This window comes from Lepisma saccharinum, chromosome 18, assembly GCF_977018435.1.
Source record: "Lepisma saccharinum chromosome 18, izLepSacc3.1, whole genome shotgun sequence".
In the NCBI taxonomy this organism is placed as follows: domain Eukaryota; kingdom Metazoa; phylum Arthropoda; class Insecta; order Zygentoma; family Lepismatidae; genus Lepisma; species Lepisma saccharinum.
Genome location: NC_139246.1, coordinates 11,947,963 through 12,084,351, shown reverse-complemented (window position 1 = coordinate 12,084,351; position 136,389 = coordinate 11,947,963). Strand labels below are relative to the sequence as shown.

Below are 136,389 nucleotides of genomic sequence, written 5' to 3'. Positions count from 1 at the left end.
ATATAGTGTTGGGTAGGACAATGCGCATTAAACCTTACTTTCACGCCCTTTGATTCTTTCATGATTGAACAAAGAACAGGGAGAAACTTTACAAACGATTTATGAAAGAAACATAGTCGATGTTCTAGAGGCACCATCTTTCAACGATGTTCGGGGACACCAACTTTCAACAATGCACAGGGGGAACAAACTTCAAATGATGTTTGGCACTCGGCAATTTTTAACGATATACGGGGTGCACCAATTTTCAAAAGTGTACACACAATTAATAATATTTTTTTATTAATTTTGTAAATTACATATTAGAGTATAATTTGCTCGAGCATTTGGGGGGCACGTGCCCCCGTGCCCCCCTCTGGATCCGCCACTGGTTTACAGTTATTTTCATGTATCATTCATGTATGTACGCGCAATACTTTGGAAAATACAGTGATTTGAAATGGAACGATTCATTTATAGTAGCCCTGTATTTTGTGATTGTCCCTTAATCCATTTAATAACATAAATAAATCAATCAATTACCTTTGGGGTTAAGGTATTTTGCCGCTCCCTTTGCTTAGTATGAGATTACATTGCATTTCTGACGGACTGATACTGTGCATACGATAACCAATAGAAATTCTTCAAAAAACTACTCCAGATATTGTTCTATAAAAAGGTATTCTTGTTTCATTGCATCCATGTTGGTTCCGAGTATTTAGTTGTATGTCAACCGAGATATTGAATACTGGTCGTTATGAGAACGAGTGAGGGAAGAAATATCATCTGAAGGTTGATATGAGATTGGCCTATAAACAGCGGATGCTGTATGGAGATATTGTAATCCTCTGGAAGATGCTGAGTTATTGCTGAACTACAAGAAGCAGCTAAGATTGCAGCATTAACAATAACAAAAACAAATCAAAAACAAAATATCAATCTCCGTACAGAGCAATAAAAAAGGCATCATGGATGTTATAGCTTTCTTGACACTGTAATATTAACAGTGAACATTGGTTAGGTAACAACGATTTTATATGTTTAAGTCTTGCCCTTCTATGAGCTGAGGTAGTACAAAGTCTTGCAGAGGTCATTTGCTTCTCATAGTGACGTCCTGAGTTATATTGCAAAAGAGAGATGTTCCTTCTTATTGCATTGGTTCTCTTCGCAGCGTTCCAGAATGCAGCTTGTGAAGTAAAAGTAAGTCCAGTTGCTTTTGTTACTTACCGTCGCTCTTCCTCCAATTTTGGCTAATCGCAACGATGAATAATGTTATGATGAAATTGATGAAGGGCCATTCACAAGGAACACCCATGTCCAGGCCGGGATTCGAACCCGAGACCCATTGCGTCGTAGCGCGCTGTGCTAACCACTCCGCCACGGATGTCGACCCCTCCACTTTATGCACAGGAAGGTTAATCGGCACTGGACCTACAGTTTCAAGTGGGATCCGAACAACTTGTGCCTCAGCGGGTAATCAGTTTCTATAACAGAAGGGTGTAAGGAGTGACCTACTTCGAAGACACCCAAATACCTACCATCCTGGAGTGTACTTTGCAAACTTGCGAGGCTTTGGCGTCTGGAATCACGACGAATATAATCTCCTGTCGGGCTCTGTCCTTTCACCAATCTCACCTTATCGCCTTTAATCCTCATTTTCACGATTAGCCAAAAGTGGCAGAAATGAAAAGTACTATAAACTAGATGAATCCATTAATGGGACGGAACAATTGAATTATTACATACCAACAAACACAGTTGCAGTTACAACTAAACTACGCATTAACAGCCTCTAAAAAGTAAAATTGTATGAAATTTTGCCACAGGAACATCCTGCTGAAACTTCCTGCTCTAAAAATACATATTTTTTACTTAAGTGCTTTTTCCCGAACAGTCTAGAGCAGTGGTCCTCAATCTTTTTCAGTCCGGGACCCACCTTGAAGCATATCACACTTCATGGAACCCATAAGCATGGGCGCCAGCAGAAGTACTTGTAGAGATGTGCATCCAGTTTATAATCATTTTTGCTAACATCGAGTAATTTAAGAATCCCTCTTTCACGCTTGCTTAAACAAATTACACATACTTAATTACAGAAAAGTAAATATGTAATTTAAAAGACTAATTTACTCCAGTCTAACATCTAACTAAACACACATCCTGAAATTGAGAGATGCCAGTAAAAAGCAATAGATAGCGAATAACAGAAATGTTGTGATTTGATTGATTGATTTGGGCCTCCCAGATGGCGCAGTGGTAGCGTTGTCGCCTTGTAATCAAAATGTCCCGGGTTCGATACCCGGTGGAAGCACAAGCACACTTTCAACTGCAAAAACTAAATATGCTGACCAAGGCAGAAATTTATTTTATTATAAAACATAAACTAAACGTAACGTTTCAACCTTCTAGCAAGGTCTTCTTCAGACTCTGCACCAAGTACAAATGTAACAAGGTACACAACAGGGTGAAATATATATACACAAAAATACTCCCCTCCAGACTATTAGAAAGTAGTTCTGGAATATATTTCATCCTGTTGTGTACCTGGTAACATTTGTACTTGGTACAGAGTCTGAAGAAGACCTTGCTAGAAGGTTGAAACGTTACGTTTAGTTTATGTTTTATAATAAAATACATTTCTGCCTTGGTCAGCATATTTAGTTTTTATATCATGGAAACAAGGCTTAATGGTGTTATAATTTAAACTGTAGGTCCAGTCCCTATTAGCCTTAAATTTAAGTGAACTTAAAACACCAAATCAATCGTTTGATTGATTTGCTATATTCTACTTCGCTTTTTGTGCCACTTTTGGCTTATTTGCGAAGATGGGGATGAGTGATGATATGATGAAATTATGAATGAACACTCAAAAACATCCATGCCCAGCCCGGGATTGGAACTCTGGACCCCTGGGACGTAGCGCGATGTGCTAACCACTTCGCCACGGTGGCCGGCAATAACATAAATGTAAAGTTTAGACTACGGTCAACACGGGTTAAATATAAATTATTAAAACAACATATCTTAGTAATTTAAATGTAATAGGTTTTTAAGAGACACTAAATAAATGTTACTGTCTTAAAAACCTATTACATTTTCACAGTAAAATGTATTTACTGTAAATAAATTTTCGAACCCGAGTTCCGAACCACCAAACGCCCCCTCGAGACCTAGCAGTGGGTCGCGCGCCATAGGTTGAGAAATTATGATCTAGAAATACTTACTGTTATCATGATGCGTTAGGAAAGAGCACAAATGAACACGATAGGCAGATAGGTAGAGAAAGAGAGAGAAAGGTTTTCGATGCGGTGTTATTAAAACGTACACACAATAATACATTTCACGGATTATTTCCTGAATCATTTGTACTTAGCAAACAGACGTTGCTTTATTTGTTCTTTTCGTCGTAACACGCATTCAACACGAAGCAACCTGCAAGTTTCTGTTCCTGGCACGAGATTGCGCCACAGTTCTTGCAACTGGCTACAGTATCATAGATCAAAATGTTCACAACTCAGGTTAAATCATTATGTCGTTTAATATTATTATATTTTCTCAGCTGAACCGAATCATATTCATGTTTATATTACACTGGGGAACAGTGAAATTGCGGCACAGTGTTTGAGAGCTAATTCAGGGCAATTTCATGCTGCTGAATAATGATATAATAATATATTTCCTGAATTGGCTCTAATTTATGAAATAAATGCAACTAAACCAAAATGGCGGAAACATAAGATATACATATAAATGAACTTCCAACAACAATTTAATATTTCTTTTTGTGATTGCAATCATTATTATAAAAATAAATTTATATAGGCCTATGATCCAAATAATTAAGAAAATATGTACACAATGAAGTAACAAACTATGTGAAACGTTTTCTATACGATTTCCTGCTGTATTGCTTTTTAGCACAATCCCTCTGTAAGCTCCAACAGTAGTCGGCCATCACGTGGCGATCCCACCGTCCCTGGTACCTTTCTTCCATTATCCTTATATCCTGATGGAACCTTTCTCCCCGTTCTTCACTAAAATCACCAACGTTCTCAGGGAATCTGTCAATGTGGCTATGTAGAAAATGTATCTTCACAGTCATAATTAGCTCATAGCTCCCAATTTCTCAAAATTTTTCAACATATTTCCAACTATATCGGGGTACTTTTCTGCTCTGTGATTCCCCAAAAAGTTTTTGACGACGGACACAAAGCTCAGCCAGGCCTCAGATTCGATGTAAGACATGTAAGTTGTAAAATTGGCATCATTTATAAGTGTACGAATTTGTGGTCGTCCGTCAAAGATTCCTGCCTTCAATTTTTCAATACTTAGTCCTGGAAAAGTGTGGCATATATATTTGAAACAATCACCACTTGTATCTAAGGCCTTGACAAACTGTTTTATCAACCCAAGTTTAATATGCAGTGGCGGAAGGATGATTTTGTCCCTATCTATCAGCGGTTCATGAATGACATTAGCTTTTCCCACTAATATTTTCCCTTGGGGGCCAAACTTTTATCGTCCAATGCTTTTCTCTAGCACGACTATCCCAAAAACATAGCAAACAGGGATGTTTTGTGAACCCACTTTGTTGTCCTAGTAAAAAATTCACCATCTTCAAATCCACACACACGAGCCACTTATGTTCAGCATATTCAATTTTTTTCTAAAACCATTTTTATGTTTTGGTATTCTTCCTTAAGGTTTGTTGAGTGTCCGATATATTGCCTAGCAATGCTTCATAAGTTGCCTAGCAACAATTTACAAATAAATAAACAAGTTTTTCTTATGGGAATTTCAGCCCATTATAAATTTTGATATTACCGAGAAAAGCGTAGTGTAATTTTACCTCCTACATTTTCCATGGTGTGTTTATTTTTATAACTGGAGTCAATTCAACTGAACCAATCATACAATTGGCAATCACAGCTGTTTTGTGTGCTGAAACTGTTATTAAACTTTATGCCGCAAAATAAAATTTTTTTTTTTGTTCCCCAGTGTTATCTATTTTATTTCGATTTTTTATTGTATGCTGTCAAACGCGAGGATAAATGAATAACATTCGGTAACAGTTAGAGATTTTTGTAGCTATGTGTGTGTCTATACCTTCCTCTAGTCTGACGACAGTCTCTATTTAAACATTTCTACTATACAATGCCCTTCGAACAAGATCCTAAGGGATACATTACACATCAGTACATTTTTTCAAAAAACCACATTAGAAAAATTTTTCTGTGGGAACTTACATGTATATCGAACATATTCAGTTATCATCGACCAACCATTAGGTTATGGCATTGAATTCCTGCGAAGGCAACAATGCTCCTTTATTGTTATTCTATGAAACATTCTAATTATTCACCTATCTGTGGCTATTAGCCTAGACGTCAGACAGCTACAACGAAACACAATACAACCCAATAATATCCATGTAGACATCAAATGTTACAACAATTGAGTAACAAATTTCGAAAGTATGAAAAAGTAAATGCATAGTTGTAACCCCATTCTGTCTTTCCAGGTAGATCCTGTAATAATGGGAAAGATTCTGAATGCCACAATGGAGTGTCTTCAACAGAACAACTTGATCAGAATAGAAGATGGTATTGACTATACTTATTTAATATAATAATTCAATGTGACTTTTACGAAAACGTACATTATTCACATATCGATTTTCATCATTCACAATAGCCTGTTGATTGATATTCTACACCCTGTACCGGCTATCTCTAGAGCAGGCAAACGAAAACAAGTCTCTGCGCAAGTAGTGACACGAGACGGCTCCACGTGAGAGGGAGCGGAACTTAGTAATGTTATATGGTGCCGAAACCCGGGAATTGCGTGGAGGGGGAAAGCGACTGCAGCTACCAGCCTTCCCAGGAGAGTGTACTGCTTCGCTCTGGCCACTCGATTCCCCACAACCAACCCCATCTTCTCGGCCTTGCTCCAGAGATAAGCGGGACAGAGTATAATCAATCATATAACAGTTAAATAGGTAGAGTACGGGGAACTCATGCTATTTACTTCAGTAATATCTTTTCCACACTGAACCAAGGAAAGTACCCCGGGTTGTTGCTCAGGCCAGCACATGGCCGCCTGGAAAGGGGTCAAGGGGGGGGGGGGTTGAACCGAACTATCGACACCCACCCCGTCTGGAAATTGACATCGTTCATGTTATGTTACAAAAAAGCAGAAAGTTTACGTTTTCATTTTTCTACCATTAGTTACAAGAATAAATGGTTACAAGTCCTTAAAATTCCAAGAATTAGATGTTTATGGCTAAACTCGATTGTTAAATTTTCCATCTTACTTTCGTGTGCAAGAGTTAGTAAGTACATTTTCTGTGAATGTCCCTTCATCAATTTCAACATTTCATAAATCATCTTTATCGTCGCGATTAATCAAAAAGGAGCAGAAAAGTGTTGTTATTTAGCAGACGCTAAAAATCAATATTCACCTTCACCTGTAATAACTAATTGCTTTCAACATATCTAAAAATTCTCTTCAAAACTGTAAAATGACCGGACAGATTTATTTTTCTTCGCATTTCTACCACTTTTGGATAATCACGAAGATGATGAGTGATGAAATTGTAGAAAAGGACAATTACAAAGACAACCCATCGCCAGGCCGGGATTCGAACCTGGGGCCCCTTGCGTCGTTACGTGCTGTGCTGTGTTTACCATTTCGCCGCAGGGACCAGCTTAAGTTTCTTATCTCATATTTAATCACTACGGTCAAATCTTGCATCTCGCTCCTGTATAACGGTGTTCTAGCATTGTCCTTTGGGCCAAAATGAAATATTTCTGAAAACAAACTCTGTGACCGAGCACGTTAAGTTTCAGTCATCTTTCACTTTGAACAAGATGAAAGAGAAATTCATTATATTTTACTTCAGTACAATGTTTTTTAACCCACATGGGAAAATTTTCTGTGCGAACTTAATAACATAGATATATATCTTCAGTTATTATCGAACAACCATGTGGTTGTTGAGTTGCATCCCGTCCAAGGCAACATTGTTACGAGGGGAGGCTGATAAGTATTGAGCCTTATCCAGTAACAAATGAGCTAGGAGGCTGAAAATTGCAGGGTGTACTGGTCAATTCTTCTGTATGTAATGGTGCAAAAATTGACTTTCTATGATTTTAACTCCCCTTTGTTTTTCAGGTCCAAAAGTAACCACTCATTTGCAGCATTACTTGCCTCCTAAACACTCAAAATCGCTGCCTTTTAGGTGTTTCTTCAGATGGGGGAACAGATGATAGTCAGATGGAGCCAGATCAGGTGAATATGGTGGATGGGGCAACACTTGAAAGCATAAGGAGGTCAGTGTCGCGAGGCATTGTCATGCAACAGGATAACGCCTTTGGAGAGCTTTCCCCAACTTTTCTGGAGGTGCTGCCACTTTCACTTTGGTCCTGAAAAACAAAGGGAAGTTAAAATCATAGGTAGTCGATTTTTGCACCATTACATGTAGGGGAATTATCCAGTACTCCCTACAGTTTCAGCCTCCTAGCTGAGTAAGGCTCAATTCCTATCAGCCCCCCTCGTATTCCATCATGAATTTTACCAATTCACCTACTAGTCGCGATTAGCCTAGATACATTAACTGACGTCAAATGGCTAATACGAAACACAATGCAATCCAATAATATCCACATAGACATCAAATGTTACAAGACTGAATTATGGCGTGTAAGATAGAACATTCTGGTAAGGCATTTAATCACTCCCACGTAGTACACCCTGGAATGTGCAGTCTTGCAGGGCAACGAGGCTCTTGGCGTCTGGCCCTACGGCCAGTATAATGGTCCGTAGGGCTGAGTTATCTGTATGCTGAGTGACCCTTTGCTGCCTGAGCTTCTACTAAGGGTATTCTAGTCCTCACAGACAGTAAAGTTTTAAATCGTCTTAAGCAATGAATCAATTAATTAGTTTTAAAAATTGAAAAAGGAAGTTTTCAAAACACTTATTTTATATTTTTGTTGCAGTTCTGTCCTCAATGATATTTTAGTTAAGGTTCATATCGCCATATTGAGTGTAGGGCAAATGTAGTTGATGTGTTGAAGTGCCCATAACATCAAAATCAATCAATGAAGATTGAATAACAAAGTCAATCTTTCAACCGAAGTTTTCGGATTCGAATTCCGGTCTGGGTATAAGCACAGACAAGGTAATACATTTGTCTGTGGTATAAGTGTTCTTTGTTAGTGTCCCTCGATCAGTTTCATGTAATCAAAACTCATCCTCATCGTCGCAATTACACAAAATCGGTAGAAATGCGACTTAACAGAACAAAAATACAATTCCTGAAATCTGCCGGTCAGATGAATTAAGGCAATCCAATACATGCAAGTAACATTCAATCAAAACGATGGAAGACAAGTGTGAACTGATGCCTGAAGCAATTAATAATTGTTTCTAAGTTCATTGTTGCCAAACCCTAACAACTGTTTTTGTATTTCGTTTCAGCGATACGTTCCTACCGAAATGGCGATTCTCACATGAACACAATGAAGGTAATCCTGAGTTGCTTAGTATTCTTATCGCAGTGCCATCTTCAGAGCAAAATATTAAAATTACTTCCCATCGAGCGTATAGGTCTACTGTATATGAAGTTAGATGGTTATAAATTCTAGTGAGTTCTATTAATTTCCGCAACAGGACAGAAACCTCATTTCTTGCACAATTGAGATTCGGTACAAGTTGCGTATTGTTTCATTGAAAAAATGTTCCTGGACAGTTTAAATTCCTTCGGAAAAGAGGTTCCTGGACCGTATTTAAATTGATCCGGAAAAAAGGTCCCTGGACCGTATTTAAATTCATCCGGAAAAAAGGTCCCTGGACCGTATTTAAATTCATTCGCAAAAAAAGTTCCTGGACCGAATTAAAATACTTTCAGATGAAAAGGTTCTTTACTGTCCAGAACCCATTTACGCTTGATGATTTTCTCTCCTGTACCGGAATGAATTTCTTTAATAGGTCCTGGACCTTTAACAAATAAATGCCAAGAACGTTTTTTGGGAGAAAAAAAATTTATATACACATTTGTTTTTTAAAAATGTCAAATTTCATTGAAAAAGGCAAAAAAAGGCATTATAATTAAAAATAGGCAGTGGGGTCCCAAATAGACAAAATAGACAAAATGAAAAGGCTTCCAAAACATTCGAAACAACATAAGAAACGTATATCCGGAAAATTTTTATCAATATATGCAGTAGATAAAAAGAGGCATTTTGCCAAACTTCCAGGCTCTAGTCATATGTAACAGGAGTAAAGTGTATAAATGTATGGAACGAATTTGAAGTACATCTGCTAATTATGTGATCTATGAGTTTTGTCCTTTCATCAATGTAAACTTTTTCTTCCTTGCAGTGCTTCCAATCATGCTACCTCAAGAAATCAAAGTTCGTAAGTATTTAAATTGGAAATTATTTAAACAAAGATCTGCGGCAGCTTAGCTGTCGGCCTCCGTGGCGGAATGGTAAATGCAGCGCGCTACGACACCAGGGGTCCTGGGTTCGAATCCCGGTTTGTATTTGTCCGCGATGAGAAAACAGAATTTAGTAAAAATTGACATGTGTGAAAACTGAGAAAAATGAATAACTGGGGATACTTTCGCTTAGGGGTATTCCTTTTTTTAAAAAAAGTTGTTAGAGTATCTGGCTATCACGCAGAAGAAGCGGGTTCGAATTCCGGGGCAGGTGATCTGGACCAAGAATTTTTCCAATCATTTCTGCACGGTTATGAGGGTCACCCAACCTCGTAAATGGGTAACCGGGGCAATCCTAGGGGTAAAGATTGCCGGACGTGGTGCTGATCACATCATCATCCCAACTATGGCCGTGAACAAGAATATGTAGGGGAAAATATTAATTGTCATACTCTAGGATAGTATTGAGGTATTCTTCGGATGGCGCTACCTGATATATTAAGTTTAAAAAAAAATACAGAGATTAATAATAACAATACATTTTTCTACAAATGGCAAGGACAATAAACATTTGTACAACAAGAAAGGAAATTAACAACAATAAATATTAGCCAAAGGTGAAAAGGACGTTGCAAAGTGGACTTCAAACCGAAACCTCAAATATTTCTATATCGTATGAGAATATGACAAATTGCATCTAACAAAGTTCCATTCATCCTTGATTTCAGATGGGAGAATCTGGTGGGATATTGAAGAAGGAAATTAGTGATCACATCAAGAAGCAATCGGCAACAATAGTCTCCTTTGTTGGGAACGATATGTTCAAGGCACTAGAGAAAAGTATCCCTTCTTGCGTAGACAAAGCCAGTACGTATACTAGTGTATAGGTGTACAATCTAAGTTGTGTTTTTAGCTAAACTTGTTAGTGTAGTTGACAGAGGTAGTTCGAATTGAAACTACTGCAAAAAAATATCAAGGAATCCGTTTGGTAAAAATGTCCATCTAATAAATATAATAGCAGCAGTAGTAATAATAATAATAATTTGGCTGACATATTTGGAAAATGGTGGCAATAAAGTGTGTGTGTGTGTATATATATATACAGGGTGTTTCAAAAATATTTTTACAAACTTTGTGGGCTAGTTCCTCAAATCAAAACAAAAAGAAAGTTCATATAAACGTATGTCCAAAAATCCTTAGATTCTTAGTTATTAATTTTAAAAAAACAACATAATGACACATCTGTTAGACATTGTCAGCATATTTGGAAGTGCTGAAACTGTCAACAACTCAGAAACGCATAATAAATGTTCAAAATGTCCTCCTCTTGCTTCCACACACGCATGCACGCGTCGGATCATGGACCAGCGCACCCTTTCACTTACTCCCACACGGTGTCGAACGGTTTCGCAGGCTTCCATGACACGTCTCTGCATTAGGAATGTCTGCTGCATAAAACAAACTAACAACATTATTTTTAATATTGGTTACAAACTTAAGTTGGTGGATTGTACCTTGAAATGCATTGAACGTAAACTTTCATTAATAACTGAGAAACTAAGGATTTTCGGACACATGTTTATATGAACTTTTTTCCTTGTTCAAAGTGTGTAAAAATATTTTTGAGACACCCTGTATAGGTATATGAAATTACATACTTTGCAAAAGTGCCTCCCGATGGCGCAGTGGTAGCGTCTTCGCCTTGTAATCTTGTAATGAAGGGGTCCCAGGTTCGCTACCCGGTGGAGGGACATAGTGGTTCGGATCCCACTTTAAACTGTAGGTCCAGTCCCGATTAGCCTTACTGTGCCTAAAGTGGACCTAAAACACAGATTCAATCAATCGAAACTATTTTGCAAAATGACAGTGTGATGCGTGCAGTGGTGCAATTTGGGTTCAAAGAAGAGTCAGAGATCCGTTTCAAGCCTAAGTATATCAAATGAAACATTATTATTATCATTATTTCGATTTTTCATAATAACGGTGTCGTTGAATTGTTTTTTGAAATTTCTTACTTGCAAGAATGAATCTAACTCAAAACTACAGGGAAATTATAAGACTGGATTTACTCAGGGTCTCCTTATTCATTTCTGCAGGGGGAAGGGGTGGGGGGACATAGCGCCGACATCTTCTGGTGTGTGTTGGCGTTATAATGATAGCACTGGCGTCAACGGTATTTTTTGTTGTTGGAATATTACAATATAAGCGCTTTCACATATCAACCATCACAAAAAAGGCAAAGCGTATGCTAGGCCTACTTTACAGATTCACCGAAATAAATAACCCGAAAGCACTTTCCATTTACTTCAAGACATTTGTGTCCCCCATTCTAGGATATTGTTCACCAATCTGGAACATGGCTACACATTCTCATACATCCAAGATCGACAGTGTTCTCAGCTTTTTCCTCTCCATCGTTCGATATAGAGTGCCTGCCCTGAGACACCTGGCACCTGAAAGATCTGCTTGTAAATCTGCATATTAATACTCCAGAAACTCGTAGATACATTGCAGATATAAAATTGCTATATAAGATCATAAATGGAAACTTAAGATGCAGCATCCCACTCCACGAACTCTCACTCAGAGTGCCTAGACATAAAACACGGAGCAAGGAAACTTTCCACACTGCAACTCCCAGGCTCTCACTCACACAACGTTCACTATTCCATAGGCCACCGAATCAGTTCAATATAATCTCAAACCAAATAGATATATTCACCTCATATTCATTTTTTATCAGCAACATAGAAAAAATTGTACACAAGTAATGCTTTTGTGAAACTGATCTATTTACCTTTGTACTTTTTTGGATTGTTTTATTTTTGTTTATTTTATGTTATCCTTTCTTTTGTGTTTTTAATCTTAGTCTATTGTTTTACTGTTGTTTCTTTCTGGTTTAAAATGGCTTCTGCTGTACTGGAAATTCCAATAAATAAATAAATAAATAAATACACAAGTCATTTCTTTCGGGGGCAGGTGTCCCTTTGACCCTCGCTAAATACGCCAGTACATTTATTTATTTTTCAAACTGCCGTAGTTAGACCTACATAATTTGAATTCAAGGCCAGACGTTACTAGAATAATTAATTCAAGAAGACTTAGGTGGGCTGGCCAAGTAGCACGAATGATTTGATTTTGATTTTAAAATTTTGGGTGCGTCAGCACTAAGGCTATTTTGCACCCGTCACACTATACGGGGTCCAGCCCCTTACCGTTACAAGTAACAACTCTAACGTTGCTTAATTAAAATCATAAAAGATTAAAATGTTCTGACTTTAGTTAAAAGCCGAGGCTGCAAAGAACACTCAGCACAAATAAGGACAAAACACAGGACAACACAAACAAAATTATACTGGCCATGGGGCCAGTCGCCAGAGCCTCGTTAGTCTTCAGTCCAGGGTGTACTAACGTGGAAGTAAGGTTGACATTTGGGTGTACTACGTGGAAGGTCACCCCTTACACCCCATGTAGCACGAATGGGAGGAAAGAAGAGTTGACAGGATTCTTGTTGGGACATCTGATGGTAAGAGACCTGTTAGAAAGCCAAGACGAAGATGGAGAGAATAACGTTTAGATGAACCTAAAGGAAATCGGTAAGGATGGAAAAGATTGGATTGATCTAGCCAAGGATAGGGACAGATGGAAGGCTTGTGCTACTGCAGCCACAAACCTTAGGGTTTAAGAAGGCTAGAGAGTTAGTTATCTTCTACCGTAGTTCTATAGTTCTAGTAGCATCCTGGGCATGAGTGTTCTTCATCAATTACATCTAATCATCACTCATCGTCGCGATACATATTCATAATCATAACCGTTTACATGTATGATGTATTTCTCTTGCAAGTTTCATACTAAGGTCACAAAATTACTAATCATAAATCGATGTTTCGTATGTCTGGCGTAATCCACTAAAATACGTAAGGAAACTATAATAACTTTGTCTTTGGTAGAGCATTTAGGGATACTGCACGCATTCGTTAGCAGTGCTTTATTTCATTTACTTCTAGTAAACACAACAAACTTCTTCTGATAAAGACAATTTAATAAGTCTTAGGCAAAAATATTTTTATTTCATTGCAAAACTTGAAACTATGAGTAAGCGTTGTATATAGTTATCTTTCTCTTCAAAAGAAGTTATGGCTACATTGCCTACCATCTAGTGAGCATTTGTCAAATTTTTATTAAATAATAAAGATTCTTGGTTAGTCACGTAACGAACGGCAGTATGTACGAATTAAAACTTATAGATTCTTTCTTTCAGAAAATGACAACAATTGTCAGGAGGCCCATTTATTTATGGAATGTATCGAAAAGAACACGAATCCATTTGTAAGTACCATTAGGTTAAATACAAATTGCTGACAAAGTAATCAGATGCTTACATTTAAGAAAAAGTATCTTTAACCATAACAATTGACACAAGACAAGAAAGAAATAGTTTAGATATCCTAGAACTGCACAATTCTGATTATTTCACGGTACTCGCAAGGGAAGGCTTATTTACGTCCAAATAACTTGCTTAGTTATGCTTTTGCAAAATAGCCAGATGCAGACTGTAACTGACGTTCATGCGTTTAAATTATTTTTGCAACATTACGTAATTTTGCATTATCTTATTAGAATAAATCGTACTTCAGGGCACCCACATGATTTTTCTCAGGGGTGGCAGAATGACAGAAACTTTTACTATTATTATTATTAATATTATTATTGCTAATATTACTGCTATTATTATTACATTACTATTACTACTATTATGTGTTTTTAAATACATATGTTTGTAATTTCCATATTCTGTAAGTAGGATCTATACTATACAATTTGCACAACTGTATACTTAACATTAATTCATGTAGGACAAAAAGCTGTTTTTTTTATAGTTATGTAATCAGTGTAATATAGACTGTAAGCTTATATATAATGCTACTTCAAATATTAATAATAATAGTTGCTGTAACTAACGTTATGCGCCCCCCTTGCCCGCCCAGTCTGCGAGCGCCCATGAATTCGTACCGGCTATTTTTTTAGTTTGTACTCGTATTGCTGATGTCATTTTAAATATCTCTAAGCTTGTGATGAAATTAATGAATGGACACTCACAAACATCCATGAACAGGATTCGAACCGGGTGTGCTAACCACTCCGCCATGGGGACCGGCTGAAATATGGAAGTGTTGGTTACCCTAACATAACTTATGTATACACACAGAGGGTAAGATATAGCTATATACTTATGGATATCTGATTATATTTGTAAAAATATCTTGCAAATTATGCATTATTACCTGTTTTATTTCATATTCTACCAGACTGCCAGCAAAGTCATGGAGGTAATTATGTTTTGAAAAGGAACTTAGAATGAGAAGAAAAGGTTTTCCTAAGGTAGGTAATTTCTTCCTACCTTTCATTAAAACCCACTCAATAATAATACCTTTATACCACATCCATATAAACCTTTCTTTGAACACATATTTTCCCAACGATTTAACCGTTTCACTGTATTAGTGGCACAAACCTGTTTCTTATTTGAATCTTTAGAAGTTTCTCACAGAAACTTGAATCTTTCGGAATTTCTTACAGAAACTTGAATCTTTTCGAAATTTCTTACAGAAACTTGAATCCTTCAAGAAATTTGAATCTTTCGAAATTTCTGACAGAAACTTGCATCTTTTCGAAATTTCTTACAGATACTTGAATCCTTCAAGAAATTTAAATCTTTCGAAATTTCTCACAGAAACTTGAATCTTTCGAAATGTCTTACAGAAACTTGAATCTTTCGAAATTTCTTACAGAAACTTGAATCTTTCGAAATTTCTTACAGAAACTTGAATCTTTCGAAATTTCTTACAAAAACTTGAAACTTTCGAAATGTCTTACAGAAACTTGAATCTTTCGAAATGTCTTACAGAAACTTGAAACTTTCGAAATGTCTTACAGAAACTTGAATCTTTCGAAATGTCTTACAGAAACTTGAATCTTTCAAAATGTCTTACAGAAACTTGAATCTTTCAAAATGTCTTACAGAAACTTGAATCTTTCAAAATTTCTTACAGAAACTTGAATCTTTCGAAATTTCTTACAGAAACTTGCATCTTTTCGAAATTTCTTACAGATACTTGAATCCTTCAAGAAATTTAAATCTTTCGAAATTTCTCACAGAAACTTGAATCTTTCGAAATGTCTTACAGAAACTTGAATCTTTCGAAATTTCTTACAGAAACTTGAATCTTTCGAAATTTCTTACAGAAACTTGAATCTTTCGAAATTTCTTACAAAAACTTGAAACTTTCGAAATGTCTTACAGAAACTTGAATCTTTCGAAATGTCTTACAGAAACTTGAAACTTTCGAAATGTCTTACAGAAACTTGAATCTTTCGAAATTTCTTACAGAAACTTGAAACTTTCGAAATGTCTTACAGAAACTTGAATCTTTCGAAATTTCTTAAAGAAACTTGAATCTTTCGAAATTTCTTACAGAAACTTGAATCTTTCGAAATGTCTTACAGAAACTTGAATCTTTCGAAATATCTTAAACAAACTTGAAACTTTCGAAATGTCTTACAGAAACTTGAATACTTCGAACCTTACATTCTATTATTGTTGTAATACCACAAACTCTCACAAAACGGGAGTCAATTTAAATGTAACTTTAGTACAATACTCCTCATGCTTTTTATTCCGTTAGTGGAACATAAATGTTCAAAATCATATTACTTAGATTAATTTCTGAAAGCAGTTACTTGTGTTTAGTAGGAAAATTAATAAAATATAACGAAGACACATTTTCGAAGAGCTTTCTGATATCAATTTTCAATGAAAAATAATTTGTTTACAAAGTTTTCAAAGTAACTTGAATAATTTCCTTTTTAATATCTATGTAAAAATTAACTTGCTTTACAACGCTTTCAAAGTTACCTGAACATATTTTTGGAAAAGAATTATGTAAAAAATATAACTCTCTCACAAAGTTTTCTCAATATTTTCAGAATTAAAAACATTGATCCAATGGATGAATTCAACTACAATGATAATGAATAGAAGGAGGCTAATGACATCTGAGTTGAGTTTGTTCACAATTACACGATAATAACATACTATACAAAATGTTAATAACACCATGAGTTGTGTAATTGAAAAAAATAATAATCTTGTAAATTTAAATTCGTATTGTGTAAAAGTCAAGGGAAATAAAGTAGATATCACATAAACAATTGTCATTATTATTGTTATTTTTCAAAATTCACTCAATTCAAACTGAGAACCAATCATGATTATCTTAAAATAACCAATACCTATTAACAGGAACATTGTACCACAATATGCCACTCCCTCTGTACAGGAGTAGTTAGCACAATATGATACAAAGGTAAGATTCGATTTCTTAGTTTTGTTATGGTTCCACTGTCCCACCCCAAACAGCACAAAATCTTCATTAGATATCAAATCTTAAATATGCATTTCTATTTTTGGACATCCAACATACAAGGTTCGCCCATAAAAGAACCGAACTTTTTTTTTTAGGAAACAAAAGAAGTAATTACCTTCAAATGACTTTATCACCTTCAAAATAATCACCGCGCAATACACTTTGACCAGCGTTTGTACAGGTCTTGTAAACACTGTTGATAGTCAGTAAGTGTTCGCAAAATACGCGTAACATTTAATTTAATGTCCGCGACGTCGTCAAACCTTCGCCCTTTCATAGTCAACTTAAGCTTTGGAGAAAGGAAAAAATCAGCAGGCGATAAGTCCGGAGAATATGGAGGGTGATTGATCACTGTCACTGAATGCATAGCAAAGTATTGTTGTACAGACAATACGGTATGAGGCCGAGCATTATCGTGTAAGAGAAACCATTGGCCAGAATCACAGAGGTACTTCCTAACTCGCTTCATCCTGTTTCTGAGTCAATCAAGCACTTCCTTGTAATACCACTGATTGATTTTTTGGATTTCAGGGACAAATTCATGATCTATCACTTCTCACCAGTGCACGAACTTTCTCAACATTGTCGTCATTCCTTGGCGTTGAAGCGCGTCCTGATCTTGGTTCATTCTCTACACTTTCGCATCCATCTTTGAAACGATTGTACACTTGGCAACATCTTATTTGACCGCCCTGAAAAATTTCAAAGTCCGGAATTCGTAAATTTGGCAGCATAGCGCTTCAGAGCCAACTATGAGTAGCCAACTTTGCAACATTTCTTCTTCCTCAATGAAAACGCTCGTGATTTCTTTTTTCATTCTTTCACATTCCATAAAGTAAAGATACCGTAAAGCAGTAATAAAATATATGACGGATCCCACTTTAAACTGTAGGTCCAGTCCCGATTAGCCTTACTATGCATAAAGTTGACTTAAAACACCAAATCAACCAATTCATCTCCTTTCAGAGTGGGCCTTCTGTGATACTGTAGTCGGCCAGCATCCGAAAATACAGTTCTGCTTCGCGTATACCAGAGTGTAATTGCATTTAATATTGTGACTAATTTTACTTTAAAACTACAGATTAAAGCGATAATAGTGTCCAGAAAAAGAACCTCAAAGTAGATCTTCACACAAAGTATTTTAATCCATTGCCAAACATTTCAGTTAAGAATAATATTATGCTTTTCCATTGACCGTATTTTCGATTCATGGTGAATTTGCTAAAAGGACCATGTCGAGAAATCTAAATATGTAAGTTTTACTAGTAAATGCATTTAAAATGCACGAAACAACAGGGGAGGAGAAAAATAAACCTCAAAAACAAGTAAAAATGCAACAAAAACTGTTAAAAATACTGACAAATAAACTAAAAGCCAAAAAAGGCCGAAAAATGCAAAAAAAAAATGTAAATAAACTGTTTTCCGGCTCTAACTGAAGGGAAACGGACATGAAATCAGGTTTAGCATTGTTTTAAGGGTCAGAAAAAAAGTTGATTTTTCATCAATTCCGGACCCTAATTAGTAATTATGACCATTGAAGAAGTTGGAGGTAGCTTACTTAAAATTTTCTTGCTGAGGGATCGTATCGTCCCATATCTCCACTTCATAATAAAGAAAAACATCAAGTTCATATTTGGAAAATGACTTGGAGTTTTCCACCACGAAAATATGTTTTTCATAGTTTGAAGTTCGTTAGTATTATCTTTCAGGGTTTCCATTGTTTTAATTTCACACATATTTTATATTTCATACGTTCCTCTCTCTATTCTTACAGTCTTTGGAAAAAAGCTGAAGTTTCTTGTCAAGAGGGTCTGGTTCAAATGACTCCTTTTCGCTCTCCTGTTTCTACTTTAAACAAACAACAAAATACTTCGTAACTAAACGATTTCTTGTTCAAAACACGGAATTTTTACACAATTTACAAAATATGACAAAACGCCAATAGACATGTTCATCATTTTTCCCTTTCAGCGTTTCTCGATTTTTATCTGAATTTGTTTCCTAATGAAAATTGCCATGAGGAAATTATAGATATGACATTATGTGTGAATTGGTTTCTTCAAACTGGTAGCAAAATTTAACATGAGCTACATGGAGAAGAGGTAGCGTGCTTGATTCTTACGAGGGTGGTCGTAGGTTCGATTCTCCACCTAGGCATGATTTTTTTTCAGGAGTATATCGTTGGGTGTAAAGTTTATGCACCGTGCTAAGAAGTTAACATTGGTCTCTGTATTTCACGAGAGGAAAGGAAATAGTAAGAGAAAGTTATTTCGATGATAGGAGGAAGTCACATGCCACGTGGAATGCGCAGAATCAAGTTACATAGATCTAAGTCTGTAATGGTGGTTTCGAATATGGCAAAGTTAGTGGGGAAAGTTTGTTATATCTGATTCTCGTTCTTTCTGTTCAAAGAAGACAAACATTTTAGATACAAAGCCGTGAGGAATTAACGATCATTATGAGGTTTTGAATTTTTTGTTTGTCACTCACTATATAAATACTTATTAGTAGTTTCTTATCGAATCGGCCTTCGTCGCAATAACAATTTATTTATGTTAATTAGCGATTTACTATTAGTTTTAGACGCATGGTAAGATGATGGTGAGGTGATTGAAAACAGTCATTACGAAGGAACGGACATAAAATTACCAATCTTAGCAATTTGAACTCATTAAACACTCTCCTACGTTACAGTACTGCACTACATCACTACTTAACATAACTGTATATCTTTTTTTAGTATATCGAAATCAAATAATCAATATTTTAGGTGTCAGTGAAGAACAAACAATGACATAACTTAAATAACATTACATTTTGCATCCTGAATACATATATGTGATTTGTGAATTAATCATGATGTTTGTGTTAACACAACATATGAACAATAACTAAAAAGAAACGTTTTAACTTTAAATCCTGGAAATCTCCAACTTCTAAGGGGAAATATGAGCAGAAGGGACGTCCCTCAAGTGTGCATCGGATTCATTTTTTAAATATTCTAATATCAACGATATCTGTTCAGCAAACAAAAAAAAAAAGAAAAATAAGAAAGAGGAGAGGGTGGGATTTGAACCCGCGACCTTTCACGCTTGATGAAAAAAAAGGATTGCAGCGCCTAACCAACAGCTCTACGTTAACTTAATCACGTAATACCCTTAAAAACATGTTGACGTTTATGAAGACTCCCACCTTCCTGTGTTTCAAGCACATTTTCTCGACAAGTCGTGTAAAATATATGTTTTTGAGAACTGTTCGATATTATGCAAGGTATTGTAAATAAAATGTCGAATAAACTCCTCACAAATTTGCTTCTTTCTGCACAAACTTGATGGCAATTTCCTCCAGGTGGAGAAATACTCTATTTAGTGTTTCAAACTCCCAAAATTTCAAGTCGAGCAAGCAGAATCGTAAATATCCCTCAAGGTTCTTTTTCCAATTTATTATTTCTGTTTGATTGTGTATTATAATAGCGGTTTATAGTTTGTAAGTTCATGGAAAGTGTTAAATTTAAAACCTTTCACCGCAGCGTTTTTCGTCTAGTGGAAGGACCTACTCAAAGTTGGCTACTCTCACTTGGAGCCGAAGTGCAATGTTGCTAAGTTTACGATTTCGGGACTTAGAATTCTTTCGGGGCGGTCAAATAAGATGTTGCGAAGTGTACCAGTCGTACACCTGGGTTCTTGATAATGCTGCATCACCATACACTGCCCGTATCATCTGTAACGTTTCGGTAAACGATTTACCCAATTTGTAACAGAACTTCATGCTGTAACGTTGTTCCATCTTGGTGCGCGTATTTTGTACGCCGCCTGCACAAGACCTGCATCTGACGCACGCTTGCCCCGATACTACCTGTAACAGGTTGAAACATGCACTGACGGGAAGTTTAGATATAGCTCTTTGCAGTGTTGCCAGAATACAGTACCTTTTTATTTGGTTTGGTTCATTTTTTGACAGTTCAGTTTCTTTATGGGGGTCCTTGTATGTCCATAGTTAACTAAATATTTAGTTCCGCCCAAATTTTAAAATGAAACATTCCTGATTACATGCTTCTTCAAGATTGTGAGGAACTTAAGATTTAAGTTTGTCCTGGAGTATAGACATGAATTTTATTAAGATTTATTTCATACATCCAAATGGATATAAATAACTAATTAACTCTCTAGTAATCTTAAACCAGAAGGTTTATGGCTTCAGCAATACAAGCCTTCCATCTGTCCCTATCCTGGGCAAGATCAATCCAATCTTTTCTATCCTTACAGTTTTTCTTTAGGTCCATCACAACGTTGTCCCTCCATCTTCGTCTTGGCTTTCCTACAGGCTTGTTACCATCAGGTTTCCCAACACGAATCTTGTAAACTCTTTCCTCTCCATTCGTGCAACATGGCCTGCCTACCTAAGTCTTCTTGATGTAATTATTCTAATAATATCTGGACATGAATACAAATCCTGTCACTTCATCCCTTTTAAGTCCAGATATTTTTTTAAGGATTTTATTTATTTATCTTCCTCTTTTAATCTATTCGTATGTAAATGGATATGTTTATAATTTATATAACTACTGTAGTTTAAGTACATTTTTATGTGCAGATAGACTAATCAGGACTGGACCTACAGTGCAAAGTGCAATGTACTCCCATCAGAGTAGTTACCACTACACCAACGGGGAGCTCCTATAACTATTGAAAATTTGTACTAAATATTGATTGGTTGTATTATGTTATTCACGTCGTTTTTCTGCCACTTTTGGCTAATCGCCACGATTAGGAAAAAGATGAATGGTGATACGATAAGTTGAATGAAGAAGTATACTAGATGCAGGTCGGGGCGCCAGTCTCGTTAGCATGCAACAGTGCAGTCCAGGGTGTTCTACGTTGAAGGGAGGTTGACATTTGTTTGTACTTTGAAAGCGTCACACCTTACACCCCACGCTACGATGAATATTAGGGAAATAGTAAAGTAGAAATCTAAAAGAATTTTCATGGTGTTTACGTTGTCAAACAAAACAGCGTACTTTCTGCACATCTATTGCTTTAAAATAATTGTCAGATAAAAATCCCTTGGTAAATGAATAATTACCTTGATTGGATTATAATATTAATTATTTTTTATTATTTGCATGAAGAAAACAAAAGGATTTTTAAAAAATATTCTAAACACTTCTACTACAAAATATTATGTACATCTTATTGAAACATAAAGCAATTTTTTGAAATTATATTTCTCTTGTACAATACATTTTATGGAATGGAAAAAACTTCGAAACAAGTAAATTGGAAACACTTTTTATGACTCCATCTATGAGCTGAAGGAGTATAAAAAAGGGAATATTTTAAATTGCAAAAAAAATTCTTCTGGCCCTAACTAGAGAAGGGTCCGACCATAGACCTTCAGGAAACCAAACGCCTGGTTGGAATGCTTGAATCTTCACCTCCATTGGCAGAAAAATATTTTCTCTTATTGCAGTCGAAATCCGGACGGTAAGTCATCCAGTGGTTGCTAGGTAAACAATATTGGCTTTAGCAATAGTTTCACCTCTTTAGTTCAAGTCCTTTCAGCATTGCGTTTGAAGGAAGAAAAATTGTTTCCATGTATAAATTTGAATCATATTAGAGATTTCTGCTATACAGAAAAAAAACTCACATACGCTTTGCATAGAAATACATAAAATAAACTTATCACAAAGTCTCAAACAGCAGATTCTATGCCACCATTTTCGAAGATGGCGGATCTTCCAAATACATTTCGATCTCGGATTTTTAATATATTATTCACTATACCATTCCGCACAATCGACTACATACATAAACCATTTGTGCTAACAATATTTCCATGATATACCGTTATTTTCCCTCCGTTTAGTGTGTTCTATAAATGGTTTATTGATTGATTGATTTTACTTCGCTTGTTTACCACTTTTGGCTAATCGCGACGATGAGGATTAGTGATGATATGGTAAAAGTGATGAAAGGACACTCAAAACGAACAACCATGCCCAGACCGGAATTCGAACCCGGGACACCTGACGTCGTAGCGCGCTGTGATAACTACTTCGCCACGCAGGCTATTATAAAATGGAATGACCCGTGCGTGTGTACAACAGCGTAGACACACTACAGCGTATTCATAAAAGATTGATTGAGTTTTGCAAGTGAAAAAACAGCTGTTTACTGCACTGCACAGGATTAATGTGCGAAAGCAGCTCTCCAAATTTGAGATGTGGTACTGACAATTCCTTTATGTATGTGTGTGTGTGTGGGGGGGGGGTTGTGGGGGGGGTGTGGGTGGGTGTGCGCGCGCGCGCGTGTGTGTGTATAGGCTGTCTCAAAAGTCACTATCTATTTTAAGAAATAATTGTAATTACGAAAAACAGGTTTAAGACATGAACAATATATGTATTTCGAAGTAAATCCGTTAAGAATTTGTGCTCCAAATGGCAACAATCAGTGTATCTACAGAGCTCAAAGACATAAGCCAAGCATTCAGTTTCGGTGTGTCTCATTCGCATACAAGAAAATTTGTTGGTATCTCGTCCACTCATTTGCGTCAATTACAATAATATGTATTTTATGCACAGGGTATACAAGAATTCGCAGTACCCCTAGATTAGATAACATAGTAATATTACCCCTAAATATATATGACATTTTTTATTTATTATAACACATATATATTTACATTATAAGATTCTTGCGAACTTTATATATGGCTTACAGTGCATCGTTTGCCCCGTGTGTTGTCCTTCGTGCACACATACAAACGTCACTAGCTGTTCCTCAGCACCGCACGTCCGCTTACACCAGCCATGGTGGAGCAACTGACGTACGAATTCTAGCGAGCAGGGACTGCGAACCGAATTTGAACTCGAACTGAAACATGCTCCAGTTAGACTTATAGTTCGCACTCGAACCTGAACTGAAATGTTTCGCTACATTCTGGTGCACCATAACCCTCCGTGTACTTTCAGTTTCAGTTCAGTTCCGGAATGAAACCTCATTGTGAACACTTTTGGTTCGCACCCGAACCTGAACTGAAATATTTCGCTACATTCTGGTGCACCATAACCCTCCGTGTAGTTTCAGCTTCAGTTCAGTTCAAGAATGAAACCTCATTGTGATCACTTTTGGTTCGCACCCGAACCTGAACTGAAATGTTTCGCTACATTCTGGTGCACCATAACCCTCCGTGTAGTTTCAGCTTCAGTTCAGTTCAAGAATGAAACCTCATTGTGAACAATTTTGGTTCGCACCCGAACCTGAACTGAAATGTTTCGCTACATTCTGGTGCACCATAACCCTCCGTGTACTTTCAGTTTCAGTTCAGTTCCGGAATGAAACCTCATTGTGAACACTTTTGGTTCGCACCCGAACCTGAACTGAAATGTTTCGCTACATTCTGGTGCACCATAACCCTCCGTGTAGTTTCAGCTTCAGTTCAGTTCAAGAATGAAACCTCATTGTGAACAATTTTGGTTCGCACCCGAACCTGAACTGAAATGTTTCGCTACATTCTGGTGCACCATAACCCTCCGTGTACTTTCAGTTTCAGTTCAGTTCCGGAATGAAACCTCATTGTGAACACTTTTGGTTCGCACCCGAACCTGAACTGAAATGTTTCGCTACATTCTGGTGCACCATAACCCTCCGTGTAGTTTCAGCTTCAGTTCAGTTCAAGAATGAAACCTCATTGTGAACAATTTTGGTTCGCACCCGAACCTGAACTGAAATGTTTCGCTACATTCTGGTGCACCATAACCCTCCGTGTACTTTCAGTTTCAGTTCAGTTCCGGAATGAAACCTCATTGTGAACACTTTTGGTTCGCACCCGAACCTGAACTGAAATGTTTCGCTACATTCTGGTGCACCATAACCCTCCGTGTACTTTCAGTTTCAGTTCAGTTCCGGAATGAAACCTCATTGTGAACACTTTTGGTTCGCACCCGAACCTGAACTGAAATGTTTCGCTACATTCTGGTGCACCATAACCCTCCGTGTAGTTTCAGCTTCAGTTCAGTTCAAGAATGAAACCTCATTGTGAACACTTTTGGTTCGCACCCGAACCTGAACTGAAATGTTTCGCTACATTCTGGTGCACCATAACCCTCCGTGTACTTTCAGTTTCAGTTCAGTTCCGGAATGAAACCTCATTGTGAACACTTTTGGTTCGCACCCGAACCTGAACTGAAATGTTTCGCTACATTCTGGTGCACCATAACCCTCCGTGTAGTTTCAGCTTCAGTTCAGTTCAAGAATGAAACCTCATTGTGAACAATTTTGGTTCGCACCCGAACCTGAACTGAAATGTTTCGCTACATTCTGGTGCACCATAACCCTCCGTGTACTTTCAGTTTCAGTTCAGTTCCGGAATGAAACCTCATTGTGAACACTTTTGGTTCGCACCCGAACCTGAACTGAAATGTTTCGCTACATTCTGGTGCACCATAACCCTCCGTGTACTTTCAGTTTCAGTTCAGTTCCGGAATGAAACCTCATTGTGAACACTTTTGGTTCGCACCCGAACCTGAACTGAAATGTTTCGCTACATTCTGGTGCACCATAACCCTCCGTGTACTTTCAGTTTCAGTTCAGTTCCGGAATGAAACCTCATTGTGAACACTTTTGGTTCGCACCCGAACCTGAACTGAAATGTTTCGCTACATTCTGGTGCACCATAACCCTCCGTGTAGTTTCAGCTTCAGTTCAGTTCAAGAATGAAACCTCATTGTGAACAATTTTGGTTCGCACCCGAACCTGAACTGAAATGTTTCGCTACATTCTGGTGCACCATAACCCTCCGTGTACTTTCAGTTTCAGTTCAGTTCCGGAATGAAACCTCATTGTGAACACTTTTGGTTCGCACCCGAACCTGAACTGAAATGTTTCGCTACATTCTGGTGCACCATAACCCTCCGTGTACTTTCAGTTTCAGTTCAGTTCCGGAATGAAACCTCATTGTGAACACTTTTGGTTCGCACCCGAACCTGAACTGAAATGTTTCGCTACATTCTGGTGCACCATAACCCTCCGTGTAGTTTCAGCTTCAGTTCAGTTCAAGAATGAAACCTCATTGTGAACACTTTTGGTTCGCACCCGAACCTGAACTGAAATGTTTCGCTACATTCTGGTGCACCATAACCCTCCGTGTACTTTCAGTTTCAGTTCAGTTCCGGAATGAAACCTCATTGTGAACACTTTTGGTTCGCACCCGAACCTGAACTGAAATGTTTCGCTACATTCTGGTGCACCATAACCCTCCGTGTAGTTTCAGCTTCAGTTCAGTTCAAGAATGAAACCTCATTGTGAACAATTTTGGTTCGCACCCGAACCTGAACTGAAATGTTTCGCTACATTCTGGTGCACCATAACCCTCCGTGTACTTTCAGTTTAAGTTTTGTTTCGGAATAAAACTTCATAGTGAACAATTTGGTATTTTGGGGGCTGCCAGATCCGAATATTTGGAAATAGATAAGATCCGAAATGCCATTAAGGCAGTGTTTCTCAATTTTTTTGCCTGAGAGTCCCCCTTGACATAATTGAATATTTCTGTGTACCTCCTGAATTCTCAATATTTTATATACCTAAAAATTGTATGAAATAAGTGTGAAAAATGACACCAAACACGAACTTATTGCTTCCAATACGCTACATAATAATATGGATACGTAGTTATTACTTCTGAGTGGCAATATGTTTGTAATTCGTATATCTTGGTCGTGTTTGGTGTCATTTTTCATATTTTATAGCCCAGATTTCAATTATAACAAAATAAATGTAATATTGTTACAACATAAAAAAATAACATTGTTGATTCAAATAGTCAGTAGGTGACTCATTAGTCACTACATCCGTCCGGTCCAGTTTCTATTGCGTCACCACCTGTAGGAAGGGAACAGGAAGTATGTATTTTCCAACAGTGCCTTACATCGCATTGCATTCCCGTTCCCAACCAATCACGTGGCCTCCTACCCGACTGCCATGCCATCAAACTGTTTAAATCCAGGTACTATAAATAACCCTGTTCATACAAGATATTAATCAAATCCACATTGGAATCGTGTTTTTCACCACAGCTGCAGCGCAATTCAAGAAACAATTCTCATATGTACATTGTCCAAGAGTGGTGGTCATTGGTTCTGCGGTCACGAAAGAAGTTTGATCGACACACTGTCGGCTTAAACCACAATACATTTTCTTTCAATGGGTAACTGGGGAAAGGCAAGTGCAAGGCGCATTTTCCCCACTTTTATTGCGAGACCGCACTTTTCCCGGACGCATTTTCCCCGACACCGGTGGTTTTGGCTGCACCAGCCACCCAGGTAAGCGTGGAGCGGTTGTTCTCAAGTGTGAAGTTTGTAATGTCAGATTTGAGGTACAACCTTTCCTCTCCAACACTTGATGATCTCATGGTCTTGCGGACGAATGCTTTATTCCAAAAGCGTTCTGATCAGCACTTGCCAGCCTTAAACCAAGATGAAAATTCTTTCAGTTCCTCTATTAGCTCCAGTAGTGTTTACGAGTTCGTCGAGGAGGAAGGTGAATAGTCCTTGTCTTTCATGCTCACATGTTTGCTGTCGTTTTGCATAATTCTCGTTTCGAAAGACATTTAAAAGATTAACATTGTAAGATTTATGTATGACCTAACTTCCTTTTTTATTCAAAATTTAAATAATAGCTGTTAAAGTGCAAATACTATGTTACATACGAGGAGGAGGAACTCGTACTACAAAATTATGACATGTATCATTTACAATCAACCAAAGTTTGTGAAGCATATTTTTATGTGCTTTTCTTTAATCCATGGTTATTTGTAAGTGCGAAAATATCCATCGAGGATAGATGCTTATTGCGTTTTTCATAAATTAACAGTTCATACACTATTTTATTTTAATTTTCTATTTTCAGGAATTCAGAAAACCAAACAAAATTATGTAATTACATACAAAAGAGTAAATGCCATTTTCCATGAATTGGAAAATTTGCTGCCATAGGAAAATCTAATGTGTATTAATCTTATTGATGCAGTTTTGCGCGAAAATGGACACACTTATGAAGCTAGCCACAGCTCACATAGAATTGTATCTGTTTTATTAACTACAATTTGGTTGCTGTACTGTGATGACATACGTTACTTTCATAAATGTATTTGTTTAACTACAATTTGGTTACGGTAATGAAGATACGTAACTTTTTTCACAGTTAATTTTCATCCCATTGTTTGATGCCATTTTGAACTGAATCAACTGAGGTAAAAGTGACGCGGCGGATTCATATAAACTTTTCGTGTTCATTTCACAGATAATTACAAAAAAGTACAATTGTCAGTACAATGTGAGATACAGTTCTTAAATGAAGAAAATGTAAAAGTTACTCAGTATTTTTCTCGATCTCAAACATAGCAAAACGCGCCCAGATCCTTAACATTTGGGTCTGGAAACGGTTTAAGTTCGAGAACTGAAACTGAACTCAAAACTTTCATTCCGGGCCAAACTGGAAGTGAAAGTTCAGACCATCCAATTACAGCTCGGGTAGATATACTCCGGTTTCGTTCCAATTTTAGTTCGAGAACTGAAAATGAACCGAATGGTTTCATTCCGTGCCGAACTGGACGTAAAACAATAAGATCATTCCAGTTCTGGTTCGGACATATATACTCCGGTTCCATTCCAGTTTCAGTTCGAGAACTGAAAGTGAACCGCAATGTTTCATTCCGAGCCGAACTGAAACTGAAACTGAAAGTAGGTTTCAACTGCAGTCCCTGCTAGCGAGCGTTCCCTGTGACCTTCAAAGCAGGGATGCCAACCCCGAAAACGTAATCTTTCCCAAGCAACCGAATACCGGCCTATTTTCAACACGGCCGCAACAGGATGCATGCAAGAAGGCGCACGGGGCATCTCGGACGCTCTGTAGCATCAATTGAAATATGTAAAATAAAATGATAAAATGATTGTCATATTAGAGCCAATTTATTGATATTTCAGGTTCTTATGTGACTAAAAACGGTGCGGTTAAATTTGCTAGACTATCTGCGAAGCCTGAAGTCTAGAGAATAAATTACAGGCTGAAAATCGATCAGAAATTGTAAATAAAATTATTCATATCAGTGAAATGATGATGGTTATTCTGGAGTTGGCAACCTAATTTCTTGTGAGTTGGCAACCTGATTTCCTATGAGTTGGCAACCTGTTGTCCTATAAGTTGGCAACCTGATTTCTTATGAGTTGGCAACCTGATTTCTTAGGAGTTGGTAAACTTATTTCTATTCATAGCCTAAGATCACATGACATAGTGAGATAGCCCAGATATTGGACTCAGATACGCCACTGATGTCCACATTGTTACTTCTCAAAGGACAATTCGAAGCCACAAAAAGCAGCCGGTTTAGAGTATTGTGAGGCTATTCATGGTCTATTCGTTGAGCCCTTTGTCTCACTATTCAGTTCAGGGAATCATGGGCTATAAAATGTTATTACATCCAATAAGTGGCCTCCTTCATAAAGCTTCTGCCAGCCTTTGGCTTGGATGTAATGTTGCAGAAATGCTGTACTGATTGAGACGGTGCGGTCCTTAATGTCCGCCACCTGAGGGAATAATGGCTTTGGCCAGATGGCTGCTGTTGCATATCTGTGTTCTTTCTCTACTCTTGGCCGTGCTGTGGATAATGATATCGTTGATAGTTCGTTATGATTTCTCGTCAGCCTTTTCCGTAAGTCATGCTATGTTAATTATTAATTAGCTTAGAACTCTCATCTTTTGCAAGTATTTACAAAACCAGTGTTGCAATCTTAGCTGTTTTTGCAGGTGGAATCATCAGACAATTTCATTCTCATGTGTGTAAGAGTGGATAGAGCATTTTCAGGTCTAAGCATACACTCCGATTATTCCTGAATTTTTCCATCTCTTTCTTTCTTAATCACTAAGGCAAGGAATTTAATGACCTGTAACTTACTTTAAAGATGCTCTTCTGAGCCGAAAATATTAGAAAATGACCAGAATTAAAAAATTAAAAAAACTTTCTGTGATGAGTTCCTTAACAAGTAATGGGTTAATTTTAGGGAGCAATTTAATAAATGGCAGTGCAAAATATTTAAATTTATTATAACTCGTTCGGGAAGACATCCCATGAAAGCCACACTGATTATTGCAAAACTGGAATATACATGAGGTATAAAATCAATTTACAAAAAAAAAAAAAAATTTATCATGGATAATTATTCAAAATACAAATTGCACTGACTTGCCACAATAAATCTGAATTACAATGAACAGTAGACATGTGCGAGATATTATCAAACAAAATAATTATCTGTTTTTTGGTAGACTTCAACATGGAGAAGATCTTTTCTGCTTATGTCGTTTGCTTATGTGCGGCAACATTAAAGCACAATATAACAAGAAATGGTATTGCCATCCAGATAACAATTTAAAATACTCAAAACAACCTAAACATTGAAAAAAAAAAAGTTGCCTATCCATAGAAAATAATGAAAAATTGTAAAGAATGCCCAATGAATTTGACTGTTTAAGCAAAGAGGTGAATCTATTGCTAAAACCAATATTGTTTACCTGGCAACCACTGGATGACTTATCGTTCTGATTTCGACTGCAATGAGAGAAAATACTTTTCCGCCAATGGAGGTAAAGATTCAAACATTCCAACCAGGCGTTTGGCTTCTCCTTGCCTCAAAATTTGAAGGTTGATGGTCAGACCCTTCTGTAGTTAGGGTCCGAAGAATTTTTTTCCGTTTAAAATATTCCGTTTTTTATACTCCTTTAGCTCATAGATGGAGCCATAAAAAGTATTCCCAATTTACTTGTTTCGAAGTTTTTTCATTCCATAAAATTTATTGTACACAGAAATATAATTTGAAAAAATTGCCTTAAGTTTCAATAAGATGAAAATAATATTTTGTAGTAGAAGTGTTTAGATTATTTAAAAAAAAAATCCTTTCGTTTTCTTCATGCAAATAATAAAAATTACTTAATATCATAATCCAATCAAGGTAATTATTCATTAACCAATTCATGATAAACCTTCTTCTTTTTCGAGCAATCTTTTAAGCTCTATTTTACGAAGTAAAGATGGAAAATCATCATATGGCTTATCCTACAAATCGCTATTTATTATTTCGTTCTTCCTCTCAACTTTCTGTGCCTATTTCTTTATCTATTATTTTCCTCGTCTCTGTGTTTCTCATTCTATGTATATATCTATCTCTTTCTGCTTCACTATCACGAATTTTGTTAAAAACGTCCAGAGTGCGCGTCAAATCTCCTGCATATGGCGATAACCAATAGCAGCGCACTGCAGCGGTGCCATGTCGAAACTCACATGGAAAAGAGACAGCGTGGTTGAGCGAAACGCCTTGTCACGGAGAGCACGGCAACGTCGCACGTCTGTGATTCGCTGGTGCTGTTCATCCGTTCAAGGCCACATGCAGGAGATTTGACGCGCACTATAGTACGTTGTTCCCACGAACCCTCAGAAAACGTAATTTTCTATCCTGTACGTAAGCAGCCATACACAGCATATTCGGGATTGCCACTGACGTGTACTTTTTGTCTGAAAACTACAAACTATTTAAACGGATGCTAGCAGACTATGTGAGTGATCAAGGCAAACCGCCCAAATGGAAGCCGAAGTTTAGTTTAAGTGCACTTTATGCACATTAAGGCTAATCGGGACTGGTCCTACGGTTTAAAGATGGATCCGAACCACTATGTCTCGACATGAACAACGATAAATCTGCAACAAACTTTTTATCATGTCGAGACACTGCGACATACCTCGAAGGATTCCAAGAATAAAAATACCTTGTGATAATCGAGGATGCCACAGGTATATACAAAAGGATGTACCTCCATAGGCGTAACTTGGCGGGGGTAAGAGGGGGGCACTTGCCCCCCCCCTCCAAATTTTCAAGTTTATTAAAAATTTACAAGTTTGGGCACCTGAGGAACAAAGTAATAAAGAGTAATATTTGTGATTTCGCAAACGTCACAGTTATAGTATAGCAAATAATCCTGGAAGCTGTTTTTATTGGATTTAAAACTTTTTGAATCTCTTCCACAAAATTAAATCCCAGATTTGATTCTACCCGCTCAAAATTAGGCCCAGTTTAATTCTGCCCCTCTCAAAATTAGGCCCAATTTATTTCTGCCCCTCTCAAAATTAGACCGTTTGATTCTGCCCCCTCAAAATTTGGCCCAGTTTGATTCTGCCCCTCTCAAAATTAGTCCCAGTTTAATTCTGCCCCTCTCAAAATTAATCCGTTTGATTCTGCCCACTCAAAATTATGTCCAGTTTGATTCTGCCCCTCTAAAAAAAAATAGGAGCAGTGTGATTCTGCCCCTCTCAAAATTAGTCCCAGTTTAATTCTGCCCCTCTCAAAATTAATCCGTTTGATTCTGCCCACTCAAAATTAGGCCCAGTTTGATTCTGCCCCTCTAAAAAAAATAGGAGCAGTGTGATTCTGCCCCTCTCAAAATTATGTCCAGTTTGATTCTGCTCCCCTCAAAATTAGGCCCAGTTTGATTCTGCCCCTTTCAAAATTAGGCCCAGTTTAATTCTGCTTCTTTCCAAATTAGGCCCAGTTTGATTCTGTCCCTCTCAAAATTAGGTCCAGTTTGATTCTGCTCCTCTCAAAATTAGGCCCAGTTTGATTCTGGCCCTCTCAAAATTAGGTCCAGTTTGATTCTGCTCCTCTCAAAATTAGGCCCAGTTTGATTCTGGCCCTCTCAAAATTAGGTCCAGTTTGATTCTGCTTCTTTCCAAATTAGGCCCAGTTTGATTCTGTCCCTCTCAAAATTAGGACCAGTTTGATTCTGCTCCTCTCAAAATTAGGCCCAGTTTGATTCTGCCCCTTTCAAAATTAGGCCCAGTTTGATTCTGCTTCTTTCCAAATTAGGCCCAGTTTGATTCTGTCCCTCTCAAAATTAGGTCCAGTTTGATTCTGCTCCTCTCAAAATTAGGCCCAGTTTGATTCTGCCCCTCTCAAAATTAGGCCCAGTTTTATTCTGCCCCTCTCAAAATTAGGCCCAGTTTAATTCTGCCCCTCTCCAAATTAGGCCCAGTTCGATTCTGCCCCTCTCAAAATTAGGCCCAGTTTGATTCTGCTCCTCTCCAAATTAGGCCCAGTTCTATTCTGCCCCTCTCAAAATTAGGCCCAGTTTGATTCTGCCCCTCTAAAAAAAATAGGAGCAGTGTGATTCTGCCCCTCTCAAAATTATGTCCAGTTTGATTCTGCTCCCCTCAAAATTAGGCCCAGTTTGATTCTGCCCCTTTCAAAATTAGGCCCAGTTTAATTCTGCTTCTTTCCAAATTAGGCCCAGTTTGATTCTGTCCCTCTCAAAATTAGGTCCAGTTTGATTCTGCTCCTCTCAAAATTAGGCCCAGTTTGATTCTGGCCCTCTCAAAATTAGGTCCAGTTTGATTCTGCTCCTCTCAAAATTAGGCCCAGTTTGATTCTGGCCCTCTCAAAATTAGGTCCAGTTTGATTCTGCTTCTTTCCAAATTAGGCCCAGTTTGATTCTGTCCCTCTCAAAATTAGGACCAGTTTGATTCTGCTCCTCTCAAAATTAGGCCCAGTTTGATTCTGCCCCTTTCAAAATTAGGCCCAGTTTGATTCTGCTTCTTTCCAAATTAGGCCCAGTTTGATTCTGTCCCTCTCAAAATTAGGTCCAGTTTGATTCTGCTCCTCTCAAAATTAGGCCCAGTTTGATTCTGCCCCTCTCAAAATTAGGCCCAGTTTTATTCTGCCCCTCTCAAAATTAGGCCCAGTTTAATTCTGCCCCTCTCCAAATTAGGCCCAGTTCGATTCTGCCCCTCTCAAAATTAGGCCCAGTTTGATTCTGCTCCTCTCCAAATTAGGCCCAGTTCGATTCTGCCCCTCTCAAAATTAGGCCCAGTTTGATTCTGCCCCTCTAAAAAAAATAGGAGCAGTGTGATTCTGCCCCTCTCAAAATTATGTCCAGTTTGATTCTGCTCCCCTCAAAATTAGGCCCAGTTTGATTCTGCCCCTTTCAAAATTAGGCCCAGTTTAATTCTGCTTCTTTCCAAATTAGGCCCAGTTTGATTCTGTCCCTCTCAAAATTAGGTCCAGTTTGATTCTGCTCCTCTCAAAATTAGGCCCAGTTTGATTCTGGCCCTCTCAAAATTAGGTCCAGTTTGATTCTGCTCCTCTCAAAATTAGGCCCAGTTTGATTCTGGCCCTCTCAAAATTAGGTCCAGTTTGATTCTGCTTCTTTCCAAATTAGGCCCAGTTTGATTCTGTCCCTCTCAAAATTAGGACCAGTTTGATTCTGCTCCTCTCAAAATTAGGCCCAGTTTGATTCTGCCCCTTTCAAAATTAGGCCCAGTTTGATTCTGCTTCTTTCCAAATTAGGCCCAGTTTGATTCTGTCCCTCTCAAAATTAGGTCCAGTTTGATTCTGCTCCTCTCAAAATTAGGCCCAGTTTGATTCTGCCCCTCTCAAAATTAGGCCCAGTTTTATTCTGCCCCTCTCAAAATTAGGCCCAGTTTAATTCTGCCCCTCTCCAAATTAGGCCCAGTTCGATTCTGCCCCTCTCAAAATTAGGCCCAGTTTGATTCTGCTCCTCTCCAAATTAGGCCCAGTTCGATTCTGCCCCTCTCAAAATTAGGCCCAGTTTGATTCTACCCCCTCAAAATTAGGACCAGTTTGATTCTGCCCCTCAAAATTAGGCCCAGTTTGATTCTGCTCCCCTCAAAATTAGGCCCAGTTTTATTCTTCCCCTCTCAAAATTAGGCCCAGTTTGATTCTGCCCCTCTCAAAATTAGGCCCAGTTTGATTCTGCCCCTCTCAAAATTAGGCCCAGTTTGATTCTGTCCCTCTCAAAATTAGGCCCAGTTTGATTCTGCCCCCTCAAAATTATGTCCAGTTTGATTCTGCTCCCCTCAAAATTAGGCCCAGTTTGATTCTTCCCCTCTCAAAATTAGGCCCAGTTTTATTCTTCCCCTCTCAAAATTAGGCCCAGTTTGATTCTGTCCCTCTCAAAATTAGGCCCAGTTTGATTCTGCCCCTCAAAATTAGGCCCAGTTTGATTCTGCTCCCTCAAAATTAGGCCCAGTTTGATTCTTCCCCTCTCAAAATTAGGCCCAGTTTGATTCTTCCCCTCTCAAAATTAGGCCCAGTTTTATTCTTCCCCTGTCAAAATTAGGCCCAGTTTGATTCTGCCCCTCTCAAAATTAGGCCCAGTTTGATTCTGCCCCTCTCAAAATTAGGCCCAGTTTGATTCTGTCCCTCTCAAAATTAGGCCCAGTTTGATTCTGCCCCCTCAAAATTATGTCCAGTTTGATTCTGCTCCCCTCAAAATTAGGCCCAGTTTGATTCTGGCCCTCTCAAAATTAGGCCCAGTTTGATTCTTCCCCTCTCAAAATTAGGCCCAGTTTGATTCTGCCCCTCTCAAAATTAGGCCCAGTTTGATTCTGCCCCTTTCAAAATTAGGCCCAGTTTGATTCTGCTTCTTTCCAAATTAGGCCCAGTTTGATTCTGGCCCTCTCAAAATTAGGCCCAGTTTGATTCTTCCCCTCTCAAAATTAGGCCCAGTTTGATTCTTCCCCTCTCAAAATTAGGCCCAGTTTGATTCTTCCCCTCTCAAAATTAGGCCCAGTTTGATTCTGCCCCTCTCAAAATTAGGCCCAGTTTGATTCTGCTTCTTTCCAAATTAGGCCCAGTTTGATTCTGTCCCTCTCAAAATTAGGTCCAGTTTGATTCTGCTCCTCTCAAAATTAGGCCCAGTTTGATTCTGGCCCTCTCAAAATTAGGTCCAGTTTGATTCTGCTCCTCTCAAAATTAGGCCCAGTTTGATTCTGGCCCTCTCAAAATTAGGTCCAGTTTGATTCTGCTCCTCTCAAAATTAGGCCCAGTTTGATTCTGGCCCTCTCAAAATTAGGTCCAGTTTGATTCTGCTCCCCTCAAAATTAGGCCCAGTTTGATTCTTCCCCTCTCAAAATTAGGCCCAGTTTGATTCTTCCCCTCTCAAAATTAGGCCCAGTTTGATTCTGCCCCTCTCAAAATTAGGCCCAGTTTGATTCTGCCCCTTTCAAAATTAGGCCCAGTTTAATTCTGCTTCTTTCCAAATTAGGCCCAGTTTGATTCTGTCCCTCTCAAAATTAGGTCCAGTTTGATTCTGCTCCTCTCAAAATTAGGCCCAGTTTGATTCTGGCCCTCTCAAAATTAGGTCCAGTTTGATTCTGCTCCTCTCAAAATTAGGCCCAGTTTGATTCTGGCCCTCTCAAAATTAGGTCCAGTTTGATTCTGCTACTCTCAAAATTAGGCCCAGTTTAATTCTGCCCCTTCAAAATTAGGTCCTAAGTTACGCCCATGTGTACATCCACCGGGTATAGATGCAGGGATCCTTTGATTACACGGCGATGACGTTACCAGGAGAGGCACGATCTAATTGAAAAACAAAAGGAAATGTCACTCCCACTACAAGTGAACTATTAATTAAACCGACAGAAGACAAGTAAGGAAGGAATCATATCCCCCCTTACATCTGCGTCATAATAGAGCAAACAACTTATTTGTTGTATAACAATAAGAAAATCTTCAAGGTTTGTTTTCATAAGCAAGACTTTTGTAAACACGGTCATTGTGGCGCTGGTGTAGTTTTAAAGAAAATGGCGACATCCACAGGTGTAGGAAAAACAGGCTGGGTCTTAAAGTTCCCAGACCTTACACCCCTAGACTTCTGCATTTGGGTCCTTGTGACAAGACAAAGTCTATGCGCCATCTATGCCGCAGAATGTGCAACAGCTAAACGAGAGAATAGGAAACGCCCTTGCGTTGGTGGACGAGAAGTTCTTGGGAAAAGTGTGGTTAGCGCATACTCTTAAAATTATGAATCACTATGGAGTATAAAGGGTCACAAAACTCTTACCAGCAGATATTTCGTTACAGAACATCATCATTTGGAAGAGCTATGAATTCATTGTTTCCCGCATAATGGTCTCTTAGCATCTCACATACAAAGGGCTATTCCAAGAATCATTTTTTTAATGTTGTTTCAGTTGGTGATTAAAAGGAAGGAATTTTTTTCGGTGTGATTTATGGTCATTGTGTTGATATCCCCCAAAATGATCTTACTCAAAAATATTCCAATGCTAATTTTTCAGATGAGAGCGGAGCTTTTCTTAAGTCCACTTTATGCACAAAAGTAGGCTAATCGGGATAGACCTACAGTCTAAGAAGGTTGAATCCGAACCACAATGTGCCTCCCCCGGTTATCAAACCCGGGACCCCTTTGATTACAAAGCGACTGCGAAACCACAACGTCACCGAGGTCCCAATCAATTTGATTTGATTTTTGTTATTCAGCGTCGCTTTTCTGCTACTTTGGACTAATCGCGACGCTGAAATTGATGAAGGGACATAACGAAGAGCATCCATGCCCAGGTCAGGATTCGAACTCAGAACCCCTTGTATGGTAGACCAAAACGCCTATACTGGTGCATGCCTCAAGATAAATAAGGCAGGTCACATTACGTTGCTTTTGCCTACATAAATATTTATATATTGTGTTCCTCTTATAGAATATTTTACACTTGGTTATTTGTATATAATTTGCATATGATTATATTTAATTAGTGTATAGCCATATTTTGTACTCGTAGTATGTTTCGAAATAAATGTGTCAGGTCTTGAATCTTCAGTATAACTTAATGAGTATCTCACATTTCTAGGACTCTCTATATTCGTGGAGGCTATTCACCGTCTTAAGGAGATGCGAGGGAGAAATTCCACACATGAGAATACAAGGTAAAAGTAATCACTCTTCTGAAGCAAACTGTGCTACATTATTTTCTTGCCAATAAATACCTTATATTGATACAGGGCCGCCGCTAGGGTATGCGACGCGTGCCACCGCACAGAGCCTCGCGTTTCCGAAATATTTATACAGGGTGAGCATAAAGTCTTTCCCTGATTATGAATATTTATATCTCAACTTCCAGTTACAGGAATTTCAACCATGGGTAGTGTTTCCAAGATGGTGCACCGCCACACTGAGAGTTAACTTCGCCAGTTCTTGCATGACACCTTTCCAGATAGATGGATATGTAGAGACGGTCCCATATCATGGGCACCGCGTTCGCCGGACATAACCCCTCTTGACTCTTTTTTTATGGGGTTACGTTAAGGACACAGTGTTTTTACACCAGTTCCTGATATGCAAACTCTTCAGACGAATACGGGATGCTATAAAGACGGTGACGGAAGAAATGTTGACAAAGACATGGAGAGATATTTAGTATCGCCTAGATATTCTAAGGGCAACAAAGGGAGCACATGTCGAAGTGTACTGATAAAAAAACTGTATGAGTTAAGCTATCATTTCCAACAAACCGCATATCTGTATCTAGCATAGTTCTTTAGCAATAAAAGTTTGTAATCAGGGAAAGACTTTATGCTCACCCTGTATAATATTGTTGAATCTTTTATTCGCATTCATTTCTCGTGCAAACGTGATCATTTAGAATAGAAGAAAGAAAAGAAAGGAAATCTATATTAGCGATAGATATCGATTTTAATAAGATTACGTAGTGTAGAAAAAAGGAAACATAATTTTCCAACGCGGGCTGGAAAGTACAAGCCTGCTGTGACGTACGAAAAGCAGTTGAATTTCTTGTTTCAGACCACAACCTTCGACAGATTTCCTGCCATAAACTAATGATCAAGAGAGTTCATGAACTATAACGTGATTCTTCGTAAAGCTCAGACACAAAATTTTAGGGTGCACATTATGGTGCGAAATCCTGGGGGGACGGGGGGATTTCCTCCTCAACAATAATCTTGGCCTCAAAAATCCCCCCACCAAAAAATATCGGAATTTGTTTCCATCGATGTCTTTGGCCTCCTCGCGGGATCCCGCCGAGTTCCTCGACACTCCTCCGGACCTTGAGTGGATTGCCGCCCAACCATAGGAAAATGCGGCGTAACCGCAAAGACAGCAACAGCAGCATCAGTAATTATAATAATAATGAATTTGTTGGCGGGCAAAGCACCTGGAAGTGTCCGTCCATCAGTGTTAAATAAAATAAAACTAATTTACCACAGCATTTCTTGCCACCTGGCTGACCGAGCTGAGTTGTCGAAGAAAGAACTGGCCACGGAGGGTTCAAGGTTCGTATCCTGACATAGGATGAATGAATGTTCCTTTGTGAACGCCATTTTAGAAGCAGAAATGTTTTATATGTTAAAATATGAAAAATATAGCTCGTACAAAATAAAATATACCATATTGCCTCAATCTCGCTGCCTAGAAAAGTCAATTAAAATAAAGTTGAAAAAAATATTCTTTTCTGGACCCTGAGGAGAATGGTAAACCTTATATTAGTCCGTTTCCCTTCAACTAGAACAAAAAAACATTGCTTTTATATTTTCTTTCTTCGTTTTTTTTCGGCCTTTTTGGTTTTAAGTCATTCTTTCAGTATTTTTAGTCGTTTTTGTTGCATTTTTATCACTTGTGAAGTTATTTCTTGCTTTCCCCCTTTTGTTTCGAGAATTTTAAATGCATTTGCTAGTCTAACTTACATATTGAAATTTCCTAACTATGAAAATATGATGAATTTAGAGGCAAAACATTATTTTTAACTGAAATCATTGGAAATTGATTAAATAATTAATTCGGTAATTCTTCTTTCCTCCAGGGAACTTAATTTACTTTGGGTGAAGCCTGCTTTTAGCTTCCCTTGCCGGCCACTTGGCGCTTTAATCTAAGATTTTAAAGTAAGTTAGTCACTACGAAAAACATATAACATATACTCTAGAGCCCTGGAAGGGCCTTGACTGCCAGTCTCCCTCCCACAATCCTACCTAGATGTGTGGAGATCTTCAACCAGTAACGGAGTGACGTGTGGTCAGCACGTCGAATCCTCAGCCGTTGTAGTAGAGTTCCCAAGCCGGGTTACGCTACTCACTCGTGGCTCCCCTATTTCCTCACGATCGTGGGTTGCGACCGGTTCTCTACACAGGCCGAGAACCCAGAGACACAACTATATTTTTAGATTCTGACAGACTACTGTTGCATGCTCTTTTGGATGAGGACGATACCCAAACGCAAAAGATGCTTGCCGAGCAATTGGGTCTTACTCAAGCAGCCATTTCCATGCGTCTACGTGCCATGGGAAAGGTTCAAAAGATCGGAAAATGGGTGCTGCATGAATTGACCGATCGGCAGCTGGAGAGACTCCAAAACACATGCGAAATCTTGCTTGCCAGACATAAAAGAAAGTCTTTCCTGCATCGGATTGTGAGTGGCGATGAAAAGTGGATATATTTTGAGAATCCTAAACACAAGAAATCGTGGGTTGATCCCGGCCAACCATCAACATCTTCCTCGAGACCAAATCGCTTCAGCCGGAAGACGATGCTGTGTGTTTGGTGGGATCAACAGGGTATCGTCTACTTTGAGCTGTTGAAATCTGGTGAAACTGTCCCTGCCCACGGCTACCACCAACAACTGATGAAATTGCACCATGCTCTGTGTGACAAAAGGCCGGATTATCAACAAAGACATGACAAGCTGATTTTCCTCCACGACAACGCCCCACAGCACACGTTCAAGACTGGTCCAAAACTACTTGGAGACACGCAACTGGGAGGTGCTACCCCATCCCGCCTATTCACAAGACGTGGGCCCTTCCGACTACCATCTGTTTTCGTCGATGGGCCACGGCCACGTCGTCGCTGAGCAGCACTTCGATTCATATGCAGATGTCCGAAAATGGCTTGATGAGTGGTTTGCCTCGAAAGAGAATTACTTTTTTTGGCGTGGTATCCAAAAATTGCCCGAGAGGTGGGCAAAATGTGTATCTCGCGAGGGCAAGTACTTTGAATAAATTTCTTGTTGCCTTCTATGAACAAACCATTTTTTTTTCTAACTACAAAACAGCAGATTTAAGCTTATACACCTGGTACTGTACTAAGAATAATATCAAATACATACACAAATTAGTGTAGTTGTGAGTGTTCAATGCTTTTTCTCTCTCAAGAGATGATTAACAAATCTACATCAATACGCACAATAAAAGCAAAACAAGAATGCAATACAATAATAAGTATATTAACCTAAAGCAAAAACTTAATAAAAACTTACACATAATAAAACCACTTAAACTATTTCATAATTTATTAACATCTTTAACCAGTTAGTAAAGGACGTAGTTGCTACTTTATAATATCTGATATATTTAAAAGTAACAAATTTATTTACTTTTGGGTAATTAATAATAATAATATATTTTTAATTTAGTAATTTAATTTAGTAATTTATTTTTACTTTTGATAACATTATAAATATGTATATCGTATAATTTATATGAATGTTTGTGGGGAGGGGTGTTTTATATTAAGATCTTTCTCCCCCCCACCAGTCTTAAATGATTTCGCACCCTGGTAACAGTTACTCTTTTTGAAATGTAACCCTGACCATCCTCCGCCTTACTTTGACCCCACGCTCTCTTGATCACGGCCGAAGTTGGGCGTGATGTGATCCGCGCCACGCCCCTGGCCGCCTTTACCCCCCAGAGATTCCTCCATTTACCCACTTTGTACGACGCTGGGTGGGCACCGGAGCCACTTGAACAGGTGGAAAATATCCACGTTCTCCCCCACCGGGGATCGAACCCGGGTGTCTCGCATGGTAGTCAGACGCGACACTTTTGCTTACTTTTTATTAAATTTTCACACAGTAGTGAATTCACATTGTTTCAAATAAAACATTTTCACTTCATTGTGTCATTCTATAATATTATACGCGTATGTTAAGTATTTTTTTGTTGAAATATTTCAACCTATGATTTCAATAATTTTGGATATTGTGAGTGTATTAAAATAATCCAAGAAGTCAAGAAAAATTAAATTACGTAATTGCAAAAATTGGAAGCACCTGATCCTATAAACTCATGATAAGTGGCATGAGCCAGCTTAGCTCAGGGTAGAAACAAAATATACTTAGGGCTATTAGGATTGAGTAATAACCTTTGCACTTGAAAGAAAACACAAGGTTTACCCACTACGGAAGGTCTAAACCGAAAATATATTCTGGAAAAACATCTATACAATTTATATGCTGAATAGTATTTTTTTTATTATAAAATTGCCTTTAATTGTTAATAAGTTCATCTTTCTTTCTACGTTGTAACGATTCTATAGATTATGCTGCTTCTTCTCACATTTCACAGGCTTCTGCTTTAGGATTTTTACGATTCTGAAAGGCTTCTTCTTCTTTCAATCAATTGGAAACTTCTTATTATAGTGTTGAAAGGCTTCTTCTTCTTTCAATCAATCATTGGAAACTTCTTCTTACAATGTCGAAAGGCTTCTTCTTCTTTCAATCAATCATTGGAAACTTCTTTTTATAATGTTGAAAGGCTTCTTCTTCTTTCAATCAATCATTGGAAACTTCTTCTTAATGTTGAAAGGCTTCTTCGTCTTTCAATCAATCATTGGAAACTTCTTCTTAATGTTGAAAGGCTTCTTCTTCTTTCAATCAATCATTGGAAACTTCTTCTTACAATATTGAAAGGCTTCTTCTTCTTTCAATCAATCATTGGAAACTTCTTCTTACAATATTGAAAGGCTTCTTCTTCTTTCAATCAATCATTGGAAACTTCTTCTTAATGTTGAAAGGCTTCTTCGTCTTTCAATCAATCATTGGAAACTTCTTCTTAATGTTGAAAGGCTTCTTCTTCTTCCAATCAATCATTGGAACTTCATCTTCTTAATTTCTATTTACAATCAATCATTGGGAATTTCTTCTTTCTATTTACAATCAATCATTGGAAAATTTCTGTTATGGGCATATAACTTGCAATTATGTCATCTTTATATTATCTCCTAAAGATGAGTTGTTTTTTTTCTTGTTTTTTTTTGGGTCTTCGTTATTGCTTCCTTTACTGTTGTCGTAAATGCCCTGTGCTGACGTTGATTCTTGTATAGCTACAAGCTTAAACTCCTTCTCTCTCCTTGATATGTCATATTCGAGACCTAGCGGATCTCTGCTAATAACATGAGGTTGAATCGTCTTTCCGCCTTCTTGTCGTCGGCGTTCCAAGATGAATTCACGTACTCTTTTGCCAGCTTTCTTCCCTCTTTTCTTTGGCATAACGACCTAGTCAAAGAACTATACTCGAAAAGAACATTTTAAGGGCGTCTAATCTTAGAACTATCGCCGCCTCCTTGGCCAAACCAAAGCGAATATACCAAATCAGAAAAGGACAAATTTTGGATAATAAACCTTTTACGAGAAAGGCCTCATCTCCAGGAAGCTATCAACGCGGCAAGCCACGGCACCTAGCGACCTGTTGAGTGAAATGAGTCAAGGCAAAATGGATTATAAACCTTTTCCTGCTCCCACAAAAATAGGCAATAATTAGGCTGGAGAGTTAAATGAACTAACCGATCTCTAACTACGCACTGGTAATGATCTGGCTGGAACGTTAATACGAACTAACCGATCACTGATCGAGATTTATCATTGGAATCTTGAGTTTCTTCAGACGAATTTGAAAGGACAAAATTTTATAATCATCTCCTCGGTTATCAACTTTCCTCAATTTCATTCATGTTAATATATACTTTATCTTAATAGTTTATCATTTACAATCTGTCTATTCTTCAAGAGACATAATTTTGTATTATTTATTCATTTGTTTCCTAATTATTATTATTATATATACAATCATCTTTCTTCTCTTCTTATCTCTACAATCTATTTCCGCCTTCGTACTGCAGCGCGCTGACATCTATTGTCGCTCCCGCGGACTACTTTATCTGTCGACTTTATTGTGTTTGCCGTTCTGGCACGTAACATAAGTAATAAACCGCATACAATTAATTTTATTTGCCGCGGGGCCTCGGACGAGTGCCCTAGGGCCAGCTCTGGAAAATAAATCACATTAGACAAATCAGTTATTGATTAACGAATTAGCATAAAAAATCTATAAATCTGTAGAAATAATAAATCTATAAATCTGTAGAAATAATATATAGAGCATATTTAGTTAAGATTTCTTGCGTCATTGTGATCACGCAGTTTCTCCTCTGGTATTTCAGATTACATTTATAACACCGAGAAAATGCATCATATATCTTTCAAGTTTCTGATCTACATCTTCCTTCAGAAATAAAATTATTATCCTTGTTACGGTTAATCTCTTTTTAATGATCTACACACTGCCATATTTCGGTAAAATGTGAAATTATTGTCAAATTTCTATTATCTTGTACGAGCACTGGCGTAAGCAAAGGGGGCTACTCCAGAATTTTTCGTTCAAATGAAACAGAACAGGAACTCGCGAAAACAAAATGGTAAACGCGAACCTTCTTAAAATGACCACCGATGTCTTCTAACAACTTTAAAAATGAAGGTTAAAATAGAAGTTGCGACATATTTTCTAGTTTATCACCCTCCCTCCATAGAACGCAGCAATTATTATCCACCTTTGCAATTCCATCCCATTCGAACAAATATCCAGTTGAGTCGCTCTAAAGTATTTTGTCTAATTGGATTTATTATGTTTCAGAAGCTTTCGAGCTATTTCTTGGAGAAACCTTTCTTCATGGAGAAGAGAACACTGCTGTCAAGGTGAGTATGGGGTTACCAAACGAATCGATTTTTCCTGCTCCTAGTTTTCCTGTTCTAAGCACCAAAGTGCCCATATTTGATGGTGTGTCCCTCCACCTCTGCCATCTGAGTCTACCAGGGCTCATGGACGTCCGCAGGAATTTTTCCAGGAGGGGCAAGTAAGGTACTGTTTTCCAGAGGGGGGAAAAATACACATTTTCCCCACAGTGTTGTCCCCCTCAAAAAACATTGCTTCAATTTGAAGTTATCATGTTCATGCAATAATTAACATGTCTATATTATTTTGGTTGACTATCACTTTTCAAGGGGAAGGTGCCCCTCTTGCCAACCTTCCGGAAGTCCATGCCAGGGCTATAAAGGTAAAACCTGGTTGACTCATAGTCCTAATTAGGGCACCTTTCCAAAAATATAGCTGCCCTCATACCGGTCGTTTGAGATATATATTTTAGGACATGAAATAAAGTAAAATTAACACACTTTGTTGCACCTTTTGGTGAGATTAGCACATTTATTCCCTCTTTGATGGATGCTTCAGCACTTTTTACCTTCCTTTTCTTTCATGTTTTTTTCAAACAATTGGACAAAAATAAATTATTTTCACTCTTCTTGAGCAGCTACATAAGATCCTACAGTCTCATTTTGTAGAACAGAACGAGAGCTATAAAATGGTATAATATAATCATTGCAGCCCCAATAGTTCCCAAGATAATGTAGCAAAACCCGCGAGAGAAAACACAAACTTCAACAAAACCTATTCGTCAGAACGACTGTTCTCTCTGCGGTCCGCGCGCATTATATATAGAAGGCGCAGAATAAAGAGAGTATTTTATCAGCACCATCTATTGAACCTTTTCGAAAACATTTTCAGAACCTTTTTTCCCTTTCCCAACCATAATTTTGCACCTTAAAATCCTTTCCCCAGTCCTAACAAATAATAACTCATGTCTTTCGTGAAAGGCGAGCAATCTATAAAAAGTCACCTTAGGTTATTTCACCGCATACTAGTAGGATATTTTATGCCAATGTCTTTTGCAAAAAAGTGGGGCGTGACCATAATGTGAATTTTTTTTTCTTAAATAAAACTGTGTCTGTATTACCGGTGGTAAGTGTGGGGCGTTACCCCCACACCCCCTATACGCCTTCATGGCGTGGTGCTATGCACAGGGGAACACTTTACTTTTTTTTTTTTTTTTTTACTAAGAATTATTTATTAGTAGGTATTCTGTCGTTGGTGTAAGATTAGGATGTACGGAATACTAGTACATTAAAAGTCTAAATAGACGGAACATATTTCTTGTCTGTAAAAAAGTTAACACATTAGCTGTTATTGATATGTGCATTATAGTCGAAATATTGCAGGTGAGAAAAATTTACCATAGTGTTGACTTGTAGGTAAAAATTAGAAGGTGCACTTGAAAACGAAACATTACGGAGACAGGATGTTCTCGTCGGTTTGGAATGCAGACCTTACAAATTCCATTACTTGCCTCATCCGTGGAAAGGTACCAGCCTGACAAGCGGATCTGAATCGACATGTATTGGAATTTGTATAGCGAAGCAACCGAATCGATGTGAGAAGATCGGAAGGAAATTTCGAGATCAGTTTTCGATTTGGTTTGAGTGAGTCAACATCGTGGAAGAAAGAGCGCAGGTATGTACCTGGAGGACGGAGGCGTCACTCCGAAATTATAAAGGTCTGAGCCTTTACACAACCTCTCGCTAGTCCCTTTTCTTCATCCTATACTTAGATCCTGGTAATTAAATACTAAAATAACAAGTAAGGGAACGAGGAAACAATAGTGTTGCAGACTACGAACTTTAAAAAACCAATACCGTATCCAAAGTTTCTGCGTCGCTATCATTGGTTTCGTTATTTGACGCGCTTACGAGATGAATGGTTATAAACAATTTTTGGACTGAATAAACAGGGAGCAACGATTATGCGGTGAAATATGGTACCTCACAAGGTATACCTTGGTACAATTCCCGCCACTAGAAAGCCTGCTGGAAGACCTTGGCAGCCTTATACCCACCGACAGAGGCGCTGGCCTTCTGATTGGCCCTGGGGCTGGAATCGTAAGTAATCGGACTTCCCAGAAAGGCTTCTACTGAAAGGGTAACAAGGGAGATACCTGCCCTCTCCCCCTGGAAAATGAGTGATGAAATTTCATTGTGTCCATTGTGCTTTTTTTAACGTGAAATAAATATTTTCTTTCAAATAATTCGAAATAAAGCATTGCTCTTACTGGGAAAGTTTTGTTTGCGCCCCTGGAAAAAGCTTTGTTTACCCTCCTGGAAAAAGTCTGCATACGCACATCAAAAAATGAATATTTTGATGAAAAAAAAACATTTATTTAACTCGTTTCATCTCTGCCCCCCCCCCAATTCAATTTCATTATAGAATTAGAATTAGATTAGAACTGTTGAGTGGGTCGGCACAATAGGTCATTTTGCACCCTTCAATGTGTAGGGGGAAATATCCCCTTATCTAAGATTCTTACTTAAAATATTAAATGAAGGGGTGAAAAATACCCCTTGAGAAAAGCTAAAAGTGCAAGGTTGTAAAGACACACTCAACACATTAAAAAGTAAGGATTTTTTCTAAAAATCTCCCTCACAGACAGTGGAAGAGACAAGCTCAAAACATTTCATAAAACACTGTTGTCATCTCCCAACACGAAGACAAATAGTTTGGAAGGTTAAAAGTCTGCCTGAGGAAAGCAAAATAAAAGTATGCACAGCTCAGTATTATCAATGCAAAGGTAAGTGGGATTGAAGTAACTTGCAATCATATTGAGTATGAACGCCCTCAGCTGGTAAAGAATTCATCCCCATAAACATGCAACACAAACTTAGTAATCTTCACCCAAAACTATATTGTTTACTCATACAACATAATCTTTCTGCTGTCTTTTATTTCATTTATATTTACAGTGTTACGGATTCTGCATTCTTAAGAGATTACGATATGTAAGTATGGATCACGAATTATAACTACATTTTACATATCTATCTTCCTTGCTAAGTGTTTTTGAATGCTTCTCCGCAATTTACGATTGAAGGGTAAATGTTTTAACCGCGAGGTTTCCCCTTAAATTTGTAATTAAGTTTACACAGCAACTGTCATTAAAAATAATTTCTGAAGCAAAAAGTCTCATTAATTCCTATGAAATGGAAATGCCAAATTAATTTCACGAGTTTGATTTTCTTCCAAATCCACCTTATTCACAGAAAGGCTACTCTGGACTGGACCTACAGTTTAAAGTTTAATGCGAACCACTATGTGCTTCCACCGGGTATCAAACCCGGGATCCCTTTATAACAAGGCGACAACGTTACCTCTACGTCATCGGAGATCTCAAATTAATTTGAAATTAATTTAATGATGTTGGCCTGAGTAAACCATAAGATTTCATTAGATTCACTGGTTGACAACTAATTTAAACCTAACTTTATATTTGTCAAAAGCTTAGGCCTATTCGATCTATTACTCTCTATGATTATGTCAACATTTATTTCTTAATGTTTAAATTTAAGGGTAAAGTTCAGAGGCATCTCGTGAACGCATGCGGTGCATGCTGCGCATGCGTCAATTGTGGGAAAAAGGACAGTTTGCTCTTCGACGACATTCATAAGCATTTCTACATTCTAATTTCTTCATATATGAGAAGTATTTATTTTACACGAGAGCGCTGAACTAAGCTTATATTACATTTCTTGGATCTGAAGTGAAAGAAGGTAATAATTCTTTTCCCACAATTGATGCATGCGTCACTTCAGATCCAAGAAATGTAATATAAGCTTAGTTCAGCGCTCTCGTGTAAAATAAATACTTCTCATATATGAAGAAATTAGAATGTAGAAATGCTCATGAATGTCATCGCAGAGCAAGCTGTCCTTTTTCCCACAATTGACGTATGCGCAGCATGCACCGCATACGTTCACGAGACGCCTCTGGTAATGTTTAAATTTAAGGGAAATTAATGTAGAAGTATTAAAAAAAAAGTAGAAACATAGAAAGGAAATGAATAAAATTGATGGGATCGCGACATACGCTTTTTTAAGAAGAATTTACCGAATCTCGAGATCACGAAGGTTGACAATTAAAAATGGACATTTAATTTCATTCTGTTCTCTGTTCATATCTTATACTTTTTATTTGTGTATTTCCTTATTTATTTAGAAAATAGTAGTTGTACAAGTAACAGGAAATACAAAAGTATTACACCAAATAGGAAACACGCACACCTAAAATAATAATAATAATAATAATAATAATATAGTGTGTTTAAAAAAGAATGACTCGATTTTAAAACATTATATCTGTGCAACCACGTACTGCCAGTGGCCTAGAATTTCAAATGACTACCGTTAGACACCACAAGTAACGCCCAAATGGACGCTAAACTTAGTCGTTCACAAAATGGCTTCTATGCAATAGAAGACTTGGCACTACACTTGTGTGGCCCCCATGATCTCCAGACGTTAACCCCTTTTCTTGTGGGATACGTAAAACAATGTGTTTTTGTTCCATTGACTTGGATGAGCTCAAGGACAGAATCACGGATGCAGTCAATTCTGTGGAAGAAGACACTCTCAGACGCAGTGACGCGTTTGGAACGAATTCAGCCATCGTCTTGATGTTATCCGTGCAGCAGGTGGAGGGCACATAGAGCATTTATAATCGGGTCATTCTTTTTTAAACACACTGTATAAGTCTCTTTTGGAAGAAGATATCAGAATGTATATGCTATGAAGTGAATCTTACGTTGGCACAAAGCGTAAGGCGTAAGATTGGAAAGCCTTGAGTTTACAGCGAAGATATATAAAATATGTAAAAATATATCTACTCACCAATTTCTTGTCTCTTAGCGTTACCGCCCACTAGATGGCGGCATAACTGATCTGCACATTATCTCATGTTTTTAAGACACGAGAACGTTCATTCTGTAATAAAGGTAAACTACGGTTGGAGAAATTAAGTGTGATGATACACTGTAATACCGAAAAATCCGTTCATCTTCTAGATAGACGGCAACAGTGTTGACTGGCGAGGCATGTGGAGAAAAATTTCAGAATCGAAGCTGGACACTGATGGACAGGAGATGGAAACACTGCATAGCCCATTGGAAGGCTGCTTTGACAATGTTAAGTTTGAAAAACATGGTAAGAATAGCTTAATAGTAAGGTCAAGTGCTGGGGAATATTATATCAACATGCGTCAGTACCGGATCTACAAACCGCAAAACCCCGCAGTGTGGGTTGGAACATGACTTTAAAGGGTCCTTGCCTTGAATATTAAATATTGAATATTGAAAGGTGAAATGATTTGTTATTAATTTTAAGTTGGCTAGCATGCAGTAGTTTTTCGGTTAATGACTCCTGTTCTTTTCCAGATCAGTTTAAATACGGTCCAGGAACCTTTCTTCAATGAAACTATACGCAATTTGGACCGAATTTAAATTGTGCGAGAAAAAAGGTTTCGGTCCTACAGCGGTACCCAACCCAATAGAACAGAATGAATGAAATGATGATGCACTGTTACTGTCACTGTTACCCAAATACAGCACGCAAATGTCCAAAAGACATCCATTGGATATTCGTGTCGGAAGTTCTGGATATCCAAAAGACATCCATCCATTGGACATCCCTTGGATATTCGTGTCGGAAGTTCTGAATATCCAATAGGCATCCATTGGATATCCCTTGGATATTCGTGCCGGAAGTTCTGGATATCCAATCCATTGGATACCCCTTCGTGTCGGAAGTCGATATATTCAGGATAATTAAATTAAGTGATAGATCTCAACGAGATACAAGATAGTAGGTATTATGCCAAATGACTTTCTCACGTTTTAGTGTTGTTTTGGAGTGTGGGGAGGGTGAAACTCACGAAACGCTAATGCATCTCACTAAAACCGCACTCAGGGATGTGGGAGCTGATGGGGCTATACCCATCTCCAAATTTTGAGAAAAGCAATATTTTCAAATGAAAGCAGTTAATAACTCGGAAAAACCAAATGGGCAAATGGAAACTCCCCTTAAAATGAACCTCGATTGCCATTCTTGTCTTTAATAACTTTTAAACGAAGGTTAAAATGGAAATTACGATATATTTTATAATGTAACCCCCCCCCCCCGAACGCAACTATGTACTATCCATCTTCACAATTCCAGCCCCCTCCGAAAAACTTATGCGCACGCCAGTGCACCCTAGTGAAAATATAACACTGGTAACTCTAATGTTATATTTTCTCCACTAGATGGGAGGATATTCATTATCTAAGTTTTCCATGTATCGCTCACTTCGTCTCGACTAGAAAATCATTGCTTAACAATAAAAATAGAAGACTTATCTTTTGTATGTATATTTATTAATAGCTAGATGTATTTCTTTCTAATATTTTAGGTAATTGTTGTATCATGAAGCAACTCTCTATATAATTTTATTTATTTTTATTTTTTAAGTTATACTTCCTGATGTGCTAACAGGCAGACAGGTAACTAAGGTATAGCACGAACTTTCCAAATCATTATTTAGCGTAATACATTCACGGCGGAAAAAAAAATTCTATCTGACTATCTACTAGAGTGGACGAGTTATATCTTTGCGGGTGAACCTTGACCACGACTGGCTGCGCAGTAGCAAAGGGAGGAGCTACCGGCTGCCTTAGCCAATGGGCGTCATTCTCCTTTAACTTTGTAAGAGCTGTCGACCACTCAACGGCGAGTAGGTAGCATCTACGGACTTTTATCTGCGCGAATTAGTCAAGGTCACCCGCAGAGATACAGCTCGTCAACTCTAATGCCATTTTAATTTCGTAAGCATTTGAATACACCGAAATTTAAATATACTTTTCTTAATAATTAAAATTATGCGTCCAGAACTTCCGACACGGATATCCAAGGGGTATCCAATGGCAGGGACGTCGGAACTTATTTCAGAGGTGGGGGGGGGAGGGGCGCAAGTTCTTAAATCCACCAACCAATTTTTACAATCTATTTTCCTACATACATACCTACGTACATATTATATATACGTATATGTGTGTGGAGGGTGTATGTGTGCGTGAGTGTACACACACACAGGGCCGGATTAAGACGAAATTGGGCCTGATGCTTGAAATCTTCGGTGAACAATAAACACAACGACGTTATAGTTACGTCACAGATCAAAGAATAATAGTAACTGTATAATACGTAACGCTGTGTCTAGGCGTCCGAAATTGGGACTCCAAATTTCATTCTAAAGTTTATTCTCAGGTTAATATAGCAAAAGAAAACTGTTCAGTTTTCTCGTCTGTTTTTATCTGGGCCTATTTCAGGAATGGACCTAATGCTGCAGCATCAATAGCACCCACCTGTACACACACATACCAACAAAGGCGATCGGAGATGAACTATCTCCAAATCTTTTCTAAAAGCCGAAGCTGTAAAAGAGGCACTCAGCACACGTAAGGACAACACATAACTCCACAGAGGATTTTATTGGCTGTGGGACCAGGCGCCACATTCTTCTTGGGAAAAGTAAGCCGTATTTTTCCTTGTAGGGCGGTCAAGTGACCTTTGAACTTCCCTTTGGATATTACCTTGTAATTAAATGGTCCCTGGTTCAACAGCAGGTGAAAAAACTTGCCAGTGAGAAGTACTGTAATATTCCAATTTATACTGTAGCATTACTCCCGATTATCGTATTAAAAGAAAGAAAGAAATTTTAGGGGACATCCGGTACAAAGAAAAGTATTCCGTAAAATACTTCTTGAAGTTTTATGCTGCTGAATGATGTTGATTATCTCAAGATATCGTTGTGGGGATGTTATCAAGTTTTCGGGGTTGATGACAAGATCATCAATATACACGTGCATGCAGGTAACATTATGTATCGTTAAAATCTATTAACTAGGTATACCTTCCACAATGTTTGTTTGAATTTGTTTTTGTTGTTTTAAATCCACTTTATTCACAGATAGGCTAATCGGGACTGAACCTGCAGTTTACAGTGGGATCCCAACCACTGTACAATGTGCTTCCACCGGGCATCGAACCCAGGATCTCTTTATTACAAGGCGACGTCATTACCACTAAGCCATCGGGGAGGCCACCTTCCTGAATATTTAATAAATTACATTTATTTCGGAAATTTTGAATGAAAATTTAATTTGTAACGAAATGCACTATCATATTGAAGGCTTCATAGCTAAAGTCACTCTCAGAGAGATATTCACTGTGTTTAATCACTGAAGACGAAATTGAATTATTTCAATTATAAACCTGTTATTTTCTTCCTTACAGGCACAGATTACGAAAATCACTGCGAATATGCTTTCAAGTACGTGGCTTGTATAACCAAAATACTTAATAAAAACGTAAGTAAATAAGTCACTGACATATTCTGGTAAAAGAAATCAGAAAAATTTGACAATGTGCAGATACCAAAAAAGTAACTTCACACTAACCTAGTGCCATTACAGAATCTGATGAGCAGCAAACAGTGGCGGCGATTGGGTTCCAAAACTGAGGGGGGCAATGGCAGTTTACTTCCCCTTTGTAGATAAGGTTTAGCACAGTGCGGGGGCAACTGCTCCCCTACCTCCCTTATCGCCCCCCCTGGCAGCAAATGTAAGCATATAGTAGTTAACAGAGAGTACCGCGATAGGGGAATGATCCCCTAAATAGCCTCGAAGTAATAATACTAATGTCATGTGACATTAATGCACCGTGATCGTGCGGTCTAAGGCGCAGACTTTGGGACGCACACGCAGGCTCGAGTCTCCTGACGGAAGCTATCAACTTATCTCCTGAGATTTCGGCCTGTGTATGAGACCCGTGGAAACCCACCATCGTCAGGAAATTGGGGAGCTACAAATGAGTAGCGTAACCCGGGCATGGAAAACTATAGCAACGGCTGGGGGTTCGTCGTGCTGACCACCCCGTAACTGGTTAACCACTTCTTGATTATGGCTAGGTATAGGTGTGAAACTACACATGTCCCATTAGCCAGAACGTAATGCTAATGTTTATTCATTACGTGTCTGAAAACATTCTGCTAACAACACAACTGTAGCGTATCCAGAAAGGATAACCTGGTGCGTCATTTATCCTGCACAATTTGGGTAAAATATTAATAGATTTGTTCTCTTTCATTTACTACCTCGTTTTTTCCAGAATTAACCAATTGCGAAGATGAGGATGAATGGTGATAAGCTGATTGATTTAGTTTATTTTGCTTCGCTTTCCTGCTCTTATGGCTAATCGGGATGAATGGGAGGGAAGAAGGGACAATCGCAAACACACAAGGACAGAAGACAACGCGGGTCCCACGGAGGATTTTGCTGACTGTGAGTTCAAACGCCAGAGCCTCGGAAGTCTGCGAAATGCATTGTAGGGTATGCTACGTGGAAGGGATATTTGGATATCTTCGCAAAGGGTCACCTCCTACATCTCGGTAAAATATTCAAATGTGTACTTACTGTGTCGGCATATACACATACGACTATTCACACACACACACACACGTGTGGGGGGAGGGAGTGTACACAGCGGTCTTTCCGAAAACATCCAAATATCAACATCCTTTCTACCCTGGGCTGCATTATATCAATATCATGCAAATTACATTGATATGGGAGCCATTTGGCAAGAAAACTTTTTTCTTATTACTTCGATAAAAGAAAATTACATACATTTTTCTTTATGGCAATTAGAAATTAAACTTCGTTATCTTCCTACATGTGGTTTATCCTCTCAATTTCAAATAAAATTCTAAATTCTGTAAAAAAGGATGAGACATTAACTCATTTCCACCACAGTAAAACATTAAAGAAAAATGTTAGAAAAATACTCATAAGTTCAGAGCCATCTATTGTTCACCATAGCAAACCATATCCCAACTTAGTAGCGATTTTTTTAAAACCTGTTTTTTTTTTCAAATTATTCAATAATAAGTTAAAATCAGACAATATTGTAAAAAAACTATTCAAATTTGTTAACATAAAACTTTGTAGAAATTGTCAAGTTGTATTCGATTCTGGAAAGAAAAAATATCAATAAAGAATGAAGAATGAGGTGAAAAAATTATCCACTACTGAAAGAAGATGTCAAAAGCCTGAAATCGAACAATTGTAAGTAGTTTCTTATTTCTTTATCCCTGGTTGCGTTTGTGTTTTACCGAAGCAATGTGACGTGTAATATTTGTGTATTACGCCTAGAGTGCTTGAAAAACGTCATAGCATCTTGCAGACTACCGAGGGTCTGACGCCTCGACTCACAACCATTATAGTTCTCCGTGGTGCTTGTATGTGTCCTGTCCATATGCGTTTGTGATCTCGCTTTCATCAATTTCATCTTCTCACCTTTCATCCTCATCTTTGTGATTAGCCAAAGATTACATAAAAGCGAAGTAAAATAAAATAAATTAATATCGATGTGGTTCCTTATCTGTAAGGGGTTTCTACTCGCTGTGACATGTGATTTGGGCACTGTTTCACTTCAATATGTGGTTAAAGTTACAGTGGTGTAAGAAACTTTTTTTAAAAAAAGAAAAGCAAAGAGTATGACTCACAGCACTTCGCTGATCAACACAACAGCTGCTTCCTTTATCACTAGAAATTCCACTGCCATCTGTTGACAGTTGAATGAATCTCTGACATACTTCACGTTTTCTGTTGACAGACTGACTTATCTCGATCTGGTTTCTGTGTCTAAGTCTTTCCTTTTTTACAAAGTGACTTACACCACTGTAACTTTAACACGTTCATGTTTAGAACAAACAGGCTTTCAGAACGGCGTGTATCAACCAGCTGAAGAGCAATTAATATTTCTTGTGCCCTAGTTTTTATTGTTTTAATTCTTGTTATATATGTGCGTGTTTCTGTGCCCGTGCTTCTCATTTGTTAATTTATTTTTCTCTGTTGATATCCTGATATAAAATAGATTTTATCTGTATTCAGGATTTTTCAAATAAATAGATACCCTTTTGCAGTCCAATAGTTACGCCATATTCGTACTGCTACAACTTAATACCACACACAAGTGGTGTGCTCACCGAGGTGTCTTTCTTCAAAACTGAGCACTGCCGAAAGCGGGGTTGTAAACAAACCGTATGTCATGTACAGGGCGGAAGGCATAACAGGCACGTCAATTGTAAAGTGACAAGCCCAGGATGTGTACAAACAAGTCAGTGGCCGATAGTAACCTTAATTGTCTCGCAAACTGTTCGTTTGCGACCCCAAGTTCGCTGAGACTTTCTTGCTTCTACTATCATGTACTTTTCACCGCTAAGTTTGCGCTATCAATTCTGGTACACCCTGTATTTGTCTTACGAAATATAGCTAACCTCTAAACTTGTTTCCTAACTTTTAGGTAACGCGGAAGATGTTTGAGCTACTTGCTAGATAACCCAGTGAGCCAAGTTGTACACGTCATCAATATGAATCCAATGAACATTTCAAATCAGGCACCTATAACATTGTTTGTTTGTCTTTCATCTTCACTGAAATTATATTTGAATAAAAAATACGTAACATTTAGTGTCCAATTAAATTATTTCCACCCTTTGGGGAAGTTATTTTCATGTAAAGGAAAGCAACTTACACGGAAATAACTTCACCATAGTTCTATACAGAAACTTTTTTTAAGGTATGCACTAAGTATCGTGGAACGTTATATGGAGAACATACTTCCATAAACTTAGTATTATGTTTCCATTAAATATGGGAGAAATCATTTAATTTCAAACAGTAGCGACAATTGGGCTACAATTGCCCTAATTGGGCGAGAACTTAGGGCAGGCGGGGGGGAAGGACAGTTTACTTCTACTTCGTAGACAAGGCTTAACATTAAGAGGCCATTGTGAAGTGGCAACAAGTGGGAGGCAACTACCCCCCACCCCCACGCTCCCCTAATCGCCGCCACCGACTTTTACACATTGACATGTATGGTAGAATGATGATGATGATACACCCTTAATCCGCATATTATAATAGAGAAGGCACTTTTGAATATATATGTAATATCCGTATATATAGGGTGTTCCAGTTAAAAGTAGTCCGGTTCCGAACATCAGTTCCATGCCAAGGATCATGAAAAGAATTGAAGTGTGTGTACTTATGACCTTGAGTACCTACCACGGTTCACATTACAATGGACTATTGCAGGGGTTCCCAAACTTTTTCGTTTCACGGCGCCACCCATACAGCACACGAAGTCAGAATCATGTTTCTGAAAGGTTACGAAGTCTCATTTACATAACATAGTTCAGTGTTTCCTGTCGTGGTTGCTTTAACGTTGCGTGGTGCTTTCATTTTTGGAGCTCGTTACATCTTACACAGGGATCTTTCGGCGAAGTTACTTGCGATAGCTGCCTCGTTGCTTCCCATCATCCACTGCGCCAAAGAAGTTGAATGACGCTCCGCACCGACGAAGCCAAACACATAAGAGTAGCGTGGTTTGAGCTTCGTTTCATGGGACAATCGTCTTTGTAAAGACAGAGGTAAGTGTATTAATATTTACTTTTTAACAGTAGTCTTTTTTACGACGAAAATACAGCATTCCCAACATTAAATAAATTAAATATAGCCTACTATTAATTCTGCTTCCTCCATGATTGGAAACAAAGTCAGTTTCAGATTAGTGCGAAAAGTATGTTACTTTTATTGTGAAATTATAGTGGTGTGTGTGAACATACATATTAAAAATATAGGTAAAAATTTACTATCATTCGGACACCTCTAATGTTTTCGTTTCGTCAATTTTTGACATTCGTACTTACGTATCTGCTTCGCGGAACATTCCTGAAGGTGTAGAACATCTAGAAATTGCAAAATAAGCGAAAATAAGGCGTTAGTTTTCGGAATGGAAACTGTCGATTTTCGCGATTTTTTTTGTTTCACAACCAAATATATATATTCTTGATACTACCACGACACCAAATTTTAACTATGTTTGCCTAACCTAACCACGTGCCAATGGTTCGTGGGGCTAGCGTCAATGGTTCGTGGGGCTAGCGCCAATGGTTCGTTGGGCTAGCTAGCGCCAAAGGTTTGTGGGGCTAGCGTCAATGGTTCGCAATTATTTCCAATGTCTAGATCCTGATACTAACACGACACCAAATTTTAACTATGTTTCCTAACCTAACAGAACTAACCTATCCACGCGCCAATGGTTCGTGGGGCTAGCTATTCTCCGTCGGAGAATTAATTTTCAACAAACAACATGAATTTCAGCTATGAAACATTCCCACATCACACAAAACACCTTCCCGATGTTCGACAATGCTACAGGAACTTATTACGGTAAGTAGTTTCTTCTGTAAAAATAAATAAATGTGTCCGAAGGATAGTAAACTAGTACCAAAATGGATATATATATACACACAACAGAATTACTCACGTACCGTGTAATTTATTTCCTATTTCTACGTGTAACGTAATCAAGCATGTAGAGTTTGTTATCATTCTGCCGAGCGTGGCTGACTATCGCGGGACCGTTTACCCACTGTACCCCTCGAGAATTACGTCGAATTTTTTTTAATCGACAGATTTCAATGTTTTATGTAATGTAAAAGTGGTTCCAGCTTTAGGAAAGCACAAATAACGGATATATTTGATACCATAGAATGGCACACGTAAGATAAAATCTTAAATTTCTAAGTATTTTCGCCACTTTTTGTTGGTAAAAATTGTTTTTATGTACAGTAAAATAGCGAAAGAATACGCCTAAAATGACTATCAGTACCAAACCTAACAATCGTAACCTAACTACGTAAAATTATAGCTGCTTTTGTGGAAAGTCGTTTTGGGTGCTATGTTCACTTGCGTGAAGCCTTCGGACTGCTCTGCTTCACAGTTAAGTAACATGCTAAGGAAACAAACGTACTTTACTTCACAATAACACATTTCCGAAAGCTAAAATCAACTGAAAACGTTCATAAACAACAAAATCTTCATAAACAATGCAAGATATTTCACTTTCTTTTGGGGTACAGAGGGACAAGGGTACCACTATTGCAGTGAACATTTCCAGCGCACACAAATAAAATAACGTGGAAGAATACTGCAAAGTGTTCCGTTGTGGACTGCTGATGCTGCTAATGTCACTTGACGTTGGTATGAATAATTATTACACACCTAAATGCTTTCACTGTTAGGTTAGGAAGCTCAAATATGGGGCTGTTAGCATTAAAATTCTTCCGTAAATACAATGGTCTCACTGCAGAACATGGCCTGCTTTTTTCCTCTAAATAGACTAACAAAATTTATATCCCCTGAAAGTACGTACCTTCTACTTCCATTTTCCGGTGTTCCTTTTACGATTACTATTATATTATTGCGCGTAAAAAATGTTTTTCGTGCTACTAAAAGCAATGCATTTCTCCATTCGATCGTGTCCATATTGTTTACGCACAGTTCCTTTCATTATTTCTTCGAGGAATGCCTACAAGGTTAGGTTAGGCCTGTTAGGTTAGGCCTGTTAGGTTAGGTTTCATTAGCATAAATACAGTGACTATTATTTAGGCTAAGTGAACTAAACCTAGCTACCTAACAACATAGGCATTTTTTGCTTTCGCTAGATTTGTGCAGGAATATGCCTTTTCCTTCGTTGCTACGATTTCAATACCGCCCAACCTGGACACGTTTTTCTGTTGTTTTTTTAAAGAAAAAAAATTTTCCGCACCTTAAAACTTACTTTTCCCGATTACTAACTACAAAACGTTACCAAAAAATTATTAACCGCGTTCCTCCTAAGCAGCCCATATTCTGCAGTCTTACCAATACAATGCCCGCGATGTAGGTATGAAGGGGTATTACATTCCTAAATGCATTTGTTAGGTTAGGCAGGCCAGGTTTAGGGCTGTTGTGATAGCAATTCCTTATGCTATTCTCATCACCTGGTGATGAAGCTGTGGCCTAAATATACACCTTTGCTTTTACAGTATAACCCCCCCCCCCTAAATTTTGCACAAAACTTACCCTATTCTTTGAAAAAGAAAATTTTCTATCTTTCCTGTGTATAGTGAAGAGGTGTAGAATACCTTGTACCATATAAGTTGTTACGTTCCCAGCCTCTATCTAAAAATATTCACGTTTCAACTAATTCATTCTGCGATATTGTTACAATGTGTAAATAGAGGGCAGCACCATTGTCATGCAGTTTTTTGAATTTTACACACTGGCTAGATGAGTAGATAGCAACAGCTATGCCTGCTTCGAGATATGTGCTGACATGTAACATACTGGTAATGTGCTGATTGCTCACAATTAAATACAAACTAAAGGTTAAAAGATTAAAAATCAGTAACATACGTGTGTGAGCATAAGATTTATCGAACTACGATTCGAAGGTTATACTACCTCCTTCTTCAGGTTGAAACGATGTTTTCAGACTCCTGACATGGTGCCTCGTCGAGAAAGTGATGGTTGAGGATTTAGGTTAAAATGGTGTAGGAAAGACACTTTCTAAAAAATAATGTTAAATACACATACTAAAACCGCGCAATACTCCATAAAAACAAAAGAACGTTCAAGGCTGATGAAGGCCAACTGCCGATCGGTGCTCGGGGTAGGCGAGCCTTGTTTTTATGGAGTATTGCGCGGTTTTAGTATGTGTATTTAACATTATTTTTTAGAAAGTGTCTTTCCTACACCATTTTAACCTAAATCCTCAACCATCACTTTCTCGACGAGGCACCATGCCAGGTGTCTGAAAACATCGTTTCAACCTGAAGAAGGAGGTAGTATAACCTTCGAATCGTAGTTCGATAAATCTTATGCTCACACACGTATGTTACTGATTTTTAATCTTTTAACCTTTAGTTTGTATGACATGTAACAAAAACCATTTTTTGCCCTTTTGTATGCATAAACCTGAGCTGCCTAACCTACTCATGTGTGCATCCTATCTATAGCAGAAATAAATATGTGAATAGTATAGGTAAGTCAAGTTTAGGTTATTTCTGATAGTAGATGCATACGTCAGTAGGTTAGGCAGGTCAGGTTTATACATACTGTATAAAAGGCCCAAAAATATTCTTTGTTACATGTTCGCACATGTCTCCAAGCTGTTTTTCCCAACTCTATTTTTGATTACATTGCTTGCAAAAAAATAATTGTCACATTCTTGCAAACTTATGCAATCAGACTTCGTTTTAAAATATGGATGGGATCTACAACATGCACGAAGTAAAATTGTAAATTATTTTTGAATCTCGATTCTTGTTACTTCAGCTCCTTTGGTGGCAATAATAAAATTAGCCGTCGATAACACAAAATGTACACGACATTCTTAATCAAAATTCTGTTTACATTTAAGTATACAATTATAGACAAAACAGACATGGTACTGGCTACCATAGCTCTCTGAAAGATACAGCATGCCATGACTTGCAGTAGTGTCACAGTGGTGTGGCTGGTTACATGTATATTAATTATTACAGGGTATGACTGAAGATGACCGGACCCCTCTCCGATTTTCTTCATCTTTGGCATACTTACTAATTGAGGCCTGCTAATGACGAATCTGAAGTTAAAATTTGTCTGAAACGTCTAGAAATTGCAAAATATTTGCGAACCATTGACACTAGCCCAACGAACCATTGACGTGTGGTTAGGTTAGGCAAACATAGTTAAAATTTCGTGTCGTAGTAGTATCAGGTATATATATATATTTGCTTGTGAAACAAAAAAAATTGCGAAAATAGACTGTTTTCATTCCGAAAACTAACGCCTTATTTTAGCTTATTTTGCAATTTCTAGACATTTCCGACAACTTTTAACTTCAGATTTGTGATTACGAGGCCTCAATTAGTGAGTATGCCAAATATGAAGAAAATCGGAGAAGGGTCCGGTCATCTTCAGTCGTTCCTATTACAGTGACCAACTGTGCCAGGTGATGAAGCTAATGCTTTTATTATTATTATTATTATTATTATTATTATTATTATTATTATTATTGAATCTGGTCTCATTATTCATTGTAATATGAGGAATGTTTGTTACGAGATACACACTAATTCATGAGAGATTGTGTTGTATTATTAGTTTCCATGCTGCTTATCAGGTTAGGCAGTTATGTGCATGGGTTAAGTAAGCACCACTCTAAAAATTTGGAATGACCATATCACTAGATATGTAGTCAGCTTTTCCAATATTTTCACCATTAATCACCACTTGGGTATTTTTCTGTCAAAACTTAATTTCTAATTTTATTAATTCTTTACTTGCACCAGTCGTTAAGTTACTCAGTTAGGCTTATCACTTGTAAGCAGAGAATGCATGTTTTCCTTTCATTGTATCTGGCAGTACCTGTTTTTAAATTTTGTGATATACGTTTTGAGAGCCAAGCCATAACTTTTTTAAAAAAGTATGTTCTCTACTCATTTTTTTTCTCCAGTCTTTTGAGGATGGATGTATGACTTATTTTCTGGTGAGGCTTGAGATGCCCTGCATACATAGGCATGTGGTTAAAATCAAACCAAATTGTTCCAAGGAAGGTCAGCAATCAAGGAGAGGAGAATATAAAAAAATTCAATCAGTTTTATTTGTTTTAAACATATGTGCAAGCATAGGTGCATCCAGGAATTTTTGTATGAGAGGGGTGGGGGTTGTCAACCAAATGAAAATGTGAGCCTGCTAGTTAGGTGGACCTTCGTGGTACAGAATGGTTAATATGTAGTTATATAAACATCGTAGCCAGGAACATGCCTCTTATAAAAAAATAATTAAAAAAATACACCTAATATAGTTCTTATTCTCAAGCAACAATTTTAGTGCTGGATGAATTGAAAGTCCATCAAAAGGGTGCTACGATTGATAAATGCTGCTGTGCCATTCCAGACAATTCAATTCTATTATTTTAAAATGCTACAAGGATGAATAATTTTCCATGATTAAATTGTGGGGGAAAAGTAATTTGCTGTAATGGTAATAATGGTCCCACGGTTGGTGGGGGGGGGGGGAGGATGAATGTTCAATTGCAATGTTATGGGGAAATGAAACATTAACTCCAACCTTGCATGTGGGGTAGGTTCCACCACTACCCTTTTCATACTCTACATTAATTCCACTATCAGTCACCCAGCAAAATAATCCTGTCAGTTCATTGTTGGCTGTTGCATGTAATGGTTGTGTTCGGGCTGGGGTAGAATATACCCAATGTCCAAGGTTGGATTATTGTTTCTGCAATTTGTCTTCTATGCACTACCGAGCATCACATGTTAATTCATAAGTAATTTATTTGACTACTCATCCACATTAGGAATCCAATTTAAATAGAAATAAATTACTACTGATTTAATTCATAAAATTTCTTCTTTTAGGAACTGTTCACCAACACTGACCAAATGCTAGAGCAAGAGGTGTCTAATATGGCAGAAGTGGCGTGTGTGGGTCAAACTCAGAAATAACAAACAAAACAAGTAAGTTATAATGATGTAATGGAAACTGGGATAATTTGCATTTTTTTACTCGCAAAAGTCATGAAAAGCAATACACTGATTCAGATTAACATATTTACACTGCAGTTACAGAAACCTAACCACGAATTAGATATTTGCCGGGCTTGTGGTTGTGCTAGTTTTAAAGTGTAATCTACCATCACATTCTCCTTGATTTACAGTGAGAACATTGGCATCATCAAGATATAGATATCTGCCATTGCTCCCATCAGCCATTGTTCCTCCCACCAGACAGCTTGCTAAAGGCATATATAGCAAGAAAACTTGGTGAAACTTTTTCCCTCCATATGGCAAGCATAAAAATCCATTAAAAAAATTAAAAAAACATTTTCGCAAGCACCCCTCCGCCCTAGTTGTCTCACTGTCACCATGTTAAACTACATGAGCATCCCCCCAACTAACCCCAAGGCTCTATCAAACATCCCTCAGCTAACATTTTCCACTTCAAACTCAGAATCCAGAGACAGTGAAATGCAAATTTCTTTTCCAAATCAGCCTTGAAAAGTTGGTTAAATTACATAGCAGACATATATTCACCTATGATTATTCCTGTTTGTCCTTTTGGGTGACTTTCGCACAGCATAAGAAAGTGTTCATTGCGGTTTGAAGTGTTTTTTTTTTTGTTTAGGTTCACTTTACGCACAGATAAGCTAATTGGGTCTAGACCTACAGTTTAAAGTAGGAACCGAACTGCTAGGTGCCTCCACCGGAAATTGAACCTGGGACCCCTTAATTACAAGGCAACTACGTTACCACTATGCCATCAGGGAGGCAATAAAGTGTTTGTGTTATCATTTTTTATGTGAGATGCAGAATTTTTTCCAACAATGGTTTTGGTTCTTTGAGAAATTGTACAAACATACAGAGCTCATAATTAATTTATTTTCTCCCTTTCCAAAATTGTGCCTATTGTATTCTTAAAGCACAGACATTAGAAAAAGAAGTCTCATTTTTGCACATCTATCCCTTCCCTTAGATGTGGCACAGTGAGTTTCAGATGTTTGATTGAAGGAATTGCTGTAAAAGTTTTGATATAAATGTATAGAATTACTGTCATTCCATGTTTGTTTTATAATCTCATAGAGTTGGAAGTGGTCGGAAAAACTGGCTTTTTGGGGGGGAAAACAAGTTTTTTTCTCCATAGCTGTTTTTGGTTGAGCTTTTTACAAAAGTGTCTCAAATCAATGAAAAAAAAGGAGTTGGCAGTACTTTTCCTGTTGCATGGTTTTCGTATATCTCCCTACTGTAAAATAGGCACTCATTTCTAAATATAAAATACAATTTACAATATGAAATTCGTAGCTAGATATAAACAGTGTTTTCAAAAAAGCTGTTTTCTTTAATGGGCTGCTCTTTCAGAGTGTCATCTTCATATTTCGGTAGGCTTATTAAATATATCTATGTAGTATAAAAATATTCACATAACTAGAGTAGTTTTGTGTGTGTTTTTAATATAACCTAATAGTATGATATGATTTTCAGTGCTTGAATTTGTTATAGGATCATTTACATGAAGCAAAAAAATAATATACTCTATCTTTTGAGAATCTAGTATGAAATCTCTTTACATTAAAGTTTGTGTTCAGTAAAATACAATTGTATTCTGGCTTTCCAGTACATAACGTATAATTTGGTTAAATGGCGGCTAAACCTGGTCACGGAGCAACTAGTGTTGCTACTTGTTGCAGTGGTTCTCACCTTTGAGATCACAGCCCACTAAATTTATTTATTATAAGTCGATACCCTGATCCCAAGAATTTCATTCATAAATACATTTCTGATCTTTAAAGTTTGTGTAAATTAACATGCACTCTCAATGCATATTCAATATTAATATATAAACTATGGCATAATCATATATAGGTTTGCTGTCAAATATGAAATTAGATTTAAATTAGTTGTCAACCCCTGGGTGCAACGGACCTTTTGTTGAAATGCACTGGCATTAAAACTGAAGCAGAAGCAAATAAGACTGACTGCAAATTGCAAAAAAATATTTAAGACATCAGGACTGGACCTACAGTTTGAAATTAGATCCAAAGCACTCTGCCTCCATTGAGGATTGAACCTCAGACCCCTTCTTATTACAAGGCAAGAGCATTTACTTTTTATTCCACTCCAGAGGTCCATTTATTATTATGAAAGGTACCTTATATAAAAAGCTGGCATTTTTCCAACAACAGTACTTGCAAATTGTTCTCTCTGATTTGCAGGCTAAACTAAATCTTAATCTCGGATGAAGTAGCTAATAATCTTGTTAAGTATAGGGAAAGAACATTCAGACCGAAGCAACGCATGGTAGTGGGGGTGTCACATTGAAACCATTTTATTATTGAATCACTGCTTCCTTTGCTGATTATATATGGCTAGTTATTTATTAATTATAATAATTACAGAAATTACTATCATGAATAAAAAATAATAACCAATTATTACATGAGTGTGTCACATATATTTTATCATTCCCTAAAACTCGCAAAACCGATGACATTTTTATTAATGATTTTTTGTTTGTAGAAGTGCAGTTGGTTATTAAATATAATTATTACAATAATTACCATCATTACCAACTAATTGTACACTGTCACTGGCATGAGTATCTCGAATGAGATGCATTCAAAGATGACGCATGATATGTCCCCCAAGTGCATTTTGCCTCCTAATTACATTACATTTATGTTTTTATGAGCACAAGTAATACAGAAATATTGGGAACATTCCAAGGAACCATGTAATTTATTTTCAAACAGTTGAAAAATCTAAAAAATAAGAGGTGGTTGGACTGCAAGCCCCCCTCCCCCTCTTCCTCGGTAAGCTAGGATTAAAATTGTAGCTGAACCACTATGCAATATGTGCCCACTGAGATTGGTCAATATATGTCTCTTGGCTGCTGCATCATGTAAATTTTTGTAGCTAGTTGTAAAATATGTGACTACAAACCTGTAAACTCATAACAATAACTTCAAGTGAAATAGGTTAGCTGCAATTGGTAAAAAGCCAAAATTTCTGTTGTTTTTTTCTTTTTTAAAAAAGCCTGCTTTTTATCGAAAAAAGAAACAGTTCATTCAAAAAGCTAGATTTTTTGCAACTCTATCATCTCACAAGAAAACTTGGCATGTTATGCAGTAGGTTGTTGCATAGCCTAGAATGCCAAAATTTCATCTTCAAACATTCGTCAAATCACAATTTCCCGATAACTTATTGATCACTTTTCACATTGTTGCAACGTTTTTATTTTCAAATTAAATGTCTTGCAAATTTTTGCAATATTCCTGATTGTTGATTGATTAAATTGGCTTATTTTACTTTGTATTTCTGCCACTTTTGACTAATCGCAAAGATGGGGATGCTGAAATTGATGAATGGACACTCACAAATACCTATGCCAGGTTTCGGTCCGGGACCCTTGGCATCATAGCATGTTGTGATAACTACTCCACTCCACCATGGAGGCAGCTGGAGTATTCTTTCTGTGATGAAGTTGGTTTTTATTGTTGATGAAAGTCATCTTTGTTTAGAAGCCCTAGTACATCATAGGTATTCTTTCGCAGATATTATCACACACAATATATTTTAGAAATAAAATTGAAGTTAAGAATATTTGGTATATGGGAACTAGAAGTTTAAAAAATCTGGGTTGTTGTTATTTTACTGATGCAAAATATTTTTCTTTAAATGAAAGTTCTGACGAGAATGTTAATTCCGAATTGATATTACACATGACCGTATTTCCTTTACAGGAAGGAACCGAATGTTATTCCACTCCAACATGAGGGTATATTGCAGAACCTGCAATGGAATTCTTCTGAACTACAGATAAAAGTGTATTTAAACAAAAAAAATAAAAATAAAGGGTATATTTTATGAAAAAATGTTTTTTTCATAATAACTATAACCATATGATTGTAGAAAACTTCTTACATCACGTGCCGGCAACATATTTGTTAAAACACTAAAATCACACACTAACAGCACGATAAAAACACTTCGGAGTTCTTCGAGGACAGACCAGCCCTGAAGATGACTCCGTGAAGGAGTCGAAAGCTTGGAAGAACTCCGAAGTGTTTTCATCGTGCTCTTAGTGTGTGATTTTAGTGTTTTAACAAACCATGTAATGTATGTGTAATTTGTAGACTTCAATGCTGACATGAATTGCTTGGTTGGTTGGTTGATTTGGTGTTTTAAGTTCACTTTATGCACAGTAAGTCTAATCGGGACTTGACCTACAGTTTAAAGTGGGATGTGAACCACTATGTGCTTCCACCAGATATCAAACTTGGGATCCTTGATTACAAGGCAATGACATTACCACTGTGCCATCGGGGAAGCCCTTGGACATGAATTGTGCCTGAGCACTCACTGGCATCATAACTGTGTCAAAGTATGTTTATTTATATTTGTTTGGTTGTTATTGTTGCTTTAAACACACTATACACAGATATGTACCTCCACTGTGTATCGAACTAGACACCCCTTGATTACAAGGCTCTCATTTATATTTCTTACAGTGTAGGCTCAAACCGGCCAAACATCATAACAATTGTCTGGCGTGTTCTCATTTTTGTAATGTTACTGCACAAAAATTCCTGAAGTTTAACTTTTATCCATTTTGCATTTGTCTCTTGTGAACTGGTAGTTTTTCCCAGTTTTTTCAATTTTCTTTTACTGGTTCATTAACTGAATCTCTTTTCATGGTCAATGTGTGTCTACATTCTCCAGTTATGTAAGTATAAGAGACATTGCCTTCCAATTCAGGTTACTTTAGGACCCTCCAGAGGTATTTCAAGTTTACAGAATAATGCATAATACTTCACAATTAATATTATTAGAATGCAGACTTGTCAAGAATTTGAAGTAGGTAGGTACAAGGTTTTGATAAACTACAAACATGCAAGTGTGCTATTTAATTAATTTATTTGAGATGAAAGGCTGAAGTCACCTCTTGATTCTTTTGTAATTAACAGGAATATTACAAAACAGAACAATATGTTACACCATATTATACCAGAATTTACACATGGTAATTTTTAGTATATGGAAGTTATATACTTTAAAACCACATACTTAATTTGTAACATTTGGAATATTGCTGTGTAATACTGATAGTTTGACTACTGTGTAGGTTGAAAAACCATGAAAGTTGAACATATGTGTTATCCCTGAGAAATGCAGACAGAATTGAATTTTCAGATGACCATGATTCTGCAAAATGTTTTACATCCTGCCAGCCTCTCATCAATTGGTAAAGGGGATGGATAGCGACTGGAGCATGATGCTGATAACATCACTCAAATCCAATCTTCTTCATGACATGGTGTTACAAACCAGGGAGAGCTTTATTATAGCATGTAAAACACTATTTTATACAAATTTGATGTTATTTTAGAATTTAGTGATTTAGTTGTCAATATTTCATTTTCACTCGAGTTTCCTTATCTTTTTTTATTAGCTCTACCTGTTATCTGATATTAATGAATTAATATCCAGTACTTTTATGCAGTTTTTCTCCCCTTATATTAATTGCGACAATTAAGATATATGGTCAATTCATGAGAGGTAAAATAAATACATTTAGATATCTTGCCTAAACCTAGTTTTCTAAGTAGAATCTTGTGAATTCTATTTTCAGGAAATGATTTACAAGCTAATATTGTAATAATTTTTGAAGGGGCTTAACCCCCAATAACCCCCTGAAATATGCCATCCATGAATACATGCAATATAACCACAATGCAAAATACCATTGCAGTAATGTAACTGAAATATTATGCAACCTAATGGAAATGTCTCTGTAATGTCGGCAATGTTATATTTACATGTTTCTGTAACATTCTCAATGTTGTGTTATGTTCGCGGACATTTCCACATTACTGAAACTTACCCGAAACATTTCTGTAATGTTCTGCAACATTGCCACAATGTTACAATATTTCACGACTTACGTGTTGCTAACGTATCTGAAACCATGTTGTGCTGTATGGGCATTAGTGTTTCAAGATTTCAAGTCAGAATGTAGGCCCATCTAACACCTGCGACGCTCAGTAAGCGTGGTTAGGTTGTTTGCCTTAAGTTAAGAAATAAACACATATTTCAAATTTCAGAAACATTTTATGTGTAAAAAGTACTAAATAAGCACATATTTGGAACAATCATATCATTTTAGTAGGCCTCCCCGATGGCGCAGTGGTAGCGTCGTCGCCTTAAAACACCACCTCAAGTCAAACTCAATATATATATATATTATAAAATCCGTATTTTAATGATAATATAAAGGCTACATTACAGCATGATATTGTATTTTATTTTCATCTTCATATTGGTTTTGTGACCATACGCAGCACTTGATGGATTTAGGAAGAACGATTTTTGTATTTTAATCTTGAGTATAATTTTTCTACACCTGGCAACCTTACTTTCGGTAGATATAAGCAGGTTCACTCTCTGCACAAAAACCTAGTTGACAAGTTTCAGTTATCTGCCCAAAGGGGGGGGGGGGGATTGGTGTGGATGAAACCACCACATTTGGCCCAGTATTTTAAGAAAAAAATAACGTCAAAGGCAGAAGAAGATGACAAAACGAGGGCTGAATACTGGAAAAAAATTCCTGGCCACGCCATTGACGAGACTGGAAATTTGAATGGTGGAAGAACTCGAATGAATGATTTTAGCAGTGGCGTATGTTTAGTCCCAGATCTCGACTATCTCACTCTCACACCTGGTCCTCGTGTACATCCCCGGTATAAGTGGTTGACTTCCTGGTTGCCATCTCAACAGCAGCCAGGTTGCAGACTTCTAAGGATTCCGTTGTCAACTTCAAAGAATTCGGTTGCCAACTCATTGAATTCACGTTGCCAACTTCAGATTCGTCAATATTTTCTTATTGAAATGAGTAAATATATTCACATTTGCTATTCGATTTTTCTTCTATATTTTACTCTCTAGGCTTCAGCCTTCGCAGATAGGCCAGCTTGCCTAGAATATACGATCCTAGATTTTAGATTGAAAGTAGCTAATCGAACAATATTTTGTTCGCGTTTGTAAAGTAACAATGTAGTCGCTCGTGTTTTTGAGTTATTGTTTCTAAGACCATTTTATGCACGGATAGGCTAATCGAAACTGGATATGTAGTTTAAAGTGAAATGCACACATCAGGTATTAAACCCGGAATTCCTTGATCACACTACGCGAAGCAAGTAGTCACTCGAATGTGCAAGAAAATCGAACACAAATGGATACAAAACACCAATGTATAAAACATAATGTGTTTAGAATGTAAGTTTAAAAATATCCCAGGGGCCTCCCCCATGGCGCAGTGGTAGCGTCATTGCCTTGTAATCAAGGGGTCCCGGGTTCGATACCCGATGGAGGCACAAGTGGTTCGGATCCCACTTTAAACCGTAGGTCCAGTCCCGATTAGCCTTACTGTGCATAAAGTGGACTTAAAAACACCAACTCAAATAAAAATATCCCAAACATAAATTAAAAGTATCTGAAAATAAAATCCTTAGAAAAATATTTGGACCTAAAAGGGATGAGGAGACAGGTGAGTGGAGAAGGTTACATAATTTAGAACTACATAATTTGTATTCATGTCTAGATATTATTAGAATGATTAAATCAAGAAGACTTAGGTGGGCAGGCCATGTGGCACGAATGGGAGAGGAAGGAAAAGTTTACAGGATTCGTGTTGCGAAACCTGATGGTAAGAGACCTGTAGGAAGGTCAAGACAAGATAACGTTGAGATGGACCTATGGAAAATCAATAAGGATGGATTGACCTTGACTAGGATAGGGACAGATGGAAGGCTTGTGTTGGTGCAGCCATAAACCTTCGGGTTTAAGAAGGCTAGAGAGTTAGTTAGTTTAGAATCTAATATAGGAAAAGAAAAATAATGATGTAATAATTTACCTTAACCTCTATCCTGTTCTGGATGACTTGATTATGATTTGTAAATTCCTGATGTCAAGTTTGGATATCCGTTGTAAAAGATGACCTGGTTTCCTGCCCAAAAAACAAAGCCATGGCATAATACCTCCCGGTTATCTAACATGTGGTTTCCTCCCCCTAAATTACTTTTATCTGCCACTTCCGGCGACCTTCCGTAACGTTGGTAAATCAACAGGAAAAGCGACCGCAGAGGATCAAGGGTAGAAGAGCGATCGGCGCCGAGGCAATGGACTCCTTGACGGGCAGAGATAGAGGGAGCGAAGAATAACGGCCGCCTGCCTGGTTGTGTCGTGAACAAGCTGCCCGACCAGATTCAGCAGACATTGCGTGACCACTTTGCAATGTCTTTTCACCAAGGCTCCTGGTACCGTTATTTTCCGACTGATACCAACACAACATTTCGTAAAAAAATATTGCAATCTTGGGGATACTGGAAGAGTTCAAAGAACCCAAGCTGAGTGTGTGTGAGTGAGTGCTACGCTCTCTCCCGGGAGTCTATGGAGCAGATCGCACTTATCGCACACATCTCAAACATCTTCTAGGTCCCACCATTACTCAAATTTTATTGTTGCAATACAGTTCTTTCTACACATTAACCATTTACAATACGTATTATGTATTTAAGTATTGTAGATAATGTAGATTTGGCAATTCCATACTGTTCAGCAATTGTCGTTTTGTTTAATGTACCACGGTCTACTTCCTCTAGGATTCTCAGTCTTGTTTGCAGATCTATACCTGTCTGCTTCCTATTGGCCATGACTCCTATCTTATTGCTTGCAACTTGATGTTACACGTACTGGCTACGTTTTAAAAAACAGAAAAACACATCTGAACACACAACTGAATTTGTTGGTTAAATACGTAAGCTCATTGTTGACACGATGGTCGCGATTGTCGAGCAATTGAACTCAAAGTTTTAATCTTGATGTGACTCGTACTGGCTATGTTTTAAGGAATAGAAAAACACATTTGAACACATTGCTGATCTGAATCTCTTGGTTACAATACTGTATAAGATGATTGTTGACAAGATGATAGAGATTGTCGAACGATTTCTTACATACCTAGAAGAGGAACAACAGAAAAACATTATGAAAAACTTTGAAAGTTCGTGTTAAATGAGATCTAATGACGTAACGGACTAAAAAGCAGTTCGTAATTCGTGGTAACCGAAATTCGCTTTAACCGATAAACCCTTCTATAAGATATAATACAATCCCTGCCGGGACCAATATTTTGTTCATGTTAACCGAGTGTTCGTCATAAGCGAGTTGGTGTTAACAAGGGTTTACTGTATATAGGTACACTTGAAATTTTCTACATTTTCAGGCATTTAGAATTGCATAGCTAAACAAATTAATGTAGAACAAAATGCTGTTTTTATAGTACGACAATCTGTGTAAAGTAAACTGTAAGCTTAAGTGTATCCCTACATCAAATAATAAATAATAATTATAATAATAATAATTGCGCTGGTGCCACACATGGGAAAAGCAAAGCGGGAGCGGATCAAAAGTCGGTGGTTCCCGCACACTGTTTGGCAACGTCAACCACGCTACGTTGCCTAGTTCGAGCGTCAAACAGACCTCTCTCCAAGGCACTTTCGAGTCCCATTCGATACGGGCTAGTGATCGTGTGAATTGAAAGTTCGTTACAGGCCCCAGAAAAATTGTAGTCCCATATGTACACGTCGGACTGCTCTTCAACCTCCGAACGCACGGGATTGTGCTCCGACGTGGCAACAGCGCGAACTTTTGCCACCCGCCTAATTTCATGGCAGTGCGTTTAGATCCTGAAATATTCGTTTCCGTGCAAGGTGTTATACAGGGTGGCTCAAAAAGTTACTTAACACCCTCGGTACAAGGCCACTGCAGCACGCAACATGGAAATGGTGATGACCAATCGTTATCAGGCCAAGGGGGAACCACATTGACCCCACCCGCACGGTCGGCGGCCATCTTGATATCCGCCATCTTGAATTCAACTTCAGAATTTTAAATGGGAAGGGGGTGATATGATATATCAATTAAGGCTAAAATTTCACGAGAAATGCAATGCTGAAGGTTTTTTCGACGTATCTTTAACCAGTAAGAAGTTATGACTGAATTCTTGTACCAATTTGCTCCTTTTCGAGGTGTTAGAAAAATGCCTTAAAATTTGTTTAGCGCATCGGTAATGCATCGAGATCAAAGTGATGTCTAGGGAGAGAAGTACGCATGCCATTGCACACGATTTTAATCGGATACATCCACGAAGAGCTGCGCATTATGAATAGTTGTCGCGAACAATTTACAGCGTGACGCTTCCATTTAATTAAAAGTCCTTCAAAGTGACAAGGCTAATGTTTATGTTCATAAACAGAATATTCAATCCTTTTTTATCTGATGACCCATTTTCAACAGATCAAAGCTGAATGGTTAGTGCTGGTAAGTTAGTGGTGTGGTGTGCTGTGTGGAACGCGATTGGTTAGTCAATTTTTCATCAACGGAATCTTAAATGCTTAGGGCTACTTGGATTTGTTAAATAAACAGGTTTTTTCATCCTTGCTTATGGAAGAAGGTACTTTTACAGATATTTTTTTTTCAATAGGGAGGAACACCAGAACACTATGGGAACGTTGGGAAGCAGTTTCTGTCCAAAGTTAGTTATCAGATGACAAGGGTCGCATATTCTGTTTATGAACTTCCTTATGAACATAAACATTAGCCTTACTGTGAAGGACTTTTAATTCAATGGAAGCGTCACGCTGTAAATTGTTCGCGACAACCATTCATAATGCGCAGCTCTTCGTGAATGTATCCGATTAAAATCGTGTGCAATGGCATGCGTACTTCTCTCCCTAGACATCACTTTGATCTCGATGCATTACCGATGCGCTAAACAAATTTTAAGGCATTTTTCTAACACCTCGAAAAGGAGCAAATTGGTACAAGAATTCAGTCATAACTTTTTACTGGTTAAAGATACGTCGAAAAAACCTTCAGCATTGCATTTCTCGTGAAATTCTAGCCTGATTGGATATATCATATCACTCCCTTCCCATTTAAAATTCTGAAGTTGAATTCAAGATGGCGGACATCAAGATGGCCGCCGACCGTGCGGTTGGCATCAATGTGGTTCCCCCTTGGCCTGATAACGATTGGTCATCACCATTTCCATGTTGCGTGCTGCAGTGGCCTTGTACCGAGGGTGTTAAATGACTTTTTGAGCCACCCTGTAGAATAAAATAGAATGGTATTTTTATTTTCTACTGAGCGAGGTTCAGCCTATGGCTGCTCTACCACCTAACTCAGGACTAGGTATTACAAAGTAGGATTACATGTGAGAATTATTAAACAAAATGGTTTAGAATAAATGAAGGATAAGGGGAAAAATAAGAAATGTCCATTTTTTTCGATTTTGAGGTTTACAGCTCATTCTGTTGGTTGGAACTGGTACTAAACAACTGTACAAAAACCACTGGAATGAAATGAGAAATTTGCGTGTAAGAGACGATCGAATATTTGAGGTACTGGGAAAGAACATAGGAAAGTTTAGCATTAAAATGTCGTTTTCTCCAAGAACTGGTTTTGTGACATTCCTTCTTCTTTCGCCCCTTCAAATGAGATGCATGGAAAAAAAACTAAAAAATAGAAGCACACATAGCAATTCACATACACACACACACACACACACACACACACATACATAATTCAAAATCGTGTCTAAAATGTAAAGAAATGTGTACACAATACGCATTAATCGTGATGTCAGGTGGGTGTATGGATATTTTGGGGGTTTAGCCATATGAGGAGTGACTTAATGTTGATTTTTCAGTAAGTATGATATGATCTCTTGGAAGTGTTTGATTGAAGTAGCGGACGAAATATCACCCGCTAAGGCATTCCAAACAGAGAGAGAAAGAGCCATCGAAGCTGGCGACAGAGGGGCGGGTGAGTTTACGTCGACCTCTAGTGTAATGTGAATTTACTGAATCTCTAAATACAATTTTTTTGTAAAGATAACCTGGAGTTTTTAACTTAAGGATAGTGAACATTAGGCAGTATTGATGCAGTAGAAGTCGTCGAGACATATTGAGGATTTCATGAGCATTAAGTAAGATATGCTCACTTCTTCTGATCGAAAAAGCATATCGAATGCAAGAATTTTGAATTTTTTGAATTCTCTTTGATAGTTTCCTAATGTGTGTTGCCTAATTCTACGACGGCGGTTAAAGTTGCTATTGAAAATTTGCTATTAAAATCCTTTTATCGCCGTGGAGTTAGGCAACACACATACTGCCTCGCAGGGAAGCGAATATTTAAGGATATAGTGCCCCATTTATATTGCCGGTGAATGTACATAAGCTTTCGTTGTGAGCTGACACTTCTTAGGTTTAGCATAAATACACTATAATTTTCGGGGCGTGACCAACAAGCTATTTTTCTCCTGAGAGACCCAAACGTAACAACGAAAGCATTTAGCCTGACGTCAGAAAACAAAGGGCGGGGCTTCACCAAAAAGGTGTTTTTGCTGTAAGTGAGACCCTGAGGAGCAAGCGAACGAAAACAAGTAGCGACCAATGAACGTGCGAGAGGGAAAATGAGTGCGTGGAGGGTAAGCGCGGTTGCAACTACCAGCACAACTGTTCGTTCGGCCAACTCGCTTTCTCCCCTTCTCTGCCGTAATGCGCGGTCTTGCCCCACAGATTCCCGAGTCAGTGTGTATATGCATTGGTATTATTCCAGCGACAACGAAATGAGGAACAGCTCAATGAAGATAGGGAAAACCTCGCGAGTTAAAGTAAACTGGCATCCCTTTCGCTTTTGCCGGAGAGCTCCAGTGTTGCCATATGAAGGAAAATTCTCAACCTTGCTAAGCCATTCATTTGGTTTATTTTACTTCGCTTTTCCGCCACTTGTGGCTAATCGCGAAGATGAGGATGAAGGGGCACTCCCAAAGAACACCGACGCCCAGGCCTGGATTTGAACCCGGGACCCCTGGCGTCGTAGTGCGATGTACTAACCAGTCCGCCACAGGGGCCGGCATTGTGATGTATCAGCGGGAAAGCAACGAGGCACATCCCCTTTGACGCTATCGTCGAATTTTCAACCCTAAAATTCGCACGTTCAAACAACCGACTCGGAATTCTTGTCTCCTGCGTCGGAACGCAAGGACGGTCACATTGGCGTCGGCCCGGTTGCCTAACCCAAGCGTCGATGAATGCGACTCAGTTCTACTCGTCACCGTACAAGGCAAGAACCCACAGCTCGCGATAAGAATTGCCCGCCGTAGTAGAAATCCTCCACTTCCGGTTGTTTTGCGCGTGAAAGAAACCTGAAATTTCGAAGCGGGAAAGCGGCTTTGTTATCACCCGGTGGAATGGGAGGTAAAAAGCAGGAAATATGGCCACAGATCTATGCAAAGGGTAGATATCCTTTGAACCCGTAGCGGTTTTGTTGTCGATAGAACGGCAAAGTTAAAAGGAGGACACCTAAGAAGGTGGGAGCAGTTGTGTTTCGGCGTCCGGTCCTTGTTGACGTCAATTCAGACAAAGGTATGTACTATAATATTCTGCCACAATTATACAACGTGTGTTAACCGTGTATTTTCCAAGGTTCTATAACGGCAGGCAGACAACTTTCGCTCGTTCAACAATATGTTGCAGTTGATACAATTTCAAATATGCATTCACTTGTTTCGGCTGGGTTTGTAAGTCCACTTTACGTACAGATAGGCTCGCACAGCGCGGTGGGGCATCCTTTGGGCTCCGGTTACTTGACGCGCGCAGGTTCGAATCTTCTGGGGAAAGCGGAACCAGGATGGCCATGATAAAATTCAAGTATAATTGTCGGTTTTCTTATTTATTTACGACTTGGTTTACATGGCGAAGTTAAGGCATAAATGCCTTCTCTTCCACTTAACCATTAATTATAATGTTACAATTAATTGTATTCAATTAAAAAAAATTAAAAATATAAATGAAAAATAAAGTGACAATAGAAAAATAAAAGATAAATTAAAAATAAAATAAAAGTAATAAAGTTTGCATACGAGCAGTCAAAAAGTGGATTAACCATTAATCACAGTAGATTGTTTTTTTACTAACAAAATGAAAAATGTATCTGAAGGGCTACAGCCGGATTGCGCACACTTTTCCTGGTTTTATCACTGGTATCTGATAAGCCTTTGACAAGCTGTCACAATGTACAGGATTGCGCACAAAAAAATGAGGCGATGTTGTCAGATGTAAAATGTTCTCAAGCCGTTCTCACTTCTGTTGTGTTTGTTTGTGTGTGTGGACTTACACGTGTTTTTGCTGGAAGGGTAGCATTAGATAGGCATAGAGGATGAACCTGATTGGTAGACTAAAATGTACTGGTCGGTGTATCTCCGTATTTATACCGAAGGTCACGAGCTTCGATTGACAGAACTATTTGTTGTGGAGTCATTAACCTAACCTAACCTAACCTAACTTTTGACTTTGAGTAAATTGGTATGAAAACTGTATCTTGAAAACATCAATAGTGACTTACTGTATTACGTAAATTGGTATGAAAATTGTATCTTGACTTGCTAAATTTACTGGTCAAATTATATTTTTTTTATTTAATCCTCAAGAGATTCACTATTATATTTCTAATTTCTCTCTCTCTCTTCTTGTCTAAAGAAGAAAAAACAGTTTTGCGCACAGACTTTAAAGCTATCAAAGTGGCAACGTTGGAACAAAATCTGTGCGCAAAACAGGTCAGTGAGATTTGTGCGCAATCCTGGATCTAAAGTGTGCGCAATTCGGTTGCGGCGATCTGAAGAGTAAAATTAAAAATAAATGCAGTACTGAGTACAGTTTCTATATGAACACACACACGCGCACACATATACACACACAACTACCTATAGAGAAAGCAAATTTCGTTAGCTAAAATTATTATGCATTGTTTTCTGGGAATTCATTCTAGGTCCAAAATGTTTAACATGTGTAATTTTAATTTTCTTTTGAATATTACAATTGAGGAGGAGGCTTGGATTTCGGGGGGCAGTCTGTCCCAGTGTCCTGCAGAAGTAACGGTAAAAGAATTGGCGTAAAAGTTAGATCTGTGGAGGGGAAAGGATAGCAGAGATTTTTCACGTGATCTGGTGTTGCGGGAGTGAAAGTCCGAAAGATATTGATACCGCCTGGAGAGATATTTTGGATCTTTGATTTCTAGGGCTTTGTACATTAGAACAAGGTTGTGGTAAATCCGTTTATCGCTCAAGGCGAATTTTCAAAAAATCCAAGGTAACACAATATTTTCTCTCTATTTCAATCTTACGTATCCAAAAATTCTAACTCAGTTCACCTAAACGGCATATATATTTGAAATATTTAATTTAAGGTGTCAAATTTACATTTTTCATTTCGAAGTACATCTACAAACACAAGCCACAATTACTTTTGCGTTCTCTTCCCTAAATAGATGGGGAATAGGGGGCAAACTCCAGATTTTTATGTTCTTTAATTGAAATTCGGGGGTCGCAGACCCCTTAACCCCCCCCCCCACCCGGTTCGGCGTTCTGAATTGTACACGGTTGCATGCCCTGATGGTTTAGCTGCAAAACAAAAGCTATCCTAAGTAGATTGCTCCAATAGTGCCCGAGTTATAACAATTTTCTGAGCAATATGAAAATTTGCTATTTTTGGTAAAAAAAAAACAGTTTCACATTTATTCAACTTGTATGGCACCCAGGAGCATGAAACAAGTTTCATTCTCTTCTGAAACGTCCATACTTTGAAGAGAAAAGCCTTGTAATCAAGGGGTCCCGGGTTCTATACCCGGTGAAGGTACAAGTGTTTCGGATCCCACTTTAAACTATAGGTCCAGTCCCGATTAGCCTTACTGTGCATAAAGTGGACTTAAAACACCAAATCAATCAAATCAATCAATAATTTGAAAAGAAAACTTACGTTCGCGTTCTCTTCCTAAATAGCGGGGGAAGAGGGGGCAAACTCCAGATTTTTATGTTTTTTTTCATTGAAATTCAGGGGTCGCAGCCCCCTAAACCCCCCCTCGGTTCGGCGTTCTGAATTGTACACGGCTGCATGCAAAACAAGAGTTATCCGAAGTAGATTGCTTCAATAGTGCCCGATTTCTTACGATTTTCTCCAAAAAGTGTACAAATTTAAAATTCGCGCGGAAAAGGCTCGGCGAAGCAGGATTACTTCCGTAAACCCACCCGGCAGTCTAAAGGATCCTGAAATTCGGGACGGGAAAAAAATCGCAATTTCTCGACTAATTCGGGAAATTTTCGGGACGGGAAATGGTTGAAATTTCCCGAAGCCCTGGAAATCTCGAATTCTACACGTCATTTTCATCTTAAGGGCATGCGATACAGTCTCCATGGGACTCTTCCCAAGCTCTTCCGTTCGTGGCAGTGTACCAACTTAGCTCTCTTGGAGCCTGAATCTGGCTCTTTCGTGCATTCGTTCGGCTGTGAACTGGGACGCCCACCCCCGTGCCCCATTATGATGCCATCACTGGTTCCGGCCCACATAGACCCACTTTTGCCATAATTATACATTATGCACGTGACGTGATATTGTTATATTGGCTGCGTCGTCCCACTCCCTCTTATCTCCCCAGCTACTTCTTTATATCGCCGTGTTTGACGTGAAATTGACATAATATTGTCAGGGAATTCTTTATTTTCGATTTCATACGACCATCGGTGGATTATTGAGATGGGCGATGCCGCCGGATGTAGATGTTGAAAACTAAGAATAAATTGTCATCAATTTAGAGTTAACGGTAATAGCAGCGCCCCACACTTTTGACAACTAACATTACCCTAGGAGGCAGTTTTAACTCCATTTAAGGTTAAATCTAGTTCTTTTATGCGCATCAGGTTTGGCAACACTGCCAGGAGACAAGAAGAAAAGCATTGATCATATGGGAGTATGATTTGATTCGTTCTCTTGGAAATATAAAACTTCCGATGGAATAGAAAAATTTGTCAACGGGAAGAGGGCAGTTTGAAGATGAATTTCACCAGCGGAAAAGTCGAAACTTCCATTTGATTAGCCGTAACTTGATGTTGAAGTTCATTCCCCATAAGGAATACATGGGATTCCGAAAATTCTTATTCATCATATTTTTCAAACATCGTGTAGTACACACATATCCGAATCTTGGAGTGATAGTAGAGACACGGCTGAAGTTCCTGTAATTGTAACTAGTGTTGGGCGATATTATCGTCCAGGCGATATCAACTAGACGATATATCGTTATGATATTTTGGAGATATATATCGTGTCTGCGATATATCGTCACGATATTTGGAGATATGTATCGTGTTGGCGATATATCGTCACGATATTTGGAGATATGTATCGTCTCGGAGTTATATCGTCACGATATTTGGCGATATATCGTCGATATCACGATACGGAAAAAAATACTATCTATCGTGTAGTATGTGACGATATTTTCTTGACGAATTATCGCAATATCAAATTTCCGATATCGTCCATCCCTAATTGTAACAGAGGCACATTCGAATCTTCTAAAATGTAATACAGACGACTGAATCTTCAAACATGTAATGCAGACACAGCCAGATGACTAAGAATATACGTAATATAGACAGGTCTGGATTTATATGTGCAAGCTAACAACATCCTGAGTTCCTTCTACATATATATGCAATTTAGTTATAATTTTGAAGCCAGTTAGTTAATATTTCTTATGTTATAAATATATACTTTTTTCCAATTTGTCACGCTCAAAGCAATTTCTTCCCAAGTTAAGATATTTTTAGTTGAATACCCCCAAAGACCTCTCCTAAATTCGGACGTATAGACATGAAGTGTAAACAGAATTTTGAAAATAACAAGAACTTCGAAACATTGAAGAATGTTTTCATATATTCGAATGCTAACCTATCTATATCATCCGTCCGGTTGAATGTTTTTTACATGCTAAGCCATACAAGTCATGAACAGTGTTTAGAGGATTATCTTGTAAAAAAATGACTTATCTCTTTACTTACCCAGTCTTTCATCGCACTTCTTTTCCCTACAATTAATTAATTCCCTTCACCTGAACAATCTTAAACATATTGTACATACTGCAGGCGCCAATAGATGGCAGAGCAATAGCTTTGAATCTTATTTTCTACTTGTACATTACAAAATTATCAAATGTTAACAGTTTTTTCTTGCGTATTTGCCTTAATAAACACTAGGGCGTATTAACTGTTATTTTTTATCTGTATGCTTTAATGTGAACTGAATATTGTTCCAGACGATGAAAAACCTGAAATAAGGATGTACTTAATATGAATTTATTATGAACGATATACTTTGGCAACTCGTTCATAATAAATTCACATTTACTATATCCTTATTTCAGGTTTTTCATCGTCTGGAACAATATTCAGTTCACATTAAAGCATACAGATAAAAAATAACAGTTAATACGCCCTAGTGTTTATTAAGGCAAATACGTAAGAAAAAAAAGATATACTAGAGTGCGCGTCAAATCTCCTGCATATGGCCTTGAACGGCTGAACAGCACCAGCGAATCACAGACGTGCGGCGTTGCCTAGTTCCGTGACAAGGCGTTTCGCTCAACCACGCTGTCTCTTTTCCGTATGAGATTTCGACATGGCACAGATGCAGTGCGCTGCTATTGGCTATCGCCATATGCAGGAGATTTGACTCGCACTTCTAGGGCAACATTGCCCCTCAAGCGACAGTTGCAGAGGAAGAAAACACAAGATATTAGGCAAGTCATTGTAAAGGGAGAAAGAACATATAGAAGCAGAGGCAACGATACTTCAAAACAACTCAGGAAAATTCATTCGTCCATTCAGGGCAACTGATTACGATCGACTGGATCCCTTAGTCTCTGCCTTATTTATTCTATTGGCACGTACACAAAATTACAGGTACAGCATTCACATAAAAAGTACATTTGCTGACTTTGTAAATAACTTATTGTACTTTGACTAGGGGTCGGAAGTTGACCTAAAAAATGTAAAAAAAAATGACCTGCTGAATGACAAAATTCTTAAAAAATGATCTAAAAATTATTCCCGCTCTCAAATTGAAAGCTTGATTTTTTCCATAAATTACAAGAGAGTAGTTGAATAATTTGATAAACTACAGAAGCAAAGGGATAGAAGCAGTTAAGTGCTAATGTAGTTTTCTTTAATTTTGCTTCAAGGTTACATAAAATACATCTCTCAGAGTGGACCTTCCACGATATAACAGTCGGCCTGCATCTGAAAATGCGCTTGTGTTTCGCGCACATCACATTATATTTTCTTTTAGATATTGTGACTAATTTTACTTTAAAACCACAGATTAAAGCGATAATAATGTCCACTAAGAGAACCTCAAAGTAGGCTTGACACAAAGTATTTTAAGTTTGCTGGAGTAAAAATAAATTTAACACAATAAATGACCGTATTTTGGATTAATGGCGAACTTGATACAAGTATCATGTCAGTAAATTTAAATATGTAAGTTAAGTTAGAAAATGCATTTAAATTTCACGAAACAACAAGGGAGGAAGAAAAATGCCTCAAAAATTAAGAGAAATCCAATAAAAACGGGAAGAAATACTGAAAAACGGACAGATATCAAGTTTAGCATTGTTTTCAAGGTTCAGGAAAAAATATGATTTGTCGTCCACTTCCAAGTCCTAATAATGACCAAAAATTCGGGCTAGGCTGAACAGCGACGTAAAGACAGTGTACAAAGAAAGGTTGTCAGTATGTATTTCTTCAAAATTGGATGTTTATAACACCAATAATGAATCTACTTGTATCATATTAATATGATGTATTAAAAAGAATATTCCCTACGGAGGGATAACTCGGGCAATTGCCCCAAGTTTCAGGGAGCCCCTTGCCAGATGCAAATATAAAAATAATTATTTGTGTATGGTTTATTACGATTTTGTAGAATGCTGGTGCTAACAATCAAGCAACTAATCTGATTTTATTGACTTTATGGATGTTTTGATATTCTTGAAAATGCCGAAAAATCCGTCTCGTCTCGTTTTGTGGCGGTAATATACCTCCATGTTTAGAATATTCCAGAAGTGTGTAACTCACCGTAAGTGTTATCCAAGGGATAGTTTTTATCTAGAAGTGTTTTACCTTTCTTCTGGGGGTAGATTATTTCTGACAATAAATAGTATTATTTCGGCCAAAATATCTTCTTAATCACTTCCGCTCCATTCGTTTCTTCCGACCACATCCGGGAAATCTCTAATAGCAAAACGTGTTTTCTATTCTAAACATAAGTCCAGTAAACAACAATACGAAGACAAGTCTTAAGTTATTTTTATAAACCAGAAAAGTCTATTTTCCTTTGGATACGGTTTTTACATTGATCAGTAGGGAACGGATTTTAAGGTACAGCACCTTTCCAAAAATATAGCTGTTTTCTCACCGATCGTTTGAGAAATGTATTTTAGGACATGAAGTCAGGTAAAATGAACACACTTTGTTGCACCTTTTCTCTATTAGCACATTTATCCTCTTTTTACCCCCTCTTTTATGCTCCCGCACCTTTTCCCTTCCTTTTCTTTCATGTTCTTTTAAAACAATTGGACAAACATAAATGATTTTCACTTTTCTTGAGCAGCTACATAAAATCCTGTAGTCTCATTTTGTAGAACAGAACAAGAGCTCTAAAATGGTATAATATAATCCTTGCAGCCCCAATAGTTCCCAAGATAATGTAGCAAAACCACGAGAGAAAACACAATCTTCAACAAAACCTATTCGGCAGAACCACAGTTCTCTCTGCGGTCCGCGCGAATTATACACAGAAGGCGCAGAAAAAGAGAGCATTGGATAAAGACATTTAATTAGCACCTTTTTTTTTGCATCTTTTTGAAAACATTATCACAACATTCTTTTTCGGTACATGATACCGGCGAACAGATCTACCTTACTGTTAGTATATCAGCCACAACATCTCGTATGGGCCAAAGAAAAGGCAACAAGTCATAGTTTTTTTTTTACATAGTTAGTACAGCACACCGCCCTAGACAATAGGCATATGTTTTGTGAGTTCCTCCTCTTTGTCAATCACCATTGATCCTCATCGTCTCCGGTTAGCCAAAAAGAAAAGTGGGAAAAAAGTCAAAATCCAACAATTACTACGCTTTTTACAATTTAGGTGTATCACAACGATAGTTCAAATGAGACTTCATGTCATTTTTGTTCCTGTTACCGACAAAACATATCAACAGGTCTCAGGTTCGATGGAGTCACAATACAGTTTTTAAACTCTCCTGTGCATAATATGAAACTATTTTTTTTGCCTATAGTTGAGTTATAAAATAAATAAACAGATCTGATTTGTATAATTAAGAGAAATCATAAGCTGTGTTATCCGTGCTGTTAAGATGAGAGAGAGAGAGAGAGAGGAGTTCGTTCTTCGCAATTCAACATTATTTAGTGACAGTAGTACTTGGTGCGTACTGAAAGTCGTGATCAACTTTTTATTTCAGACGTAAATGTTCACGTAGAGCGATGCGCTGTATAAGACAGTTAGAACCATCTATTGTGACAACATACACTTGAAAGTGGGGTGATCGGCGCAGTACGTATGCGCATTAGCGAGTAGCGAGTAATGGCTCCGTTTGACACGTCGTTTCGCCAGCATGCAGTAATTGAATTTCTGTTGAAGGAAGGTGCATCGGCATCAGATATCCACCGCCGATTGCAGGAAGTGTATGGTGATCAGTGTATGGCTGCCAGTAGCATCAGGCGATGGATAAAACATTTTAGAGGTGGAAACACAGACATCAGTAATCTCCCTCGCACAGGCCGCCCGAGAACTGCCTCGAACAACAGGAACGTGGCTCGCGTCCAGGAAATCATCCAGGGAAACAGGCGTGTTTCGGTTAGGGAACTTTGAGAAAACTTCGTCGTGCTATTCGTGAAAAACGTCCTGGCAGGGATAGTGTTATCCTCCAACACGACAATGCCAAGCCGCACACAGCACAGCTAACGAGGGATGAAGTTGCCAGATTTGGGTGGGAACTCCTTCGACATCCTCCCTACAGTCCAGATCTCGCTCCTTCTGACTTTCACTTGTTTTCTTTTCTGAAAGAACACATGCGAGAAAACAGATATGACACCAACAAGGAAGTGGAACTTGCCGTTAGGAGAATACTCAGACGTGCCCGAACGGAGTTCTACAACAGAGGAATTTTCAAACTTCCAGAACGTTGGCAAAAATGTGTCGATTTAGATGGTGATTATGTTGAAGACTAATAAAGGTATGTACTTTAACAGGCATATATTAGATTCTTTTTTGTACAGTTTACTTCCTTCTTGTAACATGTTGATCACGACTTTCAGTACGCACGATATTTCCTATAAAATATTGTCCATGTGAAATCTCGATTCTAGTCCATGAAAAAAAACACCAGATGCTCGACAGTTTTATTGACAGCACATGATAGTGCCTTGTTATGCCATTTGAGAAGCACGCACGTTGCCTTGTGCTGTATGCAACGTCCCCCGGTTGTACACCAGTCGTCAGAAAGTTAGTCCGCTACTTCTTTAGTCGGGAATATGAGAATCTTTGCAAATCATCAGAGCTTGCTGGGTAGTAAAGAAACACATCACAGTATTCCAAGTTAAACGAAGTTTTATAATAACTTATATTTCCTAATCACTTACCAATAAAACACTAGAACATTCAATACTAACGTTGGGCAATTCACTCACATATAGAGAAAGTCAAATTACATAATTAATTGCTTACTTTCAACTTGTCGGCAAGAAGAAAACTCGAAAACCGAAAATCTATTCTTGAATTCTCCCCGTTTCCAAGTTCTTATTGATCCTTCACCTTCACCTGTTTTCCAAACTCAGTCTGTCGTCAGGTGAGAAACATTCAGGTGGGTTCACTTCCTCTGCTGAGATGAGAAAGTGACGTCAACACGAACAGATTATGACGTATTTATAAACGTATATGGGTCAATCCATATGAAATCATACCAACTGGTTGCTTGACCATTTTTAAAAAGTTTATTTTTTGAGTGGTGTGAGCCTCATATATTGACAGTTCAGAACCACTCTTATTTTATTTTTACTATCACCGATTTGAAGATGGCGGGCATTTTTTTATCATGGCGCGCGTCATTTTCTCCATTCGTAAGCATCAGCGGCAACTTTTCTTTCTCAGCTCTGGTAAGTCCTACGACAATGAGACAAAATCTGTGATGTTAAGCACATTATAGGCTACAATTATATTTCTGTGTAATTTTCTAAATATTATTCCTTCATAATAAATTTTAAGGTCAAAATTGTGTATTTAAATCGCTCAAAATGACATTTTCGGACATTTTTTTGGGGGGGAAGGCAGTTTGTTTGACACTTGAATTTTTTTGTGCAAGTACCTGTGTACCAATAGAGTATGTCAAAATTATTTGAAGCTTGAGACTTTAATATTTGTTTTTCTACAGGGTCTTAAACATGTACTTTTGGTTAAAAAATTCAAAGTTCAGGGTTAAATATCTCTGGTGGGCAGTTGTTTAAAAATCTGACATTTGTACACAATACAGTACTTCATGATAAGTAACTTCAGTAAAAATTTTGAGTTTGAGATTTAATTGGTTTAAGAGATACAAAACTCGTGAAAAATTCAACATTTTGCATTAAATATGGCATGTCTAATTTCATTTCTTATTAACATTTTGTGTTAAAATTCTGCAAACTGTAATTTGGAATGTCAATGAACAACATTACAATCCTGAAGTGGATCTGCAATAAAGTATATATACGAGGGCGTGCTGAAAAGTAAAGCTTCCTATGTTTTTATTTTCTTTGTTACCTTGTAAACGCATTTTGGTTTTTGAGCAGCCATACATTGCACTTATAAGACTTTCCCGCTACTCCATTGAAGGTTTCAAACTTCTATCGCCAGGGGGTGCTGAACTATTGCGAGGAAAATGGCAGCATGTAACCATGCAATGTCGGTGAAGCGCCTGAAGTAGCGTGCCGTGATCGAGTTGATAACAGTAGAAAATGTGCTACAAATTGACATTCATCTGAGACTGAAGGCATTTTATGGGGATGAATGCGTAGACATCAGTACTGTGCGATCTTGAGTTTATCATGCTCTTAAAGAAAACCCCAGCTGAAGAAATCTCAGCTATGTGAGAGAATGGAATGAAAGGCCGCGAACTGCAACTGATGGAGCTTATGGGAATCGTGTTCAGCTTGGGTTTTCTTTACAAGCATGAACAGCCCAAGATCGCACAGTATTGATGTCTACGCATTCATCCCCATAAAATGCCTTCAGTCTCAGATGAATGTCAATTTGTAGCACATTTTCTACTGTTATCAACTCGATCACGGCACGCTACTTCAGGCGCTTCACCGACATTGCATGGTTACATGCTGCCATTTTCCTCGCAATAGTTCAGCACCCCCTGGCGATAGAAGTTTGAAACCTTCAATGGAGTAGCGGGAAAGTCTTATAAGTGCAATGTATGGCTGCTCAAAAACCAAAATGCGTTTACAAGGTAACAAAGAAAATAAAAACATAGGAAGCTTTACTTTTCAGCACGCCCTCGTATATATACTTTATTGCAGATCCACTTCAGGATTGTAATGTTGTTCATTGACATTCCAAATTACAGTTTGCAGAATTTTAACACAAAATGTTAATAAGAAATGAAATTAGACATGCCATATTTAATGCAAAATGTTGAATTTTTCACGAGTTTTGTATCTCTTAAACCAATTAAATCTCAAACTCAAAATTTTTACTGAAGTTACTTATCATGAAGTACTGTATTGTGTACAAATGTCAGATTTTTAAACAACTGCCCACCAGAGATATTTAACCCTGAACTTTGAATTTTTTAACCAAAAGTACATGTTTAAGACCCTGTAGAAAAACAAATATTAAAGTCTCAAGCTTCAAATGATTTTGACATACTCTATTGGTACACAGGTACTTGCACAAAAAAATTCAAGTGTCAAACAAACTGCCTTCCCCCCCCAAAAAAATGTCCGAAAATGTCATTTTGAGCGATTTAAATACACAATTTTGACCTTAAAATGTATTATGAAGGAATAATATTTAGAAAATTACACAGAAATATAATTGTAGCCTATAATGTGCTTAACATCACAGATTTTGTCTCATTGTCGTAGGACTTACCAGAGCTGAGAAAAAAAAGTTGCCGCTGATGCTTACGAATGGAGAAAATGACGCGCGCCATGATAAAAAAATGCCCGCCATCTTCAAATCGGTGATAGTAAAAATAAAATAAGAGTGGTTCTGAACTGTCAATATATGAGGCTCACACCACTCAAAAAATAAACTTTTTTAAAAATGGTCAAGCAACCAGCTGGTATGATTTCATATGGATTGACCCATATACAAGTTCCAAACAAAACTGTATCAATCTAACTATAATTTAAAGTTATTAGAAGTATAGGTTGGGCCAATCCGTTGTTTACTCGTGATGACGAAACGACGGTAAGAGGTGAAATGAATTCCAAATCTATGCGCTAGTGTTGCACTATGCAGATAGGAAACCATGCCAGAAACTGAACACACGAAATCGAGTACACAAATGATCATTTTCACCCTTTTACATTTTGTGGCTTGAGATAAATTGAAAATGAATATAGATAGGTACTTATTGTTTTGTGGGACCGAATATTATTGATAGGAACGGCAATTTTTTTTTAAATCCCGACATTCGGGACGGGAAATATTCGCAATTTCTCGACTAGTCGGGAAATCTCAAATTCTACACGTCATTTTTACCTTAAGTGATTTTCTTTGCATTTCTGGAATGAAAACTAACAATTTCCGGTTCAAGAATTAATACCGTTTTAAAATGACCATTCGGTATTTCCCGACTGCTCGGGATCCAGAAAAGTAGGGAAGTCATTTGGTGAAGTCGGGATCGGGACGGAATTTTTCTTTCCGATCCCGGTCCCGACTTTTCGAGATACCGCACTCCACTTGTTATTATTAGTTATTTTAGTTCAGCACAAGATACATCTTCCAAGTACGTTGAACATAATATGCTGTGCATACCAGAAAATAAAAGTTCAAATGAGCATTTATTTACGTTATATTTACACTAGGCTATGCACTTTTATTTTTTTCTTCAATGCAGAACAAGTTTCCGCGAATATATCAAAATCTGCCTAACATGAAATGTAATATTGTTCAACTTTGCTTTCATGCAAACTTGGCATGAAGTAATATTTCATTCTCTCAGGCAAGTGGCACATTTTTTCCTACTTTGGATGTGTAGTCTTTAATTTCTGCTGTAGAAACCAGGTGTGGCTTCTTACGGATGTGTAAAATGATTAATAGGACAACTTTCGTGTCGGTATTTTGTAAGCACAAAATATACACCAAGTTTTCTTGAAAGCTAAGTTGCGTTACTGCGAAGCCTAATTAGATTTTGAACAGGTGTAGGAATTTAGCTTAATGGTTTAATTTTTGCTTTGTAACTTGGCAATAAGGTAGAATTCAGTTGCAGAAGTATTGTATTTCTTAATATCTCTTATACGTTCTATGAAATAAATATTACTGTGTCTGTAATGGTCTTACATAGTAGTATACATTTTTAAGAATACTTCAGTGAATTGAATACGTTGCCACAAATATTTAAAATACTATTAATAATTTGTATAATAAATTTTCAACTTATGCTCTATAGACTCCTTAAAAATGTCACCAGTATTTTTTCATATAATCAAAACAATATCACGTTATGAATCTACTGCCTGTGATTGCAGAGTAATCAAACAAACGCAAAATTATCTATTCTTCCATTGCACGTTAAGGAACAAACACAGACCCGCCTTTTTAACACTACACAGAGCAAAGATACCATTTCCTGTATCATACCCTCCCTGTTATCGTCTCCCTCCCCTCATACAATGTGCATTTTATATAGTTTTCACCGCCAGAGTAGTATTTAATTTTAAAATTTGTGTGTATATGCAAGTTTGTGATCAGTGTTACAGTTCAGTGAAGTGAAGTATAGTATTGCGATATCTATACAACCACAACTACTACTACGAATTCGATTCTGTGGTACTATGATTCTATGACCAATCACAGTTCCCCTTACTTATAAGAGCGACCACAAGAAAAAGAACCTTCGTCGAAAAGTCCCCGCGCACCTTCCTCCTCTTCCGTTCAACTCGGAATATAAGGGAGCATGCCTCACTCTCCCCCTCCCCTCCACACTGGAGTACGGTGCACAGGAGTCTCGAGTCTGCGCAGATTCCTTTACTTCTGGTTCCACTGTAATAGTAATATAAAATTGTACACTCACCTCACTCCGGCAGTTTGTTTCTTTATACATCATATTTGGAGAAGATACAATTCAATCTATAGGTGTACGTACACTGTATATAACACACCTTATTACTGACTTCCTTGACCCTAGATGTACAGTGGGATCCATTAGTATTACCGTGCAAATTGTCCATGACTATTTTCATTAATTTCTCTCTTACATCCTATGTATTTTTAAGCGATGGATTTTTATCTATGTTGGTGCAGAAGTTCTCAACAACTTGTTTCGAGTTTTCTTTTAATTCTTGAAGCTCTTATTGGGTCAAATAAAGTGTAAGAACATGGTGATGGACAATTTGCACGATAATGCTCATGGATCCCACTGTACAGGGTCAAGGAAAACAAAGAAATGAGCATAATTTTCTCTTCGGAGAAGATGTTGAACTTAAACCAAAAAGAACGCAAATAATGAATTCGACAATGTAAGTTGATGAGATTTAGTAAATAATTTGCTGAAGTGAACTAATTCTGAGTGGACTAATCGCAAAGGACATAATCAGCTCAGATCCTATTACCTCTTCATGGTATGTGACGTAAAGTTCCCGCCCAACCGTTTGACGGCGTTAGTGGCTATCGTATCTCCTTTTCCACAGCCTGTAGTACACATCCTCATCTAGACATTGTTCTTGTTCTGGTGTTTAATATCTGCATACTGAAACACTGTCATTCTGTCATTTCACGTGACTTTACATTGAAGTGATGCATTCACTTGGCCGGTTATACGTCATCGCACGCGAAAACTTCAACCGTTACCATGGATATGGGCCAGGGCTGCTATAATTGTCTGTGACAGCTTGCACATTATTTGAAATAATAAACATTTTATAAATCTTAGCTTCTTACAAATATAAAACCTTAAACTCTTAGGTTCGTTACATGTAGTTATGTTCTTTGAACTAACAGGATTCGAATCTCGGGAGGGATGTGCTCTTGGAGTGTACCTTCGTCAATTTCACCCTCACATCTTCACAATTAGTTTAGAGTATGCGACATGAGTTAACGACATACTGGACTTTGCCACAATCACACATACTGAACAACACATGGTGTGAAATGAACTATAGGTTAGACATTCTTCGCGCCTATGTGCAAGTACACTGAACTGAATTATGCAAGTTACACTAAGAAAACATTGTAATGTCAGCTTTCCACTATATTTGTTTAAAATACAGTAGAGTCTCGTTTATCCGACCTTCGCTTATCAGACATTTCGTATTATCCGACATACCACCGGGAAAAAAAATCATCAATCCGCAAGAACTGCAAGTTGCGATCGTGAGCGTAGTCTATTTTTAGTTTCTCCCGACTCTACCGCGTGGCGCCACCGCCTATACTATGACTCATGTGTCTATCATGTGTTTCACATTACATGTTTACTGTATTAGGTTCGTAATGTGTAAAATTATAACATCCGTTTGACGTTCAATAGGCTTTTTCTTAACACCTCCCGCCCGACCCTGTGGCCGAGTGGTTAGCACATCGCGCTGCGACTCCAAGGGTCCCGGGTTCGAATCCCGGTCGGGCTTGGTTGTTTGTGAATGTCCATTCATCAATTTCATCATTTCATCACTCATCCCCATCTTCGCAAATTAGCCAAGAGGCACAAAACGCGAAGTAAAATAAAACAAATCAATCAATCAATCAATCAACTTAACACCTCCCTTTATCCGACATCTTCGCTTATCCGACATTCTGTCGGCCTGTTTATGTCGGATAAGCGACACTCTACCGTATCGGTATCTCACAGTGGACACATCTCTGCTCTTTCCACACCGGAAAAGATACTTTTTTTTCATACGCATGACTCCTCTTCTTTGCCCCTAAATGCTTGATCATATTCCGCCCTCGTACTGATTACTGATTGTTTTTCTTTATCTCCAGTATTTAATCACAGCAGCAAAAGACTCCATTAGCATCACAACAGAAGTTAACTGTACATACACAAGCAGAAATTTACGCCACGAGGCACAGTTCCTGTCAGAAGACTATACAGTGATGTCCGATGCTCCATTCACATCAACGCTCTTTACAATGGTAAAGGAAATACAAAATTCTGGACAAGAGAGCAGTAAAATCCTTTTTTATCTCAATGAGAACAAAATTTACTCTATGCAGTGATTCTGGACGCCAGTTAATTTGAGAGCAGGTATTTTTCTTGCACCCCTCACAAACATTGCCCAAAGCTAGGCCACGTCTGGAGAGTGGGGCAATCCTGTTAGATGAATGTGCGGAAGCAAAAAATATTGGAACACTGATATGTGCGTCTATCCAGAGAACGGAAAGTTTACATCCATGGACAATACCGTACTCGGACTGTTGATTAGTCAATTAGTGTTAATTAGTGGCAATTGTGAGCCTGTCATTTATTTCGTCCAAAACGTCCTTTTAATCATTTCCTCGCACTTTTCGTTTCTTCCGACCACAACATCCGGGAAATCTCTAATCGTAGAAGGTGTTTTCTAATCTTAATTCAAGGTAACACGCTTCTATTTATAAACCATAGAAGTCTATTTTTCTTTTCATACAATTTTTACTTTCATCAGCTATATGTAGTACGTATTTGAAAGTAGCACGTCACCTACAAGTTGCAACAAACAGCTATTTTTACGTATCCCGTAAGTCCCTTACTTCTTGTGAAAATTAGTACAAAAAATATTCATTGTGTTATTTCTAATCACATTTTATGTTTTTCTTTTATTCTAGCATTCTCACCGTGACTCTCCGTACCTGCTCTTCACTTACTTTCACTGTTACTTTTTGCCTATTAATGCATTCTCTTCCTTCCGTCCTTCTCATTTTGAAACAACGCCATACTTTTTCCCTCCAGTATTATTTTTGACACTGCAATGTACTCGGTGCAATAGTGGTATTTAAACGCACGACCATGGAAATAGGCGGCTGGGCAGAATTGCGCTGTTGCCACATATGGGAAAAGCAAAGCGAGGGCGGGACAAAAGTTGCTAGTTCCCGCGCACTGTGTGGCAACGTCAACCGGGCTGCGTTGCCTAGTTCGAGCGTCAGACCGACCTCTCTCTTGGCACTCACTTTTGTGTTATCCCTGACCTTTCGAGCAAATGCTGTCATCTTGTATCACATGGATTACAAGACCAACTTTACAACGAGATCCTTCATTCTCGTAAACTTCCGAACGCACGGGGTTGTGCTCCGACGTGGCAACAGCGCGAACTTCTGCCAGCCGCCTAATTTCATGGCCATACGTTTAGTGGAATGCAACTCAGTTGGAAAGCAATAACAACGAAATAAATTTAATTGTAAAATAATAAAATATTTAAAATTACAGTTACAAAAGGAATCACTCCTCAATGCCATATTTAAAAAACAAACATGGAAATTTATAGGAGATACACATGATACACACACACACACACACACACACACAGGGTGCTCGGAAATTCCCCTTACAAACTCCTAGGGCTATTAGAGGGGACTGAGTAGACAATATTTGGAATAGGAACCCATGTCCGGAAACGTACCGTTTCCGTGCTACAACCATGGCAATGTGTCGGATGTGCCTGTGTTGGTATGCAACCGGGTAGGCAGTACATGACGTCAGAAGATCACCTGATGGCACATGACGTCTACCCTGCCACGGTAACCTGCCTGGAGCCCCATTCACGTGCCTGTGCGTATCCGATGACCATGGTTGAGTACACATTTGCAGAATACACGGACATGATCCTTGTGTATGGCGCAGCGGAAGGCTATGGAAGAGCAGCTCGTCGGGTGTATCAAGAGCGTTATCCACAACGTGAAACTTCATCGAATATTCTTTTTAAGACCAGCCGATTCTGTACCACGTGTTAACTTCTGCACGTGGTTTCTGCACCGCTGCATCGAGGAGCCCCAGTTTAAACGTCGAGTTCTGTTCACAGATGAATGTAAATTCACTAGGGAGTGTGTTCGCAATTCTCGAAACAGCCATGTCTGGGCAGACGAAAACCCTCATGCTATGCATGACCGGGGATTCCAGCACATGTTTGCTATCAATGTGTGGACAGGTATTCTGGACGGTCATGTGATCGGACCTTACCTTCTTCCAGCCAGGCTAACGTGTGCCGCGTACTTGATCTTCCTACAGGTAGTATTGGCCCTGTTCTTGGATGTTGTGCCATTGATCGTCCGCCAGGAATTGGGGTTTCAGCACGATGGTGCACCGCCTCACTTTACACGTGACGTTGGGAGACATCTTAACCGAAGATTTGGGCGAAGATGGACAGGCCGATGTGGTCCAACCGCATGGCCCCCACGATCGCCGGATTTAACGCCATTGGACTATTTCTTGTGGGGTCATATGAAGAGTATGGTGTACGAGACTCCTGTAGAGACAGAGGACGAACTGCTGGCACGAGTTATGGTCGCTGCACAAGAGAATGACGGGACGGGAGCGAGTGTACCGGAACATGATTCGTCGGTGCGCAACGACGTTGGTGTTCGTCACATCGAGACACTGTTGTAGCTTAGCAGTGCCGTATGCGACTCATCCAGTGCAGAAGACAGAAACAAATTGTTGCGTTCCACTGTCGACACAGGCGTTATTGTGACCAATGAACAGTACGTTTCTTTTTTGTTCCCTTGGCATTGTTACCAAATAAATTTGTTTGTATTATGAACTGAGTCACAAGTCATTCACTTCTGTACCTTACGTAATACCTTATTTGACATGGTTGTAATAAATGATTACACTTTAGGTCATCAGGTGATCTTCTGACTTCATGTACTGCCTAGGAGTTTGTAAGGGGAATTTCCGAGCACCCTGTATATACATAGTTATATAGTTATAAAATAAATGTTGGGTGTTTAAACATTTTTAAACTTCTAAAACGAAGCAATAACAGGATTTAAATATTTTTTAGATATTTTTTAAATGAGAAAATCGATTTAGTAAGCTAGACAGCTAGTGTGGAACAAAACAGTTCATTTAACAGCATTCAGCGGGGAATTTTCTTCTGCTACTGAAAATTAGGACCACTAGACAATACACAATAATAAAAGGTTATGTTTTCTATGCTCAGAGTCCAGAGCATCATTTTCACCATGTTTGGTATCGTCGAATGAAATTCAACCCACCCTATCAAACATTTTTTTCAGAAGACGGAAATATATTTCCTTCCCCAAGCCTAGATGTCGCTCTACTTTCATGTTCAATATATTCAAACGGACAGGAGAAAACAGAAATTTTAAAATTCTAGTGGAGTAACAATGAAACTCTTAATTAATAACAGTAGTCTCTATCTCTGTCTTAAACATGCTCAGACACTTCAGTATTCAAAATATTGACTATTTGCTATTCTTCTCACACAGTGATTATTATAGAAGATATTGTTGAGAAATAGTGCATCTGTTTAATCAACAATTTATGAATCCTCTCATGGCAGAGCCCTCTCCAAATATTACTTATATTTTGTTTCAACGATTTTAATACTGCAAACAGTTGGCAGGAGAATTCAATATAACTACTGTAAAATAAAATAAAACGACTTTAAAATTATTAACAGCTGTTGCATATTTAACTTTAATTAATGTGATTTTACTGATTATTTTTTTAAGAACGTATTTATGATCCACCTTGGTTTATTTGATTCAGTTGGTTTATTCTAACTTGTCCTTCTGCCACTTTTGACTAATCGCGACGATGAGGATGAGTGATGAAGGTAACTTCCAAGCAGGACCGAAGCTTGGGGTCTGAAACCTAGGGCTCCATTCAAAGCTTTTTTTAAAAAATAAAATAAAGCTAAGTCAAAATATGCGAATGAGAAATTTACACAAGGAATTTTCTGTTTCCCAAAGTAGCAGCAATAGTACTTTTTAAATATGTTTTTGAGACACTAAGACATAACTGAAATATTCTTAAATATAGTAATTTTTAACCATAAATGCCAACTTCCAATCATTAAATACGTATGTACAGTGTGTTCATAAAGTTCCGGTACTATTACAATATACATTACATTTGTAATTGCACCGGGACTTTATGAACACCCTGTATAATCTGTGTTACTTTTTAAAAAATGTTCCTTTGTTTTCTCATTTCAAAAACTGTAGGATGTAAATAGTATCACAAACAGTGGCATAAGATAATATCAAAGGACTTACATAAACTGTGGGTGCTTGGTAGTGCGAGGGGCGAAAAAATATTAGCTACGGGGCTGCTCACAAGGAAGATCAAAAATTATTCTACCAAGAGAAAGTAAACTGTCCTTTCCCTCCCCTCACCCTGTTTTGGCACCCTATCGCAGCCACTAATAGAACATCGAATAGAAAGTCTGTTGATTTGAAAGATCCGTAAATAATTAACTTGGAGCGACATATGTCTTCTCGATCCAATCATCACAATAGGCCCGTAGCCAAGGGAGGGCCAAGGGGGCCATGCCCCATCCTCGAACTGTCATTTATTTTAATGTGAACCTATAAAAACCAACAAAAGCAACAATGAAAATTTTCCAGATATTGCAAACATTTCAATTTTGTCCTTGCGTAGATAAATGCGTTGCTAGTAGAGAGAGGTAGGATCCAGAAGGCTTCAGTCTGAAATATTTAGTAATTTTAATTTTATAACCATTGATGCAAGGCTACAAGTCGTCCCGGTTTAGACCGAACAGTCTAACTGCAACTGTGTTACTGATGGTCGAGTCAGTGGGTGTTCTATGGATGAGTTGAATTTTTCCGTTACTTTGGACAATAATATTGCAATTCTATAATTGTACGTCTAGCTGCAAAACCACCATAGGGTGTCTACAATTTCGAAAAAGCAATATTTCCTGACTTTTCTATGCTTTTCCAACCAAGTCGTTAGTGAAAGAAGGTCGCTACATTTTAGCTACACACAGACTTACAATCTCACTCAACCGATTTACAAGAAGGAAAACTAATCAGAAATTGACTGTTGTATAGTGCCACCAGGGGTGAGCTAATTGTAAACAAAACTCTTTCTACATAAAAAATTGTAACAATTATAGCATAAATAATACTTAATCATAGTAATTTTTTGTAATTTTTACAAGTCTAATAGAGGAAAAGGTCTAAATATGGGCCCCCTTTTTATTTTGTCATTTTCGGAAGAAAAAAATTAATATATCAAGCACCTGCCTTTAAAATGCATATCTATGAAATATATACTTAAATGTAATAGCATGCTAAAGTATAGAAGTTCTCCATTTTTTTAAAAAAAAAGTAATTTCCAAAAAATGGTAAAATGATGTATTTCAAAGGCGTGGTCTAAATATGGGCTACTAGTGGCAATATCACAAAAAACAATTACAATTTTAAAAAAACATACATTTATCGCTAAAACATTATAAAATTCATATTTATGAATAATCTCTTGTTTTGAAAATCACGCGGAATGAAAAAAATCGAAATTAAGAAAAACATCCAAATATTTGTTGAAAATGTCATCTCAACATTAGACTTCATGTCATAGCCCATACTTAGACCATCACGCTATTTTTCTTCTTCCCCCTCCTCTAAAAATCCTGTGTAGGTGTTCTTACAAGAACTGGCAACATTGAAGGGACATGTGGTGGCCACACGCTTTGTCAAGATTATGACGAAGATAAAGTCCTAGTTTGCGGAACTACATGCTTCTATATTTTCTCTTTCAGGTGTACAGTGAAGATGAAGAAGACATTGGTCTGTATAGTCTTCGTAGCCCTCTCGAACATTGTTCACTGCTTCCAAGGTGGTTTCTTGGGAAATCCAGACCAGTTAACCAACAATGACGACACGCTGGACGCAGAGGGCCAATGGCCAATGGAAAACTTCGGCATCTTCAAGCGAGAGTCGCCAATGGATGACACTGGAGAATATGACATCAATTCGATATTCCCTGGCGCCACCTTCGACGTCAACTCATTGCCGAGGGAGAACTTGGGTTCGAATCTCTTCAGATTCAAAAGAGACGGGCTGTTCAGCTACACCGGAGGCTCCTACGACTTCAACGCTCCACTTTCACACTCGACCAATGAAGCGTCCGCTGATAGTTTAGGTTCGAGCGCCTTCAGCCTAGCAAACTTAAAACCAAGTGGAGCTTCCATATTTCCTTTCGACAAGTTCACAAAAAGAAGCCCTAATGGTGCAAGATCTGGGTCTTTGGACAGCACGTGGACCAACTCCAGAGTACCGAGCACCATTAATAGACCCACGGGTACTACAAATAACGCGCCAAGGGACGGAGTTCGAACCTCACTCGATACAGGACGACGCATATCATCCAATGCTTCCCGTGGAACCGGAAGTGGACTCACAAGCCCAGGAGGAACGCGCTGGTCCAGCAGTAACACTGGAAACAGTCTACTTTCCAACAATAGACCGTCGTCAAATTCCAACAGGAACAACAATAGAGGCTCTGGCAACAATAGAAGAAATAATGAAGGAAGCTCAGGAGGCAGAGGAGGAGCCATGTTTCCTGGTAAATACGTTTTAATAATAGATTTATATAAAATTCGACAGGCAGATTTCTCCAAAAGTAACACTGTTCTCGAAGTTAGTGTCTTCTTAGGTTAAGGGTCGTGATTTTGCTCGTCACTGTCATCCAACAGAGTGATGAATTCAGAGGAGGAGGAAGGTTGAGGAAGTTGTCCCAAAAATTTCAATGGCATGGGATTCGGACAATATCTAAGAAATTTGGAAACCAAGTTCACTTTGGCTTTCTTTAATTCACTTTAATTTGACGTAGAACGAATTTTTTTTCTTTTTTTCGTAGTAATAGGCATGAATTAGGTTCTCTTTATAAATGAAAGTCAAAATAATGAACAAATTTAAATTACCGTCCGATTTAATAACTACTAAATTAAGAAATACTATGGTGGATCATTATAACGCTTCAAGCTTGGGAGCGAATTTACAATATCTCCAATTTCTTTAATATTTGGTATACTAACTAAATTTGGCCTTCTAATCACGAATCTGTTGTTAAAATGCGGGGATCACGTGTGGAAATCGGAAAAATAGGCGATAGAAGTGGAAATTCTTTTTTTTTTAGAGCTGTATCGCATTGATTTACGAACAAAATTTTAACTAAGCTTGCATAACCTAACCTAACCTTACCGGAAATGGTTCGTGGGGCTATCCGTGAATGGTTTGTGGGGCTATCCGTGAATGGTTTGCGGGGCTACCCGTGCATGGTTCATGGGGTTACAGATTCCTCAATGGGCAAGACGCCATTTTTCTAGAAGAACGCTCGAACACCGTTGCCAAACTTATCGGCTACGTCCATCCTCCTCCACACTCCACTTAAATAACTGTTGCACATTAACAATTTTATCACTCCTCTGTTCCGCCATGCTTCAACGATTAATGCTCTGCCGAACGTCACTTGTTCATATCATCAAACATGGTTCCTATGTTTATGTATGGAGAATGATCGCGGTAATGAAGAACGTAGTTTTGCAACATATATAGACGTAAGTGTACAATTTCTATACGTCACCCCCAAATCTTAACTCCAGATACATTACCAGGACTGCATATTTAGTGAGTATAAGAAGTAAGAAAGAAATTGGAGATATTCTCTGTATTGTACATTGTTACCCAAGCTTTTGTGAGGAACCAAGAAAGTTTCATTGATGACGTCATCCACAGGTATGCTGTAGAAAGTCTAGACGCCTAGGTTTGCTGTAATTTGAACCAGTTCTTCGACGCGAGCCGATACTGTTGCTAGAACGTTGTCTCAGAGGAATCGACATTATTCCAAGAATGTTGTCTCAAAGCAGCCGAGGTTGTTCCTAGAATGTTGTCTCAGGAAAGCGGAAGTTGTTGCTAGAATGATGTTTCAGAGCAGCTGATATTGTTCCTAAAACGTTGTCTCAAGGAAGTTGATGTTCCTAGAACGTTGTCTCGTAGAAGCCTAAGTTGTTCCTAGAATGTTATCTCAGGGAAGTTGATGATGTTCCTAGAACATTGTCTCAGGGAAGTTGAGGTTGTTCCTGGAAAATTGTTTAAGAGAAGTTGATGTTGTTCCTGGAACATTGTCTCAGGGAAGTTGATGTTGTTCCTAGAACATTGTCTCAGGGAAGTTGATGTTCTTCCTGGAACATTGTCTCAGGGAAGTTGTTGTTGTTCCTTTAACATTGTCTCAGGGAAGTTGATGTTCTTCCTGGATCATTGTCTCAGGGAAGTTGATGTTGTTCATAGGACATTGTCTCAGGGAAGTTGATGTTGTTCCTAGAACATTGTCTCAGGGAAGTTGATGTTGTTCCTGAAACATTGTCTGAGGGAAGTTGATGTTGTTCCTGAAACATTGTCTGAGGGAAGTTGATGTGGTTCCTAGAACATTGTCTCAGGGAAGTTGATGTTGTTCCTAGAACATTGTCTCAGGGAAGTTGATGTTGTTCCTAGAACATTGTCTCAGGGAAGTTGATGTTGTTCCTGAAACATTGTCTCAACATTGTCTCAGGGAAGTTGATGTTGTTCCTTTAACATTATCGCAGGGAAGTTGATGTTGTTCATACGACATTGTCTCAGGGAAGTTGATGTTCTTCCTAGAACATTGTCTCAGGCAAGTTGATGTTCCTAGAACATTGTCCCAGGGTAGTCTATGTTGTTCCTAGAACATTTTTTAGGGAAGTTGTGTTGTTCCTAGAACATTGTCTCAGGGAAGTTGATGTTATTTCTGTAACATTGTCTCGGGTAAGTTGATGTTGTTCATAGGACATTGTCTCAGGAAAGTTGATGTTGTTCCTAGAACAATGTCTCAGGGAAGTTAATATTCCTAAAACAGTGTCTCAGGGAAGCTGATGTTGTTCCTAGAACATTGTCTCAGGGAAGTTGATGTTGTTCCTTTAACATTTTCTCAGGGAAGTTGATGTTGTTCATAGGACATTGTCTCAGGGAAGTTGATGTTGTTCCTAGAACAATGTCTCAGGGATGTTGATGTTCCTAGAACGTGTCTCAGGGAAGTTGATGTTGTTCCTAGAACATTCTCTCGGAACAGCTGATGTTGTTCCTAGAACGTTGCTTCAAGGAATTTGATGTTGTTTCTAGAGCATTGTCTCAGGACAGCTGATGTTGTTCGGCAAATGAATGGATGGAAGATCTAGCAGAACCTTAAAAGCAACAATACCCGCATAACACTGCAGTTTGTGTTCCAGGGACGAAGTGGTGTGGTTCCGGCAACAAAGCAGAGAACGACACAGATGTCGGGGAACACGAGGAAACGGACAAGTGTTGCAGAGAACATGACAATTGCCCGGATTACATCGAGGCAGGAGAGACCAAGCATGGCCTCACGAACGATGGATACTACACCCGGTAAGTCTTCTCCCAAGTAAAAAAATAAATAAATAAATGATCTTTTAGCCCAAAATATGATTATTTAGAAATGATATTTAGGTTATGTAACTGCTTCTCCACTCATATTGATTCTGGCTACACCACTGAACACATCATTACAATAGCTCAGTATTTTATAAACGTTCTGCTTTATCTGCAGACATTTTTTATTTCAAAATTATTTTTTTAAGGAATGAAGAGATAATAGAGGAAAGTTTGCAGAAGATGGATGTCTACGAAATGATATTTATGCTTTCTGTATTTTTTCTTCCAATTCTGGGAGTTAAATTTTAAAAATCCACATCGATAGCTTGCAAGAAAGTGACCAATCCGGTGGGGAAAGTTTAAAATTAAACCTAGTACAAAGAATATCGTAGATTAGAACTTTATACTAAGTTCTAAGGGTTTAAGAAACATAGTATTGGCTGTTAGGACATTATGGGAGGGTGTGGATAATCCATTGTCTGCAGAGATACGATTGTTGCCATCTACCGTTTATAAAATCGGTGTGTCTTACATTAAACTGTAGATTGCCGGCCCCCGTGGCGGAGTGGTTAGCGCATCGCGCTACGAGGCCAGGGGTCTCGAGTTTGAATCCTGGCCTGGGCATGGACGTTTGTGAGAGTGCATCAATTCTATGACATCATCTCTCATCCCCATCTTCGCAAACTAGACAAAAGTGGCACAAAAAGCGAAGTAAAATAAAGCAAATTAATCAACCTTAAGCTGTAGATCTACATTCGAATTTGCCATCCGCATGCACGTGTATGCTTTCATCATTTCCTCCTGGTGAAATGAAAAAAAAAAGATTTAGTTAGATAAGATTGAAGAGGGACAGAAAAACAATAAATTCAGGAAAAATAATATATTTCAGCAACTTGGCTGTAACTTTTAGACAAAAAAATATTTAATGAACAATTTGTACTTAACAAGCATATCGTATATTTTAGAGGTATTTGGATACTAACATTGCATGGCCTTTTTCATGACTGATTGTATGTAAAAGGTTATTCAAAAATAACTCTACAGTATAGCAGAAAAACTAATTGATTAAACTTAACTCTAGCTATGAGTACTAGGGTAGATATCAATATCTTACTTCAATGAATTACTTCCTTTGGGGTCTTGTGAAAGATCACCCGCGCCCTCTCTTAGCAACTTTAGAGAACTTACAAGATGGACAACTGAAGCCATCACACAAGTCGATCGGAAATGCTGAAGATAGCATGGGCTGCATTTAACTATCACCTAGTAATTGTCATTACCAATTTTCTGAAATATAAGCTTTCATTTGATTCCTCTATTAATTTAAATAATTATAAACCACTGTTACAATAAACGTTTAGAGTTATCGACATCATTTGAAATAACCCTTCACAGTATAGCCCGGCTGCCTTAACCGAAACCTTGGACAGAAGTGCGCATGCGCCAACTGGACTTGTTCAGTGTCAAATAGGGGTGATGGCAGAAATCGCATACCTCTAATAAAGACTGAAAATTATGAGCTCTTGTTTGAAGCCGTGCATAGTCCTGGGATAGCATTATGGCGGAGATGCCCACTAGAGCTTGTTAAGTTTTAATTTTTGTCAAGAAATTATTTGTACTCACTTGTGGAGTGTAATATGTAGAGTTATATACTACTTAGTAGACTTAAAAATTGCAATCTTGCCTGGTGCAATGACTCACAATCTTCAAAATAGTTGTTACAAGTAGAAATATGAAGGTTACGCCATGATAGTATCTCCCTATCTACGAAATTGTTGGCTTAAAGTTGACCCATAAAAGAAGGCTCAAGTTTCCGTTCTGGAACCTGGAGGTCTGTGGCAGTAATGTAATTTATGGAAGATAAGCGTTCCGTGAAAATCGTTTGCTGTGGAAACATCAATGAAGTAATGTTTCAAATTATGGAAGGGTTCAGAATGAAAATAAAAGCAAGCACATATATATAAACGAAATATCACAGTGTAGTTTGCTTGGTGCTTCTACCTGCTTCTCCTCTCGGAATACCCTTTCCATGTAGTTTTCTTCTTCCCTCACTGGATTGTATAATTGTAAATTGACTTTAACAAATATGTTGTGCACGAGTCTTAAACCCTATTCCCCTGGTCCCGCTCACTGTTTGCCGCTGGTTCATTGTGTCACCCTCTCTATGTTCTATCCAAGTTATTTTACTATTATACGTTAAATAGAAGCAAAGCTTAAACTTACGACGGGGAATGTTTTATTACTCTAGTTGTGACGTTCACTAGTCAATCATTTGCACGATTACAATTCGTTCATAAATATTTCAAACTAAAACGCGAAGGTGAAGATACAACTTCTATGGGTCTATATATTAGTGAAATAACTGAGCAATATGCAGTTCACTATTACCTATATTTCCATTTTGTCCCACACATTACCACATAATGACTATTTATTCTCGTTGCTATAGCAACGTTAGAATTCCAAATATCTCGTTTATACAGTGTATACCGCAATAAATAACATAAAACATAATTAACGTTGTACAAAGTAGTTATTATACATTTTTTAAACGTTAATATAAAGTGACTTGTATAATATGAAATTAATAATTTCAATAAACATATAATTAATTATATTGAGCGGATCCACAGGATTATCATAACATTCCCCTCCTCCGGGAAAATGAAAACTACGAAACACTGAGGAGGAGTTTTCATTTACAAATCATTTAGATGTTTATGAACATAAGTAAAACAAAGTTACAAATGCACAATATTATCTGACATTCGACAACAACGTACACATAAACAGATTTGTGCCTAACAGTAATAACAACTCAGAACATAATACAATGTTCAATTGTACAAGCTAATAAACAAAAAAATTCTTTCACAGTAGCTCATAATTTTATTTAATTCTCAGACAAGAGTTGATTCCTCTTTCCTTCTGAAGAGTTAAACACTTGAAGATTTGAAAAGTTCACCTTGCCATAATATTGCTAATAAACAATACATGTACAGCATTACTTGATTCAACTACGTAATGTAATAGAATCAGCAGCTAAAGAAAGTATAGGATACCCATAAACCGAGAAAAAGTAAGCCATGGTTTGATAATGAATGTCATAATCTAATAGAAATAAGAAATCAGGCTAGACTTAGGTGGTTAAATAACTCTGATGATACAAATCTAAACAATTATAATAGAATAAAGCGAGAAGTTAACCGCACGTTTAGAAGTAAAAAAAGAGATTACTTGAAAAGCAAAATTAACGAAATTGAAACAAACAGCAAAAATAAAAATATCAGAGATTTATATAAAGGTGTAAATGAGTTTAGAAAGGGGTGGCAACCTAAAGTAAACTTGATAAAAGATAAAGACGGTGATTTTCTAGCTGACCCAAGCGATATTCTAAATAGATGGAAGAACTACTTTAATGACCTTTTAAATGTCCATGTAGGAGATAAATCAGAAGTAAATGAAGTCCACACAGCATAACCTTTAGTTCCAGAACCTAACTTGACTGAAGTTAAAGATGCTATTAAAAGGCTGAAGAATAACAAAGTACCTGGCATTGATTTAATACGAGCTGAGTTAATTAAATATGGTGGAAATTCATTAATATGTCAAATTCATAAATTAATTTGTTTAATTTGGAATATAGAAGAAATCCCTCAACAGTGGAAAGAATCCATAATTGTTCCTGTGTTTAAAAAAGGTGATAAAATGAACTGCAATAATTACCGTGGAATTTCTCTACTCTCAACAACATATAAAATATTATCTAACATTCTTTTAACAAGACTAACCCCATATGCTAATGAAATTATAGGTGATTATCAATGTGGATTTAAACGTAACAGATCAACTACAGATCAAATTTTTCACATCAGACAGACACTTGAAAAAAAAGTGGGAATATAATCAAAATGTCCATCACCTATTCATTGATTTAAAAAAAGCATATGATTCGGTCAAAAGAGATAAATTATATAATATATTAGTAGAGTTTGGAATACCTAAGAAGCTTGTTAGTATGATAAAAATATGCACCAGTGAAACAGAAAGTAAAATTCGTGTGGGTATTAATATGTCTGACAAATTTACAATTCATGATGGGTTAAAACAAGGAGATGCATTATCTCCATTGCTCTTTAATTTTGCCTTAGAATATGCTGTTAGGAAGGTAAAAGAAACTAATGAAGGACTAAAATTAAACGGTGTGACTCAGTTGTTAGCATATGCAGATGATCTAGACTTACTGGGGGATGATGTGAATACAATTAAGAATAATGCTAAAATATTTTTCAAAACTGCTAAAGAGATAGGTTTGGAAGTTAACAAAGAGAAAACTAAATATATGCTTACAGGCCGAAACCAAGTGTTAGGTAATAATCAAAATCTAATTATTGATAACAACTCGTTTGAACCAGTTTCCAAATTCGAATACTTAGGAGTAATATTAACAAATGAAAATATATTAAAGAGGAAATAAAAAGTAGGCTTAATTCAGGAAATGCATGTTACTTCTCTCTTCATAAACTTTTGTCTTCTCGTTTAATATCTAAGAAACTAAAAGTTAAAATATACAAAACCGTAATTTTGCCTGTAGTATTATATGGATGTGAAACTTGGTCCCTTACATTGAAAGAGGAACATAAATTGAGAGTATTTGAAAATAAGATCCTTAGGAAAATCTTTGGACCTAAAAGGGATGAGGAGACAGGTGAGTGGAGAAGGTTACATAATTTAGAACTACATAATTTGTATTCATGTCCTGATATTATTAGAATAATTAAATCAAGAAGACTTAGGTGGGCAGGCCATGTGGCACGAATGAGAGAGGGAAGAGGAGTTTACAGGATTCTTGTTGGGAAACCTGATGGTAAGAGACCTGTAGGAAGGCCAAGACGAAGATGGAGGGACAACGTTGAGATGGACTTAAGGGAAATCGGTAGGAATGGAAAAGAGTATATAGAAGTTGCTCAAGATAGGGAAAGATGGAAGGCCTGTGTTGCTGCAGCCATGAACCTTCGGGTTTAAGAAGGCTAGGGAGTTAGTTAGTTAGTGTCATAATATTGCTGGTTCATTCTGTAAAGAATTGCATTATTGTCCTTAACTTCTCAATATATTAAACAAAAGAAAATGTATTGAAAAGCCATTATCAATTGTACTATCTTTCAGGCGAGAAATTCTATTATTTTAATTCTCATCTGCTGGTTGAGCTTTTAACCAAATAGAAGAATTATCATCTTGTGAATCTTCCAAGATTACTTGATTGATATACAATTTATCATCAAGTGCGGAATAACTCGTACAAGGCGGAAATCTGCTCAACGCATCAGCAATACTATTTGAAACTCCTGGTACATAACATAACGTGAAATCAAAACACTGCAGTCTGAGAGATTGTTCTACAAACTGCAATAACTTAAGTTGATCCACTGCAATCAATTTGGCAGTCTGAATAATACATTTTATGCTGCACCATAATTCATAACTGATCAAATTACATTGACTTGCACTGTCAATGGCACATTGTATGCTAATACCGCAAACTGTTCCTGTGATCAGAGGTTGATCAGTAATAGGAGTATGTATGCCAGTATCATTTAAAGTCCAAGTAGGTTCTTCTTCGTACCATATCACTACGATATGATTTAGACTGATCCTGCTTTACGTCTTTACGTTAGTGCGAGCAAACTGGTCCACGTTCACCCGCGACGTTCGTTTAATGTTTCTTGAGGGGCAGAAGAAATGAACTGTTTACAAGAAGTTTCTCTTGGATCGAAAAATGGAGCATTTACATTTAATCTAGTATTAGCCACTGTAGTTCCATTGCAACTGTTTCCCGTTGACAACTGAGACGACGAATATCCACAATTAGCACATACACTGCATGGTTGGAATGAGTGAAAATTATCGTTAGAGAACTGAGAGTTAGAACGCAGTGTAAATTCTCTGTTGTTCTTGCTCGTTTCTGGCATTGAAACGGTTGCCCATAACTCTACCATTATTGTTGAAGTATCGCCAGCTTTGTGGGCTCCTATTTTGCCGAAAGATTTGAGTTCCTGTATCATTACGTCTGTAAAGATTATGTATATGGTATGTTAGTTAGGCTAGGTTTCTCAAAATTATTATTCCTATAAAAAAATCATCGTCTTCTGGCTGGAGTTTGATTGTTGGCTTTCAGCACCGGATGAAACATCTATACGTGAGATCTTGATTCTTTTATTTTCATCACTAGAAGAAATAAAATTAACACTATCGTTAAGTCTTACATTACGTCTTGAACATTCATTTTCATTAGATTGATCACCGTTCGCAAACGATGAACGTTTAGCAACACCTTGAACTCTCAGTTTTGCCCTTGCACTATTATTGTCAGTTAAACTTTTAGAATTATTCCCATCATGTCGGAAATTTTTTTCACGTACATTATCTTGAATATTAAGTCTCTTGTTCGATCTTGAATTCACTAAATCCAACCTCTTTAGTAACGCAATTACATCATCCATTTTATCTAATCTATCGGCTAATATAGTTTGTGCAATAGATGTGGGCAACTGATTGATTAAAATATCAATAACTTCTGCATCATTTGGACGACTATTTACGGCTTCTAAGTTCAATCAATTGAGCCTGAGTTAAGGAATAAGATGTGTAGTGATTCAGAAATTCGTCAACAAATTGTTTGTACGGTGTGAAAGAATCAACATGAGTATTATACCAACCTTCTGCAGGTCCTTGGACACAATTAGTAATACATTCAAGCCTTTGCATGTCAGGAACTTGAAGTAAATCTAAATAGGACGTTGAAGTTTTAATAAACTTACGTGGGCTTGATTTCTCAGGATCTCCCGAATATTTAAGAAGAACAGTAAGTTCATTCAATCTTATCAATCGTCGAGGTTCTTGAGTAAGCGAACGCACACAATTGTAAGGATAATCACATCGATGATTCTGCAGGTTTGATGACTTTTGGTTTACTTGTCTCTTTCTTTCCTGCCCAGAACCATGAGAATATAAAGAACGGGTTGATTGACATAACTTGATAGTATTACTAGCTCTCATGCGATTATTTCTAGAACGTTTGTGTCTTTGTGAAGCAATGCGATTGTGATCGTCATCAGAAACATCACACGCTGAAGAATCAGATGATTTAGGAGAGGTTAGGTTCCGTGCAGGCATACCAGGTTGACAGTTACCGTTCACGTGAGAGCTATAAACATGTACAGAATTACTTGATTCAACATTAGTCGAAATATTAGATTTAACTTAGTAATTTTTTCCTCACATGCTTCCACGCGCTTCGTTATTTCGTCCTTGCTCACGACGACTTCAAGTCTTTGAACTTGCCGAGACAACCCTGAAACATTGTTCTGGCATTCTGTAATCTGATCATGCAATCCAGCAAGTTTATCAGATTTTCTGTACAAGTAGTGTTGACTTCCTCGATTTTCTCTGTTAGTCCTTGCACTTCTCTTTTAATTTCCAGATGGAATGAGCGTGTTGCTAATTTGCAGTTCTCGGCAACTTCAGCTAATTCCTTCCGTAACGATGTACTCAATTCGTGGAAGTCAAGGTTGAGTAGTTGCTGTGAATTTTGAATTTCCTGTTGAGATTCCCTCTTTTTGTAAACTCAAGCTGTTGAGACTCTTGAGTTTCCCTAATTTTTGTAAATTCCACCTGTTGTGACTCGCTGATTTTCCTTAACTCTGCAAGTAGATCAAACATTTTAAAAGGAACATTACTTTGCCCCGTTGACGTCTCGGCCCACACAGAAGATGGAATGTTAATTTATTGAACATTTTCCTGCCTTCGTTTCCATTGCACGAAAGCTTCAATACTGAACGGATCATAAGATGGATCACAATCCTTACAGAAATAATTTTCATGTAACTGATATAACTTCCAATGCTTATCGGACAAATCCAAACATTGTAAATTATATCAATGACCACAATTTTCACAAGCTACCAACCATTCCTTATCGGGATCTTTGCAGCACTTCACCATATTCATGGCACCATTCTTATTTTGTGATTCATCAGGTTCATCACCACAATTGATAGATCTAGCTGTAAGACTTGTTTTGGATCTCAGATTATAAGGATTACTTGATGCGTGCATAATAGAAATTTATGTACAAACTAGATTCAGTAGAACAATGGTGTAAGTTAACACTTACGCAAAACACATCACTCAAGATCGTGCTGATAACGTTCCACAATACTGGACCACCAATTATACAGTGACGTTCACTAGTCAATAATTTGCAAAATTATCTTTGGTTCATAAATATTTCAAACTAAACAGCGAAGGTGAAGATACAACTTCTATGGGTCTATATATTAGTGAAATAACTGAGCAATATGCAGTTCACTATTACCTATATTTCCATTTTGTCCCACACATTACCACATAATGACTATTGATTCTCGTTGCTATAGCAACGTTAGAATTCCAAATATCTCGTATATACAGCGTATACCGCAATAAGTAACATAAAACATAATTAACGTTGTACAAAGTAGTTATTATACTTTCTTAACTGTTATTTGAAAGTGACTTGTATAATATGAAAGTAATAATTTCAATCAACACATAATTAATTATATTGTGCGGATCCACAGGAACGTCACATGTTCTATCAAAGTTATTTTACTATTATACGTTAAATATAAGCAAAACTTAATCTTACGACGGGGAATGTTTTATTGCACTAGTACGTCATTATACACTGAAATTATAATCCTGGAAATACAACAGAATTGTATTTGGTCCACTAATTTTCTTACTCTCTATTTCTATTAGTGTTACGTAGCTTATCTACGTATTAACTTAATCTTGACGATGATGATGAGCGGATGAAATGTCCAAAAATATATATTTTAACATTTGATTCATGCATATAGGAATTCTGGGTAAGTGGGGAGTCCCAGCTCCACCAAATCCCCTCGTGGTTACTCCATTGGAAAATACTTGAATTGTAGAGTGGAAATGAAAACCGGGCTAAATGCCAAAACTGGAATCCCGAGAAAACGAAGAAAAACTGTTGAACTGTTTCATTCCACAGCCGGTGGAACGCGTTCTACAGGCTACATTGTGCACTACAAACAATACACATTTCAGATAGCACACTGCACAGCATATTGTGCTAGGCACATAGCACACTTTTCGAATCAGAACTGAAAGTTTGATGATTTGGCACTTAGCCCGGATTTCATTTCCAGTCTACAATTGACTTATTTTAAGTAGGTTGTTTTAGAAAGTTTTCACACTCCAGTAACAAGTGACACACGGCAAATTGAAGTGATAAGCGACACGCGACAAACAATTGACACGCTACACGGGGTATCTCGCCAAAATTACAGGTGACAAGCTACACGAGGAATTCGCACAGTAATGAGGACGTTGTCAGTTCGGTACGAAAGGTTACATTTCTGAAGGTTAGTTACCAAGCGACCTGTCCCTTGTCACTTCGATCTGAAAGCTTAATTACAAGATATTTAAATATTAAAAAAATATGACGCCTCACACACTCAACTTCTACATGTTTAAATTTGCCCACTGTAATAGTATAGTAATTCCCGTGTTGGTTTTATTCGTCTGTAGATTAAGCTGCAAGTGTGACCAGGAATTCCATCGCTGCTTGAAGAGGGACAACTCACGACCATCTCAGAACGTTGGAAATACTTACTTCAACCTCCTCACGTCCAGATGCTTCAAGAGCGACTACCCGATCGTCAAATGCGTCAAGGAGGAACCGGGGTACGTCTCGTTCATATTTGTATACTTTTTCTTAATTTAAGTCGCTTTCCTTCTTAAGGCCAGTGTTGCCAAGTTGGCCCTTTTGGGGCCAGAACTGGCCCTTTTGAGTACGTACTCAGCCCCAAAATTCAGCAAAAGCCCCAGGGGGCTTTTTAGGCCTACAGAGAGAAATCTTGCTACGAATCTAGCCCTTTCAGTAATGAAATGTTTATTGGTATTTTCAGTAAACTCATATTTTCAGCCTAATAAAAAACATTGCAACACTGCAAAGAAGAATTCGCTTAACCGACCCTCCTCTGCACCTGCAAGCTCGTCCTGCGACCCCTCCTGGGGAGCAGATAGCAAGTGCACATTGTCACTTTATCCCCTTGTGTCTGGTTTTGGTATGCTGTGTAGTGCGATACGGATAGCGTCGATTCCAGGAAATTCTGTTCAGTTGCCTTAAAAGTTCACAGAAATGCGGTGCGGAATCGACGAATCGTTCATAGCAGTGAGGTTCGACCAGAGTCTATACTGCAGGAGGCCTTAGAAAGAGCGCTTCGCAGGCTAACAGCAGACGTCGCTCGCACACTGTTGCCGATACTCTCGTGTCGTCTGCTCCTCAGCAGAACAAACAGGCCGAGGTAGCAAGAGACAGAGGTCATTCATCCTTCCAGAAGGGTGCAGCGAGCTAGCTATGGCAACCGGGCTCGCTCATTCGCGGATCTTATTGGTTCTCGCAGACACACCCCATATTGTCGTCTGGTGCAAGCCAGCGAAGCGATCTTTTTAAGGCCTCATGGAGTATACGTAGTTCGTGCGTGCTTGAGTTTCAGAAATTTTGCACCAAAACACCCAAGAATTAAGAACCAGATTTTTTTCTTTGTAAATCTAGCCCCTTCGATGTGAATTTTAGCTCCATTTTTGGGTGCGATTTAGCCCGTTTGTCTCTCGTGCTGTTGGCAACACTGCTTAAGGCTAACCATGATTAGTTGAAATTAATGAACAGACATTCGAATCTCGGCCTGGGCATGTGTGTTCTCTGTAAGTGTCAATTGATCAATTTCATCATATCCTCATCTTCGCGATTAGCTAAAAGTGGCAGAGAAGTGATGTAAAATAAACCAACAGACAAAATCATCATGGAAACCACGCTTCATAGCAAGAATTAAAAATTAAGTACCGTTTTTCTCACCCACGTCAGCAAAAAAATGTCCATGCAGAAAGGTGTGTAAATTGAATTAATACAATGGTTTTACTGAGTAAAAGTTACAAATCATACTATCGTCACTGCAATACAGTTTGCATTTTTCCATCAAACATGCTTTAGGTGTATTCCAAGTTTTGCATACCAAAAACTTGGGGTGTTACTGGTGACCGTTTCCGAAGCTTCCACGTAATAAACCCTGAACTTCATTCTAGGAGACTAACTTGTCTATGGCGTCTAAACTCACAACCAGTAAAATCAGCTGTGTGTGTTTGTGATTATCGCTTCATCACTTTCATCTTACTACTATTCATCCTCATCTTCGTGAGTAGCAAAAGCGAAGTAAAATAAAATAATCAAGCATGCATAAGGAAAACTTCAAATAAGTTATTAAAAAGAAATAGGTTCCTTTTTTCACCAAGGGTTCCAAATTATAATATATTTTGTGTAATTACATCATAGACTAGCTATGTGTCTTTTTTTCTGAATTTGAATTTAAAATTTTGGATGCGTCAGCACTTAGGCTATATTGCACCCGTCACGTTATACGAGGTCCAGCACCTTACCATAACGAAAATAACTCAACTGTAATGTCGCGTAACTAAGACATTAAAATATTCTAACCTCGATTAAAAGCTGAGGCACTCAGCACACATAAGGACAGAAAACAGGACAACATACAGAATTATACTGGCAGTCGGGCCAGTCGCCAGAGCCTCGTTAGTCTGCAAAATGCAGTCCAGGGTGTACTACGTGGAAGGTCACCCTCACCTCTTATGTGTCTATAAATACTATTTTCGGAGTAGCAGGAAAATTAATGTAATCTCCCTCATCTTATTCTCACAGAACGGAACGCCAGGTATCTGGGCTTGCCCAGTGTTTATGAATTTCCGGAATCCTACTTGAAAGTTAAAGTTATAATATTCATTAATAATATCCTGATTTTTATTATCTTTCAACAGGAAAATTTGGACTCGATGTGAACAATATGAGCAAGACAGATCGAAACAAAAGGAGTACCAGTTCTTCGATAACCCAGCTTTCTAATAACTTTAATCGTTTCCTGTATAACACTAAATAAAGCGTTAATGTAATGTGAAATGTAAAAATTGAGTATTACTTTGTCAAGAATGTTTGTATTCCACATGTTACTATATTGTAATTGACATGGTAGATTTTTGCATTTTGCAACTGTTTGTATCTCTGCAATTGTATGCATTTAGGATCTAAGCTTTGTCTAACTTTTTCATGTAAATTGTACCCGCTACAATTTGTTATCTTCATTTTACTGTTGCAGTTTTGTAAGCAACGTTAGAATAATATTTCTGTGAAATAATTGGAAGTAATGTTATTATTTTGTTTCCTATACCCAAGTATGTCTACAATATTCTTTCATTTAGGAGTAAGCTGACAACAACAAAATAAATATTATGGCATGTATTCAATCGCGCTGAATTCATATGGCAACCCTGCTTCATTTCATATTACCTTGCAACCATGTACTCTTGTATGGTTTATGATGATACAATTGCACAAATGTGGTAAGAGATTGTACTGGTCGCCTTTTGAACCGACAGCTGGAGAACAATGAATCAGCGATGGGTTCGACTGTGTTCGGCTGACATCGTTTATTATCGTGGTCCAAGGTACCGAACGCCGCTCGCAGGAGAAATAAACGAAGGTTTCATGCTACCAAACATCTTTTCAGAATCCACAAGTGGTGCATGCTTTACGCTTTTCCTACCTGCAGACAAATCGCGGCGCTTAGGACATTTCGTCAGGTTCCCTGGCCCTGTTATCCCATGCACATAAAATGCATGGGTATTGGTGTATCCTGGCTGAATCCTTTCATACAAGAATACAATCAGACAACACATGTAAAATTGTTCATGAAGCGAGAAGAAAAATACAATCAGACAACACATGTAAAATTGTTCATGAAGCGAGAAGAAGAATACAAATCCGACGATACATGTAAAGGTGTTTTAAGTCCACCCTATGCACAGTAAGGCTAATCGGGACTGCATCTACAGTTTACAGTAGGATCCGAACCACTATGTGCCCCCACAGGGTATCGAACCCGGCACCCCTTTGATTAGAAGGCGACGACGCAACCACTGCGCCATCACAGACAACACATGTACAATTGTTCATGAAGCGAGAAGAAGAAAACAATCAAACAACACATGTAAAATTGTTCATGAAGCGAGAAATGTAATCAGATAACACATTCTAAATTGTTCATGAAGCAAAGATCGTTCCGTACAAGAATACAATCGGACGATAATGTATCTCATTACGGAAAAGCCCTTAGAAAACTTCGTACGGGCACCTTTCATCTACATTGCGATTAAGCAAAAGTATCGGAAAAGTCACATAAAATAGGAAAAAAAAATACGTCTTTCCCTTGTGATGTTATATCACACCTGTTCCTCAAGCTTGCAGCAACGCACCTTCCTCCAGTGCAGCCCAATGCCACTTCCCCGGTGAGGTCATCGAACGGAAAAGAAATCGAGAGTTGTGTAAAACTTAGTCGCCTTTGGTTTTAGTTCAAGGCCAGCTGCCGACTTCTTCTCTGACCTACAGTATATCCGTTCTTCCTTGAAACGTATGTTCGCGCAATCAACTAAGCACTTTCGCAAACTTTGTTGCAACTTTTTCTTTTTAACAACCGATTGTATGTTTCACAAAGATCCTGAATATTGAGCTGCGTATGGTAAGAGATACACAACTTACTATGAGGCAGCGTTGTTGAAGGTCCAGGAATTTAAAATAAATTCAATTCCGGTCCACGAGAGAAAATTAGCAAGTATAAATGGGTTGTGGACTGTAAAGAACCTTTTTTATGTATAAAGTATTTCAATTCGGATCAATTTAAATACGGTCCAGGGACCTTTTTCAATGAAACAATACGCAACTTGGACCGAATTTGAATTGTGCGACAAAAATCTTCCGGTCCTGTTGCAGAACCCAATAGGATTTATGGGTTCCTGGACCTTTAACAACCCTGCTGTGAGGTAGTGGCAGTGGCGGCGATTATGGGGGGAGAGGGGGACATTTGCCCGCCCCCAAGTTTTGGCAACTTCCCCCCCGGTTTGGAATCCAATCGCCGCCACTGGGTAGTGGTATGAATTTAACCGAAAAAAGAGAGTGCGCTTTATGTATTTAGTCTCATACTTTCCGCAGCTAGAGCTCAGTTATTATTACTATTATTATCATCATAATCATGGACTGGATTGATTCAGTTTATTTTAAGCCCGAATCACAGGGAACTGGATTTCCAGTAGGAATGCCCTAGTTGGCGCTGACTGGCTACCCATTTGCTAGTTTTCGCCTCACACGATACTTGTTACAGTACTTGTCGATAGAGTTTTCTTCCCATAAGACATTGCGCTCGAAAAAACTATGGTACTCAATGCGTACCGAACAAGCTTTTTAATGAACTCTGGTATGTATATTAATACATGAGATTCGCAGGATTCATTCACAAAAAAAAAAAAAAAAAATTTAATAGACTTGTAATAATAAGGATTTTCATTTTCGGCTAATCATATTTGTGACGTATGCATCTCTTCGCTTTGCATAAATACCTAAATATTAAGGAACTGAACACGAATGCACTGCACGTCATCTCTTCATTTTTTTTTATCAAGAAAGTAACAAAAACAGCCAACACTCGGGAACCACAGACACAAAACTCCCCTTTGCAAACTCACAGATTATCTTCACATGTTCAAACTTTGCTCTGATTGGCTGTCCCACAGAATCCGGTCGAGGAAAGCCAGTAGCAATTAGAACATGATCTATTCCTCAACACCACTCAAGCAGCCATCACTTCCGGTCAGGTAGCCAGTTCAGCGCCAACTAACTGGAAATCCAGGTCCGTGTGTTTCGGCCTTTACTTCGATTTTCTGCCACTTTTGGAGCATGAAGATGAACGATGATAAGGTGATATTAATAAAGGGACAATCACAAACATATAGGAACGACACGAACCTCACAGAGGATTATACTGTCTGCAAGCCCAGACGCCAGAGCCTCGATAGTCTGCAAAATTCAGTCCACGGTATACTACACCGAAGGGACATTGACATTTGGGTGTCTTCGGAAAGGGACACCCAACTGCAATTTTGCAGGCCAACGACGCTCTGGAGCCTGAACCCACAGTCAGTATTAGCCTCTGCGGTTGTGTTTTCCTGATCTTTGCAGGCGCGTGCTGTCTGGTCGTATACACCGTGCTGAAAGCTTCAAAACAAGAGAAAGTTGCCACTTACAGCGCGACTTTCCAGCCAAGTTACGGTTAAAGGACCTTGTACCGTACCTGCTTCAGTAGTCCAAAAATATTTTTCTCTCGTTTCAGGGATGGTTCAAATATATTTCTTTCTTTCTTTCTTTTTATTTATTTACTACAAAAAGGATGTCTAAGAGGTGATGAACTGATGATTATTCGAATTGAGAATGGGCAGCAAAAACGTAGTCGAAAGAAGGTCAAGCTGCAAAAAAAAAGCCTTTAAGACCTAAAAAAAGGCTAAAAAAGGACCAATAAGACAAAAAACGCCGAAAAAGCAAAAAAGGACAAATAAAACCCACCTTTTTCTGGCGTACAATGACCCAAAATGAACATATTATATGTTGGCCCTCGTCTTCGGACACTAGGAAAAGAAATGGATTTTTACTCAACTTACGAGCCCTAATAATGACACTGATGAAGGGATAAATACCGTTGGGAGTCAAACACAGAATTTTTCGACAGCGAAATAATGAGGACAGCATTACATGCTTGGCTTTCCAGGCAGGTTCACTTCACACCTGTCAAATTTTTGCTTAGGCTAAATGGGACTTGATTCCAAATCACTGTGCAATGTGCTTCCACTGTTTTCGAACCAGAGACCTCTTGATTACAAAGTAAATGCGTTACCACTACGCCATCGGGGCGAGAGAGATAGATAAGGAGAAGGTGGGAGGAACAAAGTCAAAGATTGTTTTTTATTCCACTTTATGTACAGAAACGCTAATCGGGACTGGACCTGTTTTTTGGGATTCGAACGAATGTGCAATGTGCCTCTACCGGGAATCGAATCCGTGACCCCTTGATTACAAGGTGAACGGGTTCACACAATGCCATCAGAGACACCCGAGTGGAAGGGAGGGGAAGAGAGGAGAGTTAAATTCCACTTTATGCAGAGAAAGGTTAATCGGAACTGGACATACAGTTTAAAACATATTGTTTTTGTCATTGTCTTCATAACCATTTTTTTTTGTCATTTTTTATTTCTACTCTTTTCTTATGATTTTTTGTTTATGTACACCAGGTAAATGTATAAACGGGGTTAGGTGGGAGAACAGCCACAGGGCTGAACCTCGCCCTTGAATAAACAAAATGTGAATTTGAATTTGAAAGTGCAATCCGAACCACTATGGAACTCAGGACGCCTTATTTACAAAGCGACAGCATCACCACTACACTCGTGTTTACGTGTTTCGCGAGAGGACGGTCATCAAGCAGAGAAAACTGCGTAGACAGTTCTGCAAATCAACTTCCAGTCGTCCTTTCATCTGACCGGCTCCGCCCCGGGCAAAGATTCGAAGGATGTTGACAACAGCCACTCACAGATACAGCGTCCTCATCACGCAATGTCAACAACCAATTCAACGCCTACCAATTAAAACTAATTGAGAGGACGATGATACCCCTTTGCACCCACCGATGGCAGTGTTCGCCGAAGCCAGAAGGTCGAAGAGGCTTCAATCATCCGATCCACCTCTGCCTCGCCCGTCCTCGACCTTGTCTTCCTGGCTGTTTTAGCTGAAGAGCACGACAGGCCACCGGAAATTCCCGAAGGATATGGAAAAAACCACGACCACTTTCCGTCCGCTCTTCATCACCGGCAGAAGAGCTCCCGAGCTAATTCCGTGCAGAACTACCAGGTGAGCTACTCCACACATTAGCTAATACTACTTAAACTGATATTTTAATTATATTTTCACTTTTGTTATGTCTAAGCTCTGTGTGTACCACGCTTCAAGAGAAGAATTATTTTATCTTCTTCAGGTGAACCATATTACTCTCCATTTTCTTTCAGTTGTGGATTCGAATATGGGATCTTGGATTATTGGCTTCGTAGTCAAACTCTCGCCTTTGCGAGCGGTCCCCCAGGTTCGATTCCAAAAGGTAGTCCCCAAAATTTCAGCGATTGACCAAGCATAGTGAGGACAATTGGGACCTACTTCGTAGCGGGCTCCGGTCTCGAAGGAAAGAAAAATGACTCTTACCCATCGAAAAGACACTGTTGGATCCTGGCCCCTCAAAGATTTAGATCAAACACAGGTCCACCAATTGTGGTAACAAATTTTAAAGAAAATTACAAACTAACAACAAAAGAATACCAACATGTAAATACAAGAGACATCTAGTGAACCAGCCTGAAGTCAAGAAAGATGACTATGGGCAAAATCAGGCATGTGCTTTGCTATACTTGAGCTGTTATAAAAAAATCTTAGAATATAAACCAACAGCCTTGTGTGAATGGCGATAGTGAGTGACTGAAATCGACAGAGTAATAAAGTAATTTTTCGCAAAAATCAAGCGGAATTGTTATATATTTATGTAAAAAGAGAATTTAACCATGATATTGCTATGAATTTAGACTCATTGACATAAAGGTGTGCGAAAGAGAGTTTAATGCACAAGATCTGCAATCCAAATTTTGTAGATTCGAATAATGTAACAAAGCATCTAAGAAAATGGGTGGGGCAAATCTTCGAAAATAAATTTTGGTGTTATCCTGCAACTCTTGTGAAACAAACCTTCAGCGTTATAGAATTAAGTTTTACTAGACTTCGTTGGGCTTTTATGCAGGAGTTTCGTGACGTCCGTTACAAACTATCCAGCTATGCTTGGGGGAAGGGAGAATGCGAGAGTATTAAGTGATGATGTTCATCTCTTTTTAAAGCTGCTAAAGTGAGCATTTTATGAACTCTACGGGTTATGCCGTATCCAGGTTGGCTGTGAAACCGTTACGGAAACTGGTATCACGCGAGGCGTCCACATCCATCAACCCTTCCACTGGCTGGAATGAAACTTGTCTTGTCATTCCACTTTTTTGACGTGTGCCATACCTATGTAGGCACGAAAATAGGCGTTACCAGAAACTCTCGTAGGGGAAGTCACGCCATTCATATAAAATTGAATAGTATAAATAATAATTTATTGTTACTTAGAACTGAACACAGAAATGGCCAGCGCCATGTCCAATATTTCAACAATTAGTTCACATCATTATGTACATAATCAATCGAATAAGAATTTTATCGCTTTCCCACCGTTCTTACAATTTACTAATACCAGGGAATTTAACAATCATTATAAACTATTCTTTTATCGACACATTATTATTATTACTATTATTATCATATTATACAGTTGAACTCTATTCACCAGATCTGCAGAAGTGTTCTTTCCTTATTTTTTTGTCATATGGAGAGTTATTATACAGTATTTTGTTATTGGCTTTTGCACACCTCGTTCAAGACAAATCTTTGAAAAAATTAGTTCCGAAGTTAACGTTCTGTGGACTCGTACATAAAAAAAGATTCATTTTTGAACTTTCTGAAACTTGAGAAACCATTTACTTCTTGCATGAATTTTTGAGTATTTTTTGCCTTTGCTTATTCTGCTGAAATACTAATCAACTAAACTATATTTCTGTTATGGGCTAATTTTTTTTGCATTATTTCTTATTTGAAATTAACGATGTAAATTTCCCCTCGCGGTTACCTTCCCTGGACCTTCCCCTTTCACCGTTTCTTGGGGCTTGGCGAAACAACAAATAATCCAATTTACTTTTTGTACTTCCTAAAGGACCTCCCAGATGGCGCAGTGGCAACGTTTGGCGTATTGTAATCAAGGGGTCGAGCTCCGGCGAAATCACACTGGTTCGAATCCCACTTTAAACTGTAGGTCCAGTTCCGATTAGCCTATATGGGCTGGGCATGAAGTGGACTTCAACTGTGAAAGTAATTGTATGTAGTTACAGTGCTATGAAAATCGCTAACTACTGGCAACTCAAAGGAAATTTTGGTCAATCAATTTCTCTTGTATTCTCTCACTGCAGACTATTTACAGCATAGGTTGTTCCAGCAGCTTTATTTAGAGACTCGCTCGCTATTTACAGGAAGGATACACTTAGTTTGAACTAGGTCAGCACCATGACGTCATACTCGCACGATATGATATCAGTGCAGTCTGTTTGAGATGCAACAATACATATCCGTAACATTGTTCAACGATAAACACGAAATCTCATATTCAGGACAGGCGAAATTAAAATCTATTTCTATATATATATATATATATCTCGCTTTTGTATCTTTCTAGGGTAAGCGTGAAGATGACCATGAAGAATGAATTGACGTTAATTAACATTAACGAAGCAGGTTAATTTTGAATGATTTATTAACCGATTTGGTTTATTTTACTTCGATCCCCCCACAATTTAGATGATCGGAAAAAGATAAGGATGAGTGATGGTATGATGAAATTGAAGAAAGGACACTCACAAAGAACACCCATGCCTGGATACGAACCCGGAACCCCCAGCGTCGTAGCGCGTTGCGCTAACCACTCTGCCACGAAGATCGGATTGAGTGTGAATGAAACACAGTATGTACCATACTTGTTCGTACAGGCTGTATACATTGTATGAAACCCCTCTGTACGTGGTCAGTTGGCGAAATATGATAACGAAAGGTGTCCAGTAATCAGGGAGAACCTTCGAGAAGGTAATTTGTAGAAAAGATGAGAGATGCAATAATTGTACTGGATGGAGAGTATGATAAATCGTTTGAGGTTGTATAATGTAGGTATGTACGTTTCTTATTCGTACACACGAGTCACTTAGTGACCATGTCACGTCTTTGTGTGCAGCACACTGAACTTTTGTACTTACAGCGTCAGTTGCAGGTCTGTATAATCACTCTGTCACCGTTCAACCACCCTGCCAGCGTGGGCGGTCCGTGATGGGGAAGCGAAAGGAGTTTGCTCTGACCTTAAAGGTGTGATAGTGAATCTTGCTCTTAAAGGACTTTCTTTGAGGGAAATGAAGTCATTATTGAACAAATCGCATTCTACTGTGCAGTACGTAGTAAATAAATTCAAATATGAGAGTTCAACAAAGAATCGGCCAAGAAGAAATGGGGGAGAAAAGACTAACCAAAAGAGAGGAGTGTTTCTTGGTGAGACAAAATAAGGCATATCCAGTACTCGAAAAATCTTCTTCAGAGCTAAGCGCCAGCTCTGAAATTCAGGCGCCAGGAGACCACCTACTGGCAATTGTGCATACTGTAAGAAGTTGAGTATCACCGTATTCAAACATCGCTAAATCATGTGAGAAAGCAGAAAATTAGGGGTTGAGGGACAAGGAGTAAGGAATAGTTACTGATTCTATGAAATGTTCACAACGTTGATAAAAAAAATCATTTGCTAACTTACGCTGTACTGCAATTTGAACTTAGAATCATCAAAATTTCGTACATGCAAACTTAAAAAGCGGCAATATTACAGCAAAAGATCACAGTCGCAAGGCTGAAATTTTTAGTCGCCATGGCGACCTGGCCACTGGGATTTTTCGAGCCCTGGGCATATCCCAAATTAAGTGACTCCAAAATTGAGATCACGAGTAGAAAATGCAACAGGAGAGACAGAGCAATCCAACCGTTCGTCGTACATTTGTACAGATAGGGATATCGTGGGTGAATGCAAGAAAAAACATGTGCATAAAGATCAGGAGTTCTGGGACAACGAACGTCATCTGCTCCGATGTGACCAGAATAAACCTTTTCGGATCAGATGGTGTCTACAGGGTGTGGAGGAAGGCGAGTGAAGATAGCAATGTACCATTCTTGTGAACATCATTTGAGCAAGACTTTTTTCCCATTTGTGTTTTCTAGCGGTGTACTTTATCATTTCACTTTCCAACTATCTCTGTACGGACAAGACTGGTAATACTGTATCAGCAGAGAAATAAGCAACCTTTAAGAAATAGGCGGGAAAGAAAACTATGAAGTGGTTAGGAATAAAAATTTAACTATCCTGCTTACTCCCTTTTCTGGTTATTTTCACAGCCCGTTCTTTTACAGTTCTGCTACAGTGTGAAAATCTCATTTAAACAACATCTCAGGTCATAAAACGCTTAGATTTTGTCCCCCAGAGGATGGCATTTACCCGGTAAATACTTTATATTCAACAAAGCGACGTTTCACTGCGACTATGCCACCGGTTGCGAATCCATTGTCAAGAACAGCATGAACATTATCATGCATGACACGTAAGAGACACAAATACATTGAAATTCAAGTCATAAGAACGAAAAGTATTCCTCGAAATCAAGGTCAAGCTTTTCTGTGAAGAACGTAACAAAAACATCTCACCCCCCTTTTTCTCACTCACAAACGCACATATGCCATACCTTTTTCCCCACAAAGTTAATCTTTAAGTCCATTTTATGCACAGATAGGTTAATGTGGACTGTATATGCGGTTTAAAGTGGGATCTAAACATCCACCGGGCTTCGAACCCAGGATCCCTTGAATTACAAAGACACGACATTAGCACTGAAACTTCTGGGAGGTCCTTCTTCCCTACATACTCGTATAATAATAGGATATTCTTAAATTTACTTTTTACTCATTTTTCATGACTGCTCAAGTATATGTCTTTTTTTTTTACCACTTAAGAGCATGCGGAATAGTTTTAGCCCGGCTCTTCCCTCCGAGTCAGTGTTGCCAACTTAGCTCTTTTGGGACCAGATCTGGCTCTTTCGTTCCCTCGTTTGGCTGTGAACTGGGGCGCCCGCCCCCGTGCCCTACTATGATGCCATCACTGTCTCCGGCCCCCATAGACCAACTTTCGCCATGAGTATACATTTTGCACGTGACGTGATATTGTTGGCTGCGTCGTCCCACACTCTCTTAACTCCCCAGCTACTTTTTTATAGCGCCGTGGAGATGACATGATATTGTTTCCAGTAATCCTTTATTTTTGATTTCACACGACCATCGGTAGATTATTGAGATGGGTGATGCCGCCGGAAAACTTAGAATAAATTGTCATTACTTTAAAGTGGATGGTAATAGCAGCGGCCTGCCCCTGTGGCGGAGTGGTTAGCACACTGGGGGTCCTGGGTTCTAATCCTGGCCTGGGCATGGATATTTGTGAGTGTCCATTCATCAATTTCATCATATCATCACTCATCCCCATCTTCGCAAATTAGCAAAAAGTGGCACAAAAAGCGAGGTAAAATAAATCAAATCAAATCAAATCAAATCAAAATCAAAAATTAATGGTTATAGCAGCGTCCCAACCCCTTTGACACCTGAAACTAAAATTATCCTAGGAGATACTTTATCCAGCCTTCGTAAATTTAGCTCCTTGTAAGTCAGTTATAACTCAATTTAATTTTAAATTTAGCTCTTTAATGCGCATCAGGTTTGGCAACACTGCCACGATGGCCGTAGGAGGCAAGGAGAAATGAATTTCGTTTATGGGAGTATTTGATTTGTTCTCTCAGGAATACCAAACTTCCGATGGCATAGAAAAATATATCAACGGAAAGAGGGCAGTTTGATGAAGCTTTTGACCGGCGGAAAAGTCGATACTTCCATTCGATTCGCTGGAACTTGAAGTTGTTAACATTTCATGCTAAAAAAATGTTGATCAAAGTTTTAGAAACAGTCGAGAATGTTTGAGCATGCAATTGTATTTTTTTAGGTGTGTTCCATTATTTATAGGGCAATCAATATGGCCAAGAAGCCTATATGTATTTTCAATACGGACCTGCAACAATAATTTTAATTCTTGCGTTTCGGCACATGCTCAAAAGGTAAAATCTCGCGTTGTGTGTCAGATATGTGGGAGTTTTATGAACGGTTGTTGAAGAAAAAAGTTGTTCTCAAGAAGATTGGTTATTCTGGCGCTCCTCAACTTCAGCATCAAAGGTTGATAAGAAGGGACCAGAAACGCTTACCGAGATTATAATTATTAACACTTCTTGACAACGGGAGATCATATTTCATTTATTATTTATGATGAATCATTTATGTGATCCATACTTTCATAAACAATAATAATAACAACAATATGTTAATAATAGCGATATTTTGTAATTACGCCTTACCGGTTTTTCACGGGGGGGAGGGGGTAAACTGATCTCCTTGGAATGTCCCGTTTTCGGGTCAAAATACAGGGTAATTGAAAACGAATGGTGCAACGTTACACGGTTATTATGACGTTACTATTTATGATAGAAAATCAGACAAGGCATCAATATATAGAAGTACTCTGGAAGTTTTATTCCCACTTAGCGGGCTTATCTTGCTTAGCCGATGCTTAACCAGGATCGCCAGTGTCGCAAAATGGCTAATGACCAGTAGAAGGCGTATTGTGTGTTGGAGCTATCGAGAACTGATTCAATCAAAATGGTGCAAAGACATTTCCGCATGCTTTTCGGTAGTAATGCACATCTTTCACCCTTCCAAAGTTACAACTGCGAATTGTTAGTGCCTTCGAAACCGTTGACAGCGACTTGCTGTCTCGTGCATAGCAAGTACTTGATTATCGCTTGGACCTTTTCCACGTTACACGAGGTTCCCATGTTGAATCTTTATAATGTGAGTCATGTGAGTAAAGCTCCAGAGTTATTTATATAGATGCCTTGCCTAATTTTCTATCATAAATAGTTACGTCATAATAACTTTGTAAAGTTGAACCATTCATTTTGAATTACCCTGTATTATGGTCACTCTACACAATATGCATAGTTAACAAATGGTGTATGAATTGTGTCTTGGGTTATATGCTAAAATAAGTTTTAAATTATTTTCATACATTTCTTTAAGCACTGTTAAAGCAATTAGAAAACTTATTTTATTTTTAAATTTGCCTTTGAAGCTGCTTAAAAGCGACGAGTTTCTGACTGCAAAAATTCAACTATAATTTGAGTAAGATCAGTACCAGTCTGGACAACGGTGAATCTTTTCTCTGCTTATTCGTGTCTTAAAAATTATCGTATAATCTAATTTTATTATTATTTATCTTATTAAGGTTTCAATTAAGTCATACAGTACATCCTTTAAACAAATTAATGCTAATAGTGGCTTGATGCACTATATAGTAAAATAAACCATACAGAAATAATTTCTAAGGAAAATTAGATGAATTGCAAGAAAGTGCGAGTACGTACAACTGCCGGCTTGTAACGATTCCATTGAAAGTCAATGTGTTCATTAGAGTGTCCGTGACTGTACATGAATACATAGAATGTTATAGTAGAAAGGTGAAATGAAGAAATCAGTACGGTGTTCTTGTTTGGAAATGAAACTGAGGCATAAACATGTGTGGATGTGGATATCAATGTCGATCCAATTGGCTATTAATGGAACAATGATGACAATTTTAATCTTGTATATTGAGGGACAGAAAGCACTAGAACAATATTTACTGTTTGAGAGTTAGAATTTATAGACATGTGAACGTAGAAGATGGCAGAACCGTGCTTTTTCTGTTACTACATTGACTTTGCTATCTTTTGCTATTCCAGACAACCTCTAAGATGGAAATCACCAAGTCCTTTATCCTTGTGTGCTTCTCATGGGTACTTTTCGCGAGCGAAATCAGAGGCCAAAACGCACGATTCTTTGGTTCAGTTATTCCTGAATCGGTGAAGAACTTCTCTGATAAAATCCCAAATCCTGCAAACTTCATAGGAAGCAGCGACAACTCCTCGTCCACGTACACGGGGGCCATTGTGGACAAGATCATTGAAACTGTGGAGGACTTCGATGCCAGTATTAAAGCTATTTACCCAGGTAAGACGAAAGAAAACCGAGTTGCAAACACTGTTGTTTACTAACGCAGATTCATCATTGAAGCAATAGAAGTCATTAGATGTGTCAATAAAACTGCGCTGAAGGAACAATTGTTTGTTAGGGAAATCTGAAATAAATTTGAGATTAAGGGCGTTCACAAAAAGGTTCAAAGAGATATATGAAGAATTGATTACTTCTTATTAACTTCATTTTTCTCTTTTGGTATTTCTTTAGGTCCTTTCCTATTATTTGCTTTATCTTGAAGCAATCCTTTTACTTGAACTTCAACGAAGCATCCTAGTATTCACTTTTCGAAATTGCAATTAGGATTTTGATAACTTCAATGAAACTCGGGGACGTCATTATTTAACATTTCTATATATTTTATCACTTATTGATCTACTGTGTTTTGTTTCTTTATCGTTGCTATGGTCAAAAATGAATATAGAAATGTATACATCGTAATTTTACATTATCAAGAATATGATAATAATTAATTATACATCATATTAATGCAACAACGTTTTCCAAAATATAACAAAACAGAAATTGGTAACATAGATATATCATCGTGCGTATTAAAGACAAATTAAACAAAACATAACAAATTAAATAAATGTAAATCTTTGGGACAGTCACAATCTCCTACAATGTATTTAGTTTTGCTTACACTGTTTTGTTAATTTCTTTTCCTAATTTTTCAGTCTCGTTGTTTTGTCCCATTATCTTCTTTCGTTAGTTAACTTTCCTTTAGTTTCTTTCTCTCTTTAGTTTTTAACTCTCCTGTTTATTATACTTCCTTTTCCGTTCTTTATCTCCAGATTCCTTTTTCTTTTCTTCTTTCTTTCATGTCTCAAGTTTATTATACGAGGGTTAAGTCATAAGTCATGGCAACTTTTTTTCTCGCGAACAGGGGACAACACGAAAAATCTAAGATGTACGTTTGAAAGTGTATGGAATGTACCTTCGAATGAAGCCACCAGATGAAGTCTGGATGCAGGAGACTGTCGTAGAGAAGAGCCAGAACACAGGATATTGGACAGCAGTGTTTTATTATGAAGCACATCGGCAGTTGACACTCTGCTCCGTTTGAAGACCTCCACCAGAGGCGTCTCGTGAACGCATGCGGTGCATGATGCGCATGCGTCAATTGTGGGTAAAAAGGACAACATTCATGAGCATTTCTACATTCTAATTTCTTCATATAGGAGAAATATTTATTTTACACGAGAGCGCTCAACTAAGCTTATATTACATTTCTTGGATCTGAAGTGACGCATGCGTCAATTGTAGGAAAAGAATTATTACTTTCCTTCACTTCAGATCCAAGAAATGTAATATAAACTTAGTTGAGCGCTCTCGTGTAAAATAAATACTTCTCCTATATGAAGAAATTAGAATGTAGAAATGCTCATGAATGTCGTCGCAGAGCAAGCTTTCCTTTTCCCCATAATTGACGCATGCGAAGCATGCACCGCATGCGTTCACGAGACGCCTTTGGCCTCCACCCACCTCGCCACTGTTCGATAGGGCATGGCATGCACACCCAGACCTTTCCGTAGCCCTGTATGGCATTCCCGTGCATTTCTGCTGCGGAGAACTGCTATTTTAACGTACGAACGTTGCTCCTGCTTCATGACCTCCATTTTCGAACGCTGTCACTCACCGACTGAACTTGGGTGCGTGCTTACCACCCCACCGTTATTCACATACACCAACTGGTGGCTTGTTTCGAAAGTACATTCCATACACTTTCAAACGTATATCTTAGATTTTTCGTATTGTCCCCTGTTCGCGACAAAAAAAATAGTTGCCATGACATGACTTACTCTATCTTTCTCCCATTCATTATCTCCAGTTCCTGATATTTCTCCTTCCCTCCTTTCTTTATGTCCAGTTTATTTTATTTATTTCTTCCTCTCTATCTACAGTTTATTTTGTTCCCCCATTCTCTCACTACAGATTTTTATTTCTTTCTTAGTTCCTCTCCCCTTGTTTGTTTTCTTCTTCTCCCTTTCTCTCCCTCTCCAGTTTCTATTCTTTTCCTCTCTCTCCCTCCAGTTTCCTTTATCTCTTTTCTTTCTCTCCCTCTCCAGTTTATTTTATTCTCTATTCTCCTCTCTCTTTCTTTTTCTCTCTGTCTCTCTCTCTCTCTCTCTATCTCTACAGTTTATATTTCTTTCTTCCATCCTTCCTCTCCTTCGTTTATTATTTCTCTATCTCTCTCTTTCTCTGTCCTCAGACTGTTGTTTCCCTCCCACCAATCTATTTAATTTATTCTTCTGTCTTCCGTTCTCTCCCTCTCTACTATAATTTTTCTCCCTCAAGGGTGTAATGCGTGATCTTCCACGTAGTACATCCAATTGTCAACCTCACTTCCATGTACTACACCCAATTGTCAACCTCACTTCCACGTTGTACATCCAATTGTCAACCTCACTTCCACATAGTACATCCAATTGTCAACCTCGCTTCCATGTAGTACACCAAATTGACAACGCACTTCCACGTAGTACACCCAATTGTCAACCTCACTTCCACGTAGTACACCCAATTGTCAATCTCACTTCCACGTAGTACACCCAATTGTCAACCTCACTTCCATGTAGTACACCCAATTGTCAACCTCACTTCCACGTAGTACACCCAATTGTCAACCTCACTTCCACATAGTACACCAAATTGTTAACCTCACTTCCATATAGTACACCAAATTGTCAACGTCACTTCCACGTAGTACACCCAATTGTCAACCTCACTTCCATGTAGTACACCAAATTGACAACGTCACTTCCACGTAGTACACCCAATTGTCAACCTCACTTCCACGTAGTACATCCAATTGTCAACCTCACTTCCATATAGTACACCAAATTGACAACGTCACTTCCACGTAGTACACCCAATTGTCAACCTCACTTCCACGTAGTACACCCAATTGTCAACCTCACTTCCACGTAGTACATCCAATTGTCAACCTCACTTCCATGTAGTACACCAAATTGACAACGTCACTTCCACGTAGTACACCCAATTGTCAACCTCACTTCCACGTAGTACATCCAATTGTCAACCTCACTTCCATATAGTACACCAAATTGACAACGTCACTTCCACGTAGTACACCCAATTGTCAACCTCACTTCCACGTAGTACACCCAATTGTCAACCTCACTTCCACATAGTACACCCTAGACTGCATTTTGCAGACGAACGAGGCTCTGGCGACTGGCCCTGTGGCCAGTATAATTCTGTGTGTTGTCCTGTGTTTTGTCCTTATGTGTGCTGAGTGCCTCTTTACAGCTTCAGCTCATAACCAAGGTAAGGATATTTTAATATTTTAGTTACGGCACGACATTACAGTTATGTTATTTTAGGTCTGGTAAGGGGCTGGACCGCGTATGAAGTGACGGAAGCAAAATAGACTACGCGCTGACGCACCCAAATTTTAAATTCAAATTCAAATTCCTTTCGAAAGAAGAACTCAAGCAAATGTCTGAATTATGCACTTGCTGATGTAAGATGAAGAAAATATCTGATCGAAGCGGGGAAGAATATCGAATCAAGGAGTTAACTAAAGTTGAAAAGTCCATAATCAAAATACCAGAGGGCTCTGTGTTTATTAATAAAGATAATAAATACGTAAAGAAGAAAAAAAAACAGTTGATGTTATCTTTGAAAGCCGATTAATAGCATAATTGGAAAGTCTTTAATAAGAATGCTAGTCAACCTTTTGAAAGTGGTTAAGTCAGGAATACCAAAACTTCCGCATTAAAACAGCACAAGAGAGTTAGTAACACTGTCTAATACATCAAAACGTCGCGTTAAAAAGTAAGTGAGCAGTGTTAGGATCCAAGTTATTTTTCTTTCTTTCTTTTTTAAATTGTAGCTGCTGTGTATTGTGCAGGTGAAATCAAGAAGTTTGTTTAATATGGATCGTAATTTATAAAATTCATCCTCTCTCCCTTCCCCATTACACCAAGGAACGAAATGGTGCGGAGCAGGAGATAAAGCAAAGGAATTCACGGATTTGGGAATGCTTGAAGGAACGGACAGGTGTTGCCGTGAACATGACTACTGCCCGGAAAACATACCAGCTGGAGAAAGCAAATACGGATTGGACAACAACAGCGCTTTCACCAGGTAAGAAATATTAGATAAATCCATTCCTCTCCCATCACTGTTGTGAAATCTTGCCTCATTAAGCCCTGTCCCTATAGGTGCGTTTATCATTTTTTCCCTCACTTCAAATTTTCTTCAATACTCTACCATTTTCAATTCAATACTTCAATTTTTTTTCTTAATACCAAAATTTACATAAATATTCCTAAGCATTCAAAAATGTTCTAAACAGCGCAATAAAAATGAGACACCTAGATCCTGAAGTACTAGTTTGGCCTTTATGACGTAGCGAGTAGCGGATTTTAATAGCAAATCCCAATGGCAAGTTCTGCCACCGCCGTAGAGCTAGGCAACGCATGACACCTGACAGGGAAGCGAATATTTCAGGATTTAGGAGTTCAGTTTTTATTACCGTTGTATTCCTATTGTCTGACTGCCACGCGGGAGTCTCTGGTTCGATTCCTGTGTGGGTGATGAAGGTCGGAATTTCTCCGTGGTGCTAATCACATCTCCTTCAAAATGGCCGAGATCGAGAATACCCCCATATCCCCTAATTGTGCCTTCATGGCACGGTGCTATCTATATACACGGGGAACTTAACTTTTTACTGTACGTAAAATTTCCTAAACACCTCAAACTTTCCAAAACACCTAAACTTACGTAAATTTTCCTAAATTCCTCTAAATTTCAATATAAAGTGTCAAATTTTTATCCACATGCATGTATGTGTGTTTAATATTGCAATCGGTTACCGACGCCACGTTGACTTCTCACTCTAGTAACCGTCCAGAGAGGGGACGACATGAATGTGAACGCGCTCACAAAAAGAAGAAAAAAAAACCAGTTGGGTCCCATTTTTGTAAATTAGTAGGAGACTGTAATATTAACGATCAAATACTGGAAATGTCCCGCACCGTGGTCCTGCGAAGGCGTCAGCCTTTTGGCTCCGGCTACGAGTCTCCTGGCGGAAGCTAACAACTTTTCTCCTGAGATTTCGGCCTGTGTAGAGGACCGGTGGCCATTCACCATCGTGAGGAAATTGGGAAGCTACGAATGAGTAGCGTAACCCGGTCATGAAGCCCACAACGACGACTGGGGGTTCGTCGTGCTGACCACACGTCACCGCGTAACTACTTGGATGATCTCCCACCTCTGGTGAGTGAGTGAGTAGGATCAGATGGGACTGAGACCGGATCCTCAATGAGCTGTTGCGAATCGGGTTATTATACTAAACTTTAAAAAAAAAGTCAAGAACAGATGGAATCTGCTTGAGGTTTTGTTTAGTGTTGCCCACGGGACGAGACGGGACAGGCTTTTAAAAATTCGAGACGGGACGAGATTGACCATGTGCCATAAGACAAACGAATATTTTCGAGACGAGACAGCATTTCCACGAGACTCCACGAGACGAGACAGGCCAACATCTCGTCTCGTGGGCAACACTAGTTTTGTTGCATCTTTAATATTTTGCACTTTTTATTATGCCTAGTTATGAAGCCACTGGTACATAGCAAACGACATTTTATATCCACCTCTTTAACAGAACATTTTCTTTCATATAGAAATCAAAAGTTTTGAAGTTCGATTTAATCCTTCCGTCACTCCAATATTTCAACAGACAAGATTAAAAGTCCAATAAAACAAAACAACTATGGAAGTAAACTGTTACTGAAAAATTACTACTACTTTAACGGGTTACTGCAAGGACAGTAGCTTGAAATTTCTGCATCGAAAGCGAAAACAAATTTTGGCGCCATCTCTACGGAATTAATTGAACCACGATACTTCCTGCTTCGTTCAAATTATTCTCGTAAATTACTTACGCTTGTTATCCGTGAATTACTGATCAACGATGAAAAGCAAGATAAAACCATTGGGCCATAAGTCAGTTGTCACTAGCAATCGTTAGACTTTGTTTTGCCTAGCGTAGTGGAAGTCAGATGTGAACTTGACTAGTGCGTAATACCCAATATAAGAATGCTGGGTAATACGCACTAGTCAAGTTTGCAAGTTACTTCCACTACGCTAGGCAAAACAAAGCCTAACGATTGCTAGTGACAACTGACTTATAGCCCACCCGGTATGAACAACCCAAAATCCCCGTGAGTTGTTGTCAAAATTTACTTTCACATCACTATTCAGCTCAATTACATTTAATGCAGGTATTGCATCAATTGCCTTATCATTTAAATGGTATTTTAGTATCTTGTACTGTAATTCCTTTGTAATCTTCAATTTTTATTACTTTTGTGGGTTAGGTGGTAGATCAGTAACAGCTGAACTTCGCCCAACAATAACGAATTCAATATGTTGTTTTCTTCAAGCTACGGATACTAACTTTTTGACTGTCCCTCGTATACGATCCTATTGATTGAAATGAACTTAATTTTCTGTGGTTGTTTTGCAGGAGCGAATGCCAATGCGACCTTGACTTCTACAACTGCTTGAAGAACGACAACACAATTATATCCAAGAAAATAGGCGGAATCTACTTCAATCTCTTGAGACTCATCTGCTACAAGTATGATTACCCTGCTGAGTGCGCAGAGACTTCTGGGTAAGAAATTAAAACTAAATATTTATGTCTGCATATCTTAATATTTATTCCTATAACTTTTTTTTAGTAAGGTTCCACACTAGATTTCCATGCTACATGAAAAGGTGATCGTTCGCAAAGGGACCATCTCTTCTCTACATAAACATTCCTCTATTTCTTTCTGAGGGTCTTAGAACTGCTTTCTTACTTATGCCAATTCCCTTTCCATGTTTTCCTTCATATCTACAATTCTCTCTTCCATTACCATTCTGTAACAATCCTTTTTTCTTCGCATTTGTTACCTGTTCTTATTCGCATCTCTTCGTTTCTTCACTTCACACTCTACTATTATCCTGAACGATTTTCTACTGTCCTCAAGATCTTACTTACTTACTGATACTATTTCCCAAAGTTTTCCTTTATTTCATATGTACCAGTAGAATCCTCTTCCATTATTAGTTTAGTTTCTTCTAAGCTTTCTTCAACGATCCTCCTCATGCCTTCGCATTTGTTTCTTTTCTTAAGCACGTCAATTCGTTTACTCAATTTTATTCTTCAATTTTTCTTTTCAGTTGTTACTTAATCTAGCTTCAATTTTGAATTTATCTTTATCTAGCGTCTCCTCTATTACTTCACTGTTGTTTTCAGTGTTTTTACTACTGTTTTGCATTCATTTTTCTCTTTTTTTGTTCTTACCCTTGTTATGATCTATTTCTCTTCTGGGGAGAGTAACCTGCCTTGGCTCGACCTGTTACTTGTTTCGTTACTTCACCAGGCAAAAAAAAAAATAGTTAGTAAAGTCATAGGTCTGTCGTAGGTTCGATTCCCACCACCGACAAAAAGAGATCTTTTCACCTGAAGACGAGGAAGAGGTGCTCTCTCGAAATGTATGTTAGAATAAGTATAGTTTAATGCAGCAAACAATGGATAATGTCCAATTAACATTACATGCTAATGCGGCATTATTATCTTAAGAATGAATTTTTACCATGTTATCATGCACCAACCCAAATATGCGAGCCGGTTATATGGAAGTTGAGTTTTATCCAAATCAAGAACATTCCTGCTTTCTAAATAACACATAAAAATGTAATAAATGTTAATTTATTTTAAGTATTGGTTCTACAAAAATACCTAATAGAATACCAAAACTTAAATTTAAAATAAACAAGAATGTCATAGGAATGTTTGAGAAGCAAAGAAAAAAGGTTCCGGTTCTGCAGCGGAACCCAATAGAACCAATTAGAATTTATGGGTTCTTGGAATTTTAACAACCCTGTGACGAAGCTCATCCATTGTCTTTCTATATTTTTTTATTACGAGTATTACTATATGCACTTCTCTATCGTCAAGAGAGCTTTCAAATATATGTACAGTAACCCGCAATAAAAATGGAACATCTAAAGCCGGGAAGGAATAACCTGGCAGTGACGTCACTCCCTGCTAAGTCAGCGTTGCCAACTACTATGAAAGGAACCATGGCACGAGTAAGGGTAAGAGCATTAAAGATCGCGGTGCAAACTACCAACCTTGAATTTAATGTTAGCACTGCTAGAAGTTTATTTTATGTTTGTTTATTTTAATTATTTCATATAATTCGGCTTTCAGCAAACCTTCTGCATGCGGAATATTGTGAGATGACAGCCACGACTTCATTTCATCCTTCCTGCTGTTCGATGTTGGGATTTTTTCGACTAACGTGTTGTGGTACGGAGCATTGTCACGGAATAACAGAGTTATGCCTTTCGTGTAAAAATCATGGATTGTTCGGCGCACGACTGCTTCATCAAAAGAATCCAGATTTGTGACACGTTGCTGGGCGTTCGGTCGGTTTAAGCCCGCCGTTGAAAAAGGTTTCCCGCTCGCACTCTCAACACTTTTGTCTTTCTCCTTCAAAATTCTCCACACAGATCTTTCACTGACACCTGTCGCCACGGGCGTTCTGTCAACAGCTGTGGTTTTGTTTTCATCGCAATGAAAGTACATATACACATTGAAAACTATTTCTCTTGCCTCCCTGTGCATGGGCTTACCTTTCTTTACGCCACTGCTCATTGTACAACAATGACAAAACCAGCAAAAAAAAAAAAACAAAAAAAAAACTCCCTAACAAAGAAACAAAATAGCCTACAATCCCTCGCTCGTAGCTGCGGTTTGTTAGACTAATGTAGCAGTGTGGGGGTTTGCACACCTGCATCACCCCTCTCGGAATGATTTCGATTGGTTTGCACTTCACCTTGTCGTCCGCTCTAGCGAATGAGCCTTCGATTCTGGAAGGAGAGGTGAAGATTGGAGATGACGTCACTGCCAAGTTATTCCTTCTCCGCTGTAGATACTGAAATTTTGGTTTCTTCTGCATGGTGTTATGTGGGTTGCGTAACGCTACGGCGAAAAAATATCTTCAGTAGCAAGTATTACACAGAAAGGTCGCTATACCCGTCCATACATAACGCACTGCAAGAAACTTTACGAACTACATGTCCCATTTTTATTACAAGTGACATTCAAGTGTTTGTACTATTGCTGTTTCGACAATAACAAGTTACTCTTATTTTCTTACAGGATAATACGAAAGCGATGTGATAAATATGATTATAACAGGAGGGAATCTAAAAAGTGGCAATTTTTTGAAAATCCTGCATTTTAGATAAATGGAGTTACGTCGCAAAATTATTTAATATTATTCAACAAGTATCTATTATGTCAAATATTTTTATATATAATACCTCTCGCTTCCTACTGATGCTATGTACTTGCGTACTTATTTATATATTATGTAATTGTTATTGCTTGAGTACCTCAATAAAATACGTGAAACAAACATTTTTAAAATTTTTTTTATCTCATAAATCTGTAGAAGGATAGAAGCTTTTTTTCTCGCACAATTTAAATTCGGTCCAAGTTGGGTCCAAATTTTCCTGGACCGTATTTAAATTGATCGGGAGAAAAGGTTCCTGGACCGAAGTGAAACACTTTACGGATAAAAAGGTTCTTTACGGTCCAGAACCCTTGCTGATTTTCTCTCCTGGACCGGAATTGAATTTATTTAAAATTCCTGGACCTTTAACAACCCTGGAGAGAAGTGTTGTTTGCTATTGTTACTATTGACATGTCATAAAAATCCGTTTTGATATCAGTCAATTGTTAATGAACTCAGTGTTACGTATCTGTATAAGCCGGCTTCCGTGGGAGTGGCTAGCACAGCGCGCTACCATACCAGGGGTCCCAGGTTCGAATCCCGGAGTGGGACGGTTGTCCTTTGTGAGTGTCCTTTCATCATCCTCACCGTCGCGATTAGTCAAAAAGTGGCAGAAAGTCGATGGTAAATAACACAAATCAACATGAAACATTAATTATTCCTGTAGCAACTTTCACGCTAAATGTAGTGACGTTTTGTACGATTATTAAGGGAGAACTAAAGGCAATTTTGCAGCAACTTTTGGATAACAGATGGCAGCTCCGTT

General features: G+C 38.1%; 4 protein-coding genes across 7 annotated transcripts; all 4 read left to right on the top strand.

Moving 5' to 3' along the window:
* Positions 1–985: 985 nt before the first annotated feature.
* Positions 986–16,630, top strand: LOC146001853 (uncharacterized). Its single transcript, XM_083139552.1, has 8 exons — positions 986–1,179; positions 5,501–5,582; positions 8,458–8,504; positions 9,361–9,396; positions 10,147–10,285; positions 13,680–13,747; positions 14,728–14,800; positions 16,406–16,630. The coding sequence occupies exons 1-7, from the start codon at positions 1,117–1,119 to the stop codon at positions 14,761–14,763; spliced, it is 471 nt and encodes a 156-aa protein (XP_082995678.1). The 5' UTR covers positions 986–1,116; the 3' UTR covers positions 14,764–14,800; positions 16,406–16,630.
* A 12,725-nt stretch (positions 16,631–29,355) lies between these two features.
* On the top strand, positions 29,356–55,981 carry LOC146002395 (uncharacterized). 4 transcript variants are annotated; one of them, XM_083140150.1, is made up of 7 exons: positions 29,356–29,550; positions 37,549–37,624; positions 44,392–44,453; positions 47,388–47,423; positions 49,485–49,601; positions 52,746–52,819; positions 55,815–55,981. In XM_083140150.1, the coding sequence occupies exons 1-6, from the start codon at positions 29,437–29,439 to the stop codon at positions 52,797–52,799; spliced, it is 459 nt and encodes a 152-aa protein (XP_082996276.1). In that variant the 5' UTR covers positions 29,356–29,436; the 3' UTR covers positions 52,800–52,819; positions 55,815–55,981. The 4 variants fall into 4 exon arrangements, with proteins under 4 accessions (XP_082996276.1, XP_082996275.1, XP_082996273.1 ...); XM_083140149.1 differs by having other exon boundaries at positions 49,485–49,619; XM_083140147.1 differs by having other exon boundaries at positions 49,481–49,601.
* Positions 55,982–76,271: 20,290 nt separating this feature from the next.
* On the top strand, positions 76,272–113,725 carry LOC146002393 (uncharacterized). Its single transcript, XM_083140144.1, has 5 exons — positions 76,272–76,391; positions 97,811–98,616; positions 101,297–101,456; positions 111,063–111,218; positions 113,367–113,725. Exons 2-5 carry the CDS (start codon positions 97,824–97,826, stop codon positions 113,449–113,451), a joined length of 1,194 nt encoding a protein of 397 aa, XP_082996270.1. The 5' UTR covers positions 76,272–76,391; positions 97,811–97,823; the 3' UTR covers positions 113,452–113,725.
* A 4,405-nt stretch (positions 113,726–118,130) lies between these two features.
* LOC146002394 (phospholipase A2-like) lies at positions 118,131–135,740 on the top strand. Its single transcript, XM_083140145.1, has 5 exons — positions 118,131–118,332; positions 126,000–126,267; positions 130,251–130,410; positions 132,797–132,946; positions 135,488–135,740. Exons 2-5 carry the CDS (start codon positions 126,012–126,014, stop codon positions 135,570–135,572), a joined length of 651 nt encoding a protein of 216 aa, XP_082996271.1. The 5' UTR covers positions 118,131–118,332; positions 126,000–126,011; the 3' UTR covers positions 135,573–135,740.
* The last annotated feature ends 649 nt before the right edge of the window (positions 135,741–136,389 follow it).

Excerpts from the sequence above, each read along its gene's own strand:
- LOC146002395 (XM_083140146.1), top strand. The coding sequence starts at position 29,437 with ATGGCTTTGGCCAGATGGCTGCTGTTGCATATCTGTGTTCTTTCTCTA. Across the intron at positions 44,454-47,387 it reads AAGAGAACACTGCTGTCAAG|TGTTACGGATTCTGCATTCT; the intron begins GTGAGTATGGGG and ends TTATATTTACAG. Across the intron at positions 49,620-52,745 it reads TGTTAAGTTTGAAAAACATG|GCACAGATTACGAAAATCAC; the intron begins GTAAGAATAGCT and ends TCTTCCTTACAG.
- LOC146001853 (XM_083139552.1), top strand. The coding sequence starts at position 1,117 with ATGTTCCTTCTTATTGCATTGGTTCTCTTCGCAGCGTTCCAGAATGCA. Across the intron at positions 8,505-9,360 it reads CTCACATGAACACAATGAAG|TGCTTCCAATCATGCTACCT; the intron begins GTAATCCTGAGT and ends TCTTCCTTGCAG. Across the intron at positions 9,397-10,146 it reads ACCTCAAGAAATCAAAGTTC|ATGGGAGAATCTGGTGGGAT; the intron begins GTAAGTATTTAA and ends CCTTGATTTCAG.
- LOC146002393 (XM_083140144.1), top strand. The coding sequence starts at position 97,824 with ATGAAGAAGACATTGGTCTGTATAGTCTTCGTAGCCCTCTCGAACATT. Across the intron at positions 98,617-101,296 it reads AGGAGGAGCCATGTTTCCTG|GGACGAAGTGGTGTGGTTCC; the intron begins GTAAATACGTTT and ends TTTGTGTTCCAG. Across the intron at positions 111,219-113,366 it reads TGCGTCAAGGAGGAACCGGG|GAAAATTTGGACTCGATGTG; the intron begins GTACGTCTCGTT and ends ATCTTTCAACAG.
- LOC146002394 (XM_083140145.1), top strand. The coding sequence starts at position 126,012 with ATGGAAATCACCAAGTCCTTTATCCTTGTGTGCTTCTCATGGGTACTT. Across the intron at positions 130,411-132,796 it reads AACAACAGCGCTTTCACCAG|GAGCGAATGCCAATGCGACC; the intron begins GTAAGAAATATT and ends GTTGTTTTGCAG. Across the intron at positions 132,947-135,487 it reads GAGTGCGCAGAGACTTCTGG|GATAATACGAAAGCGATGTG; the intron begins GTAAGAAATTAA and ends ATTTTCTTACAG.